The sequence below is a fragment of the Myodes glareolus genome, chromosome 11 (genome assembly GCF_982192425.1).
Source record: "Myodes glareolus chromosome 11, mMyoGla1.1, whole genome shotgun sequence".
In the NCBI taxonomy this organism is placed as follows: Eukaryota; Metazoa; Chordata; class Mammalia; order Rodentia; family Cricetidae; genus Myodes; species Myodes glareolus.
In genome coordinates, this window is record NC_142036.1 from 72,144,619 (window position 1) to 72,255,417 (window position 110,799).

Genomic DNA, 110,799 nt, shown 5'->3' on the forward strand with positions numbered 1-110,799 from the left:
TAGAGATCTTTACTTTCCTTCTGATTTGAGTTACTAAAGGCTGTGTCAAAGTTGTTTACCAGCTCTGCTTCACGAGTATGTGTTGCCTGGGCCTTGAGGATCAGAGGATAAGGTTTTCACCTGTTGGCCCACCTGACTGTTGGGTATATTAAGCCTCCATGGTGCTATTGAATAAAAGGGTCTCTTACCAGTGACTAGAGGTCCATGTCTCTGTCTCTGTGTGTCTTTGTATGTTTCAACCTCCAGCCCTTTGCCCGAAGCTCGCGAACTATATGGTAGCGCTGTAGTCTGTATATTTCAGTTCTCTTTTTCTAAGTGCACGGCTGCTTTCTTTTCATCGATGTGTTTATACTTTTTAAAAAAGACTTATTTATTATGTATACAGTGTTCTGTCTGCATGGATGCCTGCAGGCCAGAAGAGGGCACCAGATCTCATACAGATGGTTGTGAACCACTATGTGGTTTTTGGGAATGGAATTCAGGATCCTCTGGAAGAGCAGCCAGTGCTCTTAACCACTGAGTCATCTCTCCAGCCCCCTTGATGTGTTTTAAAGCATAAATGGCTGACCATGGTAGCGTGCACCTGTGATCTCTACACTCCAGGGGCAAAGGCAGGAGGAGTAAGGGCTTGTCACCACTATGCAGCAAGTTCAAGGCCAGCCTGGGGCACACAGGACTCTCATTTAAAAATAATAATTGATAAGCAGTCTTAGAAATGCGGTAGTTGTCTCTTTCTGGCCACCTTTTGTTACCACAATAGCTTTCTTCTCTTCCCCTCTCCTTTCCTTCCCGGCTTCTTAATCCTCTTTCCCTTGCTCTCCTCTCCTCTTCTCTTCTCTTCTCTTCTCTTCTCTTCTCTTCTCTTCTCTTCTCTTCTCTTCTCTTCTCTTCTCTTCTCTCTCTCTCTCTCTCTCTCTCTCTCTCTCTCTCTCTCTCTCTCTCTCTCCTGTCTCTATCTTTTAAATTTTATTTTGCAGCCGGGCAGTGGTGGCGCACACCTTTAATCCCAGCACTCAGGAGGCATCTGTGAGTTTGAGGCCAGCCTGGTCGACAAGAGCTAGCTCCAGGACAGGCACCAAAGCTACAGAGAAACCCTGTCTCGAAAAAACAACAACAACAAAAAAGAAAACAATAAGCCTCAGCATGTTTATTTGGGGAGCTGGGTGGCAGGCCCCCAAAGAGCCAAAGGGTAAAAACTAACCAATCACAGGAGTCAGAAGACAGCTTCAAGGGGCTGGTAGGGTCAGGGGATGGAGTTCAGGTGGCGAGACTTGTCAACAAGTGCTTTGCCAGCTGAACCGTCGGTGTCTTTCCTGCCTCCCAGAGCCGCCACTGCAGGCACAAGCCATGCCAAGCTTGGTGGCGTGCATCTGTTAGTCCCAGCATGTGGAAGGCTGTGGTGGGAAGAAAAATCACGGAAAGTCTTTGCAGGTTAGCCTGAGTTATACAGTTAGACCCCGTCTCAAAAACAAACACAAAGGACAAGAGAAAGGGTCCAGTGTTAGGAGCGTGAACCCAGCTCGGTTCCCAGCATCCACATCCAGCAGCCCACAACTGTGGGTAACTCCAGGTCCAGGATGTCTGAGACCCCGACCCTCCCGGGGCACATTCATACACAATCATGTATACATGGTTACAAATACAGAACTAACAATTAAAGAGGAAAATGTGTAGTGTTACACATCTACCATTACAGAATGGAGTTATTTTGATGGGGAATGTAGCTCAGTTGACAGAGTATTTGTCCAGCATGCATGAAGCCCTAATGCTCCATCCCCAGTATCTCATAAACCAGGTATAAACTCTCAGCACTCTGGAGTGGACGTAATGCTGCAACCCTTTAATGCAGTTCCTCAGGTTATGGTGACGCCAGCCATAAAAGTATTTTTGTTGCTACTGTAATTTTGCTACTATTATGATAATATAATATTATCATATTATGTAATGTAAATATTTGATATTTACAGGATATCCGATATCAAACCCCTGTGAGAGGGTCATTTGACCCCACAAGGCGTCACACCCACAGGTGATGTAGGCTGTTCTAAATGAAATGCTTTTCATCCCTTGTGGTCAATTCTGCATGTGCCAGTCTTCTAGAAGTGAGTTCCTGAAGTCGAAACGGTTTGGTGGGGGCAATTCTCCACAGGGCGCTTCCCCCAAAGTAGAGTATTGAACAACAGGCCAGAAGTTTCTGTTAGTGCTTTGGCTTAGTTTTGGTTTATTCAAGATCAGTTCTCACTGTTTGGCCAAGGCTGGCCTGGGATTTTCTCTGTAAACTAGACTGGCTTTGAACTCACAGAGATCTGCCTGCCTCTGCCTCCCGAGTGCTGGGATTCAAGACGTATGCCACGATGACTGGTCTTGTAGAGCTGGCGGAGCACTAAGTCAGTGAGTGAGTCTTGTGGATGGAAATGTAGTAGTCAAGCCATTCTGCTTTAAATGAATAAGTTCCAGAGACAATAAAATACATTCTGCTTTAAAAGGTAAATGCAGAAACAATAAAATTATATTGGGACAGTGGTGGCCCGTTCCTTTAATCTCAGCCCTCAGGAGGCAGAGGCCAGCAGATCTCTGTGAGTTCAAGGCCACCCTGGTCTACAGAATGAGTTCCAGGACAGCCAAGATTATGTAGAGAAACTCTGTCTTGAAAATCAATAATAATAATAATAATAACAATAATAACATAATAATTCTTTAAGTTTGTCTTCAATGGATAGAAATATTCATGAGATTTAATTCCAGTACAGTGGGGGACCTGTGATATCAGCACTTGGGAGAAAGAGATGGGAGAAAAAGAAGTTCAAGGTCATCCCCAACTATATAGAGTTTAAGATCAGGGCCAGGAGTGATGGCTCAGCAGGTAAGAACACTGGCTGCTCTTCCAGAGGACCTGGATTCAATTCCCAGCATCCACATGGCAGCTCACAACTGTCTGGAACTACAGCTCCAGGGGATCTGCCACCTTCATACAGGTGTACATGCAGACAAAACACTGATGTGCATAAAATAAATAAATAACTTTTTTTGAAATATAGTTTAAGACCAGCCTGGGTTAAATGAGACCCAATATCAAAGAAGGAAGAAGAGGAGGAGCAGGAAAAGGGAAAACCCTTAATGTTAAGGGTCAGCTTCAGCTTCAGAACTGAGTCAGCTTGGGAGACTCTTAAGGAAGCCTGTGCCTTTGTGTATCCCGTGCCCTTTCCCAGTGGACTGCGTGCCTGTTCCACACATGTGTGGATGGCGCAAGTGAAGCTTCAGGCAAGGGTTTCATTGCCCCACCTTCTCCCCCCTCTACCCCAGAAAGCCTTAATCTATGAGCACAGCTTTTAATTTCAGTATCAAGGTTTTGCTTCTGAGAAGCAAGGTTTCCTAGAAAGCCAAATGCAAAAGCCTTACAAGGAAATGATTTGAATGGCATGTTCTACGAAAGTTAACACACACTATCCTTTGACACCAGTCTTTTTTGTGGGGAGGGTTTCAAGACAAGGTTTTTTCTTGTATAACCCGGACAGTCCTGGAACTCACATAGATCAGGCTGTCCTTGAACTCAGAGACTCCCCTGCCTCTGCCTGCCAACTGCGTGTGACACCAAACCATGGCAGCTCTTAGAAAATGAAAGCGTTTAGTTGGGGCTTGCTGACAGTTTCAGAGGCTGCAGGGAGCATGACAGTTTCCAGGCAGACCCTACAGCTGAGAGTTCTCTGTCTGGCTTTGTAGGGAGCAGGATGAGAGCCCCTGGACCTCAAGGCCCACCCCCAGTGATGCGCTTCCTCCAACAAGGCCACACCTCCCTGGTGATTGAGCCTATGGAGCCACCGTACCCACCTCCAAACTAGTGACGGCTTTCTGCCATCCTCAGGAGCACTGGTTATCAACCTGTGGGCCTCGACCCTTTCAGGGTCGCATATCAGATTTCCTGTATATCATATATGATATATGATATATAACAGTAGCAAAATTGCAGTTATGAAGTAGCAACAAAAATTATTTTATGGTTGGGGGTCATCACAACATGAGGAGCTGTGTTAAAGGGTTGGAGGATTAGGAAGATTGAGAACCACTGCTCTAGAGTGTTAAGATTATAGTGTTTACCTCCCCCCAGGCTGCTCTTAATTCTCTAACCCCTAAATTATTACGTCTCAGGTCTCTTCCCCATCCACTTTTGTGTGTGTGTGTGTGTATGTGTGTGTGACTGTGAATGGATACATGTGTGGGGGTGGATATGTGTGTGTATGTATGTGTGTATGTATATTTGTACATGTGTGTATGTGCATGCCTGTATAAGTGAGTGTGTGTATGTATATGTGTGTATGTATTTGGATATGTGTATTTTCATATGTGTGCATGCATGTGGATTTGTATGTATATGTGTGTGTGTGTATTTATGTATGTCTGTGTGTATGATAGCTATTCCTGGTTGGGTTGTCAACTTGATCACATCTGGAATTAACTAAAATTAAAACAATGACTGAGTATAACTGTGAGGGATTTTTGCTTAATTAAATCATTTGTAGTGGGAAGATTCTCCTTTTATCTTTTATTTATTTTTAATTTAATTTTAATTAATTAATTATTTTTTCTTTTTCAAGATGGGATTTCTTTGTGTAGTCTTGGCGGTCCTGAAACTAGCTCTGTAGACCAGGCTGGCCTCTGCCTCCCAAGTGCTTGGATTAAAGGCGTGTGTTACCACCACCTGGCAAGGGAAGATTCACTTTTAATCTGGATAGTTGAGTTCTAATCTGGGTATTTGAGATGGGGAAGCATACATTTAATCCAGAAATCCAGATCTTTTATTTATTTATTTATTTATTTATTTATTGAGATGGGAAGACTCACTTCTAATCTGGGCTACACCTTCTGCTGGCAGCCTAGACAAGGACATGAGAGAGGGAAGTTTCTTTCTTTGCCTGCTTGCTCTCACCTTGCTAGCTGGTCCATTCCTTCCCTAGCATTAGAGCCTGCTTCTTCAGGACTCCAGTGTATACTGGAGACCAGCCGAGTCATCCAGACTCAGGGACCAAACAACTACTGGATTCTTGGACCTTCTGTTCGTAGGCGGCCATCGTGGGATTAGCTGGACTGCAGTCTGTAAGTCAGTCCATTAAATCCCCTTTCTGTACATATATAGAGATATTCCTTCTATAAGTTCTTACTCCAGAGAACCCTGACCAATATAGTATGTGTGTGAGTAGGTACATGTAGATATATGTGTATATGTACATATGTGTGTGCACGCATTTGTGTAAATAAGTGTGTGTTGCATGTTTGTGTGGATGGGCATGTGTGCATCTGTGAATGTATATATGTGTATGTGTGTATGCATGTGGATGGATGTGTATATATGACTGTATATGTATGTGTGTATGTATGTGTGTACATGCATATATATGCATGTGTGGAAACCAAAGACCAACGTAAGGTGTTATTCTTTTTTTTTCCTTTTATTTTTCTCCTCTTTCCCTTTTTCTTTTAGGAAAAGTGTTTTCACTGAGCCTGGAACTCACTGATTACGGCAGACTGGCTGGCAGTGAGTCCCAGGGAATCTCTTGACTCCACCTCCCCTGTGTTGGATTACAACTTTATACCACCATGCCCCTGGGGTCTATGGATCAGACTCCTGGTGCTAGCAAGGCATGCACTTTACTAACTAAGCCATCCCCCTACCCCATTCTTATTACTGCTTATTGATTATTTGTCTGTATTACTTGCACAAAATAAAAGGGGTTTTGCCATATCTTTGAAGTTTTTCTCCATAAATATTTTTTAGATTAATCTGATATTTTCCCACATTCTAAAGAAAGAAATGAACTCAACACATTGATCAACAACAATTCACTAAAGAACTTGAACATGCAATTTTTATTGAAAACATTATTTATTTTAATAGTAATATTGTTTGTTCTTTGATTTTTTCCCATTATTCATGGTCACTTCAATAAAATGTTTCTAATATATTTGTGAAGTATTTGACATTTTGCCAATTAATTAATCTTCTCAAATTTTCTCTGGATTAAATATTATTCAAAAAAACAAAAATTTTCAAGATAGGGTCTTACCATACAGCTCCGGCTGTCCTGGAACTAACGATGTAGAACCAGCCTGGTTTTAAATTTACAGAGCTCCTCTTGCCTCTGCCGCCCAAGTGCTGAGATTAAAAACATGAGTCAACACGCCTGACAACATTATCCATTGTTTAGGAGATTGTGAACATGTTCATTATTGAAATGTATAAAAATATCCTTACTCATCATTGCTGGTTCTTTAAACACGATACATTTCTGATAGCATGAGTTGAAAGACGAGATGGAAGAAGGTAGAAAACAATGTCAGCAAGATGTAGGCTAGGATCTAGCTTCAGCAATAACTGTTTCAGAGCATCTGAGGGTCCGCTAGAGAAAATGCCTTCCCCACGGCAGGCAGTAGGCAGCAAGCTTGCTACACCTCAGGTTCAGTTTCAGAGGGTTGTTTCCTGATCTGTCTCCCAAACTTCACTAGCCATAGGTGAGTCTGAACAAGGGCAGTGTCTCCCAGGCTGCTAATGATCATTTTTCTGACTTGGCTTCCTATTTTTATTTTATTTATACACCTCTTATCTTCTAGCTTTTCAACCCCTTATTTCCCCCACTTCCCTTCCTTTAGAAGTGCCCGTCAGCTTCCTGACTCCCGATGCGGAGATAATTATTATGTAATCCGTGTTATGCAGGGCAATGGTTAGATGCAAAAGAATTTCAGATATCAAGGTCACAGAGAAGAGCACAAGTCAAAAACTGAGAAGCACAGATCTGGGGATGGTTCTTGTCCTAGACGGAGTGCACGCTGAGGTTACACAAGGCCCAGAGACCCAGCACCAAAACAAAGAGAACAGCAGAAAACTCCAGGAACGGAAGACACAGTCCTGAAATTCAGCTTTAACTTGTGCTTCCAGGTGGCAGCCATCTTGCATCTAATTTTTGCTTTTGATCAAAAAGTCAATGAGTCAATGAGGATCTGCCACTAAATTAAAATAATTAAGGTGGGTCTCAGAACTTCCTGAAGTATAGTTTTCCCTCAGATATTAATGTTTTAAAATCATATTGGAAAACTGGGTTTTCCCGTTCCCTGCCAGCCAAACAGAGCACAGTGGGCTGTGTGCAGAGGAATCTTAAGTGGCTGCTACCCAGCCTCACTGCTAAGTACACAGTGCCCTAAGAAGGAAGCCCTGGGTGAATGTGTCCTGTGCTGACACGGTCACAGGCATGTCAAGGATCCCAGGGCCTCAGACTCACCTTCCCTGGGTGAGGCTCAGAGACGTGGCAAGGTCTTCCTCTTGACCATGTATAAGTGTTTGTGAAGGATTGACCAGAGTGTGCAAAGGCTATCAATCACTGCTTCCTCCTCCCCTGTGTAGACCAGGCTGGCCTCAAACTCACAGAGATCCATCTGCCTCTGCCTCCCTGCGTGCTGGGATTGAAGGTGTGCGCCAGCACCGCCCAGCCGTTCAGCCATCAACAAAACATCTTCACACAGTGTACAACTATCCCACAACAGTGTTGGGAAATTTTCTGTGGTGCTTACCAAGCTGTGGATTCCCGAGTTCCAAACCCAAAGAATGGGACTGAGTAGTTATCCAGAGAGGCGCGGGAAATCTCTTAATTCACTCTCTTCATACACACTGCTGCTGCAGCTGATAGAAACCACTCCTTAGTGGGTCCTCCCACGTGACCTGAAAGCCAGCCCCGTTCCTGGCTCCATCACTGTCCAGTCAGTATTTTTGCTGCTAAGTATTTTGGATGTTAGATATTGAAGAGAGAGCTTTGAATGTGCTAAGCATGCATCTTAACGCTGAGTTATGCCCCAGCTCAGTTACTATTGTTGTTGTTTGCTTGTTTTGTTATGGTTTGAAACATTGTGTATACAACCCAGACTAACTTACACCTCTTATTTTTGTTGATTTACATTTTTATTTTATTTTTGAAACAGGTTCTCATTATGTAGCCTTGGTTGGCCTGGAACTCGTAGAGATCCGCCTGCCTCTGCCTCCCAAGTGCTATGATTGAAAGCATTCACCACCAAGCAAAATCTTTTAACATTTTATTTTACTTATTATTGCTTTTATTTTTTATTTTGGTTGGTTTTCTGGCAGATTTTGTTTTGTTTTGTTTTGCCTTGAGACTGTTTCTCTGTGTAGCCCTGACTGTCCTGGAACTCTATCTGTAGACCAGGCTGGTCTTGAACTCAGAGATTTGTCTGTCTCTGCCTCCCAAGTGCCGGGATTAAAAGCATGCACCACCACCCCCCATTTTATTGCTGCTATTATTGTTAATGACTGTGCTAGGGGGGATACATACATGCCTCAGCATGTGTGTGAGGTCAGAGGACAACTTCTGGAAGTTGTTTCCTTCCTTTGACTCTAAATTGAGGGACTGAATGAAGTTGTCAAGTTTGGCATGGTAAGCATTTTCACCCACTAAGACATCTTGCCGGCCGTTGGCTTCAGACTCTTAATCATCCTACGGCATCCTCCCAAGTGCTGGCAGTGTGCCAGGTGCTGACTGGGCTATTTTTAACATGGTTTAGCTTCTACATTGTTGGAGCCAAGATCGATCAATCTGACCAACCTGACTCCTGGAGTGCATAAAGATGAAGATAATTAGGCCAGTGGTGGGCACACACCTTTAATGCCAGCACTTGAGAGACAGAGGCAGGCGGATCTCTGTGAGTTCAAGGCCAGCCTGGTCTACAGAGTGAGTTCCAGGCCAGCCTGGTCTACAGAGTGAGTTCCAGGACAGCCGGGGCTACACAGAAAAACCCTATCTCAAAAAACCAAAATAACAACAAAAATTAACCAAACAACAATGTACAAATTAGAAACTAAAACCAAATAATGGGGCTGGCAGAGGAAACCAGAGATGAAGAGAGTTATTGTCTTAGTTAGGGTTCCTATTGCTCCGACAAAGGACCATGACCAAAGTATAAGTTGTGGAGAAAAGGGCTTATTTGGCTTATATTTCAGCATTGCTTTTCATCACTGAAAGAAATCCGAACAGGAACTCAAACAGGGTAGGAACCTGGAGACAGGAGCTGATGCAGAGGCCATGGAGGGGAGCTGCTTACTGGCTTGCTCTCTATGGCTTGCTCAACCTGTTTTCTCATAGAACCCAGGATCAGCAGCCCAGGGGTGGCACTGCTCACCATGGGCTGGGCTTTCTCCCATTGATCACTAAATGAGAAAATAAATGCCTTCCAGTATTACAGGAAATACATGGAGGCATTTCCTCAACCAAGGCTCCTTCCTCTGAGGACTCTAGCTTGTGTCAAGTTGACCCACAAAACCAGCCAGTGACCTTGCCCAGGAAAACCAGATCAAACTGGATACCATTCTAGGCTACAGCTTCTCAAAGCTCTACTACTTTTGGGCTAGGGACTGCCACTCCAGAGCACACTTCCAGACTAGACAGTGGCTCCCCGCTGTGGGCCCCTGCCTACGTGGGTGTCTCTAGCCTGATAAGGTTTGGAGTAGAAACAAGCCAATGCTTTCCACAAACATCAGAGAACCAGCTCACCAAACATGCAAGTCACTGACCAACACTATCAAATCATTTTTTCTAGACTTAGTTTTAATTATAAATAGGTGTTTGTGCACATGAGTGTAGGTACCTGCGAAAGCCCTAAGAGCGAGTTAGAGCCCCTGTGTCTTCACCAGGATTTCTACTGCTATGAAGAGACACCATACCATGGCAAATCTTAGGAAGGAAAACATTTAATTGGGGTTGGCTTATAGCTCTGAGGTTTGGTCCATCATCATCATGATGGGAAGCATGGCGGAATGCAGGCAGACATGGTGCTGGAGAAGTTGAAAGTTCTACATCTGTATCCACAGACAACAGGAAGAGACTGAGACACACTGGGCCTAGCTTGAGCGTCTGAAACCTCAAAGTCCACCCCGCCCCCCCCCACACCCCTACCCCACTGACAGGCTTCCTCAAAACCACACCTACTGCAACAAGGCCACACCTCCTAACAGGAACACGCCCATGGTGGGTCACATTTTCATTCAAACCTCCACACCCTGGAACAGAGTTAAGGGCAGTTGTGAGCTGTTCAGTGTGGATGCTGGGAACAGAATTCAAGTAGACCCCCCCCCTTTTTTGGTTTTTCGAGACAGGGTTTCTCTGTATAGCCCTAGCTGTCCTGGTACTCGCTCTGTAGACCAGGCTGACCTCGAACTCACAGAGATCTGCCTGCCTTTGCCTCCCAAGTGCTGGGATTAACCACCACCCAGCTGTACTATCCATTCTTAACCTCCAGCCTTCTCTCCATCCCTGGCATATTCTAATTTAAGGGAAACTAAAACATTTATGCAGTAACTAAACATTTAGGCTCTCAGTTCGTGGTGTGGAGGAAGAAAACAGGATGTGTACGGGGAAAGCAACCCAGTGGGCTTCTAAGTCGCAGGCAATGTTTTATTTGTGAGTCCGGTAGGATCACTCAGCTGTTCTTTGAAATACTCCTATATGCTTTTTTATTTGTCTGTTCTTTGAGTTGGGGGGTCTCATGTTGCTCTGACTGACCTCAAAATTGCTATAAAGCCATGGCTAGCCTGGAACTCCTTTCTGATGATCCTCCTGCCTCCACCCCCTCCTGTGCAGCACGGGATTATAAACAGTCACTGTCAAGCAAATATGTCCCCACATATTTACTTTATATATGTTTCGTAGGAAGCTTTATTTCAATTATGTTCATTTTGGTGTTATGTATAAAAAATAGAATGGAGCCAGGTATGGTGGCGCACGCTTTTAATCCCAGCAGAGGCAGATGGATCTTTGAGAGCTCAAGGCCAGCCTGATCTACAAAGTGATTTCCAGGACAGCCAGAGCTGTTACATAAAAAAAACCTTGTTTCAAAAAACCAAAAACAACAAAACAAAACAAACAAACAAAAATAATGAAAGCAGTCTATTTGTGGGAATAATTAAAGTGAAATATGACAAATGGAACATTGTTTAATTGCTTCAAATATGGCTAAGGAGAAAAAGATTATAGGTTATTGAAACTCATGAGACCAAAACGTACAAGCACACGATGACCTCAATGATTAGCTAGCTCTTAGTAAAATGGATTATAAATCCTCCCATGCTTTATTTTACTAATTTTCTACAATACAGAAATTTCCTCCTGTTGTTGTTTTGTTTAGGTATTTGTCTTTTAGAGAGAGTTGTACTGTGTAGCCCCAGGCTGGCTTCGAATTCACAGGTCTGTCTCAGTCTCACCGTGTTGGGATGCACTTGGTTTAATTTTAACAATTAAGCATTTCATTACCAAAAGAAAATAGACTGTTATCTGGGTACGTCGGAACACGTTAGTAAGAGAGGTGGAGGCAAGATCAAGGGTTCAAGATCATTCTCAGTTCCCCTGAACACAATGAGCCCACCTTGGGCTACAGGAGATGTTGTCTCAACAAAGAAAAAAGAATAAAGCATGTTTTAGTTCCCAATAAACCAATATGCCCAGAAATTACACTGACCTCGTGCAGGAGAAAGTTTTCATGGGAAACAATAAAGGCCACAAAACCACTTTCTCTCACACGATCTGCCCTGCGCCCCAGTGTTTGCCTAGAACGAGTTCCCCTCTTCCTGATTCCCCATTGGCCAGCTGGCCTTTCCATCACCGGTGACCTCCAGTATCTTGGTCACACATACAGCCTAGTGTGAAAAACTGAGTAATCCTGAACCTGGGGCTTGCTGCCTGCCTAAGCAACCTTTCACACAGTGCCCACTGCTCCCGGTTGCACAACGGGTTTGACTGCCAGCGATAAACGATAAACGCCAGGTTTACATTTGACTCCAGCCACCCCCGGGGCCAGCAGCCTGATCCTGTAAACAGCACCCAGTCCTTTAGAAAGACTTTCCGTCCTGTCCCGCGGAGGAATGTTGTGTAAGGCCGGGGAGGGGCGGAGGAGGAAGGGGAGGGCCTGAGTCAACTGAGGCTGCCGGGGAGCTTTCTGCTTTCTGCTCTGTTTAGAAAGGAATTGTAGAGCCCGGCTGATGGGCTGTCTGCAAAGAAGCTCATTTGGTGAATTAGAATGTAAGAGCTAGAATAAACTAACCAGCTCCCTTTATAGGCTCCTGTTTGCACATCACTAATCTCTGGTTGGAGCCGGTCCTCCCTCCACCCCTCGAAAACAGGCCAATTGGGGAAAAGCAACTGTCCTCCTCCTAAAATCTTCTGTAAGTTTAATCGTTTTGCAGATTGGGTTGTACTTACTTCACTACTATGAAAAGATTTTAAGAGGCACTGAAAGCTGCCTCTTAAAAAAAAAAAAAACCCACACAGGTTAGGGATTCGGGTGATTTTTTTCTTAAATATGTCTTCCTCAGATCTTGAAGTCCGTGGGAATATCGAGCGCATGAATTTGGTCTGTTTATTGAAGCTAGGCTTACTGTGTCTCTCTGAGTACAAGCGGGACAATGAAAAAGACCTATGCAGTTTTGTTTGCTAGTAAGATTTCAGACCACGAGTGAAAGGACTGTTTGCTTTAGCTTAAGAAAGCAAGACTCCTGTAGGAAACTGCTTCCAAGTGTGAAGGAGCATCCCTTCCTCCCCTTTGGTTAAAAGAGATGTTTTGGGTAGCTAGCAGAGAGAAGGCTAGCCGACCACTGAGAAAATAGGATCATATGAACATTGATTGCTAGGCAAGCACTCTGCCACTGAGCTAGACCCCCGGCGTACATATGGAAAGTTCTGCAGTGGTTAAGATTGCTGTCAGCCCGGGCGGTGGTGGCGCACACCTTTAATCCCAGCACTGGGGAGACAGAGTCAGGTGGATCTCTGTGAGTTCGAGGCCAGCCTGGTCTATGAAGCGAGTTCCAGGGCTGTTTCGAAAAACCAAATAAGTAAATAAAAATTCTTGCAGAGATTGCTGTCTATCAGTCTAGCTAGCTGCATTTCGCCAAGACTGAGCAGGACAATGTGAGCTTTTCAGAACGGGATTCACTTCATAGTAGTTGAATTATGTCTATGTGCTAACCAGGTCATCTGTTAAGCATGCTCTTTCATTAATGTTTAGGGAACACGTTGGCCTCAGAAGAGAAAAAAAAATAAAAAACAGACAAAAACGCCTCAGTCTGGACCATGCTTCCAACCTGAACAGGAGTAAAAGGCCAAAAAGTTCAGCTCTGAATAATGAACCACCAACTTCTGGAATGGTGATGGTGTCCCCTCTAAAATTCTAAGAGTCCCTCTTCTTCTCTCTCCCCCACCTCTTCCTTCCACCTTCCTCCCTCTTTCTATGCTTCTTACTTTAGTTTCTGTTTGTTGTGGTAGGAACCTCACTGCTGCCTAGACCTTGCTCTGCAATCAGCCCTTCTGCCTGAGTCACCTGCATGCTGGAGTGACAAGGCCATCACCCCCTACCAGCACACAAGAGGTTTTTATTTCTTCTTTACTGGGGCTCAGAGCCACGCCGTTGAGCATTAGGTGTGTGTAAATGCTCGCCCACTAATTGCACTGCTGGTCCTGAAGCAGACCTCTAGATCACTGGGTTGCAGGCCCTAAATGATATCGGCCCTATCCCTTCTAAGTCAATATCTGGCCCATTAAAAATCATCCAAGAAGCTGATGCAGGAGCCCTGAGAGTTTACAACTATCCTGGGCTGTATTGCATCACCAGGGCTTGTCTCCCAAAACCTAGAACCTGATAGGAAAAGTCAACTTTAGACCCAGTGAAATGGAGATTAAGACAAGAGACTGCATCTGTTTTTGGAGAATCATCTAGTCTTAACCCTGTGAAAAAACTCTGTATTTTAAAACGAATTCACCTAGGACTGGGTATTTATTCTATTGTTGAGCAATCAGTAAAGATTTCTTTGAGTTGTATTTTTTTTTTTCATGGAAACGTACCCCGAAAGCAATTTGAGAGATGAAGGATTTTTTTTTATTATAGCATATTGCAAACAGCAGTGAATCTTCTGAAGTAGCTTTCAATTTTTTTTTATTTAATCATAATTACTTTTATCTTTGTTGTTGGATTAGGAGTTGACAATATTATAAGGCTTTTGACCTTCTTTTGGAACGTAATCTTACCAAGACTAAAATTACAAAAGCCTCTCGGGCCTGCCTGCGGTGAGCCTGGGAAGCGACACAGGAAATCAGTCAATCACTGCCAGATGCGTTTTCTCCCCAAGTGAGGCAAGGCAGCTGAAGCCTGGACAGCCACTCGGTGGCTTAATCCGGATTACAGAACCAGTCTTTGGGCTAAAAGCCATTAGTGGATACTAAGGCTTCTGATAAAAGCCCATTAGGCCTTCCACTAAGTCACTTGGCTTTAGATAATTATTGTACAAAAACTACTGAAAATGGAAAAGTAGACTGAAAAATGGAAGTAAAGCAGGTAGAATTTCAATATTTGAGAAACTTTATTTTACATTAGATTTACGATGCACAGAGTAAAGGCTGATCCATTAGTGTAGAGGTGACTGTAAATGCAACATTTGTAACTCTTCTTATCACGGAAGAGACAACTGCACAAGACAATCTTTCTACTAAAATTAAATTGCTTTTAATTTGATTACGGTTCTTGCTTGTTTGTTTTGTCCTTTTGCGATCTGGGGACTGAACCCAGGGCCTCAGAGATGCTAGACAAATGCTGCACCTGGGACCCTGAATTATTGTCCCGCTTTGCATGGTTTTTGTTTTTGTTATTGAGACAAGATTTCACTTTGTGTCCCTGGCAGTTCTTGAACTCGCTCTGTACACCAGAGTTGCCTTGAATTCACAGAGATCCACCCACCTCTGTCTCCCTGAGTAATGGGATTAAAGGCATGCACTTCTACTGCCCAGCACATGTATATAGTTTTATTAGGTTTTCAGTTGGATTAGTTTTTGGAGGTTGTCCTGGGGATTACAATTAGCATCTTTTTAAAAATTAAATCATTTATTTTTGAGTTTATAATGTAATCACATCATTCCCCCCTTCCCTTTCCTCTTTCCAAACAATCCCATATACCCCCTTGCTCTCTTTTAGATAAATGACCTTTTTTCACTTATTGTTACTACATGCTTTTATGTATATACATATATTCCTAAATATAACTTGTTCAGTCTGTAAAAGGTTACTTGCATGTACATTTACAGAACTGACCATTTGATATTGGGTAATCAATGGATTTCCCTGGAGAAGATTCTATTTCTATTCCATATATATATAGTGCTCTGCCTGCCTGCATGTTTCCTCATATATATATATATATATATGTATATATATTAGGAGGTATGACCTTGCTGGAGTAGGTGTGGTCTTATGGAAGAAAGTGTGTCACTGTGGAAATGGGCTTTGAGGTATCATGTATACTCAAATTGGAAGTATTTCATACCACTTCCTGTTGCCTGTGAGTTAAGATGTTGAACTCTCAGCTCCTTCTCCAGCACCCTGTCTGCCTGCACACTGCCTTGCTTCTGGCCATGATGATAATGCACTAAACCTCTGAACTGTAAGCAAACCACCACAATGAAATGTTTTTCTTCATAAGAGTGGCCATGTCCCTTTACAACAATAGAAATCCTAAAACACTACACCCGACAACAAAGACCAAATTTGACTCAGAATTAATCCTAAATGGGGCAAAATGGACACTTTCAAGGTAGAGGGAGGAGGATCAAGAATTCAAAATTATTTTTAACTACAAACTACTTCAAGACCTGTATGGATTACTTAAAGCCCCATGTTAAAAAGACAACACCAAAAACAAACAAATATACCTACAACCCCAGTACTCTGGAGGCTTAGGCCAAAGGACTGTAGTGTGTTTGAGGCCAGCCCCAGTTACATAATTCAGGAGACCTTGAATTATGGGTTACAAAAGACCCTATCTCAAAAGCAAACAAACAAAGAAAATGATAAGCTTCAGGGTATTTGAATTATATTTTAATAAAGTAGTTACGTCTGTACCTCTTTGTTATTTAGATAACTGAAAATAAATCTTGAAAATCTTGGAATGTAATAAATCTTGGAAATGTAATAAAGCTTGGAAATCATATGACCATAATGGGTTTCAAAGAAAAGAAGTATAGATAGCAGTTGGTTGCAAATTTTGAGGGCTTCATTCACTTTGTGAGAGAGCACCCCGCCTCTCCTCTAGAATGCCGCAGCGTGCCCACATTTCTAACCACACGCCCAGTCTGAGCTGGCACCAGCCACTGGCATGTACCCAGTGAGTCAAACAGTGCTCCTTGGCCGCGTTTACATTAATACTAAATCCTGATCTTCCAGGTCTTGGTGTTTGGGAAGGAGGGAGCATACGTATGTATGTTATTATTTGTGTGTGTGTGCATGTGTGCACAGGAGTGCATGTGTGTGTGTGTGTGTGTGTGTGTGTGTGTGTGGAGTGTGTGTGTAATATAGGTCAGAGGACAATTTGCAGGAGTTGGTTCTCTATCGTGTAGATTTCATGGATCAAACTTGGGTCATAAACCTTGGTGGCAAGTGCTTCTACCAGCTGAGACAACTCTATGGCCCCTGCACCTCGGTTTTTGAGACAGGGTCTCTTACTGCACTTGTACTCACCGTTTGGGGCTATACTGGATGGTTAGGGAGTCTGGGGATTTTCTTGTCCCCTTAGCACTAGCCCTGGGGTTAGAGATAACATACATGTACCAGTCTTTTTATATGGCGCTGGGGATCAAAACTCAAGTTATCCTGCTTGTGTGGCAAGCTCTTGACCTGCTGGTACCAAAGTAAGTTTTAGACAAAAGGATTCAGATAACTGGCAGCAAGGGACCTCCAGGGAAGCAGGAGATAATTTGGGTTTGAACAACCTAGGTAGATTCTTTCTCCTTCCCGGAGCGGCTTTCCTTTCCAGATAAAGGCTTGCCAGTTTACTCTGCTCTCTGGTCTGAGTAGAAGTGTAATTCTCACGCTAATGTACATGGATCTACTTTTTCCGGCTAGCCAACAGGAGTAAAAACGACTCTCAGAGTAAAATGAACTAGGATGCTGACTGAGAGATGAATTTAGACAAGATAAAACGTCCAAAGAAGAAAGCCGGGTGGCGGTGGTGGCGCACGCCTTTAATCCCAGCACTCAGGAGGCAGAGGCAGGTGGATCTCTGTGAGTTCGAGGCCAGCCTGGTCTGCAAGAGCTAGTCCCAGGACAGGCACCAAAGCTACAGAGAACCTTGTCTTAAAAAAACAAAAATAAATAAATAAATAGAACAAAGAAAAAAAATAGATAAAAACTTAAAAGTCCCTAAGACTAGTTTATCTTCAGATTTCCTTCATATTGGTTAACAATAAGATTATGGTATAATTAGTCTATGATATACGTGTGTGTGTGTGTGTGTGTGTGTGTGTGTGTGAGTGTGTGTGTTTTATATGCTTACTTTCCGAGACAGGGTTTTACATATTCCAGGCTGGCTTCAAACTCTCCGTGTAGGTAAGCTTGACCTTTAATTTCCGGTTCTTGCCTGCTGGGATTACGGGCCTTTGCTGGATGCCCGGATTTACACAGTGCTGAGGATCAGTCTCATGGTTTGTGTACCCTAGCCACATATGCTACCAAGGCCTCATCTATAAAGATTTTAGGAGGACTCATGGCAGCCTGGTCACACATGCGGGGCACCAGGCCATGTGGGGGCCCAGGCTGCACAGCTGTCATAGCAGGTAGTACTGGGTTCCAGGAAAAGTCCTAAACAGACACCACTCAGGAACAGACCATCCAACGGAAATTCCTAACGTTCCAACCATTAGATATAGGGCTACCTGCCAGCACACACCCATCGCTTTTCACCAGGACACCCCTAGACAAATGTCAGCCAATCAGGGGTCTTGAACCTTAGAAGTCCCTCACCCCCACCTTTGCTACTACAAAAACCAACCCCAATTGAGCTCAGGGCTCTCTGATCACTCCAATACACTGGACTCACATAGAGTCCGAGTTTGCAAACTTGTGTAAGAATAAAGACTCTTGCTTTTAATTACAGGATTCAGTCTCCTAGTTGGTTTTGGGGGGGTACTCCGTGATTTGGGCATAACAATTAGTGTGGATCTCTAAGCAACTGGGATTCTTTCAGAAACCATTGCAACCATTATATTGTCTTCTGAGACAAACACAATCAATAATAATCAATTATTTGATCTAGAAGGATAGTTTTCAAAATCTGGCACCAGTTATGCACCTTCCCCCAAACATGTCTTTGCAACTGATAATGATAGGCTTCATAAAAATTGAGCTACTGAAAATTTTCTATATGATCAACTTTTGCAAATGAGGTTCCACTTTTCCTTAACTAAGCTCATCGCATGACTCTCACGCATGTTAACTATGCCAAAGCCGGACAACAGACTTTTCATTTACTGGCAAGAAAAAAAATTTCCTCAAGACAAAAGGAACAGGATGTTAGCAAATTATGGAAGAGTTTATTAGCCTTGGAACAGGAACAACTGACTTGGGACACAGAGTACTCCGCATTTTCAACTTCTGTGTGGCTTTTGTCTCTACTACCAAGGGGTATGGCGGCTCTGGTGAATCATTTAACAAACTGTCAAAATCCTACGATTTAAATGCATCTTTTAAGAAAATTTTTTAGAAAAGCAACAGTGATTCCTAGAAGACAGATTATTACTAAGAATTAGTCATTGTAAGCTAAACTTTCTGTCATTAAAAAACACTTTTTATTCTGAAATAAGTTTAGGGTTATAAAAATGACAAATAAAATGGGATTAGCTTGGTGGCACATGCCTGTAATCCTAACACTTGAGAGGCAGAGCCAAGATGATCTCAGTGAGTCCAAGGCCAGCCTGATCTATTGAGTAAGGTACCCGTTGCAAGTGCTACATAGTAAGATTCTGTCATAAAACCACAATGAAAGTTGCAAAAGTTATGTGAAAAGTTTCTATACCCTGATAAGCCTCTCCACCGATGCAGCAATCAAATCAGACCAAATCAAACCAAGTTAGAAAAAGCCCAGGTTTAATGGATAAAAATGTTCTCAGATGGTTTTCCAGCTCCCCCCTCCCATCCGTACCCCACAAGAGGAGAGTCTGTTTTCTGGGGGCCAGTTTAAATACCCTGTGGGAGTGATCGTGAACACTTCTGGGGGAGAGGGTCATCATTTGGTGGGCTTTCTGAGATGCAGCAGGGTCTGGAGAGAGGGGGCTTGGGGTGGAGCTTCGATTCGAACATTCCAGACACTTTGGGTAAATGGCTGCCAGGGGCTAGGGTGAAGCTTCTACCAGAACATTATTTTAAAAATTCCTACTCAAACTGGTCAATGATGGCACATGCCTTTTACTCCCAGGACTCAGGAGGCTGAGGCAGGCAGACCTCTGTGAGTTCAAGACCAGCCTTGTCTACATAATGAGTTTCAGGCTAGTCAGGGCTACAAAGTGAGACCCTGTCTCAAAAAAAAAAAACCCACCAAAATTATATATATTTTATGTATATATATATATAAAATTAGGGTTTTTTGGAGACAGGGTTTCTCAGTGCAATAGCCCTGGCTTTCCCGAGGCTCACTTTGTAGACCAGGCTGTCCTTGAAGTCTGCTTCCTGAGATTAAAGGCAAGTGCCAGGGCTGGAGAGATGGCTCAGAGGTTAAGAGCATTGCCTGCTCTTTCAAAGGTCCTGAGTTCAATTCCCAGCAACCACATGGTGGCTCACAACCATCTGTAATGAGGTCTGGTGCCCTCTTCTGGCTTGCAGACATACACACAGACAGAATATTGTATGCATAATAAATAAATATTTAAAAAAAAAAAAAAAGGCAAGTGCCACCATGCCCAGCTATTTATTATTTTTAGGTGTGTATGATGTGTAAGTGTGGGTGCTTGCATGCCTGGCACGGATGTGGAGGCTAAGAACAAAGCTTTTACGACAGCCTCTATCTAGTGGATTATTATAGCAGCTGAATTGCGCTGGGCTGTCTGACCGGCTCCAGTGAATGTTGGGGAAGGGTGTTGAATAAACTTTGCCTGTGGGGTATCTTATTATTTTTTTAATATGATTTATTTTATGCGTATTGTTGTTTCGCCTGTATGTATGTCTATTTGAGGCTATCAGATCCCCCAGGAGTGGTGTTACAGACAATTGTAAGCTGTCACGTGTGGGTGCTGGGAGTTAAAATCTGGTGTCTTGGAAGAGCAGCCACTGAGTCATCTCTCCAGCCCCCAAACGACACCTTATTATTTCTGCTTTGGAGATGCTCAAATTGTGAATCCTGATTCAACGAACTCCTCTCTCCCTTTAGGAATGATCTTATTCTTGGGTTTGAGTAGTTTTCAGTAAGTTTTGACAACAGTCTTTTATTAGATATGGTGTTTCCAAGTCCTTCTCCCCCTGGGGAACTTTGGAGGTTTCTGATGTGGCCCATTCAGTCTGTAAGGTAGAATCCAGGCATCCGTGTATGGGCAAACACAGACTGATGCTTCTAAACAGCTCTACTAGTCAGCAGGAAGATATGAGCTTCCGAGGAATGTGTGATGATGCACTCATGCTGCAGCACCCAGGAAGCTGAGGCAGGAGGTTACTGACGCTGAGGCCAGCCTGGGTTACATAAGTATGGTCTTATTTCAAAACAAACAGACATACAAACAAAACAAACAAAAGCAAAAACAAAACCAAATAAAAAAATCCAGGACAAAAAAAGACACCAAACAAATAAATGAGCAAATGAGCTACCAAGCTATGAAAAAACACAGAAGATTCCAAGGAGTATCAGTGGATTAAGGAGCCCTTCTGAAAGGGCTGTATGTACACTCCGATTTCAACTATACGGTATTTTGGAAAGAACAAAACCATAAACAGAGGGTAATGGGAACTCTCTGTACTTCCACCTGGCTGGCCAGGAACACGATATGTAGACCAAGGTAGTTGTAACTTACTGTGTGTACTTTCTGTTCAATTTGCTGTGGATCTAAAACTCTCCTAAAAAAACAACAAAACAAACTTTTGCGGGTGAATCTAATGTGCAGCTGTGGTTGAAAATTACTAGGCTTGGTCTTTGCAGACGGTCTTTTTAAAAAATTAAGTTATCTATTGCTATTTTTGTTCAAAGGTTGAATAAATGAAAGTTCAGTAAGGAGTGTGGGGCATAGTTTTGGTAATCTCACAAACCAAGGGGCTCTAGATCTAAGAGGTATGTTTGTTAATGGAATCATAAATAGATCTCCATGTGCACCCCTAGAGGCAGGTGCTTTTTCCCCCTCTTCTTCCACTACCCCACTCCTTGCACCACCGCAGCCATCGACGACAAGTCGCGACCTCATTAGGTAGCCAAGGATGACCTTGAACTCCAGATCCTTCAGCCCCCTCCAGGTCCCCAGTGTCCCAGCCACGGGCGGGCGCCACTCTCAGCGACCAGTTTTTTTGATTTTTCAATGTCCGTGAAATAAAACTTTGAAAGGAATAACTATGCAAGTACGAATGATCACAAGCCGCAGGGGGAAAAAAAAAATTGAGAAGTCCTGGGGCTGCTGCTTCCCGGGGCTCCGAGGGGGCCGCCAGGAGGCACGCGTCCCATCTGCACCGAGGCGATAACGCCGAGCTGCCTTCCCCGGCTCGCCGCGAAGCGCTCGGCTGAAACCGCAGGGCGCTCGTCCTCAGACGTTCGAGGGCAGGGGCGGGGTGACCCGAGGCCCGACCCCGTGGCCTCCGCTCCGCGGGACTCCGAAGACCCGCGCCGGGGGAGGCGGGCGGGGCCTGCGCGAAGCAGCTGCCGGCGGCGCGCGCCGATTGACAGCGCGGCCAGGCCGGCTCCCGGAGGCCTGAGGAAGAGCTGTAGCCGTCCGCCCCAGGGAGCCCCGGGGCGTCCCCCGCCGTCGTCCATCGTCGTCCCGCTCGGCCGGTCTCCGCAGCGCCCCAGGTGGCCGCGGGCAGGGCGGCCGGGAGGCGTTCGCTCCGCCTCCGCCCGCGCGGCCTCCGCCAGCCTCCCCGCCCGGCGCCCGGTCGAGCCTTCTCCTGCCCCCGCCCGGCTGGCGATGGACGCGGCCTCTCCCCGCTGCCAGGGGCAGCTGCGCGCGGGCCTCGCTTTGAACCGCAGGGCCTGAGGAGCCGCGTGCTGAGAGGGTCGGGACCCGCGCTGGCCGCCGCCGCCGCCGCCGCCGCCGCCGCCGCCGTCGCTCGGGAGGAGCTCTCGCTTCCTTGTCACCGGGTCCCCGCGGAGGAAGGGGAGGGACGAGACGCGGCTTTTCCTGTGCCGCCTGCCTGGCTCGACCTGCGCGGCCTGCGGCTTCCTGGGAACGTGAAGGCCGCGGTCGGGCCTGGCTCCGCCCGCGGCCTGCTTGTTGGAGCTGGACCGGAGCTGTTTGGGACGCCGAGCCGGGGTAAGAGGCTACGGGGAGGGCAGGCGGGGGCGCCGGGCGCCGTCGGCGGGGTGGTGGGCCTGGCCTGCGCGAGGATCCGGGCGGCCGAGCCCAGTGGCGGGTGCGAAGCTGGACCCCGGCGCCGTGAGGTCGGCCACTGCCGCCGCCTCCTCTCCGTCTCGGACCCTTTGTTCCCCTCCCCGGGCCCTTACGGGGCTTGGTTTGCTGGCGCCGGAGCTCCGGCTGCGCTCCCCTTGTCCTTGATCAGCCTCTGCCGCCCGATCGAGGACGGGGACCGGGGACCGGGGACGTCCCGCTGGGCCTCCGAGTTCCGGGAGCCCCGCAGCGCGGCCGCTCGGCTGCTTCCTCTCGAGCACGCAGGCTGGCTGGCTGCTTCCCCAGAACTTCGCCCTCCTCCCGCAGGCAGGTAGCTGACTTAGCCGGCTTGGGTGTCAGCGGCTCGGCCTCGGCCTCGGGCAGGCCCAGGATGGTGGGGCAGCCCCCGGGGCGCCGCCGATGGTTGCCCACCGCGACCCGCCTCTTGGTTCCCACACCGGCAGGTGGATTGCGTGCGACCCCAGGCTGTCCTGTGGTCAGGCGCTTAACGAAGAGATTTGTAATGACTCGTCTACCTAAACTACTTCTCGTTTTAGTTTTTTTTTCCCTTTTTAATGAAAAATAACTCCCCCATTGTGTGGGAACCGAGAGTGGCTTATTTTTTTTTCTTGGCTTCGTAACCTGTTAGTTGCATTTACTTTAAGTATTCAAAAAAAGTTTTAAGAACACTCGCCAAGACTGCCAGAAGTTCTAACCAGTATTGCCCCCCCATAGGTAGATTTCATATCTAATTACTGTTTGTATTTGGATATATTTTGGAGTGAGTTTGCGAATTCAAAATTTGTGAAGTTGTTGCTGAGAAAGGAGATATTCAATTTGAAGGGGAATTGGATCAGAATGTGTATATAGTTTCCTTACGAGTACTGGATATGACCCGTATCGGAATCCCAGTTTTTATTTTGTTTTGTTTTTCGGGCGGGGGTGTGGGGTGTTGCAGGGAGACATTTGCTGGTAAAACAACTTTTTTGTAGGTGTTCTTTGCTTTTTGGCACGGACATTGCTGATAACAGTAGTGGGTTCCAAAGCTTATTCCACTGTCTGACAGAGACAGCTCTGGTTTCTGGCTAACTAGCAACCTAGTCAGCATGAACTCTTGTGTTAAATTGTTTTGTGTTTAGTGTACCTGAACATTAAGCTCAGGAAGTAGAGGAAAGTTGAAAACGGCTACATTATAGTATACTTTTTGTGGTAATACACTTGGGAAAGTTTTTAAAGTCATGTGTATTTGTTTATGCTTTTGTGTGTGTGTGCCTGTGTGTATGTGCATGCTATAGAGCAATACGGAAATCAGAGGACGACTGTAGGTGTGTGTGTGTGTGTGTGTGTGTGTATACTAGTTTGACGACCTTACAAACACTTTGGATGTACAGGAAAAAACTGTAAACACAGGCTGATCAGTTCTGAGCCTTTGAAAACCCATTTTTCCATTTTTAACTTAGACAAGGAGGTGTTTCAAAGACCATGGCCGACGTGGATCCCGACACGTTGCTGGAGTGGCTGCAGATGGGGCAGGGAGATGAAAGGGACATGCAGCTGATAGCCCTGGAACAGCTCTGCATGCTGCTTTTGATGTCCGACAACGTGGATCGCTGTTTTGAAACGTAAGTGCATTCCTTCATCAGCTTCCTCTAGGGTCGCTGCCGTGACATCTGGTTCCAGCCATTTGCTGACTTTAGTTTGTATGAAAACGTCACCAGTGAATTTTTAAATGTCCTTTTGGACATTTCTGCAGTCGTCTGTTTACTTTGCTGAGGAATAAAAGGTGGCGGGAAATGGAACCCTAGTAATGATAATTGTGGTTATGTAAATACATACCTGTTGAATGACTGTGAATTAGGAATACTAATATTAACCCATAACTTGGTTGAGTCAGTTAGGAAACATCTCATAAACTGAGGAGAATATACATGTTTATCTTCTTTAAAGCTGGTTCTGTCTGTGTGGCTGACTAGGAGAGTAAGAGTGGAACCGCCTGTTTCTTTGGTTTTCATATGCCATTGCGCTTTTGTTAAAATAACTTTCTGGTTTGTAAAGTTCATTTTGAGAAGGTACATTGATTGTTACATAGAGTGTGTGTGTGTTTGCGCATGTGTGCTTGCGTGCGTGCCATGGCAAGCATGTAGAAACCAGAGCACAACTTGAGGGAGTTGATTTCTCATGTGGGTTCCAGGCTTGAGCTAAAGTTGTCAGGTTTATGGTAAGTACCTTTACCAGCCAAGCCATTTCACCACCCCAAATCTGGGGAGTTTCAAATAGTTTCATTCAGAGATGATAATAGAGTTTGCTTAAAAATATAAAAAAAGTCGCTACTAGATAGGCCACTAAAGTCATGTTTTCCTCTTGTGTGATTCTAGTTCAGTAAAAGAATAAATGTTGTTCTGAGTTCATTTATGTTTACAGTTCTGAATTCCAATAAGTCATTACAAACTTTTTATATATACTTTAATGCTATTTAGAGGTAATTAGAAAATATTTGAGATATTAGCCTAAAGCTTGGCATAATTAATGCCTTTGAGGTGGAAACGTACTATATTACTTGCTAAATCTATACTATCTTTTCAACTTGTTTTCTCTTGAGTTTTAAGAGTAATAGTTTTTGAGTAATAGTTTGGAATAGTTTGGAATTTTGTTAAAACAGTATTATTTTAGCTGGATATGGTAGTTCTTGCTTTTAATCCCAGTGCTGGGGAGCTGGAGGTAGAAGAAGCAGAAATTAAAGGTCATCAATACATAGTGCAGCAAACTCTCTTGTTGGACTGTCTTGTATGGTACTGCCAGCTCCCCAGTAATGATGTTGAGGCTTAATATTAGTTATGAAAGCTTGGCCTTAGGTTAGGCTCTTTCCCAACTAGCTCTTATAACTTAATTAACCAATACTTTTTAAATCTGTGTTCTGCCACGTGGCTCGGTTACATCTACTTAGTATGGCACAACTGACTTGCTCTAAGTCTGCTGGTGAAATCTGTCTTCCTAGATTCCTCTTCCCAGTTTCTCTGCCCACAAGTCTCGCCTATTGTCTCCTGCTGAGCTATTGACCATTTAGCTCTTTAATAAACTGATCAGAAGACACCTTAGGCAGAGATACCTCTTTACAGTGTAAACAAATATTCCTGAAACAACACAGTTAGTCCAAGCCAGTCTGAGCTACTGGAAACCCTATCTCAAAAAAAATCTCAAAGCAAGGGTGTCCTGGGATATGGCTCGATGAGTAAAGGTACTTATTCCAAGTCTGAGGATGAGGATGTGAGTTCAGTGCCCAGAATCTGTGTTATAGAAGGAGAGAACCTGTTTTGGTAAGTTGTTCTCTAACATGTTTTTTTTTTTAAATTTTATGATTTATTTATCTTTTATTTTATGTGCATTGGTGTGAAGGTGTCAGGTCCCCTGGAACTGGATTTTCAGACAGTTGTGAGCTGCCATGTGGTTGCTGGGAATTGAACTCAGGACCTCCGGAAGAGTAGTCAGTGCTCTTAACCTCTGAGCCATCTCTCCAGCCCCTCTCTAACATGTTTGAACACAGAGTTGATAGAAGCCCTTATAATAAACTAATAAGCTTCCACATCGTAGGGGTTGGCTTAACTCCTTTTATCAGTAGCTTTTTTTTTTTAATTTCAAGACAGGGTTTCTCTGTGTAGTTCTGTCTGTCCTGAAACTCATTCTGTAGACCAGACTGGCCTTGAACTCACAGAGATCCTTCCAACTGCTGGGATTAAATGAGTATGCCACCACCACCAGGAGATCAGTAGATTCTTAAGAGAATAACTTAGTTTCTCCTTGATAACCTATTTTAGTAGGATTTATAGAAACATACGGTAGAAGTATTCGTATGTTTCATTACATAGTCACCGTCGGATTGAGAGTTACTGTTTTGTTTAAAGGTTTATTTTTGCTTCTGTGTATGCGTGTCTGCATTCATGCCGTGTGCCTGAAGAGGCCACTTGGCCTTCCCTGGACTGGAGTTACAGGTGGCGGTGAGCAACCTGATGTGGGTGCTGGGGTCCAGCCCAGTTCCTCTGCAGGATCTTTGAGTGTTCTTAACTGCTGAGCCAGTGCTTCACTTTGTGCATTTAAAAAGTCATTCTTGTCACCTCCCACCCCTGTAGGGGGGGCAGCATTGTAGTATGGGGTTGAAAACCTGCTGGGGGAGAAAGTCACACTTGCCTGTTAAGTGTTACTTTATATTTTCTCTTTAGTTCTCTCTCTCTCTCTCTCTCTCTCTCTCTCTCTCTCTCTCTCTCTCACACACACACACACACACACACACACACACACACACACACGGTGGCTTGTTTTTGTTGTTTTGTTTTTTCGAGATAGGGTTTCTCTGTGTAACAACTCTAATTGTCCTAGAACTAGCTTTGTGGACCAGGCTGGCCTCACAGAGATCCACCTGCCTCTGCTTCCTGAGTGCTGGTTTTAAAGGCATGCACCACCACTGCCTGACTGAGTGCGTTTTTGTTTTTGTTTTTTGTTTTTTTTAAAAGAAATATTGAGGTTTTCCTTTTCTTTAAACATTGTGATTTATTATTGTGTGTGCTTGTGCACACGCGCACCAAATTGGTTCTTGGTATTCACCACTGACCTGAGTTCAATACCTGAGATCTGCATGGCCTTAAAGAAGATAAACATATATGTTCTTCTCCATGTATGAGAGGCTTCAAGAGTTCCTCCTGCTCCTTCTGCCCCCACCTCCCAAGTTTGGCATTAAAGGTGTGTGCTACCATATCCAGCTAAAATAATACTGTGTTAGCAAAAATCCAAACTGTTATGTAGAAACCACTGAAAAGGCAATGTAGATTTAGCAGGTAGTATAGTCTGTCCCAGGGATTGGACCCAGTCTGTCCTGTTGATGGCAGGTGCCTCTGTCTGCTGAGTTGTGGCACTGGCCCTAGTAGAGGTGTTTATAACAGCAGTTAAAGAAACTGTTACTGCATTAAAACAGTTTAGAGAAGAGTTCCAAAAAAATTACATTTATGCATGTATTTATTTGTGTGTACATGCATGTAGAAGTTGATTTTTTTTTTTCCCTTCTACCATGTAGATCCCAGCTAGTGGACTCAAGTAAGCAAGCTTGGTGGCAGGTGCCATCTACTGAGCCATCATTGACGTAAAGAAATATATATATATATATGTATGTATATATATATATATGTATATATATATGAAGATTTGTTTGTTTTTAGCTGGGCATAGTGGTGCTTGTCTTTGATTCCAGCAGAAGCAGGTGGATGTCTGTGAGTTCAAGGCCAGCCTGGTCTACTTGAGTGAGTTCAAGGGCACCTAGATTGTTACACAGAGAAACGCTATCTAGAAACAAACGATTTGTTTTTATTTCATGTGTATGTGATTGAAATGAGGTAATTCAGCCAGTGCTTTCACCAGTTTAGACCACTTGCTGCCCTGTTTCCCCTTGAGTCTTGGTTTGCTTTCGTCATTCTTTAGCCATGTAGTTATTTTTGGTTATGACATTATGGCCATAGGTTCAAGTTCTTTTTATACAAGATTTACTTTTATTGTACGTGTATGAATGTTTTGCCTGTGCGTATGCACATGTGGCTTGAAGTGTCAGATCCCCTGCTACTGGAGTTGTAGATGGCTGTGAGGCACCATGTGGGTGCTGGGAACTGAACCCAGGTTCTCTGCAGGAACAGCAAGTGTCCTTAACCATCCAGCCTTTATTTTTCAGTCCCGACACTCAAATTCTTACAGTCTCGTTGTCTACTTAGCTTCTGTTCCTCCGTAAAATGGCTGTGTGGTCTCAGTGGGGATTAGTGGAGAGGATTTGTGGGAAAAGTGTTTCAAGGGAAGTCATATGATAAGCTTGAATTATATTTTGGCACATTATTTCTTGAAACAGTGATAAATTTGTGAGTCTTTCTTGTTCTTAAACAGGTTCTCATGCATCCTGGGTTGGGCTGAAATTTGTTTGCTAGCCAAGAAGGGCTTCAGTTCTGCCTCGTCCTCTCCAGCGCTGGGATTGCAAGTTTGTGCCACCATATACCCAGCTTTTGTTTGGTTTTTGAAGCAGTGTTATCACTATAGCTCAGTCTGGCCTAAGACCCACCATGTAATGCAGGCTGGCTCCCAACAGAAGGTGATCCCTGAGGGCTGGGATTCCACTTGTGCACCACAGCTGACTTCTCTTCTGCCTCAGCTTCCTCAGGACCAGAATTGCAGGCACCAGCCCCCTCTATCCAGCTTTTAAAGTCTTTTAAAGTCAACAAATAGGGCAGGTGAAAACCAAGACAGGTTTTAGGAGACAGGATTTCTCTGTAGCTCTGACTGTCCTGGAACTCACTCTGTAGACCAGGATGGCCTTGAACTCACAGAGTTCCACCTGCCTTTGGCTCTCAAGTGTTGGGAGCAAAGGTGTGCGCCACTACAGCCTAACAAATTTTCTACAGCCATAGACAATCTTCCAACTTGATTTGTTAAAGTTAATGGTCTGGTTATGTCTAATAAATCAAGACATGCCCACATATTTGATACATTTTGCCTGGTTTCTTTGGATTGAAAGTGTGCATCTGTACAGTTAGGAAAGGCGCATACTGCATTGAAAACCATGGTTTTTGAACTGGGCTAGAGCTGAGTTCAGAATTCTGCCTTCATTGCAAAGCCGTCATGGAATAGACTTTTGAGCCTGATTCCTAATCCTTGTTGGGTTTTGATGAAAATCAAGTGAGGCTAATACATGTGAAATACTAATGTGGTGCTTTTTGCATAATAGTTAAATGATTTTCTCCTTGGAATTGTTCTGAATCTCTATGGGCTTGTTTGACTGTCCTTTTGGAGTTAACGAATATGCTTTTAGTGTTCAATCTCCAAGCACTGTAAATTGGCTCAGCTGTTGAAGGCTGGGACCGTAGTTTGATCCCTGAAACCGACTGGGAGAATAAACCTGACTCTTGCAATTTGTCGTTTGACTTTGACACATATACACAATAGCAAATAGCCACACTCAAGTAAATAACAAAACAAAAAAACTCATACTACAACAGATCAAGAGCAGAAGCAAATGCACCAAGTTTTTTTCCATTAAGGCAAGCTGTAGGGAGAGAGATTTATAAAAGGACTAATTCTTACCTTACCGCCACTCTTCTCTCAAATGCTTTATTTAGTCATTTTTATTTTAACTTCATTTTTTTACAAGCTATAGTTAAGACATAAGAAGCTTACTATTCTCAATTTTATTTTTTTAATGAAGCAGAGTTGGGGTACTTTTTCTAATTTTAAAAAATGATTTAATTTTGTGTGCATTGTTGTTTTGCATGTATGTATGTATGTGTGAAAATGTCAAATCCCCTGGAGCTGGCGTTACTGACAGGTGTGAGCTGTCATGTGAGTGCTGGAATTGAACCCCGATTCTCTGGAAGAGTAGACAGCATTTTTAGCTGCTTAGTCATCTCTTCAGCCTCACTTTTTCAGTTATATTTTATTTATTGTATGTGTGTCTAGGGTAAGTGCCGCAGGATGCTGGTGGAGGTCAGGTGGTCTGCAGGGGTTCTTTCCTTCTGCCGTGTCAGTCGTATTCCGCAAGTGTCTTAAAAGCCTATTGTTTTGGAGACAGGGTTTCTCTGTAGCCCTGCCTGGCCTGGAACTTATTTTATAGACCAGATTAGCCTCAGACACAGATCCACCTACCTCTGCCTCCTGAGTACTGAAATTAAAGGTGTGCACCCCCACACCTTGCCTAAAGACTGCAGATTGTAGCATGAGGGCTCATAAAGAAGTCATTGTGTGATGTGCACCTGAGCGCTTGGCTAGAGACTTCTCAGCCTTTGGGTGTGGGTACTTAGGGAGGCCATCAGGAGCCTTTTTAACTTAAATTTTATTATGTATTTATTTATCATTATGTATATGTATACATGCGTGGGGAGGCAGTACATATGATTGTCATGACATGGATGTACCAGTGAGAGGACAGTTTTGTGGAGTTGGTTTCCTGCTAATTTTATATGAATTCTGAGAATCAAACTCAGGTCATCAGGCTTGTCAACAAGCACCTTTACCAGATGAGGCATCTTACCAGCCTGACCCATTCTTTTTTGAGACAAGGACTCCCAGTGGAGCATGAAACTTGCCAGTTAGACTAGGCTGTCTGACCTCAAGCTCTCCATTCTGGGAATATATAAACCCATGACAGCATGCCCTGCTTTTTTTCGCCCTTCTTATTAAAAAAAATTATAATGTGTGTGTGTGTCTGTGTCTGTGTCTGTCTGTCTGTCTGTCTGTTATGCAAGTGGACCACATGTAAGGACAGCATTCTAGAGTTAGTTTTCTCCTACCAAATGGGACTCAGGAATCAAAATCAGATCTTCAGGCCATTTTAGCTTTTTTTTTTTTTTTCTTTTTTAAACCCACCTGAGATCCTGAGATAGGGTTTCTCTGTAGCTTTGGAGCCTGTCCTGGAACTAGCTCTTGTAGACCAGGCTACCTCGAACTCACAGATATCTGTCTCCCTCTGCCTCCCGAGTGCTGGGATTAAAGGCGTGTACCACTACTGCCTGGCCGGTCCATTTAAAAAATCATTTTCAGTTATGTATGTTTGAATGTGGGTGTGTATGTGCACGAGTGTAGATGCTTTCGGAGGCCAGGCATGTTAGATGCCCTAGAGCTGTCTAGAGACAGTTGTGAGCCGTCTGATGCGAGGGCTGGGAACCAAACTCTGATCCTCTACCAGCAGAGCAAGTGCTGTTAACCACTGAGTCATCTCTGCAGCCCTCAAAAGACATTTTAACAGATTTTAAGCCTGGATGCTTTGGGAAAATGAGACATACACAAGTGTGGGAAGCCCGTGCTTCCCTGGGGAGTTGCCAGGGGTTATTTTAGATTAAACTCTCAGTACATTTTTAAATCCCCCAGATTCACTTTGAGTATAGTAAATAGAGGACCTGAACAACACATACGATGATTGTTTAGGATTCATAATTTTTAAATCCTAACAAGTTCCTATGACTATCACTTTCCTGCAAGTGTACAGCTCATGGTAACCTGACATGCTCAAATTGTGCCTGCAGCTGTCCCCGAAGTAATCAGTCCCCTAGCCTTCAGTCATCTCATTACCACATTAACCTTTTCACTATATTTATTTATGTTTTTTGCAGCAGGGTCTCTTGTAGCCCATACTGGTCTCAAACTGGCTGTGCAGCCAAGAATGACCTTAAACTCTCAGCCCACTGCTCCACCGTCCAGACGCTGGGATCACGAGTGTATGATGCAGGGATGGTTTGAGGGGTGCTGGGGGTCCAGCTCCGTGCATGTTCGGCAAGCTCTCTACCGACCGGGCCATAGCCCCAGCCCGGGAGAAACGCTTTGTCTTTTATAGTTATTGGTTTATTTCTGTAATTTAGGGCCCACTTGTAATTTTTAAACTTATTAACATGACTTTTTCTTCAACATCCACCACTAAGCTATCACAAATATCATGAACAAATCCAACTCCAGTTTTTGGCTAGGGGAGTGGTGGTGTACTCCTGTAATCTCAGCATTTCAGAGGCCAAGATAGGATAATTGCTGCAAATTAGGGCAATTTAGCCTGGGCTAAGACCCTGTCACAAAACAAACCTTTCATTATTGTCCTGTGACGGGTGCCATCCCCCTCTTCTTCCTTTGACACTCTCAAACTCTGTGGTTCAGTAGATCCAGGCTATTTTGCCTTTTAAAATTCTCTCCAAACTGTTGTTTTCTTTTACCTTTTTTTGTGATGTCTGTGGAAGAGAGAAGTAAGATAGAACCTTGCCATGTAGCCCTGGCTGACCTGGAACTTGCTGTGTGGTCAAGGATGGTGAATTCTGATCTAGCAGAATGCTGGGATTGTGTAGTGCTGGAGACTGGATTTAGGACTTCGGGCCCTCTAGGCAAGAAACCTACTACCAAGTTAGTTTCCAGCTTCCTCAGCCCCTTTGAAAATCTTTGCATTTTGAGTCAGAGCTTATTGGTTAGGCTGACCATGAATTTACTCTAGCCCAGGCAGGCCTTGAACTTGGAGATCCTGCTTTAGCTCCCAAATAGCTGGGATTATAGTCTTGAACCACCAGACCTGCTTGATCTGTGTTATACTGAGGGGATGACTCATCTGTATTTAATTTTCTAATATATTCCATTGGTCATGTGGAAAATACTTTCCACTGGTTGTACAGATATTTTAAATGTTGACATATTTCATCTTAACAGTACAAAAGCTCACATTTGTTACTATGACTACTAATTATATAAAAAGTCTTTATTGGGATGCTGTCAGCTCTTTGTGGCAATTATATTCTCCAGAGTGGTAGTTTTTGTTTGAAAGTGTGAATGTTTTTATGATTGGTAACAAGCCCCATTGCTTGTTTTTCTTGCATTAAAAGGTTTGCTTCATTACATTTTTAAGAAAATGTTTACCAGATAGCTTGATCATACCTTATTTATAAATTTGTTTTTTGCGTGTGTGTGCCTAGCTGCCTTGAGTCTTGTGGAGGTCAAAGGTAAACATGGCTGTCCATGGCCTGAGTCCTTTGGAATTGAACTCAGGTTATCAGGCTTGGTGGCCAGTTCCTTTACTTGCTGAATGACCTCACCAGTGTTTGCTAGATATCTAAGCCTCTACAATCAGTTTGTTTGGTAGTTCTTGAATAAAATGTTATTGCAAGAAAATAGCCACTGGTTCAGTTCTCAGACAGTTGAGCAGGTATTTTTCACTAACAAGCTATTATATTATTCTTTGGTTATGTAGAAGTTATTTGTGCTTTCTTCTCATTTTCTTTGTAGAATAATTGAAAGGTTTATATCTGAAGGGTTCAGGTTTAGTAAGATTAATAATTTTGTTGCTCCATCGAAGTTCTTCTTTGAAATTGGCTTTTATTTCCTGTTAGTTCCTGGCAGTGAAGAGTGCAGTTACTAGTATTAACTGTACTTGTGAGTTTTCACTGTAGTAACTCGTGTTAGCTAGTATTAACTAGTATTAAATGTAACTACTGCCCTCAACACAGTGAAGCTCCGGTAAGTTAGTTTTGTTTTGTTTTTTTGTTTGTCTGTTTGTTTTGGAAAGAGGTTCTCAACTGTGTAACCCTGGCTAGCCTGGAATTCTTTTGTAAAATCAAGCTGAACTCACGGTGATACACCTGCCTCTGCCTCCCAAGTGCTGGGGTTAAAGAAGGGGTACCACCTCCTGCAGCTTTATCCTGCCTTGCTTTCACTTCCTATGCATAGGAGACAGTGACTCAAGGAGAGAAAGGAAGTCTCATTGAATACAGTGAGGTCAGGAGCATGAAGTCTGAAGATGTCCTTTGTATTTAGCGTCTTTCTCAAGTGGGCTGACCGCCAGGGCTGGATTTGAAAGGGCTGATGTGAAGACAGATCTTTGTTTAGGGCAGCACTGCTGTTCTCTGGGGATCAGGCCTTGTCTTCGGTAAGAGCTCCAGCTTTGAGTCCTTGATGTACACGATGGGAATCACCTGGGCTTCTCGTTAAACCAACATTCTGATCAAGTTGGTCAATATTCTTTCTTTTTTTTTAAATTAATTTTATTTTGTGTGCTTGAGTGTTTTGCCTGCATGTGTGTCTGCATCGTGTGTGTGCCTGGTGTTCTCAGAGGCCAGGAGAGGCCTCAGATCCCCAGAACTGGATTTACACACTTTTGAGCTGCCATGTGGATGCTGGGAATCAAACCTGGGTCCTACAAAAGCAACAAGTGCTTTCAACCCCTGAACCGTCTTCAGCCTTGGTCTGTATTCCTAACATGATTCTAGGAAACACAGCAAGAGTTTGTCAGAAAGTTCCACAAACCTGTAATCCCAGCATTTGAAAAGCTGAGGCAGGAGGGTCACTTAAGAATTTGCAACCAGCCGGGGCCTTCCTATATATAAGCTGCTTTGGCTGCTTAGAGCTTGCTCTGTAGGCCAGGCTGGCCTCAAACTCAGAGATCTGCCTGCCTTTCCCTTTGAGCTCTGCTATTAAAGGTGTCTATCACTAGACCTAGATCAATCATAGGCCTTAAATTGTTTTAGATTTAATAAGGAAAAATGGGAAAGAACTCCAGAGAGTGGGAAGAACTCCAGGGGAGGAAACATGCTTCTGCTTCTTTTGATCTTTTTGATTTTAAGCCTAGGACTAAATGCTTGAGTTGTCTGTCTAGCCCCTCTTCCTTCCTTCCTTCCTTCCTTCCTTCCTTCCTTCCTTCCTTCCTTCCTTCCTTCCTTCCTTCCTTCCCTCCCTCCCTCCCTCCCTCCCTCCCTCCCTCCTTCCCTCCTTCCTTCCTTCCTTCCTTTCCCCCTTTTTTTTTAAACAAAGGAAGTAACCCATAGACAGCTAAAAATTCCCAAAGATATTTAAAAATCCCATTCACAATAGTTTCAAAAGGAAAAACAAAACTGCAGTAAAGAACCAACAAATTAGACTTGTGTAATGAAGATCTATAGAAGCCTCTAGAAGATGGAAAGCACTGCCGTGCTTTGGGGGACAGAATTCTACCGGAAAGTGCTGCGTTACTGGAATGTCCGCAGATGCAATCACAATCCAAAGACTCTTTATATAGCAGAGAAACATGGTTGTAAAATTCAGATGGAAATTTCAAAAGACTTTAAAAAAATATTTATTTGTTTATTATATATACAATATTCTTGTCTGTGTGTCTGCCTGCAGGCCAGAAGAGGGCGTCAGATCTCATTTCAGGTGGTTGTGAGCCACTGTGTGGTTGCTGGGAATTGAACTCAGGACCTTTGGAAGAGCAGGCAATGCTCTTAACCGCTGAGCCATCTCTCTAGCCCCCTTCAAAAGACTTTTAAGAGCTGTAGTATTCCTAAGCAGAATGAGCAAGGCTGGAGACCCATAGTAACTGAGCTTAAATTATACTCCAGAGCCATAATGACAGCATGGTCTTGCTCCAAAAACAGACATGTAAACTATAGAATAGAGGGCTCAGAAATCAACTATATAGCTCCAGTGTATTAGGGACAGAACTGGTAGAGTATAATACATTATAGGCTGGGAAGTACAACAGTGGTGGTCTTCACACCAGAGAGGCTGAGTCTGTCTAGTTGCCTCAACAGTCCCAGGCTGATCTGAAGCCCTGGCAGAGACTCCCGTGAAACCCCTGGTCTTCAGTTTATGTTAGAAGGTTAAAGACACTGATGTCAGTAGAAAGTGGCAGTAGTACAACAGATAGTTGTACTTGCTAGCTCTATGGGAAGGGGACCTTCTGGGAACAGGCAAAAGGAAAGGCTTTTTACCTCTGACTTCTTTTTATCTAGTTGGAAAAGTGGTACCCACATTTAGGGTGACTCTTCCTACTTTGCATAACCTGATGAAGAAAATCCCCTAACAGCTGTGTCCAGAGTTTTTGTCTTAGTTGGTTTCAGGTCCAGTTAAGTTGATCGCCAAAGTGAACTATCTAAATAGACAACTAATTGTTTTTTTTTTTTTAAAGATTTATTTATTTATTATGTATACAACATTCTGCCTCCATGTATGCCCGCATGCCAGAAGAGGGCACCAGATCTCATTATGGATGGTTGTGAGCCACCATGTGGTTGCTGGGAATTGAACTCAGGACCTCTGGAAGAACAGTGAGTGCTCTTAACCTCTGAGCCATCTCTCCAGCCCTAGACAACTAATTTGTGACAGTTGTCAGGAACATACATTGGAAAAAAGACCTTCTCTTTGGTGCTGGTAAAATTGATTTTCCACACGCAGAGAGTAAAATTACATAAAATTACATCCATCACTCTTTTTGTGGCTTTTTTGTTCTTGTTGTTGTTGTTGTTTTTTGAAACAGGGTTTCTCCGGATCCAACATAGTAACCACTGAGAAACACTTCTGATTTGTAATGTCTCTCTTTATGCTTACCTACCACGTCTTAATGTTGTAAATATAAACATAAGCCTCTAACTTTATTTCATTATAGTAGTAATTTCGTGGTGCATGATTTTTTAAATCCTGTTTTTATTTATTTTACAAAATCTTAGTGTGTGTGTATGTGTGTAATGTATGTTTACGTGTGTGTACATGCACCCTGGTTCTTTTCTTTTACCTTGGGGCCCTAGGGACTGAACTCAGATCATCAGGGTTGGCATTTAACTCTGAACCATCTCACTTTCCCCTTTTAGTTTTATTTATTTTACATGTGCATGTACATCTGTGCACCATGTGTGTTTCTGGCACCCAGAGACGCCAGAAGAGGGCATCAGATCCCCTGGACACTGGAGTTGCAGATGGTTGTGAGCTGCCATGTGGGTGTCGAGAACTGAACCTGAGTATTAAACACTGAACATCAAGTGCTTTTAGCCACTCGACCTCCCCCCAGCTTCCCAGGGATTCCTTTTTTAGTTTTTTTCTTTCTCTCCTTCCTTTAACCCCTTAGCTCCCCGCAGCTCTTTTAATCAGTCTTCTAACTAGAAAGCTAGGACTGTTGAGATTTTATCCATGTTTTGCCCTGCCCTCCATTCTGTTATTTTGTCCCGTGTCCACAGTGGTCACCCTCAGGATGAAAGTGGTGAGAAAATAGGTGTGGGGAGTTAAAAATAACACTTGGATCATAGGAGCCTTATTCTAAGTTTCCAGGGGTTCCGAGGCGTGTGCTGGAGCCAGCTTTGGATCCAGATTAGGAAGAAAGCACTGAGAAATCTCCCCACGTCTTCTGCCTTGCTTTAAGATTCTTTTCCTTTACCGTTTGTTGTGTTCTTCTGCCACACAGGCTTGGGATGTGGCTTTGCCACAGGTATATTAACTTTCTATAGCTGTGACAGAATTCTCTTTTTTTAAGTTTTTTTATTTATTTTTTACTTCTATGTGCATTAGTATTTTGCCTGCATGTATATCTCTGTGAGGGTGTCAGATCTTGGAATTACGGACAGTTGTTAGCTGCCGTGTGGATGCTGGGAAATGAACCCAGTTCCTCTGGAAGATCAATCAGTGCTCTTAACCACTGAGCCATCTCTCTAGTCCCATAGCAGAATTCTTAAGACCAGCATGAAAGGAAAGGTTTATCGGTTCAGTGTGAAGAGTTTAGTACATGTTCTGGCTTTATTGCTTCAGAGCCAATGACCAGCAGAATATAATGTCAGGGATCCCAGGACAGAGCATAGCTGTTCTCCTGTGACAGTTTGGAAGTTAAAAGAATTTTTTCTTTTCTTTTTGGTCTTTTTAGGACAAGACAAGGTTTCTGTGTATAGCCTTGGTTTTCCTGGAACTCCCTCTATAGTAGACCAGACTGGCCTTGAACCTAGAGATTTGCCTGCCTCTGCCTTCCAAGTTCTGAGATTAAAGGTGTGAGCTACTACAGCTAAAGGTGTGAGCTACTACAGCGGAACTGGAAGCTAAAGAAAAGGACCGGAGCCCTAATAGTCTCTGCAATTGCCTGCCAGTGGTGACCCTGCTTCCTCTACTGGGCCTTATCCCCTAAATACTTTACAGTGTCCATCATGCTTTGACTACATGAACCTCAGGACAGTCCAGAGCTAAGCTATAAGTAGAGGCCGAAGTGTGAGAGAAAAGAGAAAAGGAAGGAAGAGATGGCTCTGGTTGGAAGGTGCATTGCTCTTACATGAAATGGAGTTTGGTTCTAGCTCAGTTTCCAGCACTCACTCTGAGTGAGAACTGTGTGTAAGCCAGCTCTATGAGTTTTTTGAGGAAAAAAAGTTGTTTTTTTTTTTTTTGAAGCAAGTTTTCTGAAGAAAGGTTGAAATCAACCTCAGATGCTATATTTTTGTTCTGATCTCCTTTCCAGTCCCTCTGTTGTTGGACGGTTTTCTGAGTCCTCAGGTAGTTGATTTTTGCAATCCACCCAGCGTCTGTGTCTGTAATCGTGGAATGTGATAGGCTGTAATACGCTTATGCCATGTTGATTGCCACCAAAGTTTAACTGGTCTGTGATGGACTAATTACAGGTACTCTTTGACTTAAGATGGGGTTGTGGCCCAGTAAATCTCTTGTTAGTTGAAAATAACGTCAGCTAGAAATGCATTTAACACATCCAAACTAACTGGTATCCGTACTGTAGCAAAGAGATTGTTAGGAATGTGTATTTTTGGTGTTATATAAAGAAATATATTGTCAAAATGAAAATCACTCAGCAAGGCAGTCTATTTGCAGAAAGGGTGTGCCAAACTCAGACCAGTTATCAGGCATGCCCGGCCAGAATGGTCTCTAGTTTTTCTTCCTGTCTTAGGTGGTGATTGGCTCATCCTGTTGGTGGAAGTTTACTTTACAGTCTGTGCAATTGGCAAATTAGCATAAAGGAGCAGCAGGCTCTCTTGTTGGGCTAACTTCCTTTGGTAGAAAGGATAGACTATATGGTGTGGGTTGTTTACTCTCATGATGTTGTGATGTTGTGGTTGACTGGGAGCTAATGTGGCCTTTGCAGAACACAAGAGGATATTTCTAGCCCAGGAAAAGGTCAGCATTCAAAAATTGCATTAGGCATTCTCCTGAGTATGTATTGCTTTCATATCATTGTGATCAAAATAGTTTTTTGTCTTTTTGTTGTTGTTGTTGTTGTTGTTGTTTTTTCAAGGCAAGTTTTTCTCTGTGTAGCTCTAACTGCCCTGGAACTCGCTTTGTAGACCAGGCTGACTTTGAAATTACAGAGATCTCTGTGCCTTTGCCGCTTGAGTGCTGGGATTAAAGCTGTGTGCCACCACTGCCTGGCATGCTTGGTTTCTTGAGACAGGAATTTCCTTTGTAACCCAGGCTAGCTTTGAGCTCACAGTGTGGGCTAAGATAGTCTCAAATTCTTGATCTTCTTTCTTTAACTTCCTGAGTTCTGGAATTACAGGTGTGTGTCACTGTGCCAGGGGTAGGTTTAAGACTTTAACGTTTCGTTTCTGTTCATCTCTGTAATAAAAACCTTCATGCATATGGAGGCCCAGTGTTGATGCTGACAGTCTTCCTCAGTAGCTTTTACCTCAGTCAAACCCCAAATTACACATCCAGTCAATGAATTGGTTTAGAGTCCTTTCAGCTAGTCTGTATTTTTTGTTTTTGTTTTGTTTTGTTTTTGAGACAGGGTTTCTCTGTGTAGCTTTGGAGCCTGTCCTGGAACTTGCTCTGTAGACCAGGCTGGCTTTGAATTCACAGGGATCTGCCTGCCTCTGCCTCCCAAGTGCTGGGATTAAAGGCGTGAGCCACCACTGCCCAGCCTGTATTTTTTTTTAAATTTTTTTACCTATTAAGTAACAGTGTTTTGTCGGAGCTGGAGAGATGGCTAACTTAAAAATGTTAGCGTGTTTTGTGTATGTTTGTGTGTGTTTCTGTGTTATGTGTATGTGTGTCAGGGAGAGGTATGTACCTATGGAAACCTCAGGTTAATGTTGGTGTCCTTCTCAGACCATCTTATTTTTTGAGACAGAGTCTCAAATAATTCCCTGATTGGCTAATCTACCTGGCTACCAAGTTTCAGAGATCCCCAGCTGTGTCTCATCAGTGCTCTTGGGGCCAGGCTTTCTCCTTGGCTGGTGGAGATCTGAACTGCTATTCTCATGCTTATGTGGTAAGCACTTCACCACTGAAACCTCCTCAGTTTCCCTAATTAGTAAAGTTAAATACCTGTGAATACACTCCTAATGCCTTAGTGTTGAAAAGTAAGGGGGCCTGGTGTGGTGGCGCACACCTAAATCCCAGCATTTGGGAAGCAAGTGGATCTCGAGGCCAGCCTGGTCTACAGAGGCAGATCAGGACAGCCGAGACTACACAGAGAAACCCTGTTTGAGGGTGAGAGAGGGAGAAAAGTGGACAGAGATAGAGATAACTAGAGACCATCTCACATGCACACCAGGTGTTTGGTACTTTCCCTGAAAATCTCATGAAACAAAAGCCATGGTGAAGCTTGCCTGGAACCCTGGAATCCAAGCCATGGTTAATTACAGGCCAGCTGGGCTGCATAGTAAACACTTGTCTCAGGAAACTGAAAGGGGGAAGAAAATATACGAAGCAGATTTTCATTATGGTTGGCATAAACTAAGCTGTATATTGTGTGGAGCATCTTAGTTTCTTTTTTTTTTCCTGAAAAAAAAAAAAGTTAACCACACCAAGAATTAGATGTCTGATGTTAAAGCTTCATGGGCTTTGTCTTTCTTTTTCCTTGGGTTCTATGTATGCAACCCAGCTAGGGTGTGCACTGCTAGACGGGCGGCACTCTCTGTTGGGGTAGATTCTTGGCACCTCTCTCTGAAACTGGTTTCTCATAGTGCTTGATCAGAGGTTCTTCCTGTTTTGGAGGACACAGCAGACATTAGCATCATTTCATAAATTAAAGAAACCGCTTGTTTCCCTATTAAGTGTCTTACTGTTCTAGCACTGTGAAAAGATACCATGGCAAACGTGACTTACAAGTGAAAGCATTTATTGGCTGGCTTACAGTTTTAGGGGGTTCGTTAAGGTGAGAAACATGGCAGGCAGACAGGCAGCCTGCCTTTGGAGCAGTAGCTGAGAGCTTACATCTTCTCCACAAGACAGAGACAGAGAGACAGGGCTTGGCTTGGGCTTTTGAAACCTGAAAGCCTGCCCCCGCTGATCCACCTTCTCAGCTGGGAGATCACAGCTCCTAACCTTCCTAAGCAGTCCAGCTGGGACCCAGACATCCAAATACGTGAGCCTTCAAACCACGACAGTAAGTTTATGCTAAACATTTCTGTTTCTAGTTTTCTTCTTGAAACAAGTAGCCCTGTTGGCTTAGAGCTCCCTATGTAGTCAGGATGGCTTGAAGTCTCAAGGCTCTCCTGCCTCCACCTTCTGAGTGCAGGGATTACAGTGTATGCCGTCACATTGGTGTCATACAGAGTTGGGAACTGAACCCAGGACTTCATCTGTGCTAGGTGAGCGTTCTACCAAATAAGCTACATTCCTTCCCCCTAAATATTTTGTCTTAAAACTTTTTTCTTTTTTTTTTTGAGAAGATCTCACTATATAGTTTAGGTTCTTAACCTCCTTCAGTCTCAAGTGCTAGATTGTAAGAGTGTACTACCATGCCTAACAAAACACATTTTTTAGACTATAATGTTTTGGGGGTAGCATCAATTCTATTACAGTTTTGTCTCTGTTTTACTAACTGCATATGCAGAGAACAACAGTGCTTTAGATTCTGATAATTCTTGGCAAGATTGTTACCTTACCTAAGAACTAGGGGATGCATTCCTGTAATCTGCCTCAAAGTATTAAATAGCTGATTTGGAAATATATCAGACTATATTGTCATAGGTTGTCCATGCTCTGGCTAGTAAAAATCACTTGTGTTTAAAGTTGATTGCTTAGTCACTGAGTGAAAAAGTCACCTAAAATCTTTTATAATGTCCCTGCTTCTGGACCTTTAAATTAAAAATCATCTAAGTTATCAGGTATGAAAAAAATAGAGGGCTGCCAGCTGTGGGGGTGCACACTTTTAGTCCCAGCACTGACTGAAGAGGCAGAGGCATGCAGATCTCTGTGAGTTCAAGGCCAGCCTGGTCTATATAAAGAGTTTGAGGCCAGTATGTAGTGAGATTCTGTCATTTAAAAAAGAAAAAGAAAAGCAAAAGAAAAAAAAAAAAAGAAGGGCCTACTACATTGTTCAGTGAGTAAAGACGTGTGCTGCCAAGGGTAACTACATGCGTGATCCTCAGTGCCCATTTGGCGGAAGAAGAGAATCAACTCCATTGCCTTTTGACAATGAATGAATAAAATCAATATAATAAAAAAATGAAATTAAGAACAGTTATTATACAGTAATTTTTTTGTTTAGTTTTGTTTGGCATCAAATTCTTGAACTGTTGTTAGCAGTGGTTGTGAGCCAGCACGTGGGTGCTAGGAGCCGAGTCTCAGGACTGCGCCATCCATCCAGCCCCATAGAACCGGAGCTCTCACTGATACCTCGCTCACTCTGGTCTGCATTCGTCTCTTTTAAATTATTTTATTTTGGGTATACATGTGTTTTTCCTGCATGTATGTCTGTGTGCGCTATGCATATATAAAGCCTGCAGAATCCAGAAGAGGACATTTAACTGGAGTTACAGATGATTGTGAACTGCTTTGTAGGTGCAGGAAGTTGAACCCAGGTCCTCCGGAAGAGCAGCTAGAACTGTTAGCCACTGAGTTATCTCTCCAGCTCCCTGTTTTTAATGAAAGTATATTAGCCAAGCAGTGGTGGCGCACGCCTCTAATCCCAGCACTTGGGAGGCAGAGGTAGGTGGATCTCTGTGAGTTCGAGGCCAGCCTGGTCTACAAGAGCGAGTTCCAGGACAGCCAGGGCTATGCAGAGAAACCCTGTCTCGAAAAACAAAAACAAAAAGTATCGGGCTAGAGAGATGACTCAGAGGTTAAGAGCACTAGCTATTCTTCCAGAAGTCCTGAGGTCAGTACCCAGCAACCACATGGTGCCTCCCAGGTACCTATAATGAGATCTGGTGCCCTCTTCTGGCATATAGGCATCCATACAGGCAGAACATTGTATACGCAATCAATCAATCAATCAATCAATCTTTAAAAAACAAAACAAAAAGTATCTTATATAAGTGTATGAACAAGCATTGGACTATTCAAAGAGGGGAAGTGAGATAGTATTAGTTTATTGTGGGCCAGGTGCTGAAATTGCTTTAATTTCTCCTTTATGATAACCATGTAAAATGATGTCATTTCTATATTGTCTTTACTTTACACATGAGCAAATAGACTTAGACCGCAGAACTGCTGTTTCCTGCTGTGCCTGGCCATCTAGACCATGACTGGGGCGAGTGGGGTGGTGGAGAGGGAACGGTGCTTGCCGTCAGGCTGATGACCTCTGTTTGTTGCTCTGGACGCTTATGGTGGGAGGCGAGAGTTGATTCCACATGTGGTCCTCTGACCCTTAACTCTGAGCTGTGGCACATGTGCACCTACATGCATATGCACACGCACATGCCAGTAAACAATGAATGTCATTAAAAAAGACCGTGAACCAGTGCCTGGTCTTGAAATAGAGACATTAACTGTGGTGTGCACTGGTTTTATTAGATGTAAGGAACCGTGAATACTTAATTGTTGGAGGAGAGTAGGATTTCAAATTAGTGCTGTTGCTGTAAGGTGTTCCAACTCGCTATTTGCATAGTGATGAGATTTGTTGTATTATAGTGGAAACAGAAGCAGTGTGGAAATACCACCTCATATTTACATATAACATTAAGCATAATGTTAATATCTTGTTTGTCGATCCTAATCATATTATGATGTCTTCCACTACAGATGCCCCCCTCGTACTTTCCTACCAGCTCTCTGCAAAATCTTTCTTGATGAGAGTGCCCCAGACAATGTGTTAGAGGTGACAGCCCGAGCCATAACATACTACCTGGATGTGTCTGCAGAATGCACCCGAAGGATTGTAGGAGTAGACGGAGCTATAAAAGCACTTTGTAATCGTTTGGTGGTGGTTGAACTTAACAACAGGACCAGCCGAGATTTAGCTGAACAATGTGTAAAGGTAAATATTACTTACATCATTTGGAAAATAAAAAGTTTCACTGAGAAAGTAGAAATAAGCCACCATTCTTTTGAGAGCGGTGCAAAGCATTAGAATTGACAGTCAGGTGGTACCGGAGCCCTGGAAGAGCTGGGGATGAAACCGCTGGATGGCAGCTGTGGGGTGAGATGCTTGCCTGTTATGCTTCCTGCTGCTCAGTTCCGGTAGTCACTAGGCTTGAGAGAAGCTCCTCATGCTTCTGCCCAGAGTTTCTGTGTATACAAACAGTGGCAAAGCTCATCATGACAAGCAACAGTAGCACCCATACAGGCAGTCTTGTAAGCACTCTTCAGGATAGTTCTGTAGGTGCTGCCATTAACATCATATCTACTTTACATATGCAAAAAACCAGTACACTGAGCAGGTAGTGGTGACCCTGCCAAGATTTAAAGCTTAGAGGTCTGGTTTTAGAACCCTCGGACTTAGCTATTTTGCTATAATCTCTAGAGTAAACTGTTTTAGGGGCTACAGAGCTGGCTTAGCAATTTAGAGAACTTGCTGCTCTTGCAGAGAACCTGAGTTTGTTCGTCGCACCCACACTGGGTGTCTTCTAGCCCTTCGTAACTCTGGTTCTAGGAGAATCTAATTCTTCTGATCTCCAGGGTACCTGCACTTGTGAGAGCATGTGTACACACACACACACACACACACACACACAGTATCAAGTCAGTAGTTTATTAGAAATATTTAGTGAGCATGTTTATATATATTATATTGTTTTATTTTATATTTTTGAGTCAGGGTCTTTCTATGTAGTCCATTATGTTTTATAATGTTCTACATTTTAGATTTGGTTCTGATTGATTTTATTTTTTTCTTTTTCTGATTGTTTTGAAAATAGGGTCTCACTATGTATCCCCAGCTGGCCTCAAAATCACAGAGTACTACTTGCCTTTAACTTCCTTTAGAAAGCTTTATTTGTGGTGTGCGCCATGCATGCTGTTTCTTGTTGCATAATTTGTATTTTGTAGCATTGAAAGGTGTATATTTTAAACTCCTATTACTGGTAATAGAAAAACAGTGACCAAAGGAAGCCTGAGACCCTTGTTTGACTGTTGATTCCAATTCAGCTGTCTTCCTGGAGTAGCAGCTCCTAGAAAGGGTAGCAACAGGTGCGCTTTCTAAGAGCACTGAAGTCAAGGCTGTTTGTGTAACTCTCCTGAAAACAGCCAGGACAGGGTCACATGATATCACTTCTTTACAGCTCTAAACGCCAATCCTGGTGAGTGAGGTCTGATTTTATTGACCATTTCATTCTTTTCTCTCTTTTCCCCATGTAGCATAGGTTAGCATTGTCCTTACTATGCAGCCAAGAGTTCCCGATCCTTCTGCCTGAGTTTCCCAAGTGCTGACATGACAGGCTTGCACCGCCCCACCTGACTTATATCAGTTATTTTTCATTGACTATAGGTTGCATTTATAATGCTTTCTATATATTGGATTAAATAAAAATAAGGTTGATAGAAAATTTAATTTCACTGTTTCACCTTACCGTTTGGAATGTCGCTCTTACATTTGGAGTCTGTTCTGCTCTCTGTGATGCTGACAACTACAGTCAGTGTTGCCTTCCTCTGTTAATTTTGTGTCACTGTTGTAGGTGTTGGAACTGATATGCACTCGTGAGTCAGGAGCAGTCTTTGAGGCTGGGGGTTTGAATTGTGTTCTTACCTTCATTCGTGACAGCGGACACCTGGTTCATAAAGATACCTTACACTCTGCGATGGCTGTGGTCTCAAGACTCTGTGGCAAAATGGAACCTCAGGATTCTTCTTTAGAAATTTGTGTAGAGTCTCTGTCTAGTTTGTTAAAACATGAAGACCATCAGGTAAGTAAATTGTATTGTAGCCACTGAGTTTTCAGAAAGAATTTTGTAATATTCCCTCTTTAGAATTGTGGTAGATTAAAATTTGAGGTTTTCACTTGGCTTACTTATCTAATATTTCTACACCATAAGCTTTTGGAAGAACAATAAGGTGTTTTAAGGTGGGCGTTGTGGTCCAGGCCTTTAATCCTAAACACTCAGAAAACAGACAAGCAGATCTTGGGTTTGAGTCTGGTCTTGTCTATGGGCTGTGCTCCCAGGCCAGACAGAGTCACACAGCGAGACACTGTCATAGAAACCAACAAAACAAACCTGTTTAATTATGACAGTGATATAATTACTAAAATTTAAATGTTACAGAGATAACCATTTTTCTAGCTGTACTTGTATTCAGTAACATTTTGTTGACTTAGTACAGTATTTACTGAATACAATAGGCTAGATCTTACCAAAGTAAAGTAACCTAGTATTTATATAATATTATTTGTAAGGTTTTGTTGAATTGCTATACTTTAAAAAATAAAACTAGTTTTCATGCCTTTTTTTCTACTTAGATATTATCTCACCTGCAATTTGTACATAATAACAATTTATATTTCAGCGTAATTACTGTCTATTTACCTCCTTTATATGCCCTACCTCATTTGAGCACACAGATGGGTTATGGGGAGTATTAATAAACTGTTTTGCAGATGAGGACACAGGCCTTTGACAGGTACATTTCTTTCTCAGATCATGAGATAAAGGGAAAGTGGAACTGCCATTCAAATTTAGATACTTCAGATAAAGTATCTCTTTGCCCTAGCTGCTTTCCATTTGGTGTTTGTATGGAAATGACTTGATGCTGGCTCTCCTGAGGATGTGTTACCTACTTTGCTCCTGCACCGTTAGGTTTCAGATGGAGCTCTGCGCTGTTTTGCATCACTAGCTGACCGGTTTACTCGTCGTGGAGTGGATCCGGCTCCCTTGGCCAAGCATGGGTTAACTGAAGAGCTGTTGTCACGAATGGCAGCTGCTGGTGGTACCGTGTCAGGACCATCTTCAGCATGCAAACCAGGCCGCAGCACCACGGGAGCCCCCTCTACAACTGCAGATTCCAAGTTGAGTAACCAGGTGTCGACGATTGTCAGTCTTCTCTCAACACTGTGCAGAGGCTCTCCACTGGTCACACACGTAAGAATACTTCTCATGCCTTGCCTTTTATCCATTCAGAAAAAGCCACTTTGTATGATGCAAATATTAGATGTTTTTCTCCATTCTCTTTTTAGGATCTTCTGAGGTCAGAGCTTCCAGATTCTATTGAAAGTGCATTGCAGGGTGATGAAAGATGTGTGCTTGACACCATGCGTTTGGTCGACCTCCTCTTGGTGCTATTATTTGAAGGACGAAAGGCCTTGCCCAAGTCTAGTGCTGGATCTACGGGCAGAATCCCAGGACTACGAAGATTGGATAGTTCTGGGGAACGCTCTCATCGGCAGCTTATAGACTGTATTCGAAGTAAAGATACTGATGCACTCATAGATGCAATTGACACAGGAGGTCAGACATTTTTCTCTTAAAAATAAAAACCATAGCCAAGTATGGTGTCAATGCCTTTTAATCCTGGTTCTTGATAGCCGAGGCAGGTAGATCTCTGTGAGTTCGGGGCCAGCCTGGTCCATAGAGCTAGTTCCAGGACAGGCTCCAAAGCTACAGAGAAACCCTGTCTCAAAAAACCAAAAAAACAAAACAAAACAAAACAAACCAACAACAACAACAAAAACACAGAGAAACCCTATCTCAAAACAAAACACATAAATGAATGAGTGAATGAATGAATGAATGAATAAATAAATAAATGCCATAAGATAAGGAACCATAGGCCATTTCTAGTTCATAGTTTTTGGACCAGATGCTTAGCTTGCTAGCTGTTTAAATAGTCTCTCCTATGTGTAGCTGTGCAGTTACCGCCTGGTGCGCGGTAGTACTTGAGTGCACGTTCACTGAGGAAGTTGAGTGTCTATAAAGTTGGAAATTTACCCATTTTATAATCTGAAAGTAAGATTCCTGACCAGTTCTTTTAATTTATTCATTTTTATTTTTGTTATGTGTATGGGTGTTTATTTGCCTTCATGTATGTAAGTGTGATGGTGCAGTTAGCGGTCAGAAGTTGGATTCCTTAGAACTGGAGTTCTAGGTGGTTGGGAGCCGCTCTGTGACTGCTGGGAATCGAACCTTGGTGTTTAGAAAGCACAACAAGAACTCTTGTGCATCGTCTCTCTAGCCCTTTTTATAGAATTTTGATACAGATTTTAAGTACTAAGGTTAAGAGAAGGGTGCCCAAGAAGAAAGTAAGATGCATGCACAGGTAGATGTGAGCTTCTCAAAGGAGTCATGCTGTTTTTCCATCCTTGTTTCATGTTTGTTTTTAATGTTTAAAACCATGTAATCGTTCAGTGATTCAGTGCCTCCATCCTCCCTCATTTCTCAGTTTTACTCTGCGACTCTGACCAGCCTGGAACTTGGCAATGTAGACTAAACTGGTTTCAACTCCTAGTGATTGATTCTCTTGCCTCTGCCTCATGAATGCTGGGGTTGTAGGTGCATGCCACCATACCTGGACTGTTTTAACCTTTTTATAATACTTTTTTTTAGTTGACCTTAGGTTTTCTGCTTGTTTATTGCTTTATACTGGACTCAAATATGTAAAAATCTTATCTCTGTACTTATGAAATATTCATAGCAATCAGAGTTGTTTAAACTTTAGAAAAGTTGAGTGTTTTATTGTCCTTAAAAACAAAAGATTTTCTGTTTTTTCAACTTTCAGCCTTTGAAGTAAATTTTATGGATGATGTGGGTCAGACTCTGTTAAACTGGGCCTCTGCATTTGGAACTCAGGAAATGGTAAGCCAGTAAAAGGTGGTGTGTGAATTTCAGTGTTGAAGGATTATTAGAGCAACTTTGTGGTTTTTTGTCATATTCCAGGTGGAATTTCTTTGTGAGAGAGGTGCTGATATAAATAGAGGCCAAAGGTCATCATCATTACACTATGCTGCGTGTTTTGGAAGACCTCAAGTAGCAAAGGTAAAAGCCAGGGTTTTCAAAATGTTGTTATCTTGTGCTCTGTGTGTGTGTGTGTGTGTGTGTGTGTGTGAGAGAGAGAGAGAGAGAGAGAGAGAGACTGTCTGTCTGCATGTGCATGTGATGGCACGTATGTTGGTCAGAGGACAACTCTCAGGAGTCACTTTCCATCAGGCCGGTCAGAGGCGGAACACGGGTCACTAGGTTTGGTGGCAAGCCCCTTTCCCCATTGAGCTGTCTTACCAGCCCCATGCTGTTAAAAGCATGGATTTCTAACAACTATGTGATTCAGAAATTAGAATGACAAAAAATATCATTCTGATAAGTTTATATTATTTCTGTGCTATCTACATCGATTTCTCCCATTTTCCAGAATAACTGGTTTTAATTAGTTTTTAAAAATTGTTTGCAGTGTTTCTTAAGAAAAAATATTAGTATTTTCCACTTTTGAGATTCCTTTCTATACTTTGAGAAACTGAAATTCATGAGCTGGAGAGATGGCCCAGCACTTAGAGCGTTGGCTGCTCTTCCAGTGGAGTTGGGTTCAATTTCTCAACACCCATGTGGCGGCTTACAACCGTCTGTGTCTCTGGTACCAGGTGATCTGACAGCCTCCTCGGGCATCATGTACACACATGGTGCAGATATACATATAGGCAAAATGCCCATATACTTAAAATAATAATAAACCATTAAAAAGGAGATGGAATGAAGGTGTTCGTATCAGGTATGTGGTGGGGGCTCTAGTCTGTTGATTGTGACATAATGTGGCATAATGAAAGACTAGAATGCTCTGAGGTCAGGTATAGCTGGATTCAAGTGTCAGCCCGTGTATAAAAACGGCTGTTCTTAAGTTTGTCTTGAGGTTTTGTCCGAATTGTTGGGAGAATTAGGAAAAGATAACACACGCTGATCAGTGTAATAGTCAGTGCATCTTAGGTGTTTGAGGGACAGCTGCTGTTACTGCCAACCATCTCATGGAGAGAGAGTGTTCTGGTAGTAACCCAGGAGTGGCCTTCTCACTAGAGAGCCGGTCTCTTCCAGCTCAGTCTGGCAGTTTGAACTGGCTAGATTTTAGAGGGAGCCAGGCCTCTACTGATACTGGTAACAGTCAGTAAGCAAAACACTTAGAGTTTTTGTTTTAGAGAGAATCCTTTCCCCTCCATTCACTCCCCTTCTGAGCATCAAACCTAGTGTAGAACATTTGGTGCCAGCTCTGTTTGAGGTGTTTTTAAATTGTATCAATTCTGTCATCGAAAAAAGTGTTTGAACATTATGATTAAATAATCATGAGGTTATAAAATGTTTAATAGGAATAGTGGAAAGGACAGATCTCGATGTTTTGGTCGAAGAATTGGTAATTGACATTGTATTGTGAGATTGATGGCCAGCACATAGGCCGAGTAGTACTTCTGTTAAAGTCAAAAACTGGGAGGAGAGAGGGAGTGTGACAGATTCAGATTTCAGTACATCTTATTTGAGGGGTAGTAAATAATCAAGTGAAATTTATAGGTTTTGAGATATGGATATCAGTCTTTAAAGGAATAGGTACAGAGTGAGGTTTGTATTAGTGTCTGTAAGATTAATTCTGGGAAGCTTTTTATCTTGTTTGTTTGTTTGTTTTGAGACAGAGTTTTTATGACTAGCCCTCACTGTCCTTGAACTTACTTTGTAGACCAGTCTGGCCTCAAACTGAGAGGTCCTCCTGCCTCCCAAATGCCGAGATTAAAGGCATGTGCTACCACTGCCCAGTTCTGGCAAGCCTTTAAAAATTATTTTATTTTATTTATTTTATTTTATTTTATATGTCTGTGTGTGCTTGAGTGTATGTATGTATGTACCACTTGTTTTCAGGAGCTGTTGTAGGTCAGAAGAGGGAATAGGATCTCTGCAACCAGATTGATTACAGGTGGTTATGAGCCACGTGTTATTGTGGGAACTGTACCCAGTAAGTGTTCTTAACTGCTTAGCCATCTCTCCAGCGTATGGAAAACCTTTCAGCTGTAGAGCTGAATGATACAAGAAATGCTGTTGAATTTAAATTAAACACTTTTCTTCATAAGACTCTTTTACGGCATGGTGCAAATCCGGATCTAAGAGATGAAGACGGGAAAACACCATTGGATAAAGCTCGAGAGAGAGGCCACAGTGAAGTAGTAGCTATTCTTCAGTCTCCAGGTGAGCTGTGTGTGCTGTCCCAGGCCTTCAGCTTCCCCTCCACAGACTTACTAACAGTATAGAAATGAACCACTCTTAGAAAGCCAAATAATTCTGCATTGTGTGTGTGTGTGTGCAAACAGTGGATAAATCTTCAACATCTTATTGTTCTGTGCCCTTAAAAAAATCTTATTATTAATTTTTATTTATGTGAATGTTTATGTGTCTGTGCATGTGAATGCAGAGCCTGTGGAAGCCAGGAATGAGATCCCCTGGAGTTGACGTTAGAGCTGGTTGTGAGCTGCCTGACATGAGTCCTGGGAACTGGGCTCAGGTCCTCTGAAAGAGCAATGCATGCTCTTAAACAAAGTGATTCCCCTAGGCCCTTTTCTATGTTCTTCAGACTAGTTGTATAAGTTCAGAATGAAAAAAAAAATCTAAATTTAAAAGATTTGGGATTGTCATATAGAGAATAATTAGAAACTATGTAACTAGAATGATTTGATTATTTTGAAATTTTCAGAATAGGTAGGGCTTTTTTGTTTGCAATGCTGAGAATTGAACATTGTTCCCTAGGTAATTTTAGTTTGAAATGAGTATGTATTAACATTTTTTTCCTTGAAAGACATTGTATTTCAAAATGCATTTTAAAAAATACTGCTTTGTAGGTGATTGGATGTGTCCAGTCAACAAAGGGGATGACAAGAAAAAGAAAGACACGAGTAAAGATGAAGAAGAATGTAATGAGCCCAGAGGAGACCCAGAAATGGCACCAATCTACTTGAAGAGGTTATTACCTGTGTTTGCACAGACGTTCCAGCAGACTATGTTGCCTTCAATAAGGTAGCTATTCATACTGTGCTTAAATTATCCTGATGCTGTGATTATATCTCGTTTTTGAGAAGGATCTGACATTTGTCTTAAAAAATATATAGTAATATAAATTAAGTTGAAAGTGAGAGTATCATCTTTTCTGGTTTATTTTATATTTTGAAATATGGTGTCACTATATAGCCCTAACTAATCTAGAACTCAGTATGTAGACCAGACTGGCCCTGAACTCTCAGAGAGCTGCCTTTTAGCTGGCTTTCTTTTGGGCCGCCAACCCTGAGACTTAATATTAGTTATGAATGCTCAGCTTTAGTTTATGTTGTTTTTTGTAGCTCTTAGAGTTAAATTAAGCTGTTTCTGTTCTTCTATGTTTTACCTAGGGGCTTTACCCTTTCTTTGCTTCTGTACGTCTACTCCTTGTTTAGTTGTCTGGTTGGTTAACTGCCTGGCTGGCCCTGGTTGTCTCCTCCTCTCTTTCCATTATTTTCTCCTCTCATCCTCTTGTTCTTGTTCTCTCTGCCTGCCAGCCCCGCCTATCCGTCTATGCCTAGCCTTTGGCCATTCAGCTTTTTATTAAACCAATCAGGTGCCTTAAACAGGCAAGGTGAACAGCAGCACATCTTTACGTGATTAAACAAATGCAGTGTAAACCAACACAGCATACCTTTACATAGTTTAAAGTAGTATTCCGCAACTTAAGCAAATGCAGCACACCGTTACACAGATAAAGTAGCTACCGCACATACACACACCCACACAGTTAAAATAGTCACAAACACATACCTCGTCATACAGTTAAATTAGTCACACACACCCAAACACACCCCTTTATACAGTTAAAGTAGTAACACACAAACACCCCCAACACTTCTTTATAAAGTTAAAATAGTCACACACACCCAAACACACCTCTTTATACAGTTAAAGTAGTCACACACAAACACCCCCCAAACACTTCTTTATAAAGTTAAAATAGTCACACACACACAAACACACCTTTTTAAACAGTTAAAGTAGTCACACACATATACACACCCACAGACCTCTTTATACAGTTAAAGTCACACACATACATATCTCTTTATACAGTTAAAGTAGTGTCTCTCTCTCTATCTCACACACACACACACACACACACACACACACACACACACACACACACCTCTCTCCCGCCACCACATACATCTTCCCTCCAGGGCTGGGGTAAAGATTTTTCACATCCACTCTTTGCTTCTAGTTTAAGAGACAGTGTGTGAAAGTTAATAGTCTTCAAGCTTGTGTCCACAAATGAGAACACACGTGTCATGTGTCGTTTTGGGTCAGGATTATCTCACTCATAATGATTGCTGAGAGTTCCATGCATTTACCTGTGAATTTCACTGGGGGTGGGGCATCTGAACAATATTCTATTGTTTGTGTCCTGCATTTTCATTATCCACTCACTAGTTTTCTGGACATGTGTACAGTTTAGAACAGCCGTGAACATGGATGAGCATGATATCTCTAGAGTAAGATATGAGTCCTTTGGTGTTTTCCACAGGTATGGTACAGCTAGCTCATCTGATGGCTCTGTTTCTAGCTCCTGAGGAACTGCCATGCTGTACATAGTTAACACTCCTATCAGTACTGAGTAGATGCTACCCCTTTAGCATGTCCACATGGGCATTTGGTTTTTGATGTTTTTAGAACCATCTAGACAAGTCCATGCTCAAATTTTTAATTGAGTTTTTTCTTCATGCTTAGACTTTCTTGTTTTGTATGTTCTAGATACTAACCCTGTCATGTATAGCTGGCAAAGTAGTCTTCTCTTTCTGTAGACCACCTCGTCACTAAAATGACAGTGCCCTTCTCTGCACCGAAGCTTCATACCTTCGTGCTGCCTCAGGCTAATCTCCAATTTGCAGTCCTCTTGCCTCAGATTCCTGCGTGCTAAAACTGTAGGTGTGAACCATTGCACCTGGCTTCCTAGCCTTTAAAATCAGTTCGCAAGTGTGGAGGCTGTCCTCACGCACACTCAGTCCATAGAAGTGGTTTTGTTTGTTTGTTTAGTTTTTATTTTTATTTATTTTTCTTTTGAGATAGGGTTTCTCTGTAGCTTTGGAGCCTGTCCTGGAACTAGCTCTTGTAGACCAGGCTGGCCTCAAACTCACAGAGATCTGCCTGCCTCTGCCTCCTGAGTGTTGGGATTAAAGGTGTGCGCCATCACTACTCGGCTCCATAGAAGTATTTTAAGTGCTTAATGAAGAATTAAGAATTAAGAAAGAATGAAGAATTCTTTCTGTATTTAAAAAAGTGTTTTCCCCAAAATGATGCTATTTTTTTTAAATATATTTTTATTTTATGTTCATTGGTGTTTTGCCTATATGTTTGTCTGTGTGAGATTGTCAGATCTTGGAGTTACAGATAGTTGTTAGTGGCCGTGTGGGTACTGGGAATTGAACCTGGGGCCTCTGTAAGAGCAGTCAGTGCTCTTAACCACTGAGCCATATCTCCAGCTCCAAGATGCTACTTTTAAATGAACTTAACTTATAAAATATTGTTGAATGGGATGTTTGTAAATATATAACATTTGTGTATATTTATAAAAATATAGTATGCCAATAGAGATGAGCAAATTGTTATTTATGTGTTCTTAGACTTTCTTTGTAAAACTGAGATAATAAAACCAACTTCATGTGGTTTGTGTATGGTTTAAAAGAGTTGTAATGTTTTAAATTATGTGAAGTAATTCCTGCCTCATAATGGGTCCGTGTGTGTGTGTGTGTGTGTGTGTGTGTATGTGTGTGTGTGAGACAGAGAGAGAGAGAGACAGAGACAGAGAAAAAAAGTATTTTCAGGCTTTTTACCTCATTTTTCTAAGGTTAACATGCTGTGCCAGCAGTCAAGCAGATTAAATGTAATATAGAATAGTATTTAACAAGATTATTAGGGATGATTAGCATAATATATTACCTAAGCAGTAAACTTAAAGTGTTGTAATGGCGTAGTCTTAAGTTTTTGGTATTCTTAAGTGTATGCTTTTCATTAGTGCTTATAAAATTGTTGGACACTTAAGTTTTTTCTAATGCATGACTGAATATTTATCTAATTTGAGCTTTGTTGGTTTCATAAATTCTTTCTTCCCTTCTTAAGGAAAGCCAGTCTTGCTCTAATTCGAAAAATGATTCATTTTTGCTCTGAAGCACTGCTAAAAGAAGTCTGTGATTCTGATGTTGGTCACAATTTGCCCACAACACTAGTGGAAATCACTGCAACTGTGCTTGATCAAGAGGTTCGTTTCTCATAGCTGTAATTCCTTTGGAGATTTGTCAGTAGCAGTCAGCATTCCCTCGTTCAGACCACAGTAGTGTCCACCAGGAGACAGGATGGATGACATGTTCTCCTTGCTGGCGCTGTTCTCATGTGCTCCTCTTTTTCCTCCCCAGGATGACGATGACGGCCACTTGCTAGCTTTGCAGATCATAAGGGATTTGGTAGATAAAGGTGGTGATATTTTTTTAGATCAGCTGGCCAGGCTCGGTGTAATTAGCAAAGTATCAGCTTTGGCAGGCCCTTCTTCTGATGATGAGAACGAAGAGGAATCGAAACCAGAAAAAGTGAGTGGTCCTCATTGTGATATGAGAACAGGGTTTGTTTAGGGAATTATGTTTAACTTAGGATGATTTTTATAATTGCAATATAAAAATAATAATGTAGGGGACTGGAGAGATGGCTCAGAGGTTAAGAGCATTGCCTGCTCTTCCAGAGGTCCTGAGTTCAATTCCCAGCAACCATATGGTGGCTCACAACCATCTATAATGAGATCTGGTGCCTTCTTCTGGCCTGCAGGCATTCATGCAGACAGAACACTGTATACATAATAACTAAATAAATAAAAAAAAAGAATAAAATAAAATAATGTATCATTTTGGTCAATTTCCCTTTATAAAGTTTTTGTTAAAATTTCAATGTAGGACAAGGTTCCCAGTGTAGTTAAAGAATATCAGAGTTCTTTAGTTAACATTTTGCCGCATTTGCTTTATCATTTTCATAGATACTTATGTGTGTATAGTTTTTTTTTTGAAGACAGGATCTCACATAGCCTCCAATTCTCTAATTCTCTGTGTAGTTGATGGTGAACCTGAACTCTACCTACCAGTTCCTGATGTTAGAGGCACAAGCCACTACAGTCAGACTTCATTTGTACATTTAAAAAATAGTAGAATCTGCATGCCTTTAATCCGAGCACTTGGGAGGCTGAGGCAAGCCTGGTTTACAGAGTGAATGCCAGGACAGCCGAGGCTACACAGAGAAACCCTGTCTCAAAAAGACAAAATGAAACAGAAAATATTCAAGACTAAACATCACACAGCATTCTGTTTATACCTACTCTACCAAAATACCCAGCATATTATTTTCCATTGTTGAGTATGGGCTGAGTATAGCACTTGCCTAGAATTTATGAGGTATGGAGTTGGATCTCCAGCATTTGTTGAAAAGTAAATCCTTTACACAACTAATGTTTAAAAGAAAAACAATGTCCAAATTCTGTCCTTAATTAACATTGTTTTCGTTATCTCTCATTTTCCCCCCATTTTTGAATGGAGTTCAGCACACTTACTGATTTTAAAAAGATGGTAGGGGTGTTTTGACCAGTTCCTTGAATGGCAAAAACTATAGATGGGGCTCAGAGTACAGGATGTGGACGTAACTCATCTAAGACCCTGGCTGGGTTCAGTTCACAGCACCCCTACTCCAAAGGAAGGAAGGAAAGAAAGAAAGATATCCCAGGGGTTGAACGTGATTTTTTTGTTGTTAAGTTTTTCAAGATCGGCTTTCTCTGTAGCTTTGAAATTGTTCTGGAGCTAGCTCTTGTAGACCAGGCTGGTTTCAAACTCACAAGAGATCCGCTTTCCTCTGCCTCCCAAGTGCTGGGATTAAAGGCCTGGGCCACCACCGCCCAGCTTGAACATGGTACTTTTTATGGCCACCATCTAGAATTAATAAACTGTAGATTCTCTGTCAACTGTAATCAGCCAGACAGTGCACCTTTAATCCTTGCACTCCGGGAGGCAGGGCAGGAGGATCTCTGTGGGCTTGAAGCCAGCCTGGTCTACAGAGTGAGTTCTTGGACAGGCTCCAAAGCTACACAGAGAAACTCTGCCTTGAGGAAAAAACAACAAACCAACAACAAAAAGCCCAAAAAACCCCAAGAAGAAAATAATCCATTATCCTACCATTAACAAGTAATGTTAGTACTGTTGTCTTTCATGCAGTAACTTTCCACTAAGTGTTAGAAATAGAGTTTATTGGCAGTTGGTAGAGATGGAGAAGGGTGCTTGGTTTTCAGTTGTAGGGTCTTTCTGTGTCTTGCCAGTCAGCTCCCAAATCACCACAGGGAGATGTATTATTAATTATGAAAGCTTAGTCAGTAGCTTAGACTTGTTTTTAACTAGGTCTTATAACTTACGACATTTCTGTTTATCTTTGTGCTGCCTCCAGGCTCCTTTAACTCATCTATGTATTGTCCACCCTGCTCCTTGAGTCTCTGCCCTTCTTCTCCCAGCGTCCTCTGTGTCTGGAAATCCTGCCTAGCTACTGGCCCTTCACCTCTTTGTTGAACCAGTCAGAGTTACACTTCCTCACAGCGTACAAAAAGTTATTCCAGAACATTGAGTAGTTTTTGAAATAGCACATATTCCATTTAGTTCCCAGGTCCTTGAGAACTTTACAGTTTTGTTTCCTTTTTCTTCTCACTTTGAGGGAATGGGAGAGGGAGTGCCTTCTACCATGTGGGTTCAGCAATTGAACTCAGGTTGTCCGGCTTGGCAACAAGTGCCTTTACCCACTGAACCTCCTCACTGACCCTCAGCCCCTGGTGTCTTCATCTCAGGATGTAGCTCAGGCTGGCTTTGAACTTCGTCTATAATGTAAGCTGTTCCTACGTACCTTCCTGCTTCTGCTCCCAAGTGTATCACATATCTGACAGTAGTGCCAATTTTCATTTTCTTAGCATTAATTTATTTATGTGTTTGGTGTGCTCATTTGAATGCACACACTAATGTCTGGAAGTCAGGACAACTTTCAGAAGTAGGTTCTCTTCCACCGCGTGGGCTGCAGGTTTTCAGGCATAGCAACAAGAACCTTTGCCTACTGAGCCATTTCAGCAGCCTATTCTTGTTTTTCAAATGTCAATAAAAATTTATGACTCCTAGGCTATACTAAAAAGTGGTTACAAGTTTGTTTTATTTCAGTTCTTAAAAAAATTTTCTTAACCAGGAGTTTATGGTCACCCTACCTAGAGTTGAGACCAGTTGTGGTTACATGAGACCCATTGTCAGAATAATGTTTTTTATTTACCTGACTAAGTAAGAACTGGGTCTTAAAATTCACTTTCATTTATTTTTAATTTTTCTTGGCACAGAATTATATGTTGTTGGATATAGCATGATAAAAATGATTAGTATATGCAATGTGAGATGATCAAATTGGGGTGATTAGCATTTCTACCTCAGACACTGGGCATCTGTGTATCCTGTGGCCCTTTAGGCTCCTCTTTTGACCCTTCTGTGCTGTAGCAGAACAGCTTCCTGTATTGTGTACTTACTGCTCAACGTGACAGTGTTCCCAGTCCCCCCCCCCCCCCCCCCCCCCCGTCCTTTAGAGGCCACTCTCTTGTCCTCTTCTTCCTGGGACTCGCTGCTTTAACTGCCTAGGGGCGAGAGCACTTAGATCACTTGGCATACTCTGTCCTCTACTATTTTCCATGTTCTTTTAATTTTAATAGCTAAGTAATACACCAGCGTGTATGTGTATATCACATTTTCTTTATCCAAGGAATTTTATTTAAAAAAAACTTGTGTGGTGATTCTGTTATATCACAGTTTATGTATCATTACTTTATCTAAGCTTCTTCTTCAAGTCGGCAAGCTAGAGATATAGTGAGTTTACCCAGGCCCCAGAGTGTTAATAAAAATCTCTAATCCATTGACTTTTACCACCATACCTGGATATAATATAATTTATATGATTATTATTTTAAGACATTTAATATTTACTTAGTTGATGATTAGTTTTTTACAATATATATTGAACTACATGCAAGTAAATATTATATTTTAATTATAAATTGGGTTCATATTCATATTTTTTAAGTATTTGTGGATATTTGAGATGAAATTATTACCCACATTCCATTGGCTCATTCCACACATTTAGGAAGATGAACCGCAGGAAGATGCTAAAGAATTGCAGCAAGGTAAACCATACCACTGGAGAGACTGGTCGATAATTAGGGGAAGGGACTGCTTATACATTTGGAGTGATGCTGCAGCTTTGGAACTATCTAATGGCAGTAACGGATGGTTCAGATTTATCCTGGATGGAAAACTTGCCACCATGTATTCAAGTGGCAGTCCTGAAGGTGGATCGGATAGTTCAGGTAAGACTTTGTTTCAGCTAAAGAATTTGGTTTATAGTTTAACTCATAGGCTTGTCCCTGTGTCAGGAATTTCTTTTTAATAGAGAAAATTACTGTACTATATCTGGGAATGGCACTATATGTCTGTAATCCCAGCATTGGGAATTGGAGGCAAGGTGACTTGGGTGTTCTACACCATCCTCAGTTACATAGTGAGTTAGAGGATAGCCTGGGCTATGTAAAGGCCCCGCTTCAAAGAAAAAAGAACGTACGATGAAAATACCTCATAACTGTCCTGGAATTCACTCTGTAGACCAGGCTAGTCTTGAACTCAGAGATCTCTACTTGGCCTCTGCCTTCAGAGTGCTAAGATTAAAGGTGTGTACCACCCCTGCATCCAACTCACAAATAACCTAAATAACCTTTTTTTTTTTTTTTTTTTAATGTGCCAAGGAACATTGTAGCTACTTTCAATCTAGTTGGTCTTAGGTAAAGCTCTCTTTTGTTAAGAAATAGTAAATTTCATAGGTGTATAGATGGCTTATTGTATCTTTTCTTGGAAGCCTAATTTGTAGTTAAAAATAAAAATGTCTGTAGAATTGCTTCAAGCCTGAGCCTATATAGGTAGGTCAGATGAGTCAGAGGACTCTGAAGAATAAAACTCTATTAGTTCTTTATAAAAATTACATTTCAATAATCTGGTATATTTGAAAGGGTAGATTTTTAATAAACAAGTGTTTTGTCTTTCCAGAAAGCAGAAGTGAATTCTTAGAGAAGTTACAAAGAGCCCGAGGCCAAGTGAAGCCATCTACTTCAAGTCAGCCTATACTGTCAGCACCAGGGCCCACCAAACTCAGCGTAGGGAACTGGTCAGTGACATGTTTGAAAGAAGGAGAAATTGCTATTCATAACTCTGATGGTCAACAAGCTACAATACTAAAAGAAGATTTGCCAGGTTTTGTATTTGAATCTAACAGAGGAACTAAACATTCATTTACTGCAGAAACGTCTCTGGGTAAGTGTGTCCGTGCGAGCCCTGCAGTGAGGCTAAGTGCAGATGTGGGAGTGTCTACAGTGCATCCGTGTTCTCTGACATCGTTTGCCCTCCCTCCCTCAGGCTCAGAGTTTGTGACTGGCTGGACTGGCAAAAGAGGCAGAAAATTAAAATCCAAGCTGGAAAAAACAAAGCAAAAGGTATATCTGTACATTGTGTTTCCCCCCTTTATGCTCAGTGGAAACTTGGGAGCAGCTGATAGCACTGGGAAGATTAAACATGTAATTTAAGATCCCCAAAGAGAACATTTTTAGTTATGCCTTTTCTCGTTAATTATTTGGATAATATTTGTATATATGCACCAACATTAAAACCAATGGAAATTGGAATGGGGAAAAAGAGTGAAACTTCAGTGTTTAAATATTTTTTAATTTTTTAGGCCAGGGAAATGGCTCAGTTGGTAAGGGTGTTAGCTGCCAAACCTAACAGCCTTGGTTTGACCCAGGAAACTCAGACGCTGGAAGGAAAGTCTTAAGTCCCAAGTGTTGTCTCCTCCACATGAGCTCCACGGTACACGCATGCACACTCACGCTAAGTGATAAACTAAAACATGATCATTTTACTTCCTAATCCCGATTTAATACTTAGTGATGGTGGTTCTGGATTCAGATAGTTTTAGTGTTTGATATAATGGCTGACTTGGATGAGCATAGAACGTTAGCGCTAAAGAGTCCACGAGTACATTGTAGAGCATTCACTGACCCGGTTCTAGCCCCACCCACAAAACAAGCCCAGACCACTAAAAGCAAGCACATTATCGTGTTAATAGTATTAATATTAATATTCTGTTTATCAGATGTGAATTATTCTTTGAAAGCATGGCTAGTTGTAAAGTCTAGTGGTGTGGGCCTATAACTCAGGAGGCTGAAGCAGGAAGATTGACAAATTCAAGGCATGCCTGGGCTTCAGAGTGTGTGTATGCCACCTGTGCAACTTTGTGAGACTCCATCTCATAGTAAAAGAGGGCTGGGGGTAGCTCAATAGTAAAGTGCTTGCCTGCTTCATGTGAAGTCTTGGGTTCAGTCCTCAGTACCACAAAAATCAGTAAGTAAAATAAGGCCAGTATAATTCTACTGTTAACTTACCAGCTCTTCCACTTGGCATATTTAAAAAGGAAATTAAAATAGTCTCAGATTGAACATTTTCCAGTGACAGATACATGATACAGAATAGTTTTTGCTTCTTTAGAGATAGGGTTTTACTATGTAGTTGACTTGGAACTCACTGTAAACCAGACTGGACTCAGCCCTCAAAGATTTGCCTGCCTCTGCCTTCCGACATGCTAGATTTAAAGGCATGTGCCCGTATGCCTGGCCCAGAAAATACTTTTAAAATAAAGTATTTGTAGCTACTTGTAGGAAAGGGAACTTAAAAAAAAAAATAGCCGAGTTTTGCAGGGCAGTGGTGGCACATGTCTTTAATCCCTGCTCTCTCTCTCTCTCTCTCTCTCTCTCACACACACACACACACACACACACACACACACACATCAATGGATAAATAAATAGGGATCCTCGATAGCTATGTGAATCATTTTTGGTTGCTTCTGCATGTGTTTTTGTTTCTCGAGGCAGAATTTCTCTGTAACTTTACCAGACTGGCCTCTACCCGCCTCTGCCTTCTGAGTGCTGGGATTGTATGTGTTTTTTAAAAGAGCATAAAGTCAGATATTCCTTTCAATTCAGAATATATTTGAAACACTTCAGAAAGAAATATCTTACAGGGAGTCATGTCTTACACTTTTAGTCCCAGTACTTGGGAGGTAGAGGCAGGAAGAGCTGTTTGAGGGTTCCAGGACAGCCAGGGCTATGTAGTTAGACTCTGTCTAGGGAGGGAGGAAGATCTGACTCAAGATAGCTATTTGACTAAGTGGAATTGGAAATGACTACAGCATTCATCATCTACAGATGTGTTTGAATTGGCACATGGGATCTTATTTTTGTGTTTCTATTAAAAGACAGTTTATGTGACTTGTTGATTTCATACCATCGCCATGCCTATGACATAAATATATTTAACAGAATGCTGGTTCTTTAGCACGTACCAACAGTGTGTTTCAAATGTATTTCTTAAAAGCAAAGATAATTTTAACTATTAGTTCTAACCCCAGATTTATTATTGAATTATTAATATTGTTTGAGGTAGTGTAATAATAGGTATTAAATTTTAATGTAGAAATTCACACCAAAATGAAATAGAAAGGTGTTATTAAGTTCCTCTAAGACTGGTGTGTTGGTGCCACCCTTAATCTCTACTCAGCAGGCAGAGGCATGTGGATCTCTGTGAATCTGAAGCTACCTAAGGCCACACAGACAAATTTGTCTTGGAAAAAAAAAGGACATATTTGGTATTTGTGTGCATGCGTGTACCACCTGTGGGTAGTGTGGATTCTCACGGAGACCAGAAGAACGACATCAGAGCCCACGGAGCTGTCCATTTTCAGTGCTGGGAGCCAAAGTCAGGTTCTCTACAAGAACATTTTGTGCTCTTCATCTCTGAGCATCTTTTCAGTACTTGAACTACTTGAAGATATTTTGTTTTGTGTTCCATTAGAGTTATTATTAAAATCAAATTATAGAAACCCTAAATTTGCATTAGTTGATTGTACAAATAAACATTTGTTTCATTAAAATAGTTTACATAATCTCTAAAACTGTGCAACATTGCCAGTTGGTGGTGGTGCACACCTTTAATCCTAGCACCCAGGAGGCAGAGGAAGGTGGATCTCTATGAGTTCAAGGCCAACCTGGTCTACAGAGCTAGTTCCAGAGCAGCCAGGAATACACAGAGAAAACCCTGTCTCGAGAAACCCTATCTCAAAAAAGAAAAAGCAAAAATGTTCAACAGTATAGCATTTGGGTTTTTTTGTTTTGTTTCTGAGGCAGGTTTTCTCTGTGTAGCTTTGGAGCCTGTCCTGGAACTCACTCTGTAGACCCAGGCTGGGCTCGAACTCACAGAGATCTGTCTGCCTCTGCCTCCTGAGTGCTAGGATTAAAGGCCTGCACCACCACCACCTGACCAACAATGTAACATTTGTGAATAGTGTCATGTACTAAAATTTATCAGGCCGCCGTAGTATTGGTTGTTCTCTCAGGTAATTTCATTTTAACTTCAATGATAAACCATTAATACTCAACTGACAGATCTTTTCTTCTCATGGTAAAATCTGTAAATTTAATTTATTTGTAAGTATAGTATGTATGATATGTGAGTAATATTTAAAAACCTGTTATATCCCAGAATGTGAAAAGGGTAAGCTTTGGTTATTAGAATCATAAGTGGTTTGATTTTCCCTTTTGCAGTGAGAGGAGTGGTGTTATTTGTATTTCTAATTGGTTAACCATGAATAAGTTACTTTTATTTTGAAAAGAAAGGGTACTTTGGACATTTTAAAGTTACTTTAGTAAACCTTCAAAATCTGATCTATCTTTTCAGCAGTTAGAACTCGTGAGTGAAAATGATGACAGTGTAGGAGTTGATGTTGGACAGAGCTCTTCTGTTATCTGTTTGTGGTGATGGTGGAGAATGAACTTTGTGTATTCATGTTGGGCAGACGGCTGAGCTACAATAGCTTCAATAGTCTTATGTCCTGAAGGTTTGTGAATGAGTGCTCAAGAGAAATAGATAATAGGCAAGTAGGTAAATAGGTGATTGATTGATAGGTAGATAGGGTAGGCAAGTAAGTAGATAGATGATTGATAGATAGGTAGATTGATGGATTATAGGTACGTAGGCAGGCTGGTAGGTAGATAGATGATTGATAGGTAGATAGATGATAGGTAGGTAGGTAGGTAGAGGATGAGGAGAAGAGTTGGTAAAGTTGATAATTACAGTGAATTTATAATTCTTTTGCTTACTTTGATAGGTACGAACTATGGCTCGAGATTTGTATGATGACCACTTTAAAGCTGTTGAAAGCATGCCTCGTGGAGTAGTGGTAACACTTAGAAATATAGCAACGCAGTTAGAATCATCTTGGGAGCTTCATACAAATAGACATGTATGTTAAACTGCTTTCAGATTTTGTTTTATTTGTTTCTTCCACATGTGTATGTCTGTTGTGTTTGGTGCACACAGTGCCCAAAGAAAGCATGAAGACCCCTTGATCTGGTGCTAAAGATGGCTATAAGCTACCATGTATGTACTAGGAGATGAACCTGGGTCTCTCTGGCCCCTGCTTTCCATATTTTTGAGGCAAGGTCTTTCTGTGTATCCCTGGCTGTCCTGGCTGCATCAGCCTTTAGGAGGTCCTCTGATCACGGGCTCCCAGGTGCTGAGATTACTGGCCTGCACCACCATGCCTGACTTATCTTTTTTCTTTTTGAGACCAGCTGTTCCTGCATGACTTATGATAGTCTTGAACTCGCTGCCTCCCAAGTACTGGGTTTTATAGGTTTTATGCTTAGTCTCAGTCTTTTGATTTTTGAAACAAATAATGAATTTTGCCTTGTGTTATCTCCTTTTCTTACCCAGCTACTCACCGGTATCTTTTTTTGTTCTGGGTAATGAGTAACAGTCAGGAAATTATAGCCCACAAATCAAATTTGTTCTTACACCCAGTTCAATATGGTTTTGTGAGGCAAGAGTAGTTTTTATGTTTAAATTTTTAGAATATATTTTTGTTTTATGTGTATGAGTGTCTTACCTGCATGTAGAACTGGAGCTGAGTTATGGGTGGTCATGAGCCACCACATGGGTGCTGGGAAGTGAACCCAGGTTAGAGTAATAGGTGCTACTACTTACTGAGCATCTCTCCAGACCCCAGATTTTATATTGTTAAATCTTCAAAAAGACATTCCGGAGACAGAGGCAGGCGGGTCTCAAAGAGTCCAAGTCCAGCTTGATATGTAGAGGGAGTTCCAGGACAGTCCAGGCTACACAGAGAAACTTTGTCTCAAAAAAACCCTCAAAAAAAGGGAAACGTTCATGCCACATGAAAGTTATATGAGGATAAAATTTCACTGTCCCCGAAATGGTGTGCTTGCCCAGAGCTGTGTTTATTTCTTTTCACACTTTATGTGGATGCTTTGCAGTATTGCAGTAATCAGGGAGGTTTCAGCAGAAATGAGGTGGTGTGGCAGGACTGAACAGGAACTGTGTGACTTAATAAAGCCTAAATGTTAGTGCCAGAGAGATAGCTCAGAAGCTGTTGGCACATGCCTTTAATCTCAGCACTTGGAAAGCAGAAGCAGGTGGATCTCTGTGAGTAAAAGAGCAGCATGGTCTACATAGTGAGTTTTAGGACAGCCAGGGCTACACAGAGAAACTGTCTCGAAACAAGGAAGAAAGAAAGAAAGAAAGAAAGAAAGAAAGAAGGAAGGAAGGAAGGAAGGAAGGAAGGAAGGAAGGAAGGAAGGAAAGAAGGAAGGAAGGAAGGAAGAAAATAGGGGAAAAAAGAATCTAGCACCCAGGTTGCCTTTCCTTTGACTCTGGGAAGATTTAAGCCCTAGGCCTCCACAGACCCCAGTACACGTGCTTCCTAACCACTACCACACACACAAATAAAATATTTTCTTAAAAAAATCTCTAAAAGAGGGGGCTGGAAAGATGGCTCAGTGGTTAAGAGCATTGCCTGCTCTTCCAAAGGTCCTGAGTTCAATTTCCAGAAACCACATGGTGGCTCACAACCATCTTTAATGGGGTCTGATGCCCTCTTCTGGCCTGCAGACATACATACAGACAGAATATTGTATACATAATAAATAAATATAAAAAAAAACTCTAAAAGAGTTAAAGTGGGCTTTTTACAAACAAATATTGGTACCTCACTAGAAATAATTTGCTTTAGTAATATGAGCTTTAATGCAATGTAATTTTAATCCATTTTTGTGGTGATTCGTGGCATATGTTATTTTCTTAAGGACTGTGTTTTTACATTGTCTTCATTATTTTTTCTTTCAGTGTATTGAAGGTGAAAACACTTGGCGAGATTTAATGAAGACAGCTTTAGAAAACCTAATTGTACTTCTGAAGGATGAGAACACAATTTCACCATACGAAATGTGTAGTAGTGGTTTAGTCCAGGCTCTTCTTACTGTTTTAAATAATGTAAGTTTACTTAGTGCTAGAAAACAAAAACATAATAAAGTTTCAAAAGGTGTATGTGGTTATGCTTTTGCTGGATTGACTTTACGTATCGTTATTTAAGAAATATTTTAAAACTAAGTGGATGTTAAATGTTAATATTTCTGATTACTTTCCCTTTAAGTTACATTATATTATATTATATTATAGCCAATTGAATGAAGTATTTGAACCTATTTGATTTTAAGTTCTCCAGTTTTGTTTTGTTTGTTTGTTTTTGAGGCAGGGTGTCTCTGTGTAACAGTCCTAGCTGTCCTGGAACTCGCTCTTGTAGACCAGGCTGGCCTAAAGCTCACTGAGATCACCTGCCTCTGCCTCCCGAGTGCTGAGATTAAAGGTGTGTGCCACCACTCCTGGTTCTCATTTTAATTTCCGGAGTTTCTTTGTTTTTTTCTTGGGGTGAGGTGTTGAAACAGGGTTTCTCTCTGTATCCTCGGATGCCTCTACCTCCCAAACGCCTGTGCCACCACTATCCAGCTTAAATCTTTTATTTTTATTTGGTGATAAAGTTCATATTTCCTGTTTTTCTTTTTTTTTCTGCATTTGTTCAAAGGAAAGTTCATATTTTCTTAAAATCTTTATCTTCAGTGGGTCTCATTCATAAATTTTACCATTTGTATTTTCATTTACAGAAATTATAGCAATAATTGGTAAAAGTCACTAATATAATAATATTTATGAAGCCCTGATTTTAGTGGTCTTTTTTCCCTAAACTCATTAAAGTAGTTTAGTGAAAATGGAAATGATTGATTCTGATAGTCTGAAGTCACTGGGTCCACTTTGAAAAGCACTAATATAACAACATAGTTGGTGACCCCCTTTGGTGACCCCCTTATGACATCAGTGAAGAAACACACCTGCATAACGATCACTGCCTACAGACACACCTGCATGTCAATCACTGTCTATGGAGAAACACCTGTTTGCCAATCACTGCCTACAGAGAAACACCTGCCTGTCGATCACTGCCTACAGAGAAACATCTGTGTGTTGATCACTGCCTATAGTCAAGCATCTGCTTGTCGATCCTGCCTACAGTCAAACACCTGCTTGTCGATCACCACCTACAGAGAAACACCTGTGTGCCAATACTGCCTATGTGTCGATCACTGCCTGTAGAGACACCTGTGTCGATTATTGCCTGCAGAAAAACACCTGTGTGTTGATCACTGCCTACAGAGAAACACCTGTGTGTTGATCACTGCCTACAGAGAAACACCTGTGTGTTGATCACTGCCTACAGAGAAACACCTGTGTGTTGATCAGTGCCTACAGAGACACCTGTGTGCCTACTGAGCATACAGGAATTTTTTTAATTGAAAGACTGAATGAGTAATGAGCTTACTGAAATTGTATTGATAACTTAAAATATTCATGTCTTTATAAGCTTCTGATAAATTGGAGTAAAGTCTATAAATGTGCTTTTATTTTACCTACTTTCTGTTTTTCTCTAGAGCATAGATTTGGATATGAAGCAAGATTGTAGTCAACTGGTAGAAAGAATAAATGTCTTCAAAACAGCCTTTAGTGAAAATGAAGATGATGAAAGGTAAACTCCAGTATGTTTATGCTGTGCAGAGTTGAAATACATATGTTCATCCACACAAGGCAATCACCCTACTCAGTGAAAGTAGCTTGATAAATGTAAATGAAAAATTGAAATGTTATTTGAATCTAGTAAAAGAAAGTAAGTCATTTGTGTCAGGACTGGTCACTTAAATACATGCCTGTTTAAGATACAGTCAGCCACATGCTTTTTGAGGGTAGCATGGACTACATAGTAAGCATCTGTTTCACAGTTGTAAAAAGCTGGATGTGGTGGTGGTTCTCCACACATCTGTAATCCTATTACTTAGGAGACGGCATTAGGAGGATTGAGTTCAAGACCAGCCTGACTAAATAAAGAATTCTCACCAGTTGAGCATTGGTTAACTGGGTGATATTATTGACTGGTTGTTAGTTTTTTACCTGTGACATGGATACTCTATCCTTTTGTAGGGACATATAGTTAAAATCCCTCTGGAAGAAATGGCACACTGTCATTTCCTTCAAAATAGAATGGAATGCGGTCTTCTGGGTGTATAAATAAAAGCAGGTTGACCATTAGTGGTGAATTGTGTAAGCTGGATTTTGGGGGTGTTTATGGTATATTGTACCATTTTTTTCTACTTTTGAATGTTGTGGAATTTTAATAAGTGACATTTCACTGGAGTGTATATTGTATCTTTGTGGGTAACAGTTGAAACATTTCTGTGTTTAGCCAGGTGTAGTGGCAGCATGTATGTAATCCTTGCACTAAGGAAGCAGAGGCAAGAGAGCTGAGCGCTGTTGCCTTATCAGGCTACAGAGAAAGGCCCAAGAAACCCTTTCTCCACATTTCCTCAAATGAAAAAACGAAGAAAAGAAAATATTACTGCCCTAAATGTAGCACATATTGTAGCTATCTAAATATTTAACTTTACATTTGCTTTTTATTTAATTGAGAATTTCATTAGTCTCTTATCTTTGGGTATATATAAGCACAGATTCCTTCAAAGGTCAGAGAGGACATCAGATCCTCAGCCGGCTGCACAGGTGGTTGTGAGCCCCCTGGTGTGGGTGTGGCAACCAAACTCAAGTCCTCTGCAGAGGCAGCACTTTATCTGCTCGGCCAGTTCTCTAGCCCATGTATGTGATTCTGATGCAAAGAGATTGAGTTAGGAGGGTATCTCTGGAGTATTTCCGACTGTTCATAATTGCTAAGGTCTGTGGGATCTGATTTCAGTCCCTGGATACACGCGCTGGAAGGAGAGAACCAGCTGCTGGACGTCATTGTCTGACCTCCTGATTGGTCACACTAATAATTAGCTGTAAGCAAGGAGTTGTCTGATACAGAGAGCTGAGGGTTATGTGAATCTGGTAGTTGAGACTTGTATGTGAATATTTGCACACAGTTACATAAACGCTCTCATTCTGTCTTCACAGCAGACCTGCAGTTGCATTGATTCGAAAGTTAATAGCTGTATTAGAATCTATTGAACGACTACCTCTTCATTTGTATGACACACCAGGATCCACATATAACCTCCAGGTAACCGCAAAACAGTGCTTTATAACTGAATGCATTTAGGACCAATATGCTTTATTTTTATTTTAAGATATGCCTTTGTTCATATTGGATTAAGAAAATTTTAAGCTTAATTTTTAAATTTCTAATTGAAATGCCATTTGACTTTTTTTTTAAGGTTTATTTTTTATGTCCACAATGTTCTGCCTGTGTGTATGCTTTCAGGCAGAAGAGGGCACCAGATCTCATTACAGATGGTTGTGAGCTACCATGTGGGTGCTGGGAACTGAACACAGGACCTCTGGAAGAGCAGCCTGTGCTCTTATCTTTTTAGCCCAAATATTTGATTTTTTTTAAAAGAAAGATTTATGTGTTTGAATGTTTCACATTCATGTAAATGTACTACATGCATGCAGTACCAGAGGAGGCCAGAAGAGGGAATTGAATTGCCCTGTCCTATTTTTTAACTTGAAAAATCTAACTAAATGTTCTAGAAATTATAAATTGAGCCTGATCTGCTCAATTTATAAGAAAAAAATAAGAAAAAAAAGATATAAGGAGCTGATGATAGCACAGTTTTGGAGGCTGAACGTTTGTGTATAACTGCATGGACAGGTTAGGTGTCTGACAAGGGTTCCTCTGAACGTTTGTGTATGACTGCATGGACAGGTTAGGTGTCTGATAAGGGGTTCCTCTAACCCCGTGTTCCACTGCTAAGGAGAATGAACACATTCCTGTAGGGTTTTATCTTTCTTTCTTTTCTTTTTGAGATAAGGTCCGGGCTGGCCTGTAGCTCAGACAGACCCACTTGCCCCTTTGCCTCTGCTGCTGGCTTTACAGGCACGTGTCACCATGCTTACCCTTCTTTCTAATTTCTGATTTCACCTAATCACTGTCCAACTCTTACTTATTTGCACAAACATTCAGACTGAAGTCTTATCACATCTCTTTGTTGGTTGTCTGTGTTGAGGTAAAGAAAAAAATCAAAGTATTTAAACATGGAGGCTTATTTTTCTTTTTTAAACTTGAGACTGTGTCTCATGTTGTCTACGATGTCTTCAAACTCACTGTGTAGTTGAGAATGACTTTGAGCTCCTCCTAACCCCATGTGTTCAAATTAAACTTTTTGTTGTGTTGTTTTGTTTTCTTTGAGACAGGGTTTCTCTGTGTAACAGCTCTGGTGGTCCTGGAACTCACTCTGTAGAGCAGGCTGTCTCTGCCTCCTAAATACTGGGATTAAAGTTGTGTGCCACCACTGCTTTGCTCAAATTAAAGTCTTTAAAAACCATTTTAGTGATTGGGTGGTGGTGGCTGCACGTGCCTTTAATTCCAGCACTTGGGAGGGCTTGGGAGGCAGAGGCTGGCAGATCTCAGTGAGCTCAAGGTCATATAGATACAGATATAAGCCTGAGAATAGTGCCGTTTACCTGCATGCTTGTGGGTATAGAGCTGTCCACTGTAGCATGGGCAGCATACCAGCAGCCCTACCCAAAGAAAAAACGGACGTCTCCCAGCATAGTTGTTGACAGGTAGTTTCCCAACTAGGAGTGGGGTCTTGTGACCCCCTCTTCTCTCCATGCTGGAGTATTGACTTGATTGATCTCATGCACGTGTTATGTCATGGAGCAACTATGGTTGTTGACAGTTCATGACAACTGCCTGCCATGCCCACAGGTGTCTTTCCTAGTTCCTCCTGACCCCTGTCTCTTCTAACCTTTCTGCCCTGTATTCAGTGTTTTCTGAGCCTTGACTGGGAGTGGTAGTAGATGTCTTATTTGGGTTAGCATTCCACAGTCTCATAGTCTCTGTACTTTGATCACTTGTGGTTGTTTGTATTAATCTCTGTCCTCTGCAAAAATACGTTTCTTTTGGACTGGAGAGATGGTTCAGAGGTTAAAAGCACTGACTGCTCTTTCAAAGGCTCTAAGTCCAGTTCTCAGCAACCACATGGTGGCTCATAAACCATCTATCATGAGATCTGGTGCCCTCTTCTGACAGAACAATGTATACATAATAAATAAATCTTAAAAAAAAAGTTTCTTTGAAAGGGTGAGTGCTGGAGTGAGGTCCATGAGTGTTTGTTCCTCCTGTCTTTTTCTTCAGATGCTTGAATTATAGGTGTGTCACGTGCTCAATTTCCTCATTGATTAGAGTCTTCAAAAGCCTTTTCTTTTTTTATTAATCATGTGGTTTTCTTCTCTTTTCTTTTTTCTTTTGATTTTCTCTGGTTAAGGTTTCTTTGTAAAGTCCTGGCTATCCTGAACAAGCTCTGTAGACCAGGTTTGACCTTGAACTCAGTCAGAAGTTTTCCCCTGCCTTTCAAGTGCTGGGATTAAAGGCACGTACCATCACCACCCAGCTAATCACATGGGTTTATGGCATAATTCTTCTCTTTTAGAGATATGATATATCCCAATCGTTCTTCCCATTCTTTTGCTAATAGCTAAAATCTGGATATGACTAAAAAACCAAATAAACAAAAAATCACATTTTGCTGCTGAAAGCCTTGATCTATATCACAATACTATGTGAATTACTTTAGTATTTCCTAGAAGGTCCTTCTTTAATAATAAATTGTGCTTTTATTTAGCTAATTCTGTATGGAATAGTTACAATGTATGGAGTAGTTTCTTTCAAATTTGGCTTTTATTAATGAGCTAATGATTTACTTTGCCAAAGCAACGGCTACTCAAAGTCAGTGAAGTTTTTGTAATTTGTAAAAACTCACTTGTTACATAGAGATCCTGTTTCATCAAAACAAAAGAAATGACAAAACTTGCTTAAGTTACTAAAGCCACTAGACTCCAACACTGCAGAACTTATCCCTCCAAGGCATCTCTGTATGATTGTAAAAATACAGAAAAAGATATGGGGGACTTCTTTGTGTTTCATTGATATGATTTATAGGGACAAATATATGATCCATTGTTTTTAGACTTTATACTTCCTGAGTGAATTGGAGGATTGTGGTGCCAGCACCACCTGGAACCGCGATCAGGCAAGGGCTGGGGATTAAAGAACACATAGAGACGTTGGTCACTCTTGAAGCAAGAATGCCAATTTTATTATATTCCCAGACAGCTTATATAGTGCTCTCCTTGACTAATGGCCATCCCTAGCTCTGGGGATTTTCCACTGCAAGCCCAACAGAAACCACTTCTTTGTTCTTAGGAACTCACGGGGGTCCTGTGCTCAGCAGCTGCAAGCACAGGAGAACAAGCTGCTCACTCCAGCACGCAGGGGTCACAGAAAGTTCAGGGTCTGAGGGTCTGCAGCTCCCAACAGAGGATAGTCTCAAAGATTAGAAATTTACTTTTTCTAATCATTATAGGAATGCCAATGTCTCCAAATTTTTTTAAATGTGTATGAGTACTATGTCTGCATCTGTGTCTGCCAAGTGCATGTCTTATGCCTGCAGAAGCCAGAGGAGGATGTTGAATCATTTGAAACGGAAAAGAGGGTTGTAAGTTGCCATGTGGGTTGGGAAACAAATCCTGGTCCTCTAGAAGAGCAACAAATATTCTTAAAGCCTACCAGTGTCTTTTATTTCATACTCATTTGGTGCTTTTGTTTGTTGGTTTGATTTGGGGACTGGATTTCACAGAACCCAGGCTGACCTTATGTAGGTGAGGATGACCTTGGACTCTTGATCTTCTTTCCACCTCCAAGTACTGGAGTGACAGGTGTGAGCCACCGTGCTGGGTTTCTGTGGTGCTGGGGATTGCTCAGGACAAGTACTCTACTGGCTGAGCCACAACCCAACCCTGTACGTTTTTTCATTTCAGAAATTTGTATAAAACCCAAAGAAGAAAGATCAGAAATGTGCCGAATGTACAAGTAACCAGTGTTTCTGTGAGACTTTAGATTATGCAGAAACAAAGCTTGTTAAAATTGGTTGCATAACGAAAATGTATCAGACAAAAAATTACCTTGCCTTTTTAAGTTTATTAGATGCTGGTATCCTAGTTCCTTCCGTTGCTGTGGTGAGATATTCCAGTTAGCTGATTACAAACAATTTAGGGGAGAAAGGGATAATGGACTGTGATTCCAGATTACAGTCTGCCCTGCGGGGTGATCTCAGAAGCGGGGCTTGTCACAGCACCTCACACTCTGAGCACTCATGCTGCCTGCCTGCTTAGTCAGGCAACTTCCTTCACTTTGAAAGTGTTGCTGCCACAACTGGGCAGGCTCTTTTTATATCAGTTAAGACAATCCCCTGTGAGCGTGTCTATAGGCTACATTCATCTAGACATCTCAGTGGAGGCTCTCCTTCAGCTGAGTCTAAGTTCTCGATGCTAACACTGAAAACTAACTTTCTTGAGCTTGAGAGATGTCTCAGCAGGTAAAGACATTTGCCATCAAGACTGGGAACCTGAGTTAATTCTCCAGGACCCACATGGTAAAAGGAGAACTGATTCCTACAGGTTGTTTTCTGACTACCACATCCCCTGCCCCAGCCAAATAACTAAATCTAGTAAGAATATTTAAAAAGGAAACACTCCCTTCACCCACCCATCAACGTCTGAGACAGGTGCAAGGCTATCACTGACAGTCACTAGGTGTGACAGTCACTAGGTGTGACAGTCACTAGGTGTGACAGTCACTAGATGTGACAGTCAGGACAGCAGACCCTGTACCTCAGCAGGGCACCACAATAAAGCTAACGCTGTTAGCGCAGGTGTAGGCGAGCCAGCTCCAATGTTGTGAGCATGGAAGAGCTGTCCCGTCCCCATTACCCATCCACCTACCTCATCTATGCCCTGCTGGCCTGCAGATCCACAGCTGTAGGATCTCCACAAAGTGAGGAACTAGCATTGGTAGTGTAATGAAACCCAGAGGCCTTGAACCAGACTCTTTGCAGCGAACACTTGGAAATAGAGATTGGACAAAGGAGACTCTGGCGTGACTCACTGTGTCACATTGCAGCTTCCAGAACAAAAACCTAACTTTAGAGCTAGTGAGTGCTTGCTGCCAAGCTTGATCTGCGTTTGATTCCTAGAATGCATGTGCTGTAGAGAGGCTGATGCCTGTGGATTGATTGTCCTCTTCATCGCCACTGTGCGAGTGTGCGCTCTCACATACACATAATGAATGATGGACACTTTATGAAAGGTTCATTAGCCTCAGGTCATATGTATTGTGGTTGCAAAGGAATAAGTTGATTAGGTTCCTAACTGTAATTTATAACTTAGAAGCTATATATTTCATCTAGTTTTACTTTTGGAGGGATTAGTTCTCACTGTGTATCTCTGGCTCTCCTGGAATTCATTATATAGACCAGGCTGGCCTCAAACTCAAAGAGATCCGATTGTCTCCACCATACCTGGCTCTGTTTGTGAATGTACTTTGTAATTTTACTTATAAGTAAATAGAAAATATTTAAGGATATATATATATATATATATATATATATATATATATAGAGAGAGAGAGAGAGAGAGAGAGAGAGAGAGATAAGTATATTTGAAGTTTGGAAATTCTAGTAAGTTAACTTTTTTCCTTGATAATCACTGTCAGTCATTGAACCTTTTACAAGTCATGTAGAAACATTTATTGATCTAAGTCCTTGGGTTCTTTTTTCCTTTTTTATTTTTGTGAAGCCTGATTTTGCAGGTCACCCAGTCTGGCCTCAAATTCATGGCAATTCTTCTGCCTCTTTTTCCCAGCCACTGGTATTGCAGATATGCCACCCTTCTGGCTTTATCCTCCCACTATGACTGTACTTTTTAATAAACTTGTTTGTGTTCATGTCTGTGAATCATTTTTATCATTCTAACAGAGACACACGTTTTCTGATGACTGTTGGTTGTTTCTGTGTAGATACTCACAAGAAGATTACGCTTTCGGCTGGAACGTGCCCCTGGTGAGACTGCGTTGATAGATCGGACTGGCAGAATGCTGAAGATGGAGCCCTTGGCTACAGTTGAGTCTCTGGAACAGTATCTGCTGAAAATGGTGAGCTCCTACCTGGCAGGGTCTTCTCGAAGTGGGCATTCTCCACATTGCTTTAATCCTTTGTAGTAAAGAAAATGCATATACAGAGTATGGTAATATAATTGCACCCAGTGATTCCATTTTTAGAGATATTTTAGAAAATAGTATTACCAACACCTTGAACATAAAGATGTTTATTAAAGTTCATCTGATATTGAAGAAGTACACAAAATCTTAATACTAACAAAAAAAGCCCTAGAACAATTGCAGATGTGAGTCACTGTACCTAAGATTTTATTTTTAATAAAGAAGTAATTGTGACAGCTTCTTCTTTTTAAATTTTTTAAAAAACTATTTATTATGGATACAGCTTTTTTCCTGCATATTTCCCTGCAGGCCAGAGAGGGCACTAGATCTCATTACAGGTGGTTGTGAGCCACCATGTAGTTGCTGGGAATTGAACTCAAGACCTGTGGAAGGGCAGTCAGTGCTTTTAACCTCTGAGCCATCTATCAAGTTCTTGACAGCTGCTTCTTAATTTGAATATTCTATAACTTTAAAGGTTTTTGAGACTAGAGAGAATAGAAAATGTTTTTGTATACTGTAACGATATCATTTTATAATAAGGACCTTTTTCTATTAGAATAATATCTGGTTTGGTAAGTGGCTGAGTGATAGTGTAAAGTCCTGAGTGCAGCTCTCCAGCATTGCAGAGACAATTGCACAGGCCAACCTTGTCACTGGTCGTAGAGCTCTGTGTCTGTGGGGCATTTACTGTTTTATATGGTCCTTAGCACGTGCTTAACTCCTGGCTAGGTCATATTTTAAAAATGTCATGTTATAACACATTTGACTTTGAGAAGGTTGGAAAGGGTGGCTTACTGTTCATTCAAATAGAGTTTTCAAGGTGACAGTCTTCTGTATTTACTTTGATTTAGGTAGCAAAGCAGTGGTATGATTTTGACCGATCCTCATTTGTTTTTGTTCGAAAATTAAGAGAAGGCCAAAATTTTATATTTCGACACCAGCATGATTTTGATGAAAATGGAATCATTTACTGGATTGGGACAAATGCAAAGTAAGTTATTTCCTGTCAGCTAAAATGACAGTGCTTCGCTGGGAGAGTAAATTATTAGATACGCACCAAACATTCTTCTACTGAAGGAATTTATCTTATATGTTAAATGTAAGATTATACCCCAGGTTGGCCTTCAGCTGGCTATGTCATCAAGGGTAACCTTGGATTCCTGGTCCTCCTGCCTCTACTTGATTACAGGAGTGCACCATCATTCTTAATTTGTGACTGGAATTAAGAACGCATATGAACCAATGCAAATTGCCTTAATGTTGATTTCTCCTTTTTTAATTTTGATTTTTGTATAGAACTGCGTATGAATGGGTAAATCCTGCCGCTTATGGGCTTGTGGTAGTAACATCATCAGAAGGAAGAAATCTGCCATATGGTCGCTTGGAAGACATACTGAGTCGTGATAATTCAGCTTTAAACTGTCATAGCAACGATGATAAGAATGCCTGGTTTGCCATAGATCTAGGTGTCTGGGTAATACCATCGGCGTACACACTGCGTCATGCTCGTGGCTATGGAAGGTCTGCACTGAGAAACTGGGTTTTCCAGGTATCCAAAGATGGACAGAACTGGACTTCTCTGTATACCCATGTTGATGACTGCAGTCTCAATGAACCAGGGTTAGTTGAGGAGTCTTTGCAAACTGGGGAACTCAGTAAAGAGCCTTGTTTATTTTTATAGTTGTGTATTGTAGAGCTCTGTTTTTTTAAATATTGAAACAAGACTTTCTTCCTAAAAACAAATCACTTGATATGTAGTGTAGACACTGACATTTTGAAATACTGACTATATCGAAAATGCTAGAGTATCAGTAGGGGCCAGCAAGGTGGCCCTTGGGTTAAGGCATTTGTTTGCCTAGCCTAATCGCCTGAGTCTGAGTCACAGAATCCACATGGTAGACAGAGAACAAGCTCCTAACTCTAATTTCTACAGATGAGTGTCCTTGCATATGTTTACACTTACACACACACACACACACACACACACACACACACACACACACACACTAGGAGCTGGAGAGAGGGCTTAGCAGTTAAGAGCACTTCCAGACTGAGGTTCAGTTCCCAGCAGCTTTACAACTATCTGTAACTCCAATTCCAGGAGGCCTGACACCTTCATACCAATGCACATAAAATTAAATTAAAAAAAAAAATTCTCGGGCTGGAGAGATGACTCAGTGGTTAAGAGCACTGGCTGTTTTTCCACAGGTCATGAGTTCAACTCCCAACAACCACATGGTGACTAACAAGCATCTGTTGTGATATCATTATATCTGGCACCCTCTTCTGGTGTGTGAGGATACATAATAAATATGTGTGTTGTATACATAATAAATAAATCTTTTAGAAAAAGAATTTAAATACATTTAAAATGCCAAGAATTTACTAAAATTTCATTTTAAAGATTTTTTTCCTTTTAAATATTATCTTTTGCCATATGCATTTTGTAAATCAAATCTTTTGACATTATAAACTAAATTAAGCATTTTTTAAAATTTCGTATTTAATTTATTAGCCATTTTTAAATCAGTTTTGTTTTCTGAGACAGACTCTCACTGTATAATCGTTGATGGCTTGTAACTCACTGTAGACGAGGCTGGCTTTGAACTTAAAATGATACACCTACCTCTGTTTCCTGGGATTAAAGGCATGTGCTACCATGCCTGGCTTTTTTTTTTTAAAGTCAAATTTTAAGTGAGTATTAAGGGTATATTCTAAAGTTTTTTATTGTGTAAGAAAACCTCACTTCCAATATCTTTTCCATGTGATTTCTCTTTTTAAAATCACATATTTTCAAACACTTTCTGTCTGATGCATTCACAGATCAACTGCAACTTGGCCACTAGACCCAGCAAAGGATGAGAAACAGGGGTGGCGCCATGTGCGGATCAAACAGATGGGGAAGAATGCCAGTGGACAGACACACTACCTCTCGCTCTCTGGATTCGAGCTCTATGGCACTGTCAACGGAGTATGTGAAGACCAGCTAGGTAATGAGAGGACACGAGACTTTGCTAAGTATTTACAGCTGGTTATTGAAAGTGACCTGGTTTCTATCTCCCTATTTCTGATCTCGTAGGGAAAGCAGCTAAAGAAGCAGAAGCAAATCTTAGAAGGCAGAGGCGCCTCGTGCGCTCCCAAGTCCTCAGGTATATGGTTCCCGGAGCACGTGTTATCAGAGGCCTTGACTGGAAGTGGCGAGATCAGGATGGCAGCCCTCAGGGAGAAGGCACGGTCACAGGGGAGCTGCACAATGGTGAGTGGGGCTTAGGACGCTTGGTGTTGAGGTCATGTGTTAGATGGTTGGTAGTACAACTATTTCTTCTGTCTTTGGACAATTTGTAAATCACATGACTATGTCAGACCTTTGTAGAACTGATAATGATGATTTCACATTAAAATGAAAAAAATAAAGCTGGCCTTAGTGCCCTACATCTTTATTCTCAGTACCTGGGAGGTAGAGATAGTGGATCTCTCTGAGTCTGAGGTCAGCCTAATAGTTCCAGGCCAACCAGAGCTTCATGCTTGAGACTCCTTCTAAAAATTAAAAACTTATTTACTTAGAAATAAACACACAAAATAACTTATTAGATTTTGATTAAAATCTACTTCTAATATTGTAGAATAATTATCAAACTAGTACTAATTAAATATCTTCAAGATACATTCCTTCTCTTGTTCCTTAGTATATTGTTCTCAAGGTACCGGTAAATCCTGATTGTGATTTTGTGTGTTTTTCCTTAGTAGTCTCAAAATTTAGGTAGTACCTTTTCACTGTATTTAAAGACATGTAAGGAAAAAAAATATTAGCGTTCAATAGAGCAAAGACTAGGAATACAGTTTCTTGATCTCTTAGTTAATTAGTATAGGGGTGCTGGGTCTACCAGCCTCTGGAGGAGTTTAAGCTGCCTTCTTTAATAGGACTAACTGTGCAAAGCAAGTACATTCATTTTGACCTTTTTGCTGTAGATTCTAGAAAAGTCCTTACCCAATAATAAACTACTCTTAGCTCCCTAAACAGTTTTCCTGCTGGCTTTTTTTTTTTAAACATTTGCTTGAACTAGATTCTTACCAATTACACTGAGCATTTAAAAATATAAAATGTTTATATTCTTGTTCTTAAATATTTAAAGAGCTATAGTAAACTTGGGCTCGGGAATTTCACTCAGTTGGTAGAGTGCCTGCCTACTGTTCATGAAGCTCTGAGTTTGATCCTCAGCCCCGCATAGCCAGGCCTGGTGGTGTTCCTAGATTAGAGATCATGTCTCTAAAAATAAAAATCAAAGAAGATAGAACTTAGGAGACTAGTTAATGTTTGGTTTTATAAAGTATTTACTTTAATGTGATTAAAAACATTTAATTTAAATACTTTAATAAATAAGTCAGTATTGTTTTAAAAATGGAAATTCTTTGGAAGTCACCACAAACATTTCTATAGCATTGAGCCCTGACGAAAAAAAACTAAAATCACAGTAGGCTTGCAGTGAGATAAAATGTAAAATGTAAAATGGTTGAGATAACAAGAGCACCATTCAGATAAGATATTAAAACATTATTATTTTTTAGGTGGCTTATTGTTAATGCGTTCATATTCTGTTATAAATTTAAGTGTGTGGCTTACTAAGAGGATGGTAGCTAGTGACATGGGATACAGTTCATTTTTTTTCTGAATGGAGTCAGCTAATACAAACACGTAAGAATTAGAATGTTCGGGCTGGAGAGATAACTCAGAGGTTAAGAGAACTGGCTTCTTTTCCAGAGATCCTGAGTTCAATTCCCAGCAACCACATGGTTGCTCACAATCATCTATAATGAGATCTGGTGCCATCTTCTGGCTTTCAGGCATACATGCAGGCAGAACGTTGTATATATAATAAGTAAATAAATCTTTCCCCCAAAAAAGCAAATTCGAATCTTCATTTCAGAACTTACAACTCAAGAAAGACACATGTTTCTGATTCTTCAAATGTTACAGTGCAATTTTGACTTCAAACATGTCGCAAAGAGCTTTTAACTTTCAAATATAATACCCACAATAGGTAATTTTTACTAATCATGTCTTTTTAATCTGTGTTTGAGCATAGAAATAGTTTATGTTATATTTAGGTATCGTCTATGTTCACCTTTTTAACGTTTTCTCAAACCTAATATGAACGATGCACACTTTTTAGTATAGTCCCACATTCTTCCAGTCCTCTCCTTACTGTTCTGAAGTCTCTGTTGGTAGAACTACCCATTGTTCACTTGTTCTACAAATTTGTAAAGATACCTAGTTAAACTTCATCTATTCAGTGGTCCAGGCAAAATATGATTCACCTGCCTTCTGGATAAAGCGTATTAATATGTTATTATATAATAATTGTTTTTATACCTATATATGAAATATTTATATGGAATTTGGATATTTCAGTATACAGTGGTATCAGTGCAGTACAGATCTTTATTTAATATTGGGATAATGTTTTGAATCTTTCCTTTTCTTAGACTTTCTCTGAAGCAGAAGAGATAGTTTAATGTTGGTTCTTCAAAAGTTATTTCAGCATACAAATACAAATTGGAATGTTTCCGTTTATGTAGATTTGGGGTGGTCAATTTTTCTTTCGAATGCCTCATGAACAGATAATCTGCAGATGGCTCAGTGCTCCTCTGAGCTTCATAACGTGAACTGAGTGTGTGGTAGTTGTGTGGCGTGTCGGTGCTCGGGAAGCTCCGTGCACTTCTGCATCTTAATGTGTTTCCCCCAGGTAGTTAGCGCCTAGTAAGACTGAAATCTGTTAGCTCGCTTCCTAATCTATTTTTTTTTTTTTGGAATTTTATTATCCTTTAAATAAAAAGTAACATTTTTCAAATAGAAGTAGAAATAGATTAAAAATATTTAGAATTGTTACTAGCTTTAGTTTATAAATTCTAAAAGATCTCATCCTGCTTTTAAATTATTTCGAGTATGTTTTTGTGTTAATTCAAATGTAGTAAACTTAGCCATAAGATATAAATAGCCAATAAGCTTTGAGAACACAACTGAAATGCAAGTAACCTAAGATTTCTATGAGTGACATAGGAATGTCTTACCTGTCACTCTCAGGATTTGTTCAACCGTAGAAATTGACTGTGAGTTGCACTTCCTCTTATGTGAACATTTGTTCTCATATAGTCATATTTAACAGTTCAAAGTTTTTCACTTGTTGAATTTGAAACCTCAGTATTTTTCTTTTACATTTAAAGAAATTGCTCCTGAGGTTGGGGATGTAGCTCAGTGGTAGATGCCTGTATGTGCTAGGCCTTGGATTTCACCCTCAGAACCATTTGAAAAGATCTCCCCCTGTCCCTTTTAACAGAATAGATACAAATACCACCTTCACAGTGTTTTTAATTATGAACAGTTGGCCAGGTGGTGGTGGCACTGGTCTCTGAGACCAGCCTGGTTTACAGAGTGAGTTCAAGGACAGCCAGGGGCTACACAGAGAAACCCTGTCTCTAAAAACCAAACCAACAGAAGACTATCACCAGTCTTGGGATGTCCAGAGATATATGTAATAAGAGGAAGAATTTTATAGGTCTCCCAGAAACCTTGTGTGTACTGTGCATTCTTTTTCCTTAGTATTATTTTGTAAGGATTAAATAGACTCTCAGTAGTATCAAGTCGTATTTTAATACCTTTTAGTTGACAGACTGTAAGTGGTTAGTAATGCAGCAAGTACAGCACTGACGAATCGCCGATCCCGTATTGTGGAGCTACTGTCTGACACGCTCCTCTCTGCTTTCTGCTGGGTCTCACAAACTCCTGTCCCTTTCCAGGCTGGATTGATGTCACCTGGGATGCTGGTGGCTCAAACTCTTACCGTATGGGCGCAGAAGGAAAATTTGACCTCAAGCTTGCACCAGGGTACGACCCTGATACAGTGGCATCACCCAAACCTGTTTCATCCACTGTTTCAGGCACAACGCAATCATGGAGCAGCTTGGTGAAAAACAACTGTCCAGACAAGACGTCTGCTGCTGCAGGCTCCTCAAGTAGAAAAGGAAGCAGCAGTTCTGTGTGTAGCGTGGCCAGTAGCAGCGACATCAGCTTGGGTTCGACCAAAACGGAACGGAGATCAGAAATTGTAATGGAACACAGTATAGTTTCAGGAGCTGATGTACTTGAACCAATTGTTGTTCTTTCATCTGCTGAAAACGTCCCTCAAACAGAAGTAGGGTCATCTTCCAGTGCAAGCACCAGCACCCTAACAGCGGAAATGGGAAGTGAAAACGCGGAGAGGAAGCTAGGCACTGATAGCTCTGTCCGTGCTCCTGGGGAGTCTAGTGCAATATCCATGGGGATTGTCAGTGTTAGCTCTCCTGATGTTAGTTCAGTATCTGAATTAACTAACAAGGAAGCAGCTTCACAGCGCCCCCTTAGTTCTTCAGCAAGTAACAGACTGTCAGTGAGTTCCTTGTTGGCTGCTGGGGCCCCCATGAGCTCCAGTGCGAGTGTACCTAACTTGTCCTCGAGAGAAACGTCTAGCCTGGAGAGTTTTGTAAGGAGAGTGGCGAACATAGCGCGGACTAATGCCACGAACAACATGAACCTGAGCCGGAGCAGCAGTGATAACAACACTAATACCCTGGGGAGGAACGTGATGAGCACCGCAAGTAAGTGAGCTCCTCCTTCTGGGGCCTGGGCTAGCCCGGGAGTCACAGGGTGCAGCGCCTTGGCACTGGGAAGTCAGGTTCTGAAGACTCTGAGTTTTAAGAATTCAGATTATCTTGTGTTTATAATAAGTGATTAAATAAAATTACATGACAAAGTAGATGACTATTAAATATTAAATAGTAACATTATATAGTAGTATAGCTTCCACCTAGCTCCTGTGTTCATTTTAGCTTCTGAAAGCTATTTAATTCTAATTTAAGTTATTAATGGGTCGAATTAATTCCCATAGAAATTACAGTAAAATTACTTCTTTTGTTTCTCTTTTTGTAGAAGCTAGGCTTTAAATATTTTGAAGATAATAGTGTTTTTTTAAATGGTAGTTTTTTTAGTTGGCTTTTAGTTGAGTTCCCAAAGTTGTTGCTTTTCAATGTTTTCATTATTAATGTGTTTCATGGTGTTTGGAAAACTTTTGCATTTTTTTTCGGAGGTTCCTACAATCCTATGTATTTTAACTGATTTGCTTCATTTTTATTTTTAGCTTCTCCTCTTATGGGTGCTCAGAGTTTCCCTAACTTGACCACACCTGGTACTACATCCACAGTGACAATGTCAACATCCAGTGTTACTAGCAGCAGCAATGTAGCTACGGCGACAACAGTCTTATCAGTGGGTCAGTCGTTAAGTAATACTTTAACCACCAGCCTCACATCAACCTCCAGTGAGAGTGACACGGGCCAGGAGGCTGAGTACTCCTTATATGGTGAGTTACAGCATGAAAGCTGTGTGTGGGCATTTGGTGTATGTTTTGTATGTCATGCTGGTGCTTTATCCTTGGTGATGGGGAGCTGGGGGTAAGGTCTCACTTTGTAATCTGAGGTGGTCTAAAACTACGTAATTGGATTGACCTTGAGGAGTCCACCTGTCCCTGCCTCCTGAGTGCCGGGATTTAAGGTGTGCACTATTCTCAGATATCCATAACCTTCCATATAAATGTCTGCATAGAAAATGAAAACTCATGATGTGGAGGAGTATTAAAATTATCTCATTATACGGGTTGGAGAAATGGTTCAGGGTTTAAGAGCACTTGTTGGTCTTGCAGAAGATGTGGGGTTCTCGTCCCAACACCCACATAGCACCTCATACCCATCCATAACTCCAGCTCCAAAGGACTCAGCCTCTCTTCTGACTTCCAAGGATATGGCATGCGTGTGGTACACAGACATACCTGCAGGCAAAAAAACCAAAAATCAAACGCATAAAATGAATTTTTAATTTAGAGGAGTGGGGAAAATGTTTAGCTCAATAAGAACAGTTGAGATCCGCCTGCCTCTGCCTCCTGAGTACTGGGATTAAAGGCGTGCACCACCATCCAGCCGAAAGCTCTGAAGTTTTGTTTTCATGGCTTCTGTACAGTATTCAGAGACAAAAGCTATTTGATTCTTTCAGTGTTTTAAAAAAGAAACTGGAGAGATGGCTTAGCAGTTAGGAACACTTGCTGCTATTGCAGAGGACCTGGGTTCAGTTCCCAACTCCCACGGGGCAGCTCACAAACATCTGGAGCTCCAGTGGGATGGATGCCCCCTGCTGGCCTCTTTGGCACTTGGCATGCTTGTTTCACCCATGCATATATGCAGACAAAACACTAATACACATTTTTTTTTAAAGCTTAAAAGAATATGTGGTTCTTTTATCATATTAGAAAAAAAATTTAATAGAAAATGTAGAGTCCCTATCGTCCAAACCTGATCCTGTGTACACACACACGCACAATACACAAAAAGGAATTATGTCTTTCAGTCAGTTCTTTTACTCAGTAAATCTGTATATCCTAATACTGAATATGTTTGTACAACACTTGGGATTACTACCAAATATTCCACTATGGGATTATCATGAAAAATTATATACCTTTTTAAAAAAGATTTATTTATTTATTATGTATACAACATTCTGCCTCCATGTATGCCCACACGCCAGAAGAGGGCCCCAGATCTTATTACAGATGGTTGTGAGCCACCATGTGGTTGCTGGGAATTGAACTCAGGACCTCTGAAAGAGCAGTCAGTGCTCTTAACCACTGAGCCATCTCTCCAGCCCCCAAATTATATAGTTTCTATAGTTATCTATAGTTATAACTTCTTCCTTTCCATAAACATGTGTGTACACTTTAGGATTGTATTGCCGGGAATGTCCTCAGGATAAATTCCTTAAAAAGTAATTACTTCCAAAAAGGTTGTTTACCTGTCAAGATGAGTTCAGGTGCCTTTTACTCCCCATTCCTTGATTGTGTTGCCTATTTTTTCCTTTGGCCGTCCCAGGACTCACAGGCTGGGTGAACGAGCGCTCTGTCCTTGTACTGTATCTTCAGCCCTCAGTTGTTTTTAAAAAATAATTTTTGATAATTTCAAATATAAGAGTTTATATAAAGATAAATTTTAAATACTTTTTACTGTACACTTCTTTAATGGGGTTTCTTTTTTCCCTATAATATTGTCTCTTCTAAGCCAAAGATTTGATGTGTTTTATGAAATGATTGTGAAAATCATTTTTCTTGATTTCTTGCTTAGTAAATTAAATGTGCAAAATTTGGTGATTATTATATCAAAGTCTTATAAATTCTTTGAGGTAGTTATTTTCATGGAGGCTCTCTGTCCCTTCCTCCTCATTTGTTAATGCAATACTTTTAAGCTTTAAGATTTATTTTTCATTGTATATGTATGTATGCACACATGAATATGGGTATTCATGGAATTCAGAATACATAATGTTAGATCCCCTGAAGCTAGGGGTCCAGGCGGTTGGGACCTGTCCAGCTGGGGACTGGTGCTGGGGACTGAACTCATGTCCTTGGCAAGAGCAAATCTCCAGCTCCTCACACTTGAGTGTCTTGTTCATGGTAGTGATAATCCTAAAGTTAATGAGGCTGTGAACCTTTAATCCCAGCACTTAGGAGGCAGAGGCAGGCAGTTCTCTCTGAGTTTTAGGGCAGCCTAGTCTACAGAGCCAGTTCCAGGAGAGCTAGGGCTACACAGAGAAACTCCATCTCAACACTCCCCCCTTATAAAAAAGGTGCAGCTGTGGGTATGCCAGTGTGAAAGTGTAGGGCTGTTGGCCGGGCAAGGTGGCACACGCCTTTAATCCCAGCTTCAGGAGTCAGAAGCTGGCAGATCTCTGAGTTCAAGGTCAGTCTGGTCTACAGAGTGAGTTGCAGGAAAGCTAGGGCTGTTACACAGAGAAACCCTGTCTTGAAAAACCAACCAAACAAGCAACAAAACAAAATAAAAGTATTAGATTATAAAATTACTCTCTCCACTCCTCACACTGCATGAAGGATAGCAGTGACGTCAGACTTGAAATGCTTTCCGGTGCTGGAGTCACATCATTGCAGCATAAACCCTGTACTCTGAGAGGCATAATTTGGGTCTGCGGGCTGTTCAAATATTTGACATTTAGAGCTTCTGATTTCTTTTTTAGGATAAAATTTTACAGTGTAGTTGAAGCTAGCTTTATATATTTGATCTTCCTGCCCCAGAGTCCCAAGAGCTAAAGTTATAGATGTGCACCACCATGCCTGGCACTCAGAGCTCTTTATTGTTCTTATATACAAAATAACAAAAGAATGTGGGGAAATGATTTAAGTAAATTATTAAAATATCAGAAAATTTCAGTAGATGATGAAAACCCAGTCTGAAGACGTAATGGGTTTGTTTTTTGAAGAGCCAGTTCCGTTCGTGAGAGCTCCTGTGCACTGCCATATAGCCCTCACGTGTGCTAAGGGGAGCATAGTCCACTAAACTGAAGATACCACTGATGGTAAGACACACATGTTTCTAAACGTCCCTGATGCTGAATTGTTGCTGGTCGTGCTGGGACTTGTCAGTAATTACAGGACACATACTGGCTTCATAATATTAGCTGTTAAAAATGTTTACCTCTTTAATTAAGTAGAGTACCATGATACTTCTGAAGTTTGATTAAAAAGCTTTTGTCTCTAAGGTCTGTAAATGCAAGTTGCTAAATATTTTTGGATAATATGATGTTCTTTTGGAATATGTATTTCCATTGCTTAGTTCTAGTATTAAGAATTTGTGACCTCACCCTCCCTCCTGGGGTCTGCAGGTGGATGCCTTTCAAGATGTAGACCAAGGTGCTAGAAATGTTAGGCACATGAAAGATTCATTGTTCCGGGCGGTGGTAGTGCACGCCCCTTCAGTCCCAGCACTCGGGAGGCAGAGGCTGTGGATCTCTATGAGTTTAAGACCAGCCTGGTCTACAAGAGCTAGTTCCAGGACAGCCAGGTTGCTACACAGAGAAATCCTGTCTTCAGAGAGACAGACAGAGAGAGACAGAGAGAGAGAGAAGAAAAGAGTTTGTATTCCTTTTATACAGCTAGTAAACACTTCTCTTGTTTGGCCTCATTATTATTTTGCTGTTTGTTTTTAATTGTCGTAAAGAACAGCTTGTTAGTGTCTTTATGTTGAATGATATAAATTTGATACATACTTTAAAATTGTTCATTATTCTTTGTGTGTGTATGTGATACGTGTATGTGGAGGTCAGAGGTCAACTTCCAGGTGTCAACTTTTCCCCTCTGCTGCAGATTTTGGGGATTGGACTCAGGTTCTCAGGCTTGTCTGTCAAGCACTTTTGACGCACTGAACCTTCTTGCTGGTCCTTGTTTTGGTTTTGAAAGAAGCTTACTGTAGTTCCAGCTGACTTTGAACTCATGATTCCCCTGCTTTCACCTACTGAGTGCTTGTGTTACAGCTATACACCATCACTCCAACATGACCCAGTCTGCACTGGGGAGATGTCCCTAAGAAAGAAGATGATAGAGGGGATTTAAGATTACTGAGCTTGCTTATACATTAACTCATACAGATAATGTGAAAGATACTATATACTTATTCTGTAACAAACAGATGTTATTCGTAAGTAGTCATAAGTAACATGCCAGGTCTAAGCTTCATTCTTTTTGATTGTCTTAAATTCTGTTTGTCTTCATAAGGCCTTTTTATAAAAGCTTATATTTCTAGATATTAGTCTATTTATTTATTTATTTTTGCCTTTTAAGGACGGGGTTTCTCTGTGTAAACACCCCTGGCTGTCCTGATACTTGTTCTGTAGACCAGGCTGGCCTCAAACACTCAGATCCGCCTACCTCTGCCTCCCAAGTGCTAGGATTAAGGTGTGTGTCACCACCACCTGACTAGTTCGTTTATTAAATTCTGTCTTCTATCGATTTCTTAGATAATTGGACATTCTAGCTGTGTTTATAATGATATATTTGTGATACAGCAGTTCTTCACCCATAGTGTGTGCTCAGTAGATATTCATGGTGGAATCCACGACACCAGTGCGCTCTTTTCACCATATTGTGTTTCCTGTCACACTCAGAGAATGAAGGTGGGGTTGTATGTATTTTTGTTTTGTTTTAAATATCATTCACGTGGTTGTCCTTTCATAGATTGTTTTAGACTGAAATACACTTTATGGTCATCCATTTTCTCTGCCATGCTTGTGATTAGTCTCGGTTGTTAATTATTATCTTATATGTGTTGATATGTAGGTGGCATCATTAACTGGCATTTATGCTTGAGCCTTTTGAATTTTATTTTCAGTTTGTACAACCCCAGATGCGAAGACACCTTGCGTTGTTTATTAATTGTGTTGATAATCAGGTTGTTGGCTTTTTTCCTTCCTAGATTTTCTTGATAGCTGTCGTGCCAGTACTCTCTTAGCTGAGCTAGATGATGATGAGGATTTGCCCGAGCCTGATGAGGAAGATGATGAGAATGAAGATGACAATCAGGAGGACCAAGAATACGAGGAGGTTATGGTAGAGAGAATCGCCCATTCCCTTCACTAATATAGGTGTTAGAAGCCAGACATGGTGGTTGTAGACCCAGTACTTGGGGAGTAGAGATAGGAAGATCAGAAATCCAGAGTCATTCTCAGCACTTGGGGAGTTGAGACCAGTTTGGGCCCTATAAAAGGTTGTCTCAAAAATAAAATAGACGGGATAAAATATTAAATGACAAAAAATGTTAGTGGAATGAAGAACTTATTTATTTATTTTAAGACAGGGTTTCTCTGTAGCTTTGGAGCCTCTCCTAGAACTTGCTCTGTAGACCAGGCTAGCCTTGAACTCACAGAGATCCGCCTGCCTCTGTCTTCTGAGTGCTGGGATTAAAGGCTTGTGCCACCACCACCCAACAGGAATGAGGAACTTTTAAAAAATACTTTTTAATATGTATCATTTAGATGGCATATGCCTGGAGCCCACAAGACTGTGGGAAAGATGCTTGCCACTCAGCCTGGGTGACTTGAGTTCAGTAATCCCCGGGACTCACAGTGAAAGGAAAGGAGAGACTGGATTCCTCTAGGTTGTCCTCTAACCTCTACATGTGTACCCGGGTACCTGTGTATACTGTGTATTACACAGTGAATGTAAAATTAAGGGCAGATGACACGTTGTCCCATCACTTGGGCTGAAACAGGAAGATTGAGGGCAGCCTGGGATTCCTAGGGAGTTCTGGGCCAGACTGGGCTATATAACAAAACTTAGTCTCAAAATACAGTGTTGCTAGAAAGGTTGGAGGAGTGACTGTGGTGTAGTGCACTCTGCAGACGCAGGGCTCTGGGTTCAGCCCCGAGGCTATGGAGACAGGAACACACGTAAGTGCCTTACACTAGAAGACCAGTACACAGTGCACGGCAAAGAAAGTCCCAAACACCTTATTGACCAGAAAAGAGAAAGATTTTTAAATAATGCTTTTCTTGGGCTAGACTGAATGAAGAATGTTGACCAAATCATTAAACATGTGTCTCTTGGTGTTTTTGAATTTTAGATTCTGAGACGTCCGTCCCTGCAGCGTCGAGCTGGCTCCCGCTCTGATGTGACACACCATGCTGTCACCTCACAGCTGCCACAGGTTCCTTCTGGAGCAGGCAGCCGACCTATCGGGGAGCAGGTACTTCCACATTTACTGCCCCGTCACGTGTTTTTACAGTCACGGGATACATCTTATGCCAGAGGAGGAAGGGCTGCTTTCACCTGAACCCAGCTGCCTGGTGTATAGGTTCCAAGCACAGAGAACCCAGGGTTTGCTCAGGTGTAGTGCAGCCGTGAGTTTCTTATGTGAAACTGAAACTGCTTCATCTTGGGCTCTGAGTAAAAATGAGCAGGTAGTAAAACAGCTGAGGTGTGTAGTAGTCGAAGGAATGCTTTGTTTTTGTTTTTTCATTAAGGCATCTCAGCCAGGTGATGGCGCACGCCTTTAATGCCAGTACTCAGCAGGCAGAGGCAGAGGCAGAGGCAAGTGGATCTCTGTGAGTTCAAGACTAGCCTGATCCACAGCGTGAGTTCCAGGACAGAGAAACCCTCTCTCTCTCTCTCTCTCTCTCTCTCTCTCTCTCTCTCTCTCTCTCTCTCACACACACACACACACACACACACACCAAAAGAAGAAAAAGGAAGAGGAAAAGCACCCTCTAGTCCTTATCCCTACTTTTCTACTCTTTATAGACCCCCCCCCCCCATGCAGTGTAGATCAGAGGAGGTAAACATTTTCTGTTTGCACATCGTGGGTCCCAAGAGTTGAATTCAGGTCATGAGATTTGGTGGCAAGTGCCCTTAGCTCTTGAGTCATCTCATCATTCCCTTGTAGTGGTGACCTTAGTGGACAGTGGTCACTATGAGGTGGGCATAGTTCTCGCTACACCGCATGAGTTACCTTGCTTCTCCCCAGTGGCTCTCTAAGTGTTCATCACAGTTTTTAGCTACAGTGACTCTGAAGTCATACATAGTAGTTTGGGGTTCAGGATGCAAGCCTAACACCATAGCTATGTAGTTTCAATTTATCTATTGGAAAAGGTATTTAAATCAAGTGTTCAAACTTTGAGAGGCGTATGTATGCATGTGTGCCATTTGATTTAATAGTTAAGACTTTCATCTGTTTGTCTTGTAGGAAGTCAAAATGCCTCCCAGTGACTCATCCATTTTGTGTAATCAATCTAGTATGAGATGAAATTTACATTAAGAAAATCTTATTTTAAAATAATAGACTTGGAAAATTAGAAAAGTACTACAAAAGGCTTTTTACCTAGGTTTTTCTTGATTGTTAGTGTTATGCCACCAAATTGTAATATCAAAGATAGGAAATAGAGATTGTATTTGTTTTTTGTCTTTAGGAAACTGTTAAATTACAGAAAGAAAAGTTCATTCCTTTAAAATCATACCCTTTATACTTACTGTCACAAACTATTTGGAGCTAAAAAAAATACGGAGAAGAATGAGATCTACTGTAAATTTATTTTAAAGACTGCAATGTAGACAGGAAAGAATTGTTTCTTACTTTTAAAAACAACGAAACAACAGAGGGGAATCGTTAATCGATTTTAGTTCAGTATAGATAGACTCTTTCAGATTAGGTAGAATCTTTTTGTTTGTTTTTCAAGACAGGGTTTCTCTGTGCAGCTTTGTAGCCTGTTCTGACAGGCGCTCTGTAGACCAGCCTGGTCTTAAACTCTGGAAATAGAGACTGAATATAGTTCTTTGTCATATTACCACAGGTACAGAGTTTTGTACCCACTGGTCAGTATACATTTGATAAATAAATATGTGTCTTTACACATTTGTATTAGATTACTTCAGTTCAAGTAAAGGAAGCACAGTCCCCATAGAGAACAAACCAAGTTCACCAGCAAGATGGCTCAGTGGCTCTTGCCTGACAACCCGAGCTTGGTTTCTGAGACTCACATGTTGGAAGGAGAGAACCAGCTCCCTCAAGCTGTCCTCTGCCCTCTACACAGACAGATGACTTACCTTGTAGCTGCCTTATTTGGTAGGCATCAGTCAGTTCAGGGAGAAGCTCTGTGACTGTGTGAACTTCCCGCCGCAGGAGGAAGAGGAGTACGAGACCAAGGGCGGCCGGCGCAGGACCTGGGACGACGACTACGTGCTGAAGCGGCAGTTCTCGGCCCTGGTTCCTGCTTTCGATCCCAGACCAGGTCGGACCAATGTCCAGCAGACAACTGACCTGGAGATTCCTCCCCCAGGTACAGCGTGTTTGAGTGTGCGATAACCAGTGAGATAAAGTGCTGCTTATGTTTGCAAGTTAATATTAAAAGTTCTTTCTTTTCTTTTTAAACTCTAAATTGTATAGATGTTGGGACCAGTGATAGGATTCAGTGAGTGATGGAGTTTGCTGCTAAGCCTGACAAACTAGTTTCAAACCCTGGAATCCACATGGTAGAAGCAGAAAGCTAATAAATTGTCATATGATTTCCACAACATGTGGAATTGTGGCGCCTCCCTGTCCCATATATAAATAAATATTTTTTAAAAATAAGTTAAAAAGAAAGCTGTTTTAGGGCTGGGGAGGTGGCTTAGTTGACAGACATGCTTACTTTTACTTTGCATGCTTGAAGACTTGTTTGGATTCGCAGCACCCATGCAGAAAGGTGGTGGGGCACCCAGATGGTTCAGCCTTAAAGCAAGCTGCCACTGTTCTTGCAGAGGATCCAGGTTTGAGTCACACCTTCCATACCAGGCAGCTCACAACTGCCTATAAATCCAAAACGGATATTTTACAGAAGCCAATCACAACTTCTCTCTGTCTCTCTCAAGCAGAGTTGGGGTTTTATTAAAGGTATTTTAAGATGGGTGTGTTGGCACATACCTGTAGTACCAGCACATGGAAGGCTGATGACTGAGGGTCAGAGGATCAGAACTCCAAAGCGAGCTTCAGCCTGGACTAGAAGAGACTGTGTCTCAAAACAAGAACAACAAAAAACCTTCAAATGATAAAAGAAGGGGAGGGAGTAGAATAGATACTTTAAGATAGATTTTTTTAGCATGGGGGCTAAGAAAGATGTTTAGAAAGAAAGATATTTCAGAGAATGGATATGGGCTTCTCAAGGAAGAATTGTTCTGTGTGTGTGTGTGTTTAGGGACTGAACCTAGGACCTGGATTCATGTGCTCTGCCATGAAAGTTCATCTCTAACAAAGCATTGTTTGTATTTGTAAAGTCTTTTAAGCAAGGTGTTATTTAAAGGTGGGGTTTTAAATTCTGTTAACTTTGGAAAGCTATCTGCTTCTCTAGTCAATATTTCTAGAGTGAGTTTGCCTGGGTGACAACTTCATCCGCTAACACTTTTCATAGGGCTAGGTGTGGCGGCACGTACCTTTAATCCTGAAATTTAGGGTCAGAAGCAGGTGGAATTCAAGCCCAGTTAGGCTGCATTATGAAACTCCGTCTCCACAACAAAACAAAAGCTAAAGAAAACCACTTCACCTTTTTAGGGTATTGTAGGCACCTAGTGTGCCCCCTCCTACTCACAATACCTAGATCTTAATTTCTGGAACTTAAAACCTCGTTGCCCCAACATGGAGAGAGACTTTGTAGGTAAATCAAGTTAATCACCTTTAGATGGGCCCAATATCATCCTTCTAAGAATGAGGCAGAAGGATGAGAACCACAGGATATGTGGTGCCAGGGAAGCAAAGGTCAGTGATGAGGGCCGTGAGCTAAGGAATCTGGGCAGACACAGCCTCTAGAAGTGAAAAACAGCAAGGAAGCTGACTGCAGTGGAGCCTCCAGAAGGAATAAAGATGACAATTTTGGTTCAAAACTTCAAATCTCAAGAAGAGTGAGAAAATATATTGGTGTCGTAAGAGCACCCGTTTTGTAGTAATATTAGATCTCCGCATCTCTTTCATGGAGAAAATGATGCTTCTTGTTTGGCAAGGTAGTTTAAAAAAAGATGAATGTTAAGACTTTTATATCATGGTACCTGATTGTGTCTCAGTAAATACCAGGTATTCTAATACATGGTCCTTAAAAAAGATTTGTCACTAAATATGGTTTTATTGATATGAAGAGACTGTTCCCTATGAAGATACACAGATTTTTTAATTTAATGTCTTAAAGATAGATAGAACTTGAATAAGATGTTCTGTACTCGCTTTGTAGAAGAGCAGTTCCTTAAGAAGCACAGGCAGCTGCCGACTTTCTGGGCAACTCTGTCAGCGCTGTTCCTATCCTGCTTTGTGTATGCTAGTGAGCGGGAGGATGTTCGTCTGTTTGTGTCCAGTAACAGGGCCGTGTTTCAGTTAAAGTTGTCAGTGGGATGCACGCTTTTAATCCCAGAGTTCCAGGACAGCTGGGCTGTCTCAGGGCGGGACAGGAGTGGGGGTGCGGATGCGCCACTACTGCCCAGCAATACTTTACTTTTTTAAGTAAGACAGTCAGGGATCATGTTGTCCTGGGTCTGAGAGGCTCAGGAAAGTGGGTTGCCATGGGTTCAAAGGCCTGCTTGGAACTTGCTGGACTCTATGGCAAATTCCAGGCCATCCTGAACTTCATACTAAGATCTTTTCTCACAAATCAGAAATAATAAGTAAAGTAAATCTTGAAGCCAGCGAGTCATAAGAAGATGCTGTTAAGTGAATGTATGCCTGGTCTCTCTGTGTGAGACTGTTTTCTCATCTTTTATATCTTTAGGAACACCACACTCGGAGCTCTTGGAAGAAGTTGAATGCACTCCATCCCCTCGATTGGCTCTCACGCTGAAAGTAACTGGGCTTGGAACAACTCGGGAAGTTGAATTGCCGCTTACCAATTTCAGATCAACCATCTTTTATTATGTACAGAAATTGCTTCAGCTGTCTTGTAATGGCAATGTGAAGTCAGATAAACTTAGGCGTATTTGGGAGCCCACGTACACGTAAGAGATTTTGATATTTCAGTAGTCTTTGTTACTATCTATGAGCCACAGAGTGTTGAGTCTCTGTACTGTGCATTACAGGAACAGACAAGATTTGTTTCTTGTTTCGTTGCTTTGCAGGGACCAATAAGGTTGCTTCTGACTGCAGCTGTAGGATGGCTAGGCTTTATGATAGGAATAGTAAATGTACCTTATTTGTCCCTTCTGTGGAGTAAATTAAACTACTCTATTTACTCCACAAATAATTGTCAATGACCCAACTGGTTTAGTGTGCTTGCCATCAGATTTGTACCCAAGCTGTACCCCCAAAATTTGACCATTTTTGTTTCTCAGTTTTAAAATCTATGAAATGAAGCATAGCCGGGCCGTGGTGGTGCACGCCTTTAATCCCAGCACTCAGGAGGCAGAGGCAGGTGGGATCTCTGTGAGTTTGAGTCCAGCCTGGTCCAAGAGCTAGCTTCAGGACAGGCTCTAAAGCTACAGAGAAACTCTGTCTCGGAAAACAAGCAAGCAAACAAAAGAAGCATAATTGTGAGGAATTAATGGATTAACACACGTGAATTGTTTCTAGGGCATAGCAAGTGTTTAGTATTACCCAGTAAGTAAGTAGTATTTTATAACAAACAATAAATTATTAACACTTAATTTCACTTTCGTTAATTTGGTTTATGATCTTTCAGTAGTTCATAATCCTAGACAGTATTTGATAAAAGTAATGTAGGTATTTTTGAAATAGAAAGTATAGTGATTTTATCACCTCAGATACTCAAAACTGATTTCACTGTCTTAGAAAATAAGCATTTCTTACTGGGTGGTGTTTGTTGACACACGCCTTTATTTCCATTCTGAGGAGGCAGAGACAGGTGGATCTCTGAGTTTGAGGTCAGCCTGACCCTACAGAGGAGTTCCGGGACAGCCAGGGCTGTTACATAGAGAAACCCTGTCTCGAAAAAATAACAAAGAAGAGGATAAGCATTTCTCATCATTGTTATTCCTAGCCTTTCTGTCTGGTCACAGAAAAATTGCATTTTTGCCTCATTTTATTTATGTAACTCTAAAAGAAGTCAAAACACTTAGTATATAGAGCGTTCATATTTTTAAAAGCTCTGCAGGCGTGGGGCTGTTGAGATGGCAGTCTGCTAAGAGTGCTTGATGCGAGGCCTGCAGCCTGAGCTCCAGCCCCTGACCTGTGTGGTAGAAGCAGAGAACCGACTCAGTCCTCTGGTTTCCACATGTGTTCTGTGGCATGTGTGCATCCAATGTACACACGTACAAGTAATTTAAATCACTTTGAAAACTGTAGAATTGATGTATGTATTTGTGGTCCTTTTGGGGTTTTTGTTTGTTTGTTTTGAAACTTGTTAGGAGGCCGCTTGTTTCCCGGCCCAGCACCTCAGATGCAAAATAACCACACAGAAACTATATTATTTAAAACACTGCTTGGCCCAATAGTTCTAGCTTCTTATTGGCTAACACTTATATCTTAATTTAACCCATTTCTAGTAATCTGTGTATCGCCACGTGGCTGTGGCTTTACCTTATGTGACGTCCTGGCGTCTGTCTTCAGCAGGGCTACATGGTTTCTCTCTGACTTCTTTTTCCCAGCATTCGGTTTAGTTTTCCCTGCCCACCTAAGTTCTGCCCTATCAACAGGCCAAAGCAGTTTATTCCCCAATGGTATTCACAGCATACAGAGGGGAATCCCAGATCAGAGACAAGCCTTTTCTGTGTAGTCCCCACCTGTCCTTTGTTCTGTTTTTTAAAGATGGAGTCTCACGTATCAAAGGTTGTCCTCAAACTTGCTATGTAGTAAAAGATGACTTTGAACTTATGATCCTCCTGCCCCTGCTTTCTTACTCTTAAGTACTGGACATGTACCACCACACCTGGTTGATGTGTGCTTTTTTTGGAATGTTTTGTCTAAAAAATTCTTTTGAGTCAGACAAGTGTCATGTGGCTTAATAATCCCAGCATTTGGGAGGCAGAATCCAGTCAACAGAATCAGTTTTGAGGTCAGCTTGGGATATACAGTAAGAGTCGTTGGAAAGAGTAAGGTTGAAAATAGACCTCAGTGATAGAATATTTGCTGACAACTCCTTGAGTTCAAGTTCAGTGTCTAATGAAATGTATATCTAATGAATGACCTCATTAGCTTGTATTTTCAAAGATTAGATCTTTATTGGAAATAAGTATAAATATTTGATTTTTTAATTAATTGAATAATGTCTTCATGTTTAGAATCATGTATAGAGAAATGAAGGATTCTGATAGAGAAAAAGAAAACGGGAAAATGGTAAGTTATTTTTACACAATGGGGCCTAGTTGCTTAGTGAAAAATGTGAAGAATGTCTTAGTGAGTGTTTTATTGCTGTGAAGAGACACCATGGCCAACTCTTACAGGATTGGGGCTTGTTTCCGGTGTCATCATAGCAGGCAGCAGGCAGGAGCGGTGCTGGAGAAGTCGCTTCATCCTGTTCTGCAGGCAGCAGGGAGAGAGAAGGGGCTTGTTTTGGGCTTTTGAAACCTCATAGCCCATCTCCGGTTACACACTTCCTAGAGGTCATACCTTCCTAAGTTCATACCTCCTAACACTTCTGTTCCTATCAAAGAGCTCCACTCCCTGATGACTAAGCTTTCAAATCTACTAGCCTGTGAAGACATTCAATTCCCTGACCCTCATAGCTTTCTAGCCACATAGTGCAAAACTGCATTCAGTCCAACGTCAAACGTTCCCACAATCTATCAAAGTCTCAATAGTGTTTAAATAGTCCAAAGTGTGCCAGGCAGTGTTGGCGCATACCTTTAATCCCAGCAAATCTCTGTGAGTTCGAGGCCAGCCTAGTCTACAGAACAAGTTCCAGAAGAGGCTCTAAAGCTCCAGAGAAACCCTGTCTTGAAAAACAAAACAAAATGTCCGAAAGTTCAAATATTCTAAGACTCATGGCAATCTCTTAACTGTAACCCCTTGTATAAATCAAAATGCAAATCACATACTTCTAACATACAATGGCACAGAATATATGTTACCATTCCAAAAGGGAGGAAAGAGCCAAATAAGGGACTTCTCAACCAAAGCAGGACCAAAAACCAGCTGGGCAAACTCAGACTCTATATTTCCATGTGCCCTTCAGACCTCTAAGTCCTTTCAGCTTTGTTGACTGCAGCACACCTCTCTCGGACTGCTTCCACTCCCTGTTAGCAGCTCTCCTTGGCAGGTATCTTACAGTTCTAGCTTCTCCAGCATCCTGAGGTCTCCAAGGCAATTTAGGTAGGCTTCACCTTCACAGTTCCATGGAGCGACCTCTCTAGCCTCGCTGCAGGAGCACCCATGACATATCCTTGCCTCAGCTGTTTTCCAGAGAGGGAGAGCCTTGACTGTAAATCCAGAGCCACGCTCCCAGAGTTGCCACGTCCTGCTCCTTCCTGGGGCTGGACCAGTTACATCCACACTTTGTCCTTTGCGCGAGCTTTTCATGAATTCTTTTTCACAAGTTAGAGCTTGGCTGGTGGGGTCTGGCTCTCAGGGCGCCGCGCACTCAGCTGCAGACTTTCCTTTCAGTTTTTGATTTCCTTGAGGACTGAACTTAGCTCCATTCCACTTCCTCAAACTGTAATTTTGTTCTTGTGTCCAGCATGCCCCCTTTCCATTATAGATCTGCTAAGATTGACAATACTCTAAATACTCTGCCGGTGATATTAATCCAAAACTCAATTTTGCCTTAGGCAGATATTTAAGACAAGGGCAAAAGGCAGCCACATTCTTTGGCCAAAATATCATAAGAAAAGAATGGTTTCTAGGCCACTTGCTAATATTGTTGTCCTCTGAAACTTGTTGAGCTGAGAGAGCTGAGGGTGAGAGAAGAGAGAGACAGAAAAACCAGGCCTGCTGTGGGCTTTTGAAACCTCAAGGCCCACCCCTAGTAACAGGCTTCCTCCAGCAAGGCCACACCTCCTAGTATTTCTAAAGCTTTCAAACAGTTCCACTCCCAGGCAGGTAAGCCTTCAATTATATGAACCCGTGGGTGCCATCTTATTTAAACCAACTCAAGGAGAAAAAACAGATTGTATCACAGTTGAGGAGGAGGGAGACTGGCGCTGAACTCTTGAAGTTAGACTAGGTGCATGATCTCATGGCTGCGTCTGTAATGCATGTGAGATATCACAGACCCCATCACTGGGAGAGGCCACTGTTTGGTTTTCCTGCCGTAGGGCTGCTGGTCTATAGAGCATGTGGAACAGTACCTTGGCACTGATGAACTACCAAAGAATGATCTGATAACCTACCTGCAGAAGAACGCAGACGCCGCTTTCCTGCGCCACTGGAAATTAACCGGCACTAATAAAAGTATTAGGAAAAACAGAAACTGTTCTCAGCTTATAGCCGCATATAAGGTATATATTGTATTAAAGTATTGGTTTGAGTGGGAATGGCTTGCGCTTTGTTTTAGCTTTAGAACCGAGGGCTAGGGTACAGCTCAGTGCTGTAGAGTGCTAACACAGCACGCACCAGACCCTGGGTTAGATCCCCAGCACCGAAGAAGATAACGAAACAGCAAGAGCATCTGGAGAGTTTGAGTGGCGTGGTTAACGTGTTGCTGCTGAAGCTGCAGATGCCCCTGGGCTGTGGACCGCGGTAGACCAAGCTTGTGCTTTTATTTTCTTTGGCAGTGGGAATGATTTTGAATAAATTTTTTGTCTTGTGGGATAAATGGTTATTTCAAAAATAAGAAAAATTTCAACAATCATATTAATACTAAGAATAATGAACGGTTTTCTTGAAAAAGTGATTGATGGCTAATTTTGCTCTTTGTCTTTCAGGATTTTTGCGAGCATGGAACAAAGTCTGGATTAAACCAGGGGGCAATTTCTACTCTTCAAAGTAGCGACATTCTTAATCTGACGAAAGAGCAGCCTCAGGCGAAAGCTGGCAATGGCCAGAACTCGTGTGGGGTCGAGGATGTCCTTCAGCTTCTGCGCATTCTGTATATAGTTGCCAGTGACCCTTATTCCAGAGTATCCCAAGAAGGTCCGTAAGAAACCTTCTTTATTTCTAGATTAGTTAGGAAACAGGTAATTTTTGTTTTTATTAATTATGTTAATTAACTTCACAGATGGTGATGAGCAGCCTCAGTTTACTTTTCCACCTGATGAATTTACAAGTAAAAAAATCACCACAAAAATCTTACAGCAGATCGAGGTAATCGCCTAGGTGACCTTCGGTGGGCCTTTCTCTCTTCTCTGCCTCTGACTGTCTCCTCACTCCTCTTCAGTACTACTTCACATAGTCTTTGGTGTTCAGTATTGATTCCATTTAATGCTCTTAACACCAAGGTGTTGTTTGTTAACTTACAGGAACCATTGGCATTGGCAAGTGGGGCTCTGCCAGACTGGTGTGAACAATTAACCAGCAAGTGTCCTTTCTTGATACCATTTGAAACTAGACAGCTTTATTTCACCTGTACAGCATTTGGTGCATCTAGGTAAGAAGTGATCCTTTTGGTGTTTTTAGAATTAAGGTGTCTTTCATTATAGAAGTTGAGAATATGCATGTACGCTGCTCAGGCTGATGGAGGGATGCATTGTGTCTGGGAAGGGTTGTCAACACTTGGATTTTGTCCATTCTCACTTGGATGCAGACGCTTTGTTGGTGCAGCATGGATTGCATCAATTTCTATTTCCTAACACTCAAGAGTTCTTTGGCAACTTACAAAATTCTCAGTAAATCAAACTGAATACTGGTAAATAGCATTTTATTTTTATTTAGCGTACTAGAGTCTAACCCAGGCTCAGTAAATGCTGGACAAGGTCTCTGTCACTGAGCGTCAGCCCCATCCTTTGCAGACATTGCTAATATTTGCCTGTGTCTTCTACCTGGTGACTTTTCTCTTTCTACCGGCTCGTGTACAGCGGACTTGATTTTTGTCCTGTCTCCCTCTTCTAGACCACAGCTTCACAAGAGCAGGGTTTGTTTTGTTTTGTTTTGTTTTGTTTTGTTTTCTCTTTAGCTCTTTTGTTACCTATTGTGGTTGAAGCATGTGAAACAGTGTGTGTTGCAGGTGTTAAATATTTTTTTTGTGGGTGTAGATGATTGGCACTGAACACAAGGACCTGAGTTCAGTCCCTGGAACCCATGTGGCTGAATCGAAGAGCTGATTTCTGAGAGTTGCCCTATAATCTCCACATGTACACTTGGGGACACACACAAAATTCTTTTAATGTCTTAAAATATTCATTTTAGGACTGGAGAGATGGCTCAGCCGTTAAAGGCGAGGCTCACAACCAAAAATATAGGAGTTTGGTTCCCAGCACCCACGGCTGTCTATCCAGCCACCAAAAAAAATCCATTTTAATGGTAGTTGTCAATGCCTTTCATAGTAATAAAGATAGCATAACCAATTTTTTGTCTCTTGACATGATTTTTATGTATTATTTAATGGTTGCATCAGAGACCTTTAATATTATTTAATTGATAAAATAACAGGAAATGTATAGCTAGTTCTTTCTCTTTCTTTAAGGAAGGTTATAACAAAGTGAATTTTATGAATTTTTACTTAATAAATTGCTATTTGAAATTAATTAGCTAGGTATATTCGTTTACAGTTATAATTCCAGCACTCTAGATGCTAAGGAAAGAGGATTGTTAGGTAAGAGTTCAGCCTGAGCAACATAGTGAGTTCCAGGTCATCCTGGGATACAGAGACACTGACTTTTGTTGTTGTTGTTCTTTTGTTTTTTGTTTTTTTCGAGACAGGGTTTCTCTGTAGCTTTGGAACCTGTCCTGGAACTAGCTCTTGTAGACCAGGCTGGCCTCAAACTAACAGAGATCTGCCTGCCTCTACCTCCTGAGTTCTGGGGTTAAAGGCGTGAGCCACCACCACTGCCTGGTGACACTGACCTTTTTTTTAAAAAAAAAAAACAAAAACAAAAACAAATAAATTACCTGACTGAACACTTTTTTGAGATTCTAACGCAGTAGCACATTGTGTTTCTGTAATCTTGGGAACTGGGTAATAGATACAGGAAACGCCTGTCTCCAAACAACATTTAAAAATAATTGCAAAGCAGTCCCTTCAATCTGTGCCTTCTGCTGCTGGCTTAGCCACTGTCTAGGTATATAAGGACTTTGGTGTTGTGTTTCAGGGCAATAGTGTGGCTCCAGAATCGACGAGAAGCCACAGTGGAGCGGACGAGGACCACCAGCAGTGTAAGGCGAGACGATCCTGGGGAGTTCAGAGTTGGTCGGCTCAAGCATGAAAGAGTAAAAGTTCCACGTGGTGAATCACTGATGGAGTGGGCTGAGAATGTCATGCAAATACATGCAGATCGGAAATCAGTTCTAGAGGTAACCTCATATAAAGTAAAACTTTTTGTTTTTTTATGGGAACGAATGCATGGGACATTGAACTGGGCAGTGCACACAAAGGGTTCTTTTTGACTAGCTACATTCTACCCTTCCGTTAAGCTGTGCTTTTGTAGTATTGCTTCCCCTAAAATGTGGTGGTGTTGACACCGCAGCAGCTGGCAGTACTTGCTGCAGGGATTGCTGTGGGCATTTCTGTGTCTTATCCCAGTTACACAGTGACCTGCCATGGATGTGACTATCACAGACTGGTGACATCAGATGTCATAAGTCTCTAGATGTACAAGGTTTTACTACTCTTGCTATCTATAGACCAGGCCTGCCTCTGCCTCCTGAGTGCTGGAATTAAAGGTGTGTGTCACCACCACCTGACTCATCATTTAAGTTTTTGTGAAAATTTTCCTATCATTTTTGCATCAGATAGAGTGTATTTAGAAGCCTCCAAGGTGATTGCTTAAAGTCACAACTGTAGAATTTAGGTGTTTGGTCATAAAAACCCAGGCGGAAAAGTCTATATACCATCCTTGCTTGAAGTAAGATTTGGTTTCCTCTGACGGAAAGATGAGATTTATTTATTCTGCTGAGTCATGAGATACAATCTCCAGAACAAGTAACTAATGTGTGCACAGTGCTCAGCGCAGTGCCTGATGGGCCACAAAGGGAAACGAAGGCTTTAGAATCCAGAGTCCTGTGTGTATTGGGTGTCATACGCCACCTTGTTGTTCTGAAAAAGGAGATAGATGCTGCTGGATCGGTGCGACAGAGCTGATTGATTTAAAAGATGGCCAAGAGTGGTGGCACACGCCTTCCCGTGAATTTGAGCCTGGCCTGGTCTACAAAGCCGAGCCCCAGGATAGCTAGAGCAGTTATACAGAGAAATCCCTTCTCTAAAGAAAAACACCAACAAAACAAAATGTCCCACAAAGTGACCTTTTCTTTACCATTCTATCATTGTTTTTAGGTTGAATTTTTAGGAGAAGAAGGAACTGGCTTGGGACCCACTTTGGAGTTTTATGCACTTGTGGCAGCTGAATTCCAGAGAACCGACTTGGGGACTTGGCTATGTGATGACAACTTCCCAGATGACGAGTCTCGTCATGTGAGATTTAGTTTTTATCTTGTGCTTTGAGTTATGGTTGCTTTCACAAAATGTTAAAACATGTTGTGCCAGGTTTTCTGGCTATACTTGGTTTTTTGAACTTTTTAAAATTTTTTTTTACTTTATGTATATGAGTATTTTCTGCATGTATGTACATGTATGTACCACACGTGTGCCTAATGCTGGGGGAGAACAGATGTGGCCATTGGATTATCTGGAACTGGAGATATAGAGGGTTGTGACCACCATATGAGTGCTTGGAACTGAACCCAGGTTCTCTGCAAGAACAGCCAGTGTGCTCTTTACCTGCTGGGCCAGCTCTCCCGTTCCCTGGCTGTACTTTTAAAGATTGTTGTTTATTTATTTATTTAAGGCCCCATCCTCACCCCCAATACTGAGGGTCAAACCCAGTGCATTATGGATACTAGGAAACCAGTTTACCACAGAGCCACATTGGCAGCCCTTGTTTTTCATAGAGAGAGAGAGTGTGAGTGTGACATGTGTGGAGGTCAGAGGACGACTTTCAGAAGTTGGTCTTCTACTGCATGTGTGTCCAGGTATCGCACTCAGGCCAACAGGCTTGGTGGTGAGTGCTGTTAGCAGCTGAATCGTCTAGTGTTGCATCTGTGTGGACAAGTGTATGCATGCGCTAATGTGTACACATGCCGTGTTGTCTGTGCAAACCAGCTTGTGGGAAGAGTCCACTCTCTGCTTGCACCATTGGGGTCACAGATACTGGCACTGGTAATTGGGCGTGGTGGCAAGAACTCTAACACAATTAACCATCTTGACAGCCCTGGTTTTGGTTTTTGGTCTCACTTTTTTGCCCAGACTGGCCTCTACTTTTATTATTAAATAACCTTAGTGCCATTAAAATATTTAAGGATTAAATTTGGTTGCCAAAGTTAATGTTCATATATCTTTAAATGTCTAAATTTTTAAAAAATGTTTCATGTTTATGAATCTTTTAGATGGTAATATAAGGTTTGATAACTATTTTTATGCATTTATTAATTTATTGTGTTTCCTTTAAAACCTAGGTTGATCTTGGAGGTGGATTGAAGCCTCCTGGATACTACGTGCAGCGGTCCTGTGGGCTGTTCACAGCACCATTCCCACAGGACAGTGACGAACTTGAAAGGATCACAAAACTCTTCCATTTCCTTGGCATTTTCTTAGCCAAATGTATTCAAGACAATAGACTGGTGGACTTACCTATTTCTAAGCCTTTCTTTAAACTTATGTGCATGGGGGACATTAAAAGCAATATGAGCAAACTGATCTATGAATCACGAGGTGACAGAGACTTGCACTGTACAGAAAGTCAGTCGGAAGCGTCCACAGAAGAAGGTCACGACTCTCTCTCAGTAGGAAGCTTTGAAGAGGACTCAAAGTCAGAATTTATCCTCGATCCCCCTAAACCCAAACCCCCAGCTTGGTTTAATGGAATTTTGACTTGGGAAGATTTTGAACTCGTAAATCCGCATAGGGCCAGATTTTTAAAAGAAATTAAAGACCTTGCTATCAAGAGGCGCCAAATTTTAGGCAATAAAAATCTTTCTGAAGATGAGAAGAACACAAAGTTACAGGAATTAGTGCTCAAGAATCCATCAGGTTCTGGACCTCCACTTAGCATCGAGGATTTAGGGTAAGATTTATGTATTTATTCTTTGACCTAACAAATGAGGAATTAAAGGTTTATGTTTCTGTCCCTGCGGGTCCGTAGCATATGAGTAGAGGCTGGAGCACATGGATGGACGCTAGAGGGTGGTGGGGATCTGTAGACGACAACACTGTGTCAGGTGGATGGCTCGGTCCAAATGGTGCTTGTCTAGTGCGTGTGTGAAGCCCTGGGTCTTCAGCACTGCATAGAACCCTAACCCAGTCTGGGAGCACGGAGGCGGGAAAATGAAGAATTTAAGGTTATCTTTTGCTACATAGAAAGTTTGTGGCTAGCCTAGTATACATAAGACGTTGCCTTGAAAGAGAAAAAAACCAAACATTAATCAAATTTTTGGAGGATTATCTGATTTTTCAAATATGATAAATTTGTATCGTGTATAAAATTTCAAAGCCAATATAAGGACAACTTTCAGGTGATGTGTGTAGCCTGCTGTAAAAGTCAGGGATGACTGGCATGTGAACCTCTGTTGTCTGTGTCGACTGACTCTGATCCTGCAGCTCTAGGTACATTTCTTTCTGTGCAGAAAATTGTCATATCTTCTAGTACATTTGCAGATGTTTTGAATGTTTGCTAGTAATTGTGAGAATTAGATATTCATAACGCTACACGAGTGTTTTGTCATAGGTGGACCACATAAACAAGGTAGGCTTCATACAATTAAAGTGGACTTAAAATTCTGTCACTTGATTTCTTCATTGTATCTTTCCTGTATTTACCTGTTTTTTTTAGTCACAGATATTTACCATTATAACTCAGTAATGCAACTTGCTGTACAAGTTTGAAGCCAAACAGTAGTATGCTATGTTTGTGGTGTAGTAAAATGTACCATCTAGATTCGTGTAAGTATAGTTTATGTTTGTGCCTAGTGGTCCACATCTGAGACTGTTTCGGTCCTCAGGGTTAGCTAACTGCCAGCTCTGGCGCGGGCCTGCAGTCTGAGCGCTGGGAGCTGAGGCAGGCAGGTCTCTGAGCTCAGCAATAGTGAGTTCCCGGCCACATAGCTACATACTGAGCTGCTGTCAAAAAAATATCAAAGTGTGAGATAGCTATATATTAAAAGATTTTTGTTTTCCTCCTAAATACACTAAACACACACTTGTGTACATTGTGAACAAGTGAAACAATAGTCTCATCCCTGGAGACGGGCCTTATAAACATGCTCTTATCATAATTCATTATGGAAATCTTGAGTCTGGTAATTTTTTTTTCCTTTAAGGACCAAGTGAATCATGACAAGCTATGTTTTCATGTCGTCTTTGCAAAGTCAAACAGGTTTCAAGCACTTGGCCTAATAGTTTTCGTGAGCAAGGTTTTTCCCTTAAAGACTCAGCCTATTACACAAGGGTCTGGGTTTGATCCTCAATATTTCCAGTACATGAATAATGAGATTTGGGTATGCTTGATTTTACTGTGTGCTGGTGTGCAGGCTTGTGTTGGTGGAGTATGGGAGCCTTTATGATTTTTGTAGCACTGATATATGTAGCATACTTCTTTTGTACCACCAACCAGCTCCCCAATCATGACATGGAGACTTATTATTAATTATGAATGCTTGGCTTTATCTTATCTTCCACTAGCTCTTATAACTTGTTTTAACCTGTTTCCCTTCATCTACGTTTTGCCTTGGGGCTTTTTACCTTTCTTCCCTTCTGTATGTCCTACCCTGTGTCTGACTGACTGAGAGACTACCTGACTGGCTGGCCCTGGGTGTCCCTCACCCTTGTTCTCCTTCTTATCTCTCCCCCTCTTCCTACTTATCTGTGCCTGCCAGCGCTGCCTGTCCCTCGCTGCCTAGCTATTGACCGTGCAGCTTTTTATTAAACCACTCAGCTGCCGTGAGCAGACAAGGTAAAACAGCAACACATCCTTACATAATTTAATAAATCAGTGTAAACAAATGAACCACATCTTTGCCTGGTTAAAGTGATAGTCCACAGCCGTCATAAACGCTGCATAGTAATCGAATCTTTTTTGAACTTTCAGTTTAAATTTCCAGTTCTGCCCTTCTTCAAGAATATATGGCTTCACAGCTGTGGATCTCAAGCCAAGTGGGGAAGATGAGGTAAGGATTTGCGCCTAGTGCAGTTGTGGGGTCCGAAAGCTCCTCTTGTGTAAACAACTGAAATGAACTAATGCTGCCAAACCTTCTTTTACAGATGATAACAATGGATAATGCAGAAGAGTATGTGGATCTGATGTTTGACTTCTGTATGCATACGGGTATTCAGAAACAGATGGAAGCCTTCCGAGGTAATATTAAAGGGCCACGCATCCCCTTTCCCTTTGACATTAGCATCAACACTGCTGGGTATCACTGAATTTGCCCCGGGTTCTGGTCCTCAGATAGTTAGGTCCTGCAGTGTAGGCAGGACAGGTTTGAACACTTAAGCGATATTATACCTTCGCTCACTCCTCTAGAGGATGGAAGCTTTTGGCCCTCACGCTCATTTCTTCATTTGTGAATGGACGTGAGCGATAGTGCACGATGGGGGTGAATTGCACTGTAGTTCACTTGAAAGCATGAACACAACCGTGGCTGCTTTGTGACCCAGCTGTTAAGGTCAGACTGGAGGGCTGTGGTCACGAGGATCTGGCTGTTGACTGTAGTGACCAGATACTCTTCTGCTCGCGCTTGTGCTGTTGAGCATCGGTTTCCTTTGTGTGTGTGTTGTGGGGTGGGGCGCGGTCCTCTGCAGCTTTGTGTATGTGTGTATGTGGGGGTGGGGAGGGTGGCCACTGTCCTACAGCTTCTGGATTCTAGTTGGGCCTTCTGTCATCATGTCTTAGAAACTGAGTTGTGTGCTTTGTTTTTTTTATGTTTTTGGTGTCTCTGTGATGTAGATGGGTTTAATAAAGTTTTTCCAATGGAGAAATTAAGTTCCTTCAGCCATGAGGAAGTCCAGATGATTCTCTGTGGAAATCAGTCACCATCCTGGGCAGCTGAGGACATTATCAATTACACTGAACCCAAGCTTGGCTATACACGTGACAGGTATGTGCTGCTAATTTCCAAGGAATAAACTCTTTCATGTCTAAAAGCCCACTGGCAGCTTTTCTAAGAACTCTTAATTTAGAAAACTACATTCACAGTGTGTATGCAAGCTGCGGGGATGGCAAGATGGCTGCCGCGCTGGGGTCTGAGCATTCGCATGACTAGGTCACAGCTCGTGCTTGGGCTCCTCTTCTCACAGTTTAGTCGTTGTTTGTTGTTGTTGTTGTTGTTTGTTTTGGGAGACAGGGTTTCTCCGTGTAACCCTGGCTGTCCTGGAACTCTTCTGTAGACCAGGCTGGCCTTCAACTCACAGAGATCCGTTTCCCTCTGCCTCCCAAGTGATGGGATTAAAGGCGTGCACCGCCACCACTGACTAGTCATTATTTTTGGGGTTTTTTGTTGTTGTTGTTTGTTTGTTTTCCAAGACATGGTTTCTCTGTAGCTTTGGAGCCTGTCCTGGAACTCGCTCTGTAGACCAGGTTGGCCTCAAACTCACAGAGATCCACCAGCCTTCTGCCTTCCAGTGCTGAGATTAAAGGCGTGCACCACCACCTAGAAAGTCATTATTTTTTAAATTGGGTAATTTGTAAACCTTTAGGCTGCATTGCATTGATGTTAATGTTTACTGAAGTGTAGCAGAGAAGTACTACGGCAGATTGTATATCCAGCTTCAGGAATGAATGTAAGAAAGAGCCTTAGGAGTCCACGTGGAAGCATGGAGTCTTCTGTACACCCTCTCTGGGCTGCTTTCAGCAGGGTGATTATACAACCCATCTGCCTGTGGCAGATAGTAGTAGTTCCCTTCATTGGTAGGTAGCGTTTTGTTTTACTTCTGTAAATTATGTCACGAGATTTGATTATTTCACTGATGGAAATGATCGAATGCACTCTGATAAATGTGGCCTTACCTGGTAATGATGCAAGTGATTGATTCTGAGCTTGTGTGTTTAATCTTGTCCTTCATTGTTTCCATTCCTACTCTGGCAGGAGAGACAGCCTTACCTAACTGGGCAGTTGCTAGCAGTCTTATTCCGCTACTATGTGTATGCTGTGTGTGGGGTGTGGGAGGGTGTCCTGTTGACTCACAAGGCAGGCTTGTTCCTCTAGCATGTGTATATTGCTGGGGGGTTGTTGATGCACAGATAGTATAATGGTGTGTCTTGGTTCATTTCTGTCGATGGCCAAATGAGCATAGCTGTTTTTGTTCTTTCAGTCCTGGTTTCCTCAGATTCGTGAGGGTTTTGTGTGGCATGTCCTCAGATGAAAGGAAAGCGTTCCTGCAGTTCACCACTGGCTGCTCAACTCTGCCCCCAGGTGGACTGGCCAACCTGCACCCCAGGCTCACAGTCGTACGAAAGGTACAGACCAGCTGGTGGGGAACTCAAAGGGAACGTAATGCTTTTCGGATTCAGAGGCGGGAAGAGAGGCTCATGCTGCTGTTCTCCCTTCCTGCTGCAGGTCGACGCTACTGATGCAAGCTATCCGTCGGTCAATACCTGTGTCCATTATCTGAAGTTACCTGAGTATTCTTCTGAGGAGATCATGAGGGAGCGCTTGCTAGCTGCTACAATGGAGAAAGGCTTTCATCTCAATTGAGGTTTGAGATGCAGAAAGAGACAGCAGAGACGGGGCCGAGAGAAGCCTCTTGCTTTGTTTGCGGAGAAGTGTGATCCCCACACTAATGACGTTTGCCTTGTTTTCCACCAGGAAGGCTTCGAGAACACCTGGAATAAGTTCCTTAGCTGCTAATGACAAAGTCAATCCCTCACCTCCCCAGCCAGCAGGTCCCCAGCACGGGTACTGTGCTGCTTTACAAGGGCTCACGGGACTGGAAGGGTGGTTCTGCCCAACTGTCGCACAGAGCAGCCTCTCAGACCTTCAGTGCTCACTGGAAACTGACTGTTTGTACCAGTGTCAGCCTTTCATACTCCACACACTACAGTTGCCGTCACTGATACCCGTTTGCTGGCTTCTTAGCTACTTGGTCAAAATCCTGCTTCCTTAAAACATAGAGTGTTAATGGGCATCTCAAGCTTTTTCTTTTCCTTTTTATGCTGCCTGCACTACCAGAGTGTTCTAGTGTTCTCTGTTGTCCAGCCCAGAATCATGCACAGCCTTTTAGTTCTTTGAGGTGGGAGTTCATTTTTTCCTAAATACCATTCTATAAAGATGGAATTCTGAAGTGTGTTTGTGCAGCTCAAAAATAAAGCTATATTAACTGAGGGAAACACTGGTCTCGGTGCAAGGCACACTCGCAGCAACGTTTATGTTTGGTTGTCTTTTCTTTGTATATTATAAACATTTATTTAACTGTTGCAGTTGGACGTGAATTTCTGAAATGTATGCTCAACAATAATCATTAAAGTGTTTGCAGCGTAGAAAACTGTGTCGTGCCACTGTTTCCCTGCAGCCAGCAGACCTAAGAACTTCACTCCTCACCGTGCTGTAAATTACTTTTTAAAAAAAAAAAATATAAAACAAAAGCTTGGAGATGTTGGTACATGCCTTTAATTCCAGCATTTGGGAAGCAGAGGCAGGCAGACCTCTGTGAGTTTGAAGCCAGCCTGGTCTACAAAGCAAGTTCTAGGACAACCAGAGCTGTTACACAGGGAAACCCTGTCTCAAGAAACCAAAAAAAAAAAAAAAAAAAAAAAGACAGACAAACCAAAAAGAGGTCAGGAGTACCATATAAATACTAAGCTGAAGCTGAAGCCAGGCAGTGGTGACTTACACTTTAATCCCAGCACTTGGGAGGTGGATCTCAGTAAATTCATAGCCAGCCTGGTCTACAGAGTGAATTCCAGGACAGCCAGGGTTGTTACACAGAGAAACCCTGTCTCGAGAAACCAAAATAAAAAAAATATTAAGCTGAAAGCTAATTGACACACTCAGAGGCCCTGTGCTTGCCGCTCTAATCTCTATATGAGTTTGTGTGAGCTTTGCAGCTCAGGTCAACCCATAAAATCTACTTCACCTTCCCAGATAGAGCTGTGTACCCT

The 110,799-nt window shown here is 41.8% G+C and overlaps 1 protein-coding gene and 2 long non-coding RNA genes across 13 annotated transcripts; 2 read left to right on the plus strand and 1 right to left on the minus strand.

The window, feature by feature from the left end:
• Positions 1–1,126: 1,126 nt before the first annotated feature.
• On the minus strand, positions 1,127–6,150 carry LOC125388013 (uncharacterized). Its single transcript, XR_007228079.3, has 2 exons — positions 6,060–6,150; positions 1,127–1,394 (listed from the first exon to the last, which is right to left on the minus strand). It is a non-coding gene; the product is annotated as an uncharacterized LOC125388013 (long non-coding RNA).
• A 5,560-nt stretch (positions 6,151–11,710) lies between these two features.
• On the plus strand, positions 11,711–14,543 carry LOC125387803 (uncharacterized). 2 transcript variants are annotated; one of them, XR_015004338.2, is made up of 4 exons: positions 11,711–11,915; positions 12,103–12,208; positions 13,048–13,186; positions 13,305–14,543. It is a non-coding gene; the product is annotated as an uncharacterized LOC125387803 (long non-coding RNA). The 2 variants fall into 2 exon arrangements; XR_007228007.3 differs by having other exon boundaries at positions 13,048–14,543.
• A 7,618-nt stretch (positions 14,544–22,161) lies between these two features.
• On the plus strand, positions 22,162–110,183 carry Hectd1 (HECT domain E3 ubiquitin protein ligase 1). 10 transcript variants are annotated; one of them, XM_087911806.1, is made up of 44 exons: positions 22,162–22,295; positions 23,831–23,992; positions 43,554–43,788; positions 45,425–45,652; positions 46,541–46,822; positions 46,918–47,188; positions 48,456–48,532; positions 48,614–48,712; positions 50,773–50,887; positions 51,535–51,709; positions 54,830–54,968; positions 55,123–55,293; positions 58,895–59,117; positions 59,848–60,111; positions 60,214–60,290; positions 64,016–64,150; positions 66,052–66,198; positions 67,689–67,783; positions 69,199–69,304; positions 75,101–75,235; positions 76,153–76,292; positions 76,598–76,921; positions 78,125–78,291; positions 78,381–78,557; positions 82,097–82,933; positions 83,473–83,694; positions 88,640–88,773; positions 89,786–89,908; positions 91,838–91,994; positions 94,443–94,665; positions 96,904–96,958; positions 98,875–99,057; positions 99,484–99,691; positions 99,777–99,862; positions 100,018–100,145; positions 101,806–102,007; positions 102,987–103,124; positions 104,165–104,772; positions 106,792–106,870; positions 106,965–107,058; positions 107,650–107,800; positions 109,014–109,158; positions 109,259–109,397; positions 109,508–110,183. In XM_087911806.1, exons 2-43 carry the CDS (start codon positions 23,853–23,855, stop codon positions 109,394–109,396), a joined length of 7,833 nt encoding a protein of 2,610 aa, XP_087767932.1. In that variant the 5' UTR covers positions 22,162–22,295; positions 23,831–23,852; the 3' UTR covers position 109,397; positions 109,508–110,183. The 10 variants fall into 10 exon arrangements, with proteins under 10 accessions (XP_087767932.1, XP_087767934.1, XP_087767935.1 ...); XM_087911808.1 differs by having other exon boundaries at positions 88,640–88,767; positions 109,259–110,183; XM_087911809.1 differs by having other exon boundaries at positions 82,238–82,933; positions 109,259–110,183.
• The last annotated feature ends 616 nt before the right edge of the window (positions 110,184–110,799 follow it).

Coding starts and splice junctions, on each gene's coding strand:
- Hectd1 (XM_087911806.1), top strand. CDS start 23,853: ATGGCCGACGTGGATCCCGACACGTTGCTGGAGTGGCTGCAGATGGGG. Junction 50,888..51,534: donor AGCTATTCTTCAGTCTCCAG/GTGAGCTGTGTG, acceptor ACTGCTTTGTAG/GTGATTGGATGTGTCCAGTC. Junction 76,922..78,124: donor TGCAGTCTCAATGAACCAGG/GTTAGTTGAGGA, acceptor ATGCATTCACAG/ATCAACTGCAACTTGGCCAC.